At 44.3% G+C, this 104,390-nt stretch overlaps 2 protein-coding genes across 2 annotated transcripts; both read left to right on the top strand.

Moving 5' to 3' along the window:
- The first annotated feature begins 19,064 nt into the window (after nt 1-19,064).
- CCDC174 (coiled-coil domain containing 174) lies at nt 19,065-35,495 on the top strand. The gene is made up of 11 exons (XM_059663683.1): nt 19,065-19,185; nt 21,662-21,766; nt 22,709-22,809; nt 23,846-23,904; nt 25,935-26,112; nt 29,040-29,135; nt 30,905-31,047; nt 31,494-31,588; nt 32,132-32,264; nt 33,926-34,078; nt 34,924-35,495. The coding sequence occupies exons 1-11, from the start codon at nt 19,144-19,146 to the stop codon at nt 35,208-35,210; spliced, it is 1,392 nt and encodes a 463-aa protein (XP_059519666.1). The 5' UTR covers nt 19,065-19,143; the 3' UTR covers nt 35,211-35,495.
- Nucleotides 35,496-35,638: 143 nt separating this feature from the next.
- Nucleotides 35,639-98,273, top strand: C14H3orf20 (chromosome 14 C3orf20 homolog). Its single transcript, XM_059663682.1, has 18 exons — nt 35,639-35,773; nt 37,635-37,727; nt 44,377-44,433; nt 44,686-45,355; nt 46,132-46,269; nt 48,949-49,068; nt 55,912-56,044; nt 57,238-57,498; nt 61,917-62,069; nt 62,852-62,972; nt 69,307-69,438; nt 76,137-76,260; nt 77,617-77,866; nt 80,846-81,149; nt 83,154-83,261; nt 83,955-84,100; nt 95,820-95,957; nt 96,532-98,273. The coding sequence occupies exons 4-18, from the start codon at nt 44,896-44,898 to the stop codon at nt 96,611-96,613; spliced, it is 2,670 nt and encodes an 889-aa protein (XP_059519665.1). The 5' UTR covers nt 35,639-35,773; nt 37,635-37,727; nt 44,377-44,433; nt 44,686-44,895; the 3' UTR covers nt 96,614-98,273.
- Nucleotides 98,274-104,390: the final 6,117 nt, after the last annotated feature.

The raw sequence follows: 104,390 nt of genomic DNA, 5'->3' as shown, positions 1-104,390 counted from the left end.
GAGGCGAGAGGCCTCCCAGCTCCAGTGATCAGCGGAGTCGAGGTGGTCCCGCGATCAGCGGACCGGAGAGGCGTCCCAGCCCCGTGATCAGCAGAGCCGAGAGGCCTCCCGGCCCGCAATCAGCAGAGTCGGAGACCCCGCGATCAGCGGAGCCGAGAGGCCTCCAGGCCCCGCGATCAGCGGAGGCGAGAGTCGGCCCAGCCCCGCGATCAGCAGAGCCTAGAGGCCTCCCAGCCCCGGTTATCATCCGAGCCGAGAAGCGTCCTGGCCCCGCGATCAGCGGAGCCGGAGGCCCCGTGATCAGTGGATCCGAGAGGCCTCCCAGCCCAGGTGATCAGCGGAGTCCAGAGGCCTCCCGGCCCCGGTGATCAGTGGATCCGAGAGGCCTCCGGCCCGGTGATCAGTGGAGTCGAGAGGCCTCCCAGCCCCGGTGATCAGCGGAGTCCAGAGGCCTCCCGGCCCCGGTGATCAGTGGATCCGAGAGGCCTCCGGCCCGGTGATCAGCGGAGTCGAGAGGCCTCCCAGCCCCGGTGATCAGCGGAGTCCAGAGGCCTCCCAGCCCTGGTGATCAGTGGATCCGAGAGGCCTCCCGGCCCGGTGATCAGCCGAGAGGCCTCCTGGCCCGCTCCCGGCCCCGTGATCAGCAGAGTCGAGAGGCCTCCAGGCCCGGGATCAGCGGAGGCGAGAGGCCTCCCAGCCCGTGATCAGCGGGAGCTGAGAGGCCTCAGGAACCTGGGATCAGCGGAGCTGAGAGGCCTCCCAGCCAGGTTATCAGCAGCCGAGAGGAGAGGCCTCCAGGCCCCAGTTATCAGTGGAGCCGAGAGGCCTACAGGCAATGGTTATCAGCAGCCGAGAGGCCTCCCGGCCAGGGATCAGGGGAGCCGAGAGGCGTCCTGGCCCTGGGATCAGCGGAGCAGCGAGGCCTCCCAGCACCGGGATCAGTGTGACAGGGTGCGGAGCCCCAACCCCCCTGATGGGCCCTGCTCTGTGCATGACAGGAGTGGCGCTGCAACCTCCCTATGGACCCTGCCTTGAGTGTGACAGGGGGCGGTGCCCCAACCCCCCAATCGGCCCTATCCTGAGCATGACTGAGGGTGGCATCGCAACCTCCCAATCCGCCCTGCTCTGTGCATGACAGGGGGCGGCGCCCCAACTCCCCAATCGGCCCTGCTCTGAGCCCGACCAGGGGTTACACCTAGGATTAGGCCTGCCCTCTGCCACCCAGGAGCAGGCCTAAGCCAGCAGGTCCTTATCTCCTGATGGGTCCCAGACTGTGAGAGGGCACAGGCCAGGCTGAGGGACCTCCTCTCCCAACCCCGAGTGCACAAATTTTTGTGCACCGGGCCTCTAGTCATTACATAAAAGGGTACGGTCTTTTTTTTTTTTTTTTTTAGTTTTATTCATTTCAAACGGCCGGATCCGGCCCGCAGGCCGTAGTTTGCCCACGGCTGTCCTAGACGCATGAATAAACACTTATTGTCAAATGCTACTGTTGTATGCACAAAGTCCGTATTGTTTGTTATGCAGCAGTATGGTTTTACTGGGTAGCTGATATAGGGTGGAGAGCTGCTTGGGAGGCAGAGCCAGCAGAATGTGCTGGTAGTTTGCATTGCAAATGAGAGTGAGGGTGAGGGTGAGGGTGAGGGAGGAGTCAAGGAGAATGCCCAGGTTTCTGGGCGGATGGTGTGCCCTAAATCAGGATGAGGAAGAGGGACTGGGAGGCTAGCAAGGGAACAGGATAAGATACAATGTCCCATTTTATTTGCTCTGAATCACAAAGGAGTCAGGAGGGCTATTGGAGAAGACAGGGACCTGGCGACAGTGATGAAGGGCATGCCCAAATGCCTTTCCTGCCATAGGGATTTCCCAGAGGTTGAACTTAAATGCTTTTTTTTTTTTTGTCCATTCTGTTCCCAGAAAGAAACAGACCGTTTCCCCCTTTCCAGTTGCTAGGACACTAATCTGCTTGAGAAAGGCATAGGAACATCTGGTTGGCGGAACAGTGCTTCTGGGAATTTCCTTTGTATCTGTGATTCCAATTGCTCCTCCTGGTTCTCCAACAAGGAAGGGGCCATTCCCATGGGCCACATGGGCAACAGTGAGGAGAGCAGACAATGGGGGAAGGGCATCCTCAGCACTGACTAGATGCCAGGACTGGGCCAGACACTTCCAGTTGTATGGGTGTCATTGTTTACCCCAGAGGGGCCAACGCTCAGAGAGAAAAGGAACCACGTTAGCTTTATCCTGCTTTATCTTTCTTTCAAAGACGTATTAGTTTTGTGTGTTATTATGTGTCTCCCTCACTAGCACATAAGCTCCCTGAGGCTGCTGATCTTTTGCTTGCTCACTCCTGTATCCCTGGTGCATCGACAAGTGTCTGACATGTAGCGATAGCAGTACCTGCCATCTGAGCAGTGTTTAACAGCTGTGGAGCACTTTTGTGAGTTTTTTTAGGTGTATGAATTCTTTTAGATTTTGAAATGACCCCAGACGTGGGTATGCCTTTTGTCCCCAGTAATAGGCGAGGAAGCTGAGACACAAAGAGGTGAAATAGTTTGCCCAAGGAAGCAGGAGAACTTGGAATCCCAGGCGGTCTAGCCCCAGAACTTGTGCTCAGAGAGGTGAGATGATTTGTTGAATAAACCAGTGACCTTGTCCCAGGTCACACAGGGACACGGGGATCAGCAGGACACTCCAGGGATGTTCCGTTCCCCTCCCTTGCACACACATGGCAGCAGGCTTCAGCCACGACCTTCACAGGTGTGAGCTTCCAGCATGGCGGGCTCTGCTCAGAACCACCTAAGTGCAAGGTCACAGGCTTCCCTCTAAGCCACCAGCATCTTGCCAGGCTCCAGGCACCTTCACCACCTCAGATGGAGTGGGCAAGTGCATGTAGGGTGCGCCGAGAGATGCCTCGGGGCACGGATGGTGACCTTCCAGCTACTCTCGTGAGCAACGGTCCTCACTGGGTGCTCATCAGGACAGCCAGACCCTCTCAACCCTGGGCCCTTGTCTGGACCCCACTGACCTCATCCCTCATCATTGCCTCTTCCTCAATCCAGAAAACCCTTTCTTCTCTGAGGCCCACGTCACCTGGCTCTTATCTGTTTTTCCCAGATCTATTGATTAGAACATGAACCTGTGCTCTGACTCAGGGTTTTACTTTTTGAAATGCAAAAGGCCAGACTCAGGAAAATCAAAATGGCATTTGAAACTTATCAAATTTGGCCTTGGAATTCAAAACTTCTGGCATTTGAAATTCAAAACTCTTAACTTTTCAAGCTAAAAAGTCTTAGCTTTTGAAATTCTTGGTGTTTGAAAAAAAAAAAGTGTAGGCTTTTAAAACTCAAAACTCTGTGTGTGTGTGTGTGTGTGTGTGTGTGTGTGTGTGTGTGTGTTTACCTCTATGGGGTGAAACATCAGTAAATATTTGTGGATGAAGGGCTAACAAAATCCTTTCTCCTTCTCTTAAGAACAAATTAAACCTTGGCTTAACTTACTGTCTCTGTCAATCCTAGAAACCAGATAAAGGTGGAATGTCATTGTGTTGCCAGGCAACATTACTTGCGTTAAAAATGAGTCTTGATTGGTGAATTGATCTAGACTGGAAGACCCATGAATTAATTTTAAATGCCTTTTGGGAACACCACACTGTTGAGCTTTCCTCTGTGCAAAGACTTGTGACTGGGCGTGTCCCTTGTGGGCACCCTGGAAGCTTTGCATATGGAGCTGTTGTTACAGACGCATTGGCTCCTAAGGCATGAGTCTTTGAGGCCCATACTTGCCCAGTGAGTACTTCATCTCCTGGACCTAAGCTGTCACCTGGGCTCAAACATGTGTAGCTCCTGGGCTGCTGTGGGAACTCCTAGATGTGGGAAAGGCCTGGGGCTACCCTCTGGCAGGCTGTTTCTTGGACTGTGTCCTGAGTGACAACTGTGTCCTATGGCCAGGTGTGAATTTCATTTTCTAGTTGAACCCCTGGTGGCCTTCCCCCATTAGCCCACATCTCTATTCCAATTACAGCTAGGAAAGCACTTGGAATATAAAACTTAGTTTGATGCAACATCTAAAAGGAGGGGAAGGCAGTGTTCACTGCATGCCCAGGACTTCCACATACCATCTTATAACATTCTCCATTTTATAGATGAGGAGACTGAGGCTCCCAGAGGCAAAGAGACTTGCTGAAGGTCACACAGAAAGAACTGATGTCTGGGAGATATCAAGCACTGGCAAGAACTGGTTCAACTACTAGTTCTGTTGGGTATGAGCTGGCAGACTTTGTGGGCTACTCTGAACCGCAGTTTCTTCCTTGAATAAATGAGCGTAATTACCATACATGGAGGCTGTGAGGCTTGAGATAGTCCACTTTCAGATGTCAGGTGCTACAATGCAGCAGAATTCAAAATCTCCTTCTCTCCACCCTGTCTGCTGCCAACCTAGCCCAGAGATTGTACCACCTGACAACAGTTTCTAGTTGGACACAGATATTCCCAGTTCTGCAGAGCTGCATTTCTGTCATTCCCAGGATGCAGCTAGGAAAGAGGTTCTGGCTATGTCAATAGCCAAATCTGATTCAAAATTGGGAGCTTGATTGCCAGCATTCCAGAATCACCTCTGGCAAATGTGAATAAATACAGCTGTTGTTAAAGCAGTTGGAATGAGTCCATTCATTCAATAAATATTTGATGAACACCTAATATGCATGGGGCATTATGAATACCATTATCTGCGAGTGCACATAATCCTTGCCCTTAGCATTTCAATGAAGTTGGGGAGACAGGCATTAACAAAGATACTATTAAAATTAATATATAGTTTTAAATTTTTTATTTTTTAATCTTCACTGAGACCATGCTTACAGAGGGGATAGGGGAGAGAGAGAGAGAGAGATATCATTGTGAGAGAGAAACATCAATTAGTTGCCTTCCATAGGTGTTCTGACCGGGAGACTAAACCCAGGTATGTGCACTGACCAGGAATTGAACCCATAACTTTTCAGGACAATGCTCAACCAACTGAGCCAGTCTGGCTGGGTGAAATTAACAGGTAGTTTTTAAAACCAGCAAATGTTACAAAGGCAGATTGCAGGGTGCTATGAAAAGTTGTAACAGATGGTCTGTTGTAAACTGCCCTTGTTATTGCCCACTTAGCCTCATGCCCTCATTTTCACATTTCTCTTTTGGGGACCCACTTTTGCCTTCCACCAGTCCATGTGATTCAGGTGGGGATGAGTTTAGGGCAGGCACATGATTCTGGCCAATCAGAGCATTCCACTCCTTGACACTTCAATGATTGGTCAAAGACATAAACATGACTTAAAGTAAGTCTGGCCAATGAGATTCAACTCTGGGACTTTTAGAGGGATAGTTGGGAAAAGAAAGTTCTTTTTCTGTTGGATTTTCTAAATTAGAGGGACAAAAATTGGGATCTACCATGGAGGCTCCCGGAAGAGCCTACTCAGCCTAAAGTCCCCAACAGGAACGCTGAGAAATTTGTCACAGGCAGCTTCCTGATAATGTCATTTGAGACCCTAGATCCAGTGATGTCTGATGCCATTTCACCCTGGACTTTTCTGTTCTCTGAACCAAGAGTCACCCTTTTTTGGCTATGTCAGTTTAAGTTTGTTTTTCTACCACTTGCAATTGAGAGCTTTGCCTAATATAGGACTGACAAGTCTTGGAAGGCTTCCCTGAGAAGTGACATTCACACTGAGTGCTGAAGGACAAGTAAGAGTGAACTAGGAGAAGAGGCCAAATCTGAAGTCAGCAGTTTTGAGGCTTGAAAACCTTGAGAATTCAGGAAAGGGGAGGGGCTTTCATCCTGTGTAGGCAGAAAAAGGATTAATGAGGGGAGATCATCATGGGGAAAAAAGGCAAGTCACAAATCACACTGAATGCTTAAATCATTCCTATCTTTCATTTCAATTAACAGAAATCTCTATTTACTTTTGATAAGACCTACATTAGAATGAGCTCCCTTTGCAGACAGAAAGATGCCCTTCCCTGCACTGGCCATTCACAAGAGGGAAAGGCCCAAGCCTGCCTTCCAAAACACCTCTGCTTCTGGCTTTGAGACAGAAGTTTTTCATTCTTTTTCTAAAGGGAAGAGGAAATAAAACAAAAAGTGATGCCTGGATGGTGTGGCTCAGTGGTTCATCATTGACCCAGGAACCAAAAGGTCATGGATTAGATTCCTGGTCAGGGCCCATACTGGGACTGCAGGCTCAATTCACAGTAGGGGATGTGCAGGAGGCAGCCAATCAATGATTCTCTTTCATCATTGATGTTCTTACCTCTCTCTCCCTCTTCCATTCTCTCTGAAGTCAATAAAAATATCAATAAAATATATTTTAAAAAAACAAAAAGTAATAACAGACCGAAAATGGGGCCCATTTATAATGTGAGTAACCATTTCTTAATTTACTGAATTTATAATATTGTGTAGTTTTGTGTTTCAGACTTTCTTAAATTTTAAGTGTTTTTTTCCCAATTATGAAAGTAATATAACCACATTTTGGGATATGCAGAAAACAAAAAGATAACTCTTTCCAACTCCCTCATTTCAACCCAACCAAAGTTAGTTTTTTGTGTTTTATTTGACTAGTTCAATGCAGTGCACAGCCCAGTGCTTTTAAAACTTGATGTGCCTAAGGATCACCTGGGAATTTGTTAAAATGCAGATTCTGAGCTAGTAGGTCTGGGGTGGGGTCTGGGATTCTGCATTTCTGATAAGTTCTTGGATGATGCTAGTGCTGTTTCAGACCATGCACTGAATCGTGCAAGCTGAGGTCAACTCTATGCTGTGTGACCTTAGGCAACCCAGTCAGCATGTTTACCCTAGTTCATGAGTCCTGGTTCTCAGGGGTCTCCTATTGACCCCCAGATAGGATTAAAGGGACAGGCAGTAGGAGGTGTCCAAAGCATCAATGTCTAAGCACTGCTTTCAGTGGTTCTCAACCTGTGGGTTGCGACCCCTTTGGGGGTCGAATGACCCTTTCACAGGGGTCGCCTAAGACCATCCTGCATATCAGATATTTACATTACGATTCATAACAGTAGCAACATTACAGTTATGAAGTAGCAATGAAAATAATTTTATAGTTGGGTCACAACATGAGGAACTGTATTTAAAGGGCCAGAAGGTTGAGAACCACTGGCTTATATGCTGCTGCTGCTGCTGCTGATGATGATGATGATTACTACTGCCAGGTGATTAGCTTACTCAGGTACCTCAGATCTCAGCTTTGACTCAGGTTCACTGGTGTGTTTCCAGCTGAAATCTTAGCATATTTGCTTGGGAGGGGTCATTTCTACAAGAGATATTCATTAAGTCTCCTCAGCTTTAGTGAGGCTTGATCCACCTTCCCTTCTGCTTACCACACTCAGGCAGCTGGCCTTCCACAGCACAAAAGCCTTGTAACCTGGCATTCAACTGTCCATGATCCGGCCCCTCCTAAGATCCCTGCCTCATTTTCTTATGTCCCATACTCCAGGCATGCATGACTCCCAAGTCTCACCTCTATGCCTGTGCCATGTTACTTCCTCTGCCTCAAATGCCCTTCCCTGCCTTGATCATTGAAGAACAAATGTCTCTCCATCCCTCAAAACTGAGATAAGAGCTCCACTTCTTCAGAAGTCTTGTAGACCTTTCTGGAATGGCTGACCTCTTTCCCCGTGCCTCCTTTGTAATTTGTACAGGCCTTGCATAGGCATGACTCTTGGTAGTAGATGGCTTAGGAAACAAGAGGGAGGAGGACTCACTGGTTTATATAATGGAAAAGTCCCAATGGTAGAGCTGGCTTTGGACACAGCGAGACAAAGGGTTAAAAAACTGTGCCACTGCAACTCTGTTTCTAGCTGTTGATTGGCTCTGCTTTCCTTTGTGTGGGCTTCTCTCTTGGGCAGCTACCAGAGACCCTGGAAGTTCCACACTTTACCCTTCTACCTTTAAGTTCAGCCAAAGTAATCACTTTCTCAGTAGCTCTGTGAAAGTCCCAGAATTGAGCCTCATTGGTCTGGCTTGGGTCACATGCTGATCCTTGAACCAATCACTGTGGCCAGAGGGTCAGCAGCTCTGACTGGCCCAGCCTAAGTCACATGACCACCTCTGGAGCCAGAGGAACTAGAGTGGGGAAGGGCAGCTTCTGGAAGGAGTTTAGGGTCCTGGAACCCCAGGCTACATGAGAGCCAGGCAATGAAAACCCGGAAGTGCCTACCACAGATGTCTCTTGAAGCACTTTTCAAACTGTATTATTATTTGCTTTTATGACACTCATCCAGCTAGGAGGGAATGAGGGTCCTTCTAATTTATAGTTCCAGAACATCATTCCAGCCCAAGAGAAGAGGAGTGTAATAAATAGCCCTTAAATTGTACTTTTTAGGCATTTCCTTGCTATGTGACCTACATAGCAGGTAAATCACAACAGAGTCTGACAAAGGTTTTTGTGACATTTATATTAAGGTAATGCTTCCTGACACTTTTAAAATCACAAATCAAGTTTCTGCTGAGTGTCTGTGTGCACAGAGGGCGAGTCCATGTGTCTCTCATGGATCCCTCACAAGCTGGGGAAGGGGGGCTCCTTCCTCGATGGGTGAGAGAACTAAATGAAGCCCAGACACCTTAAGAAGCTTATTTGAGGAAACACAGCTGGCCCGTCAGTGACATTGCTGAGCGTTAATCCCAGGCAGGCTGCCTTCCTAAGGCTTTCTGATGGTTTGCTGATGGTGTTCTCGATTCAGGAAGACAGAGAGGGAAGGATTTTGGAATCACCTCTAGGGCTCTTTAAAATTATTCCTCTGCCTTAGTTCTGGGCTCCTCAGAGGCAGGCTCCCAGACGAGGATTCAAGTGGGTGCATTTTACATGGGAGGGGATCCTGGGTGTCCGCTGAGAGAGGGCCCACGTGAGACAGAGAAGGAAGGCAGCCAGTGAAGAGAGCTTTGGACAGACACGGCTGTGGGCAACTGGAGCGGAATGCTGTGGAGGCTGCTGTGGGTCAGGGAGGAATGTAGCTCAGAGCTGACCTACCTGAAAGGGGAAGGAGCTGGCACGTTTGTATCCCAACTCCTTCCAGTCATTGGTTGTGGCTGCTCCCAGGGAGCGGTAATTTGCCAGCACATTCAGCAGCTAGGAAAAGGCCTCAGGCACTGGCACCGCCAGATGGACAGGGGTGTGGGCAGAAGCAGGCCAGAGGCCTCACACAGGGGCTGCCAGAGGCTGCGGTGACCCTTGTCCTCCCAAGCTGGGCACCACTCTTTATAGAAAAACAGGCCAAAGTATTTGAAATTGGGGCCAGCCCAGACCGTTAATGGTGGCGCATGCCAGGTGCCTCATCCTCGGAACCTGAGGCGGCCAGAGGCGGATGTGGCCCGCTGGGCCCGTGTTTGCCTGGATTTCCTTCTACTTTTCTTTCCCGTCACTCTTCAGCTGTTTCCATGAATATTTACAAATGTCACACAAAGATGCTCATGAAGAATATACTGGGGATTGGAAGTGCAGAGACTGGGGTTTGGTAAACAACGCAGCTTAGTTATTTTTCACTCCTTCTAAGAAAATTATGATAAGAGATTTCAGATATACAAAGTGGAGGGGAAAAATAACATAGTGAACATCCATGAACCCATCCCCAAGCTGAAGCAGCCGACCATTTCCAGCTGATCCATCTTTTCAGGAGGCACATCCCTTTAGGGAGTGTGAGAGGTGGAGGCAGCGCCGGAGCCTCCGGGCTCCACTTGCCCCTTCATAGCTGTGCCTTGAGCCTCAGTTTCCTTATCCGTGAAATGGGGGATGATGCTAGCACCTACTTTTTACAGTTGGCACCACCAGTGAAAAGAGAACTTCTGTTTCCCAATAACTCCAGCTCAGGTCCCAGGCTTGCCTCTCACTGGACCAACGTGGGTCATGTGCCCATCCTTAAACCAATGACTGTGGCAATGGCAATGGAATTTGCTGATTGGCTAGGCCTGGGTCACATCTCCATCCTTAGAACTAGATGTGGGGTCAGCTCCTCCTTAACCGTGTAGTCTGAGAGTGAAGGAGTAGTGGCTCCCCACAATAAGCTGGGGTGCTATCACCAGAAGGGAGAATGGACACAGGATAGATAGAAGCCTCATGTGTCCACTAGACCAGCGGTCACCAACCTTTCGGACCTCATGGACCACCAGTGGCCTGCGGACCACTGGTTGGCGACCGCTGCACTAGACGCCTTGACTCCAGCAAGACACCCACTGTCTCATGTATGACAATGTGATAGATCAATGCCTGGGAATGTGCCTCAGGTGAGGATAGTGAGATTGAAGAACTAGCCCCCTTAGGGTCCAGGGGAAGAATAAACAAAAGCCTTCGTAAGACTCACTTTGGCTTGGTGTCCAAAATTGAATGTGAGAAGTAAACAACCTGCATTGGTTCGTTTATGCAAAGAGAAACCCAATTCCTTTAGGATAAAGTACTTCTCACACCAATGAGTCGCCCCAAAACTTATAAGAGTTGGGGCTTGATTTGGTTTTCCTGTTTTCTCTAAATTACCAGGAAGACATTTCCCCCTCTTAAGTGGCAGGAAGCAGCATTCCATCTGAAAAAATCATCCTCATCAGGCTGCCCTTCCCCAGTGGCAGTCGGCTGACTCACTCACTCGGCTGCGTGAGGCTCAGCCACTCGGTTCCGGCGGGGGGCTGCGTGTGCATGAGTGTGCGTGCACACCCACAAATCACCCAAGCACACACAACTCCAAAACACAACCTTACTTATTTTCAATGCCAGCTGCATAAATGCACCGTGCCTGAGGGGGCATGCCCCCCCACACCTGGGGCTGCCCACAGAAGCCATTCTGCTAAGGCTTGTTGATTCTTAGACAATCGGGTCTGAATATCATGCTGACATTTATAGCATAGCGTGTCCTCCGCACTCCTTGCCCACGCTGAGCCATGCACCTGCAGGAGGTGGCACAGCATCAGTGCAGCAGAAGTTGTGTGCCCTGGCAATGTTTAAATAAGGACTCTATCAAAGACACGTGTTACCTAAATAGGGGATCTGAGGGAGGAAGAGGGGGAGGAGCAGGAGGGAGAAAGGGCTCTGGCTTCCCCAAGCCTATCTCTGGGTGACCTGCATGGGGAGCCTGATAAATCCCAGTTCAAAGGCTGTCCTAAATGTATTTTTTTTAGGCTTAAAAAGATGTTAGATTTTATTATATAGAATAAATACCGAGTTTGCCTGATAATAACTAAAAACAGAACAATGCATGGGCTGTGGAGTCAGGAAAACCTGGTTTTGAGTCCCAATTTTGCCATATAACTAGCTGGGTAACCTTGGGCCAGCTGCTTAGCTTCTCTGAGCTTCCCCTCCTGTAAAATGGGCATCTTAAGTTATCTATTTTCCATTAGAGTTGTGATCAGGGCAAGTTAGGTTAGTGATTCATCTGCCAGAAGCATTATTGGATATTATTTCCTTTATCTGAGCTTTTCAATCAAAGGCGGCATATCAGAATAACTTTGTCCTGATAATGGAGATATTACAAACCTTTTCCAGTTGCCTTCGACCTCAGCTTCCTGCCCCCAACTCTAGCCTTCCCACCCCTCCCAGAGGCTGGGTCCACAGATGTCTCCCTTGCAGATTCAGCCCCTTCCCAGCTCCCAGGTATCTCTGGACTTGAGGGGAACGTGTGTTGTTACATAGTAATGTTCTGGTTGCAAGGGACAGAAAACAGGAACTTACTGGTTTGTGTAATTCGATAGTTTAGGGGTAAATCTGACTTCCAGAGTGATTAGACACCGGGGCTCAAACAGGCCACCTGTACCTGACTTTTCCTGTCTTTCTTCCCGGCTTTCTCCAAGTTGGCTCCATTCTCAGATAGACTTTCCCTCATGAGGGAGCTGGGGTCATGGCCAGTTGAGAAAAGGTTAGTCTCTGCCCTGACATCCTAAGCAAAATCTTACTCTGACTGGGCAGGCACCCTCAGCATTAGATCCTCCTCCCACCACTTCATGATTCCCTGCTCTCACACCACATCGCCATTACCTTTTCACAGCAATGATCATGGTTTGCGATGAGGCAATGTGCTGGTTACCTGGGGTGGGGTGTGTGTATCTGTCTGTCTTGCCCCTGGCATGTGAGGACATGAGGACAAGCACCATGTCCATCTTGTTTATTTCTGTATCTCAAGTACAATAGCTGGCACACGTGCAAGAGTCAAATATAAATGTGTAAAATGAATGATGGGTGGAAATAACTGAATTTTTGCAGTTGGACACCCCCGGATTGAATTCCAGTACCACCACCAATTGTGAGTCACCTTCACTCTCCAAGCCTCCATCTCCTCATCTGTGAAATGGACATGAGTCTTTCTGTGAGCTGCTATGAGGATGAAATAGGATAGTCCATGCAGAATGCCTGGCATGACTCTGAGTGAAGAACAGGCACTTATAAGGTATGCTGACTATCTAATGTATGAACAAAAGCATGAAGACAGTAGATTCCCTGTGAGCTGTCATTTTGAGGGTGAACTCTTGAGGAGGAAGGTGGAGTTGGGGTGCCAGGGGAGGGCTCCTTGGAATGGAAAGATGGAGGTGTACTTGTGAACAGAGCCTGTTTATCCAGGCAGCTTCTGCTTCCCCCTCTCTTTATTCTGCCCCACTCCTTTATGCCTATGGCCCCAGCTCCCTCATGACAAAGTCAAGGTCCTCAGGTGGACGTCCAACCTCCCTGCAGCCTGCCTCTCCCTTAAAGGACCCAGGAGGGATGCAGACATTCTTATGGTCCCTCTTGTGGGATTTACAGCCCCTGCCAGGCGAGTGCCTCCCTGCTTTGTCTCTATCTGTGTCCATCTAGAGGAAATGAAAGTGGGCATCAGGGCATTTGTAATAAATAGCTCATGTCCCCGGCCCTGGGACCCATGAGTGTCTGCAAAAGGGAATGTGACTCAGGGGCCTCTTTCTTTTAAGTACAGTCTCATATCAGACTTGCAGTCACAGAGGACCTTAGATTGTTTCCATCTCTGGATGTGTGAATGATGAGGGTCGGCAGGCAGGATGCAGAGAAAGCGTCTAACTAGAGGAGAGACGGGTGCAGGAGCACCATCTCCTAGGAGAGGCAGGAGTGTGAGGTTGGGAGTGCCCCCACAGCCTCAGGGGGCGAGCCACCCAATCTCCCTGAGCCTCAGTTTTCTCATCTGTCACATGGAGATAGGAGTCCCTGCCAGGTTGTATTTCACAAAGTACCACATGCGGGCGCGCACGTACAGTGCGATTGAAACTTCGTGGCCCATGCACAGATGTCGGTATTTTGTGGAAGAGCCACACTCAAGGGGCCAAAGAGCCGCATATGGCTCGCGAGCCGCAGTTTGCCGACCACTGAGCTAAAATACATAAAGCATCACTTGAGAGTGGGTTGACCCAGGTCACTTGCTCCAAAAGCAGGTATTCAAGACAAATCCTTTTCAAGACAGGCACTGGGGCCTCTTCTGGGTTGAAACATGTTCCTCTATGTCAGTGGTTCTCAACCTTCTGGCCCTTTAAATACAGTTCCTCATGTTGTGACCCAACCATAAAATTATTTTGTTGCTGCCGTACCGGTTTGGCTCAGTGGATAGAGCGTCGGCCTGGGGACTCAAGGGTCCCAGGTTTGATTCCGGTCAAGGGCATGTACCCTGGTTGCGGGCACATCCCCGGTAGGAGATGTGCAGGAGGCAGCTGATCGATGTTTCTCTCTCATCGATGTTTCTAACTCTCTGTCTCTCTCCCTTCCTCTCTGTAAAAAATCAATAAAATATATTTAAAAAAATTATTTTGTTGCTACTTCATAACTGTAATGTTGCTACTGTTATGAATCGTAATGTAAATATCTGATATGCAGGATGGTCTTAGGCGACCCCTGTGAAAGGGTCATTCGACCTCCAAAGGGGTCGCGACCCACAGGTTGAGAACCACTGCTCTATGTTGTCAACCCCAGCATCTCAAAATATGACCTTATTTGGAAATAAGGTCCTTACAGATATAACTAGTTATATGAAGTCACGCTGGAGAAGGGTGGGTCCCTAATTCAATATGACCTATGTCCTTGTAAAAAGATGGCCATATGGCCAAAACCGGTTTGGCTCAGTGGATAGAGCGTCAGCCTGCGGACTGAGGGGTCCCGGGTTCGATTCCGGTCAAGGGCATGTACCTGGGTTGCAGGCACATCCCCAGTAGGAGATGTGCAGGAGGCAGCTGATCGATGTTTCTCTCTCATCGATGTTTCTAACTCTTTTTCTCTCTCCTTTCCTCTCTGTAAAAAATCAATAAAATATATTAAAAAAAAAAAAGATGGCCATATGAAGACAGAGATGGAGGGAGAACATCAAGTGAAGACAATGATTGGCATGACATCAGGGGTTGCCGGCAAACCACCAGAAGCTAAGCAGAAGCAAGGGGGGTTCCCTATAAACTGCAAGGGAGCATGGCCCTGCTGACACCTTCATCTGGGCCTTCGAGCCTCTAGAACAGCGAGACAATCAATTGCTGTTGTTTTAAGCTACCCAGTTTGGCCCTAGGAAACTAACAAGGGGCCAAAAGAAGGGATCAGGGGCCAAGGGGCAATGCCTTTGGCTTTTCCAGCCTCTGTTGTTTCTTGCTTTCCCCCAGGGTGTGGCCTTCAAGACTCTGAAGCATATCCCCACCTTGTTCTCTGTGCCCCATCCTTGGAGCCTCTCACTGGGCTTCCGGCGTCCTCTGCCTCCTCCCAGCTGTCTCTGAATATGCAGTGGGGGCTGGGGTGGGTTTCAACATGGGAAAGCATCTTTTCCTGATTTTAGTAAGCCACTGGATTAAGGTTGGGGGCAGCACTGGGGACCCAGTGGCTGGCAGTTTTCTGGAGGCTGCAGAATTCTTAGCACTTCTTGTGTGCAACTTCTTGTGGCCTCAAGCACCAATTTCCCAGGCTGCAGGAAGAGCCCCACTCACCATGCTGTTACTCCAAGTTGACAAGCTCAGGGCAAATACGCTCCAGGCCACCAGATGATCATTGTCCAGTCCCAGCCTGCACCATCGGGGCACTGGCATTTACTGTCGATTTCTTCTGCCTACAATGACCAGTTGACGGGTCCCTCCTGCATAAATATTCTGGAGCCAGCTCCTATAAAAACTTGCCCCTTCGCCAATAGAGTTGAATGGATGAATGAATAAGTGAATGAATGCAAAGCTAATATAGTCTCAGGTCTACCAAGGAAGGACAGTGCGAGGTGCTGAAGGTCGGCTACCTGGGTTCAAGTCCGGGGACTAAGACTAGCTGTGTGACCTTGGACAAGTTACTTAACTTTGCTGTGTCCCAGTTTCCTCATCTACAGAACAAGGATAATAATAGCACTTGCTCCTGAAGTTGCTGTGGGGATTCAATAAGATAATGCCAATAACAGATTTGTGTGCCTGATGCTGATAAAGGTTAGCCTCTTTGTCATCCAGGGCAAGAATCTCGGTATCTTTATGCCTCATCCTGTGCCTGTGCTTGGAACCTCTTTTCCTTACTTAGGTCCAACCTAATCTTTTTTCACACATTGAACACAGCTAATTCATCCACTGCTGAGTAATTTATTATCAGAAGCAGTATGCTGGAGACGGAACAAAGGCTGAGAAGCTGTGGGCTAGATGCATAGGGGAGAGAAATATTTTTATTTCAAGGAAACAGGGTATGTAGAAAAATCACTCGTGTGCCAAAAAAGGGCCTGGACTAAATTAAACCTTTTGACTTTAATCGCCGATTAAAGCATCACAATAGCAGCACAGGCTATAGCCTGTAATCATGTTGCTATGAACTTTCATGTTGGAACATGACTGCAGGGCCCCCTTTAAAAATCAGAGCCTGGCTTGGTGGCTAGTCTCACAGGGAAATAATTGCCGTGTGTTTCTGAAGGTCTCCTCTCTCCCCTCCCCCGCTTTATTTAAAGCATCTAGGAGATCAGACAATTAAAACCCAATAAGAGATGAGAAGGGCCGAAACCGGTTTGGCTGGGTGGATAGAGCGTCGGCCTGTGGACTGAAAGGTCCCAGGTTGGATTCCGGTCAAGGGCATGTACTTGGGTTGCGGGCACATCCCCAGTGGGAGGTGTGCAGGAGGCAGCTGATCGATGTTTCTAACTCTCTTTCTCCCTTCCTCTCTGTAAAAAAAAAAAAAAAAAAAGAGATGAGAAGGAAGAAGATAATGGATCTCCCACTGGTTCCACCACCTTGGGACCCAGCAGGGAAGGGGACAAACTGGAGCTGAAAATCCTGCAAAATATTCAGCATCATTCCACGGACCGTCATCGAGTGCACGCCTCCGGCTGCGAGAAAACTGGAGCTGAGCAAAGCTTCTGTATCCCACACGTGATGCCCGCACAGCACTTTTCAGCTTGAAAGTCATTTCCGGACTCTGTCTCTCAAACATCCTGTGTGCCCAACTGGGTACGAGAACCAGGCTCGGCGGGTGACAGGATGTTCTCAAGGTAACTCGAGGGACACAGCTGGACTGGTCCCGATCTCCTCGGAGGGAGTCCTGTGCTTTTTCACCAGGCTCGTCTATCCCTGCCTTCCTCTTTCCTCCAGAACTGACCCGGTCTGTGCACGAGACACCGGCCTAGACCTGGTTTAGAAGATGACGCCCTAGGAAGACGGTGTGGCCTCGGAAAGAACGTAAGGACTCAATGTCTGTACTCGGCAGAGGAAGGCAATCCCAGATAGACCGGATGTTTGGAGAGCGTCGGCGGAGGAGGAGAACTTGAGGGAACGGGATGGGTGAGAAACCGTTGGTGTGCCGGGAGGGCATGCTGGTCAGCCCAAGGTTAAGCCTTCCATGCTTCTCCAGACCTGTGTGCCTTCGAGGGCTGGGGAGAGTAAAGGAGACTCACGGGCTTTTTCTTAGTAATTCCAATGGCTCGGAAGGTAATTAAAATCAGTTGGATGCCACTCTGGTGTGAACTTCTGGTCCGGGTGATGGTACGAACCTGGCTAACGAACATGCAGATGACAACATGGACACTGACAGGCATTATACAGAGAAAACGAAACTCTGAGGTCTCTGGGATGTCCACAAGCAGCTGAAATTACTTTCTGTCTAGCTTCCCAAGATCAAAACCCTCTGGCCTCAGTGCCAACAGCCTTGCTATGCGAGGAAACCAAAGTTCATGATTTCCCACCTGTTTACAGCCCTTCCTTCTCCCCACTTCCCTTTCTTTTGTGAAAATCCTCTTCTAGCCTTTTTTTAGATGGACTCGGCTACATTGGTTCTTCTCTTTACAAGTGAGTAGGGTGCAAGCAATTAACTCAATGTCCGAGTTATTCTCTGGCTCCAGGCTCCTCCACTTGCAAGCGGGCCAATGCCCCTTGGCACGTCAATGAACCTTTTGGCCTCATTTTCCTAGTCTGTAAAATGCAGATAATAGCTCCCACCTCTGGGGCTGTTATGCCCAGATTTCAAGATCCCCCACAGAACCACCAGGGAGCGCCGAGTCCGATGCAAAAGCATAGAGTCTTTTATTCAAGCTAGCTTGGTCCCTCTGCCTCCATTACTGGATGTAAGAGAGCCCGGAGTCCCAAGAGAACAAAGAATTTATAGGGCTTGGGGTGGGGGGTGGGGGCACACTCTGACCACTGATTTGGCCGATTCCGGTTGGTTGAGTGAGGGCAGGGGGCGGGGGGGCTAGTGACGAAAGGGCAGGGTGTAGCTAGGGTCTGGTTACACAAAGACAGGGGGGTGTTCAGCATACTCTTGGCCTTGGGCTAGTTTCCCCCGCTTTCCCATTGGCCGAGATAAGGGCAGGCTGAGTAACTGATACATTCTGCGGCTTTCTCTTGGAAGAGGAGTTAGGGACACAGCTATCAGTCCCGTTCTGTCCTTTCAGGGCCACTTCGATGATTGAACAAGACAGTCCGTGTTACACACGTTACACGCTCCTGCCATGACCATGTGTATCAGTTTCCTGTTGCTGCTGGAACACGCTACCACAGCTTAGTGGTTTCAAACACCGCAGATCTATTCCTTGTCTTTTCCTTCTTTTTCTTTTCTGAGTTCTGGAGGTGAGAAGTCTGAAACGAGCCTTTCGGGGCTGACGTGTAGTTGTCAGCCGTGCTGCCTCCCTCCTGGGGCGTCCAGAGGAGGATTGATTTGGTGTTTTCCCGCCTCTGGAGGCTGCCTGTGCTTCCTCCTCCTCCAGAGCCGCCCTGGAGCATCTCCTGTCGTCTCATTGATGCTGACCCGCTGCCTCCTCTTACCAGGACCCTTGTCACTACGCTGGGCCCCCCCAGCTGATCTCCCCAGCGCAGGATCTCCCATCGAATCACAGCTGTGCATTCCCTTTGCCACATAAGGTAACAGCCACACATTCTAGGGACTCGAAGATGGACATCTTTGGAGGGGGGAGGGGTCATTAGTCTATCACAGTTATTAATATTTTTATCGAGTAGCTCATTTAATCCTCATGAAACCCCATGAAGTCAATATGGTTTCATCCTCACGTGGGGACTGAGGCACAGAGAAGTTAAGTAACTTTCCTAAGGTCACACAGCCTGTAGTGTACGGGGTGAAGGAGCGTTTCCAACGAGGAAGTTGGTCTTATAAGCTGAAATATGTGAAGTGGCACAAAGTCAGCATTATATCGATGCTACTATTGTTGTTATTTCTACTAAAATTAACATCATAATCCCCATATCGTATGACTCTTGTGAGAATGAAATCAACGTGCGGAAATTACCAGACAGTGCCTGGCATACAGCAGGCCCTCCAATGGTATTTGGATCTTTCCAGTCTTTATTCGCCTTTCTTTTCGCCAGGAAAACGTTCCAGTTCGTTTCTCCCTCCTCAAAACAGCGCCTTCGCAGCCCCTATATGACCCACTCAAGATGGCGCCGCTCGCGCCTACGTCACGAGACCTTCTCAACATGGCGCCGAGCGAGGCCCGCCGCCTGCCGCACTCAAGATGGCCTCCGCAGTCAGCTTCCACCGGCGACCCGACCTTCTCAGCATGGTGACCGACGCGCTTGCGTCACATCACGACCGTCCTAATTTGGCGCCAGCGTCGTAAACTTAGTGTCGTAAACTGAGCGTCGCTATAATGACAGACACTTCCGGTCGCGCCGGGGGCGGGCCTAGAAGCCTGCGGGGACGGGGGAAGGATTGGGTTTGGGTCGGGACGCTCTGGCTCCACCATGGACCGAAGGAAAAAGCCTTTGGAAGTCACGGCCTCCTCGGTGAGTGCGGGTATAGCTGATGCTACGGGCTCCGAGTTCTTCCTGCCCCCAAGCATCTTGTTGGCCTGGTTTGTTTCTTAACTCGGGGACCCAGACCCCGCCGCCCCTCAAACAGGAACCGGACTTGGCTTTTCTCAGACGGGAAACCGGATCAACTTTCTTACCTACAGGAGCCCGAGTTTGGCTGCCCCGGTCGGATATGCCCTGGGACCGGACGCACCTGACGTGGTGTCTTTCCGTCAGGCATCTCCTGCTTCCCACTGAGACATCCGGTCCGGTCCGGTCCGGGCCTCCTTGCCAGCCCGTCTCCCTGCGGGTCGCGGAGGACCCGGGCCTGTGCCTGCTGAGCATGCGCATCCCCCTTCCTGGTTCTCCCACCCGGAGACCAGGGAGGTCTCCCCAACAGCAGTGTGACCTTTTCACTGACCAGGAACTAAGTCGTTGTTAATGCAGATGCCTGGGTGCTGTCAGGTCTCGCAGCGTGGAAGAGGCTGGTTTTTGTTTGTTTAAGGTATATTTTTTATTGATTTTAGAGAGGGAGGGAGAGAGAGAAAGAGAAAGAAACAGAAACATCGAGAGAGAGAGAGAGAAACAGAAACATCGAGAGAGAGAGAGAGAGAGAGAAACAGAGAAACATAATGATGAGAGAGAGTAATTGATCGGCTGCCTCCTACATACAACACACTGGGGATCGAGTCTGCAACCCAGGCATGTGCCCTGACCGGGAATCGAACCGGGACCTCCTGGTTCATAGGTCCAAGCCACGTTGTTTGTTTGTTTGTTTTGTTTTTTAAGCTAGCTACTTCTAGGAAGAAAACCTGTTCTGTGTACTTATTTTAGTGCCAGCACTTTAATGCACGGTCGCATTGACTTCTTACAAAGCAGGTGCTGGTAAGATCCCCACTTTATACATGAGGCAGTAGGAAGATGCAGTGCATTCCCAGCGTATATACAGAATTCTTGGTGATAGAGCTGGCTCACTCAGTTTGGTTGCCTTTTTCATTATATCAGAACACATTGCCTAACCTTTGACTTAATCTTGAATTTACTGCAGAGTTACTAGGATGTAAGGGAAGTATAAGGAAAAATCTACATGTCCCAATATTTGAACCCCATTTCCTCATCTCACACTGAAAATTGGTGTTATTATGTTTGAGGATTAAGAATATATATATATATATATATATATATATATATATATATATATATATATATTTATATTAAAGTTAATCCTATCCTAACAGCTTAAAATTAGCAATGATAATAGGAATGCCAGCTGGGAATTGACAATTTTCTGAGTAGATTCCTTTTAAAATTCTAAAGTTGTAGAATAGGAAAATGTGTGGCTAGGTAATTGATGTGGTTAAGAGCTTAGAAGAAAAGGTGAAAGGCTTTTAATTTTATTAAATTCAGAATATTAGGTCCTGGGAAGAACTGCCCTTTGCATTATTCCTGCTAAGGCTACTTTTAAATTGATTTCTTCCATTTGGACTTAATCATTTTGATTTCCCTTAAAATTCAGTCCATGATGCTGGACTTTATACGTTGATTTACAAACGCCCATGTATATAAGCAACTGTACCAGATCCGTAAAAAAGAAGCTGCCGTTATATCCCTTTGTGCAGAGTAGACAGTGGTGACTGATACAGCGGAGGGCTAGACCTGGGTATTCACTCAGTTGTGCTGTGTCCTTTGCCCTGGCCTTCCCTGCTCTTGAACCCTGTGATTGAGTTGAACTTAGAGTTTCTGGAAGATACTAAAACAGACTTGGAAGCATTCTTACCATTCGCTCATTCCACTTTATATTTGGCTGTTGAAATCTGCCTATCTTTTAAAGTTCAGCTCCAGGCTGCTTCTGATCACTCTGGACAGAAGGAAATGCTCCCTTACCTGAACTTTTATGCTACTTTCTACCACTCTTAGAGCATTAATTACTTCTTACTGGTATTACAGGTTTCCTTTCTTATTAGATCGTAGGCTTCATATGAGGCCGGAGTATGTCTAATTCATGTTTGTATCCCACTCTTCAGTGTGTAGTGCCAGGCACATACTGGGGACTCAGCTGCTAAACAAAGAAATTTCCCTATAGAAATAATAGATTGTTGTGATGATTACATGATATTATATCATATATAAAAGCAAAGTGCAGTGCCAATCAGAAAGGTGTTTAATGTTAGCTGAATTTTACTCTGAAAGATGCCGACTTTATCTATTTTGATTTATCAGTCTCCCTTTGCCCAGAAAAAAGCCTTTGACTGTTGAAAGTTAGAGTAAAAGTACATTTCCAACAGAGCTAGGATGAAATATGGCTTAGTTTTATCTTGTATTGAATTCTACATGTAAACTTGTAATTTTTATCCATTTTTGTCCATTTATAGGAACTTGGAATCTTGCTTTGAGAATTATAATAACTTAGAAATCCAGTCAGTCATAGAATTAAATAAGTGTTTTTGTTTGTTTATTGGTTTTATTTTAGTTGGTAGACCTTAAGGCCGAACTCTTTCGAAAACAAGAAGAATTCAAACAAGAAAAACTTCTAAAAGATTCTGGAGTTTTGGGAAAACCAAAAACAACTAATAAGGTAAAAATAAAATCTAATTGTCTCCACTGATCTGAAATAATGCCAGGAGAGAGGTTTGTTTTGTTTTGTTTTGTTTTTTTGTTTTTGTTTTTTAAGTGTTTGTGGTGTCTGCTACATATAAATATTAAGGAAAAATTCCTGTCTTGTATTTGAACATCTGCATGAGATGTCTTAAATATTAAAATAGAAATTAGTAAGGTTATTTAAAAGCACCTTTAAAAAATACATATATATTTTATTTATTTTAGAGAGGAATGGAGAGGGAGAGAGAGGTAGAAGCATCAATGATGAGAGAGAAATTGATCGGCTGCCTCCTGCACACCCCCTATTGGGGATCGAGCCCGCAACCTGGGCATGTGTCCTTGACTGGAATCAAACCCGGGACCCTGCAGTTCGCAGGCCGACGCTCTATCCACTGAGCCAAACCAGCTAGGGGAAAGCACCTTTTAATGTCCTGATTCTTTAGAACTTGTGTGAGAGAAGTACATGCTCTTAATTAGTGGTTTGTTTCTTGTGGAAGATTATCTAGTTACGTATGTGTTATAAATCCAGACAGACAAACAGATAATATAGAAACATAGCAAAAAATATCAGGGTCTTTAAGAGTTGTTTTCCAATTTTATAGGTAATGGTATATGTTATTTGTATTACTAATTATTTGTAATATATACATTTTCATTATAGTCTTGAGTCATTCAGGAGATAAAAGATAAAGAAGTAACCCTATGCAGTGTATAAAGAAACTTTTTATATAATTCAGGGCTTTTCTTTTTAACTCCAGCTTTGCCATGTACACTCTTCGCAGGACATAAGTTGGCTGTCGGGAGATCTAGTTATCTCCATTGATTCGTAAGATCTGATGGTTTCTGTTTTTTTTCTGATGTACAAGTAGAGATGTTTGCATCATTTGGTGGTTCTGTTTTGTTTTCCTAAATTCTCCAGAAACCAAGTATCTGGAACAAACAGAATGCAGGAGTTTCAAATCGCGCTGAGAAGGATGCGGAGCAGAAGATTGAGGAACAGAAGACTTTAGACAAAGCAAGGTAAAGGTGAACTCTGGTCAGTGAAGTTATCACTGAAGCTGCCCAAGCAAAGACATGAAAATTCAACTTTTATTATTTTTTCATTTATAATTTAAATTTTTATAATCCTTCTAGCCAAATACTCTGTAACTATAAAATAGACTCTAAAAATAATGTGATTTGCAGGTGTATTTACAATCTTAGAAGAAGGTAAGACATAGCCTCAGTTTAAAAGATGAAACAGAGTTCCACTTTGAGCCTCTTTTAGGCACTAAGATCATCAAGTGTTTAAGAAGTACATGGGAGTGTGGTTCTGGGCTAGGGGCATATGATGTTAGCATTTAGAAACAAATTTTTCCCCCAATTTTTTTAGTCCTCACCCTAAGATATTTTTTTTATTGCTTTTCAGAGAGAGTAGGAGGGAGGGAGGCAGAGAGGGAGGGACATCGATGTGGGAGAAACACATGGATTAGTTGCCTCCTGCACATGCCCTGACTGTGGGCAGGGAGCGAAACTGCAACGAGGTATGTGCCCTCGACCGGGAATCAAACCCGAGACCCTTTGGTCCTAGGGTCCATCCTAGTGGCTCTAACCACTGAGATGCACCAGCCAGGGCTCCCCCAACTTTTTAATATGAAAAACGTTAAATCAACAGAATAATTGAAAGAAGAGTACAAAGAACATTGTAATACTCTTCACCTAAGTTAACAAATAAACATCTTTTTACATTCTCTTTCTCATGTGTGTATAGAGAAACTTTGTAAAGCATTGTACTTTACATATTTCGACATATATCTTCTAACAAGGACATTCTTCTATATAACCACACTGATAAAATAGTATTAAATATTATCTATTAACTAGAGGCCCGGTACACGAAATTCGTGCACAGGTAGGGTCCCTACGCCTGACCAGCAATCAGGGCTGATCAGGGCCTTCTGGCTGCCAGTCAGGTCCTTCCTTCCCCGGCTGCCAGCAGTGAAGCCGAGAGTGGAGCAGTCTTTTCAGGGACAGCATTTAATAAGACATTTCTAATACTTGTTCTGTTTTCTCCAAGGGAGAAACTGGAAGAAAAAGCTAAATTATATGAAAAAATGACCAAAGGAGACTTTATAGGTAAAAAATTATTTATACTTCTTTATTTTCTATAATTCATACATCCCTATGGTATTTTATTATTTCTTAATAACTAAGAATAAGGAGAAATTTTAAAAAATCAAACTGCTTATTTTCTGTGCCAGAGATAAGAAAATCAGCAATAATTTTCCAATTGCCTAGTGGGTGCAGGGCATGTATTGGGTGCTTTGAAGGAACAAGCAGGTACAACATAAGCCAGGTCCTCTGCCCTAAAGAGGGGGGAGGGTCTCATCAGTAGAGGGAAACGGTACAGAACAAAGCAAAGTTAGGAAACAAGGTCTAAATAGGCCACAATTATGAACAATTACAGCTGTGTAAAGAACAGGAATTATGGTTATGTGAAGGTGCTAGGGTTGTTTGCTATTGCTCTATTTTTCTCTTATTTTTTATTTTTTGTGTGATGTGCTTACGAGTGCTTTTTAAATGATAATGATAAAAAGATATAATCACTTTCCTCATACCCCCCAGAGAAAGAAAACCCAAGCTACAGCTAGACAACAGTAGAAGAGTGTTAGCAAAGCAGTTTACAAAGGAGGCATATGTGGAAGTGTTTAGGGAGAAGGCAGGCTCTAATAGGGCTTTTAAAGGCTTTGGATAACTGGAGAAAGGGATTCTGCAGAAGGGAGGGTGGCGAGAGCAGATCAGCAGAGGGAGGAGAGGGCTGGAGTTGGCAGGCAGCCTGGTGTGGCTGGGCCTGAGGGGCTAGGAGAGGGAGCAGCGGGGCAGCAGGAGAGCGGTGGCTGGACCCCAGTCACGGGCTGCTCACCCAGCCGAGCTCCCTCTTCTCAGACAGCAGGCCATGATCCCTGCCTGGCAGGGAATCAGCATGGGGAGATCGGAAACGCCAAAGCTAGGGGCCATGAAGAGAGGCTTTGCCTTCTTGAAGCAGCAGCAGCAGGTTGGCCATTCACCAGGTGGCCTCAATATTATGAGTCTTGTAACTCAGCCCTGAGAAAGTACATCTCTTTTCCATTTGAGGCATTTGTGTCCTTTAAAAAAATTTTATTGTCTTTATTAAGAAAAAGTTCAGGTCTTTTCTCTTTTGATTCAAACTTTACTTGGATTGTTAATATGGGATTCAGGTCCAAAGGAGTATGCTTATAGGGATTTGGTTCTGTCCAAACCGCAGGCCCACCTTCTGATAGGCATATTGGGCTTACATATTTGGGCAAATTATGTTTTGAAGCTTCAGTTATTCTTCACTGTCCAGGGTATAATACTGGTACCTGGTTATAAGGAACCTAATATCTGTTCCATCTCAGACAAGAAGACTCAAAACTCAAGTGACTGTACCTGAAATCCCACACAGGGAAACTTCACGTCAACATTATCTGTGAATACATCAGGCATTCTGGGTTAAATTAAGTCGTGGATTGCTATTTAACTTTTCATTGTATGTTTTAGCTCAAGTAGATCATAAGTCCTGAGGAAGATAGCATCTCACACATTTCTGTATGTCCTGTAGATCCTGGCAACATGTCTTGTCTGAAAGTGCTGTTCATTGGATTGAAAAAAATTCAGATTATTTTTTTTTCAACCTATGTCATGACCCTTAAAACACTTACCATACCATAACAGTATAATTAGGATTAAGTGATACAGCTCACCTGATTAGAGAGGTCTATTGTTTTGGTCTGACAACATGAGAAATGCACTCCTTCTGTAGCATGTAATTGGCTGTATGAGTCTCTTGAAATCAAATGGTTTTGTTATCTTAAAATGACATTCTGAGACAGTATTGCTTACTCAGTGTATTGACAAAGCAGCAGAAACTTCAGGCTTTTTAAAGACTTTGCAAGCTGTATGTTCCCAATGGCCTATTAATAACTTTCCTGGCAGGTCCTGAGGTGGCTTTGTCTCTGTAAGTGTTCCCGGGGGTGGGGTTATCAACTAGTGAATCTTCAGGGACGTGAAGCCACCCATCAATGACTGTGACTGCTTCATATCAATTCCATGTGTGGTTTTCTTCTTTGATGTCAAGAATCTGATAATTGATTTTTATGTTCTAGATGAAGAAGTGGAGGATATGTACCTTGTGGATTTCACGCAGAAGATGATAGACAAGCACAAAGAAATGGAGTCATTTGGTGCCAACAGAGATTCTAGAAAGGCAGGAGAAAGAGACGAGGATGAAGAAAATCTTTCTGAAACAGATACACCTCCTCCCCAGGACCCCAGTGAAGAATGGTTGGTGATAGTATGTGATTTGGTCATATTAACATTGTCAGGCTTGTGTTTGCTTTTTAAGAGTGATTTCATTTGTTGTTAACAAAACATTTCTCTTTATCCTTCTTTAGTTTTTTTTTTTCTTTTGAGACTCCACTTTAAGTAAGATTGGATTTACAGATGTAGAAGCAGTAGCTCCAATGAAGAAATAATGACAAATAAAGACTGAGCTCTTGCTATGTGCCAGGTGCAGGAGGCATTGATGTAAAAGCGTTGCTTAGTCAGCAGCATGTCCCTTTGCTACCCATGTCCTTCCTCAGACTTCAGGGGGAGTCATTGGTCCAGGCAGTGGTGATCTCTGCTTCTAGTAAGCCTTACTCTGGCTGTGTCATTTTCTGGCAATTTAATAAAGGCTTTGTGGAGTTGGACCTGGACAGCACTAGCTCTACCTTGCCAGGGCAGTGGGACCTTGATTAAGTTCCTCACCAACCTGAGGCTCACTTTCCTTACCTCTTAAGCACTGATGTCAATGCCTACTTCCCCTGATTGTTTGCCTTAAACTTCCTTCACGAAGTAAGAGTATTTTAGAATACCCAAGAAACTACTGTCTGTGGAGTATAAGCAGACATTTGTAAATCTTTATTACTGAAATTATTCTGAATTTTATCTGTATGTAGGTGAATAATGGGGAAACCAATCTAGTTGTTTCCTTACAAAGAGACCAATGTGTCAATAAGAGTCCAGAATGCAGATTCCATTCTGATGATATTCTCTACTTAAAATGCTGTTTAGAAACTTGTTTATAAGTGCTTAAAACCATGTAGAGATGCACTGACCCTATGAAAATGCCCTGGTACTCTGCCTGCCCACCCTCATGCCTGTGCAGAGCTCACCTGTCTTCTCTTCAAGACTCAAATATTTCCTCATCATGGGGTCTTTGTCAGGAACTGCTTAGGATTGTGTGCAGCATTTGGTGGCTTGTCAGCTTTGGGACCAGTGGACAGGGGTCATTTATGAGTTGAAGAGAGCAGTCCCTGTTGACCACAAAGACTGCACCTCTTCATACTAGGTAGGGTGTCCACATCGGTCCAGATAAAGCATGTGTTGGGATAGAGCAGGTGTCTTCTTACCCACCTTCTAAAAACTTATATTTGGGGAGGTTATCAGGCTGCATGCTTGCTGTAAGCAACCAACAGAGAAGCACATGCAATGCAGTCTCTTCTATCAGTGCTGCTTCATTCTTAGTGATTCTTCCCTTGCACTCTGGCAGCACTTAAATATTTCCTGCTCCTTTGGGTCTTACATTTTCTTTATTATTGACACATAACTGGCCTCATTAACAGAAAAATAATTGAGGCAAACTTTGGTACTTTCAGCATCCTGCCTGCTGCTGTTAGTGAAGCACTTCATGGGCATGTGCTTTAGCTTCCCCAGCGCTCTCTGAGGATGACATGACGTCTCGTGTTACTCTGGTACCTCCAGTAATTGTTTCCCCGAGAGCTTGCTCAGTGTCTGATTACATAGAGCAGTTGCTGACTATTGCTTTGCCACTTCTATTTTGATGGGATCTGCATGTTTCTGAGGCCTTCTCCAGAAACAGAATAGCCGATGATTGCTTTTCATAGTCGAAATCCCATCTCCTTTGAAAGGTTTAGTGCCTTTTTCTTTTCCTTATTAATGCCTGTAAGATTATAGCAATTTGTCAGTGATTGGAAGAGTTTGAAGGGCAGTTGAAGGTGTCACTGCCACCATATGGAAAAGGAAGACACTGCAAGCAGTTCTGACACTTTGTTTTTAAATTAGGCTCTAAAATTGTAACTGCTTATAAAATCCTTTCAGTAGTTAAATTCCAGGTGTTGGAAAATGTTCCTGCAAAAATAGTGTAAATAATTACTTAGACCATCTGGCTAGATGGTTTTCTCCCTCCATTCATTTTTTTAAAAAGGAAAAGAAGAAAAAAAAGAAACTGCTTTTAGCAGTTGGAGGTTTTATTTCTTGTGCTAATCAGCTTTAGGACTGTAGCAATGGATCCCAAACATTCAGATTTTAAGTCGTGGACTGACAGTTGGAATCGCATGTGTGAAAAGAAAGAAATTGCTTACAAAAGCCAGGTCACATACATGGGAATCTGACATTGAGTTGGTCCACCAGCAGTACTGGCCCCTTCCTGTGTTTTTGCCCCCTACTGAAGTCTATGGGAAATTCCCTGCCCATAATTAAAAAAATAAAATCTGTTGCATCATAATGCAAATGAAATCTTTTCCATGAAAATCTGTCCATATTACCTGTTGTGAAAAGTCTAAGTGTTTCATTTGCCTTGCTCTCTGCCTGACTTCTCTAACTACTATCTAGTTTGGACAAGATTAGGGAAGAGGAACAAGCGATAAAAGATAACAGACTGGCCTACCGATGACGTGATTTTTGGTACAGAGAGTGTGTTGCTTGGCTTCCTCCTAATTAAAAAGAGTTCCAAAATACTGTAACTTATATTAAGAAATAAATTTCTAATTCATTGAGAAGAATCATACTAATTAGAAGAAAAAAAGGAAAAAGTAAAGTGTCAGATTTGGGAAGACTGAGGAAATTAAATTAGAGTCTGGTTTAAAGGAAAGTTACTATGATGCTGATAAACTCTTTGGAATTTCCTAAAGTAAGTTCTGAGATGTGGCAGCAAGGATCTGTATGGGTATTTCTCTTTGAAATCAGAGTCATACATGATCAATCATTTTCTGCGTTTTCTAAAACATTTAATAAAGGGCACAATGTGTTTATTGTGTGTCAACTTTTAACTTTAAAAAGCATGTTCTTATCATTGATAGTCGTCTCTCAGGTTGGGGGGTTTTCTTGGTTGTGAGCCCTACGTTAATTTTTGACTGTGTACCAACTTCCTAACTTAGGGAACTATATGTCCTGTACAAAGCCTTCACATCTTTTCACTTTTATTTCAGGGTGGACTATGTGGATTCCTTAGGGCGATCGCGGCGCTGCATGAAAAAGGATTTGCCACATCTGTTGGAGATGGATAAAAATCTTCAGGGGAAGCTGTAAGTGTGTTATATGCAAAATTTTGCCCAGGTCTGAAATACAGACATAGGGCTAGTTTAGTGGGCAAGGCTGTCTTTAGTCAATTATCTTTAGAGCCCCAGTAAGGAGATCTTTTTTTAATGTATAAGAATATTTGCCAAAGCACTTATTCATGGTTAGTGTACACATACACACATAATCCACACTCAGGGAACAGCCTGAATGGATGATCCATATCATGTAGCTACTAAAAGGGATGAGTTAGAGCTATATCTGTTTACAAGCATACTTCAGAGCTATTGTGGGTTTAGTTCCACACCACCACAATAAAGTGAGTATCGCAATAAAGCAAGTCACACGAAGTTTTTGGTTTCCCATTGCATATCAAAGTTATGTTTATGATATACTAAAGTCTAGTAAGTACTCAATAACATTATGTCTAAAAAAAAATCAGTGTATGGAGATCAAATGTACTCAGAAGAAAGAAACTATGTACTGGTATATGCAACTTTGTCATGAAGTTAATGGCAACCACACACAAAACCCCCAAAACTGAGACACATAGCTTTAAAAAAGAGGAAAAGGAAGAAAGAAGTATGGAAAGTAACACCAATAGACTTGTTTGGTGCTTGGTTGCCACAAACCTTGAATCTGTAAAAAACATAATATCTGCAAGTGCAATAAAGCAGAACACAATAAAGTGAAGTATGCCTGTACTTGGAATGCTGTCTAATTACAGAGTAACAGATATAGAATAAGCTAAACCAAATCAACCAACAAAGCTTTGTGGAGAAAGGTGTTTAAGATACACACTTGGTTATTTCACAGCAAGTGGGGGTCAAGGAGGCAGTTAGCTTATTAACTTTTTCTTTTTTTATTTAATCCTCACCGCAAAATATATATTTTTTCCCATTCATTTTATTTTTATTTTTTTTTAGAGAGACTAGAGGTGAAGGAGGAAATGGGGGGCGGGGAAGAAACATTGATGTGAAAGAGACACATTGATTGGTTGCCTCCCACACACACCCCCCAACTGGGACTGGGGATGGAGCCTGCAACTGAGGTATGCGCCCTTGACTGGCATCCGAACCTGTGACCTGAACGCATGACCCTTTTGTCTGCGGGCCGATGCTCTAACCATTGAGCAACCAGCCAGGGTATTTACTTTTTCTTTATACATCTTTGGATTTTAAAGTAGGGCCTTATAGCTAGATTTTCTTTTTCTGTGAGGCCTAAGACACCTAAGAGATAACTTGCTAAAACATCCTAGGGAATAAAATTCCTCTTACTAAGAGCAGCTTTTATGTGCAAAGTGTTGGGAGAAGGTCCACCTTGTCCAAGTCCTCCAGGTTCAGGTGGGCCTGGGCTTGGCACAAAGGAGGAAGGGCAGAATCCCTAAGCCATCTCACAGAACACGAGGCACAGGCCAGGCCACAGGGTGAAGGCGTTTCCTCCTCCCTGCACAGAAGACCATCCAGAAGAGGCCTGCACGTCCTCTTCCCTGTCTGGGCAGCCTCCCTCTACTCAGCCCAGAACCAGGGTGGGAAGGAAAGTGGTTTGTCTTGAGTGCAGGCAACATTCCATTATGCTAATGCAACAAATCTGCTTGATTTTTAAAAGGTGAAAACATTTTCTCCTATTTCCCAATTATCTGGTGGGTCAGAAACCTCTGTAAGGAACTGTCTTTTATCAGTTAGAGGTACTGATTCATGATTCAATTTAATGAACAGAAGCATTGCTATCTCACAGCTCTTATCTGAAGATAGTTTTTGCTCTTTTCTCCTACTAGTTTTGTTAGTCCTGCTAATGAAAAAACCTTACTATCTGAAGACATGAGAAAAGAACTTCAGCGCCAGCAATGGGAGGAAGAAGAGCGGGAGGCCCTGAAAAGGCCAATGGGACCCATACATTATGAAGACATTCGTGAAAATGGTATAATCATCTTGCAGCTTTTAAATCATGCTTTTATCTTGAACTAATGACAAGCATAAAGGGAAGTATTCATTCATAAAGCAGCAGTTCCTATGTAGAAATAAAAGATTCTGCTTTGGAAATTGAAGCTATCCCCATTGTTTACTTCATAGCCTAAAAAATACTCATACTGGAAATATCTTAACAGAAGGTCTATTAATCCAAGGGTTTGTTCCCCAAGAGAAGTGGAGCCAGTCAATGACTGAAAATTAATGAATTTTTGTTATGTTTATCACTTGGCAAACAGGATGAAAACTATTTCTAACTTGCTTTTTGGTTTATCTGCTTTTTCTCTTTAAAAACTTGTGCCAAACATCACTATATTTCTTCTTGCCGAATTTCTTGTAGGATATAATTTACTGATCAGGGAAATCTCTAATCTCCCATGTAATTTTGACTTATTTCAGAGGCCCGGCAACTTGGTGTTGGATATTTTGCCTTTGCCCGAGATAAAGAGTTAAGAAACAAGCAAATGAAAACGTTAGAGATGCTGCGTGAACAGGTACAAATTAAATTCAGAGTTGATGTAAAGAAAGATTTGAGCAGTTGGTTTCTTGTTGGACCATACTGCAAAAAAAATCTAGTAAATTAATTAGGGATTTAAATTGATATTCAGAATACAATTATAGGTTTCATAGCTGTAATTGCCATATTATTTTGGTGTTTCAAGGTTTAAGATTATGGCTGCCCAGAAGTAACTCATGTAATTTTAAATTTGATTTTTAATATATATTTGGAGTGGTCTAGGTAAGAAAATAGAAAGTTGCTTGAAGGATTAAGGAGTAGAACAGAATTGGTTGGTTTTCTTGAATGTTAAACCTTTCAGAATGCTCTGTGAATGCTTTCTAAACTTCAAAAAACATCTGAGGCCTTGTGTAAGAGAATACGAGTCTTCATTTTGGTGATCTCAAGGATAGCTTCTTAGAGGTGGCATGAAAATCAATTAGTCTATTTTTAGAATAAAATTATTTCATTGTTCTTTAAAAAGAAGTATTATGAATTTGGCTTAAAACAAATAATTTTATAATTTTCTGTTCTCTTCAAGACAACAGACCAGAGAACAAAACGAGAAAACATAAAAGAAAAGCGAAAGGCTATGTTAGAAGCAAGACTTGCCAAACTTCGACAAAAAAAGATGAAAATATCAAAAGATGATGGAGCAGAGGAAGAAAGTAAAGGTATGTCATGGCTCATGTTAATAAACTTCAGAAGGAAAAATTCTAGTTCCATTGATGTCTCAGTAATACGGCTGAGAAATTAGCCATTAAGAAAGCACCTCTAAGGTACTGACAGGGGCAGTTTTTATAACCAGTGTGATGCGAATGACACCCTAGGGAATAGCTTAGGTTATAGATAAGGAAATGAACAGTAAATTGAGTCACTTCATAGAATAGAACAGTTTCGTAAATCACATTTAGTTTAGTTGTGTACATGTTTTAAACCTAATTTGTTTTGCTGTGGCTACAGTTTTTGTTGATTATATATTAACTTATTTTAAAGGAGAAATACATCACGAAGTCAGAATTAAATAATTTACAAATATGACTATGGTCAGCTTACGAAAGGACTGTTAAGACACTTGGAAACACTGTTAAATAATGTGTTCAAACTAGTTCATTCTATGAGTTATGTTGGTCTGGGCCAAATTGTCACGACAAAGAGACCCCCACATAGACTGCCTCAAACTAGAGGGAAATCTGCTTCTCCCTTTTAACATTTCAGAGGTGGTGGGTGTCCAGGTAGGTAGTGTATCTGCCTCAGATGGCCATCCAGTCTTCAGATTCCAGTTCTGTCATTTCCTAGGTTGCTCTAACCTGGACAGTTGAAGCTTGCTCCCCAGCACCTGACCATGATTCAGCCTTGGGGAAGGAGGAAAAAGGGAAGGGAATGAGCTTCCCTGTGGGGAATGTGAGCCAGAAGTCATGCAGAGCCTATGTCTTTACATCCCAATGGCCAGAACACAGGGAGGCCAGTAGCCACAAGGCGGGGAGGCTGGGGAATCAGCCTCTCTGGCAAGGTGCCTTGGATCCAGCTGAAACGGGGCGTTCTGGTCCCAAAAGGAAGGAGAGTATGGGTGCTAGAGGCATATGGAAGCCTCCAGCCCTCACAGGAGCTTGTGCTAAGCCATGGGCTGTTTTCTAATTCTGAACAGAAATTCAGTTTTTGAGTAGTTGTTGTTTTTTAATTCAATTTGGTTTTGAAAGAAACCCGAAACATTTATTAATTGGAAAATCATCCATTTAGTTTCATATAACTGTTGTCTCCCTGTAACATGTTAAGCTCTTTATGTTGTTTATTTTTGCTCTACTCCTAAATATCTGTCGTTTCCACAAGTTGTGAAATGTCACCACAGTGTTTTAAAAAATCCATTTTCATTTAAAATATGGCCAGAATTGAGTAGTCTACAGCCTGTCACCAGGCTCCAGCTCTTCATCACCCCAAGCCCCCTTGCTTTGTTTGAGATTTACTTTAGTTGAGTAACAGGGATTTCTGGTCTTTTGCTTGTTGGTCTGGGGATATAGATACTTTGAAATCCATCCAGCTTGGGTTTAAGTCCTGACTCTTGTCACTTTTGACCTGTGCAGTATTTCTGAGCTTAATTTTTCTCATCTACAAAATGGGGATAAAATGGGAATACCAATATTGGCTTTATTAGGGTTGTTACAGAATTAAATGAACTATTATATACAAAGTACTTAGCCCACTGCCTGGGACATGGTAGGTGCTTAGTAATTACTGGTTATTACTTCTACTTCCAGGATTAGTATATTCTATTTTTTAAAAATTAAGTAGCTTTAAGCTTTATTATAATGAAGTCTTATTCCCTTGCAAAAAATAGATGGAAATGTTATTGGGCCTTTGCCACCAGAACCAGAGGCCATGCCAACTCCGCCTATTGCTGCCCAGCGTAGCAAAGTAGAAGTCATCGTTCAGGAGAGGAAGGATACCAGGCCCGGAGTGCCACACGTCCGGGAGTGGGACAGAGGAAAAGGTAAGAGGGGCGGAGGGGAGGTAGGGGTTGCTCCAAGGTGTAAGAACCTCTCTAGGAATGGGCCCTGCACAGGAAATTTTTCTGGTTCTCCTGATCCAAATGTGATTCTGATGAGTCTTAGTGGTCCTTTGAGTCTTAAAGAATTCTTGAGGTCCTTGAATTTTTTCCTTCTTGATACCCAGGCAGAGCTGTTTATAAACAGAAGCACTAGAAAGGGTGATTATAAAAGACCAGGATTTATAAGGCATCATGTCGAAGGATGAGGGTTTTGTGTTTTTGAAGTGCTTGGGAGAAGTTTTCTGAAATTCATGCTGCCTCATTGCAGCTCTGGAATGTCATTTCTTAGGAACTGCTTTCAAAATTTATGAAGGTTTGATATTTTAATGTATTGTGTTTTTAGCACATTTCAGTTGGAAATAGAGATGAAAGACCAACTTAGATTTGGACAGGTTACTTCTTGTCTAAAGCTCAGAGGACAACACTGTTTGTTATGAAGTACCTGCAACATAATGTCAAGCAAATGATTGAGTGTTTAATTTTTCTGTATTTCTCTCTTAAATTTAATGTTAGTGCCTTTTTGGCAGTGTTTCCAGAGCCTGCAGACTTCTCCACACAGCCTTTCTTGAACCTTTGGCCTTCAGGAAATAGTCACTCCCTTAGCTTGGATCCTTATACTTCAGTAGGCATTGCATGTGCCTCATACTACCTTTTTGTATTGCTATCCTTGCTTTCCAGAGAATTTGAGGAGACTTTTAAGGAATACATATAATAATTGAAAAGTAATGACAATAAATTCATCTCATTTCATAATCAGTTCTAATACAGTTCTTTCTTATTTTTACTAGAATTTTCCTTTGGGTACTGGTCGAAGAGGCAGTCAGATCTCCGGGCTGAAAGAGATCCTGAGTTTGCCCCACCGTCGGATTACTTTGTGGGTCAAAAGAGAACTGGTTCTTTCAGTAGCCAGACATGGAGCAGACCTGCACCTGCACAGAGTGATGCTGGCCAAAGCCATGACCCCAGCTGTTCACATACGTCACCCACTCCTGCTCCCAGCAGCCCACCACAAGCCCCCACGGTCACTTTTGAAACTCTGGATGATATGATATCATATTATAAACAAGTGACATGAACATAAAAAGCATTCTGACTTGGGTCCATGCTGTTGGTGGTATCTTTTCCTCCCAGAGCAGAGAAAATGACTTGATTTTAGGGACCAAAATATAACTTTATTTTCCTGCCCTTTCCCTAGAAGATAGAGGTTGGATTTGTCAGCAAGGAAGAAGGTGAATGGTACCTTGGGAAATCTGTGGCCACGTGGCCATTCATTTCTTTCTAATTTGTATGGCGAGATATTCATGTGGCTTTAAGTGTAAGCTGTGATGGAATAGAAATATTCTTTAATATTTGACATCAAGGAGTTTGTAATCCTGTCTTTCATACCTGCTCCCGTGACTTAACTCAGATTTAAGGGCTCCATTCCTTCTGCAAATGTTAGCATGTAGATGTCTTTTTTCCATGGATTCAGCTTCCAGATCAGTTGATGGAGCATCTATCAGGAGGAACTATCACCTGTCAAAGAGTGGCACATGAGGAGTGGGCGACGAAGTGATCTAGTTTCCAAGAGGACATCTCAGTATCATCTTTTCAGCAGCAGACAGGCCCACAAGGCTCCTACAGCCACCTCCCAAGGCAGTGAGTCCTGTAAGAATGTGCTACTACAGGTCCCCCAAGCACCCACAGGAGCCCATCCTCCTCTGGGCTCTGTGGTGCACATGTTTTCTGTTCCCACAGCACAGTGGTGTTGACATAAGTGCCCTTGTTCTCATTACAGATTGCAAATTGGAGTGTAAAGAGGGTCAGTGACTTGTACAGGGTCATATGGCATCTAAATGGCAGATCTAGGACTTGAACACAGTTTAGGCTCAGGTTTGCTGCAGACTCATGCTTTCTCCAATGCCTTCTATTCTCAGTCTTGTTGCTCCAATATCAAGCAATGTTAGACAAAATTCCCAAATTCCTGAGAACATCTAGGGCCCATATTGGACAAAGTTGCAGACCTATTAATGGTCATTCTGTCAGCCTAATCAGGGAAATACCTCTTATCAAATATTAGAGGCCTGGTGCACGAAATTCATGCCCTGGGGAGGGGGGTTTCCCTCAGCCTGGCCTGCGCCCTCTTGCAGTCTGGGACCCCCTCAGGGAATGTCCACCTGCTGGCTTAGGCCCGATCCCCCCGGGGTTCAGGCCTAAGCCAGCAGTCAGACATCTCTCTCGCAGTCCAGGACCCCTGGTGGTCAGTGTGCATCATAGCGACCAGTTATTCTGGTCATTCCACCTTAAGAGTCCCTTAGGCTTTTATTATATAGATACATTAAAACCAACTAACCTAGCTGCCTTTTTTATAGAAATTGGACAAACCAATCCTAAAATTTATATGGAATTGCAAGGAACCCAGGCTATCCAAAACAATCTTGAAAAAGAACAAAATTGGAGGATTCACACTTTCTAATTTTAAGACTTGCTACAAAGCTACAGAAATCAAAACAATGTGGTACTGACATAAGGATAAACACATAGATTAATGGGATAGAATTGAGAGTTCAGAAATAAATCCATATACTTACGGTCAACTGATTTTTGACACTGGTGCCAAAACTATCTAATGGGAAAAGAATAGCTTTTTCAACAGGATTCTGGGGCAACTGACTACCCACATGCAAAATAATGAATTTTGATCCATATCTCATGCCATATAAACAAGACCAACTCAAAGTGGATCAAAGACCTAAATGTGAGAGCTGAAACTACAGAACCACTGGAACAGCTTATAGAACAAAAGAAGAGACAAAAAGAAAAACTGGAATATTTTTTTAAAAGAATTATTAGCTCTCCTAGACTCATAAGAAAAACAAAAAAGGGAGGAAGGAAAACAGATATGAGAAAGAATTTATATAAAGTAGAGCAGAAAGACTCAAGGCAAATTGTGGAGAAGGGATGGGAAGGCTAGTTAGGCAGCAATAAGCCCAAGAGTATGGGTGCCAGTAGTCATGGAAGAGGCCACCAAGTAACCTTTTTTTTTAACTTTTATTGATTTTAGAGAGGGAGAGAGAGAAACATCAGTGATGAGAGAATCATGGAGCAGCTGCCTCCTGCAGGCCCCACCCTGGGGATTGAGCCCACATCCCAGGCATGTGCCCTGACCAGTAATTGAACCGTGACCTCTTGGTTCATAGGTCGACACTCAACCACTGAGTCATGCTGGCCGGGCTCAAAAAAACCTTTTGTTTCTCAGAGCACCTTGGGTGGACATAGCAAAGCAGTCCGTGTACTGGCTCATAATCACTGTCAACTAATAACAGATTTTCTCTAGGATTTCAAAAACTTTTAACCTATTTTCAATGCCTTTTTTAAAAAAATTCTTTCCCCATTACCATTTATCCCCTCTATGCCCTCTTTAACAGCAGATCATTTAGTGTTTTATGAACCCAGCTGTTACATTGTCTTCCATTGCAGACCCAGAGTTCTTCAAGTGTTAACATAATTTGTTTTACAGTTTCTCATGGGCCTGTTTTATATGAGTGCATCCAGCAGATGGCATTAGAATTCTTAGACTTCAGATCCACTGTTTGCCCAGTAGAAATACCATGTAAGTCTTCTATGTCATTTCCAACTTTCTAGGAACCACATTAAAAAAGTGAAATTAATATTGTTATATACTTTTATTTCAGCATTTAATCAATGTACACAAATATTAATGAGATATTCTACATTTCTTTTCATACCAAGCGTTCAGAATCCACTGTATATCTACTTGTAAAAATTTTCATCAGAAATACTTGACCTATATTTAGATTTCATAAAATATACCACTGAAAGGGTAGATTCACATACCCTAAATTGTCCCAAACATGCTTAACCATGTTTAAAGTTTTACAATAACAGTCAAGTGTGAAGTTTTAAATTTACTAAAGTGAAAATTTAGTTTCTTACTCATTCTAACCCTGTGGTCGGCAAACTGCGGCTCACAAGCCACATGCGGCTCTTTGGCCCCTTGAGTGTGGCTCTTCCACAAAATACCGACTTCTGGGCATGGGCCACGAAGTTTCAATCGCACTGTACGTGTGCGCCTGCATGTGATATTTCGTGGAAGAGCCACACTCAAGGGGCCAAAGAGCCGCATGTGGCTTGTGAGCCGCATTTTGCCGACCACTGTAATCTAACCACATTTCAGGTGCTCAAAAAGACATGTGGTATAGTGCTACTATACTGCACAGCATAACTGAATGATCTATGTTGGTTTTTTTTACATGCTCTAGAGTCTGACTACACATGATCCTCCCATTAGTAACTAAAGGATTGACAAATAATTTCATCCAGATGTACATGAAGCATTTAATATATTTTTTATGGCTGTGTTTATCTTGGGAGTAAGTAGTGGTAAAATCTCTTCTCAGAAAACGACCACACCTTGTTTGTGTCTTTGTAGAGCTAAGTAAAATGTTTTAGATCAGAAAGTGCTTTGAATTATTTGTTTTCATTTTAATCTTTCCTTCAGGCCTTTGTGTGTTTTGATATAGTTCATTTGAATTGGCTAAATAAATCATTTTGTTTGCTTGCAAAATTCCCAAAGGAGAAACTTTAAATCCATATACATGAGATTCCTGCTATGTGTAGCCATACATTTGCCCAAACCTTGTGTATAATTTATTTCTTAAAGCCATAGTGCAGCACATGGGGTGGTTTTAAGCTAACCTTGTGACATGCATATGAGGCAATAGAAGTTAGAATTTGGAACAGGGTAAGTACTGGTTTTTGCAGTTAATACAACATAGAGTAGCCACTCCATATATGTTTAGTGTTGCTGTTTTTCAGTCAGTAAATTGAACTAAGTTAGTTATACATCAAGCAGTTCCTATAAAAACAAACAAAAACTTAATGGCTAAGGTAAGGGATGATCATTGAAAAGAATTTATTGACCTGCTGAAAACTGTGAGCAAAAATGAAACAACTCTGGCCTTCCCACCTACCCTCGCCAGCTGTCTTGGTGAGGCATTTTGTCAGTATACGTGTGTACATTTAGCTTAATGTTTGATGTATGTGTGTGAGGAGTAGGGCGGGGGTTGGGGAAGGGAGAGAATGATGTGATTGGTGTAGATCTAGAAAAACTGAAAAATCAAAGTAATCAAATGAAGTAAGGTGTTTTTTAGTGAAAATCTGTCACCCAGGTCTGGTGTTGATCTTTTGTTTCTGTATTTCTTAATCAGTCGTGGACTACATTTATATATTCACTAGAGGCCCGGAAAACGAATTTGTGCATGGGTGGGTCCCTTGGGGTGGCCTACAGAGATCAGGCCCCAGCTCATACCCCCAGCCTTGCAGCCCCGCAGCCCTGCCTGGCACCCCGCCTGGGCCTGGCACTGGCACCAGCCCCTCACCTGCTCCACCATCTCACCTGTACGGTGATCAGTCGGGGCTGGGCCCCCTGCCTGGCTCCCTCAGCACCTGGGAGCCAGGCCACCGCTGGTTACTGTCTGCAGGGCGATTGGCAGGGCGATGGGGCCCCGTTCGCACCCGCCTTAGCCTGTCACCGCCCGCTCACCTGCTCCACCATTCTGCCACAGTCCCGCTCTCACTGGGGGTGGCAGTGTCTCCACTGCCACCTTTAATACGTGGCTTCATAGTAACCTTGTGGCTTGAAATGGCTGCTGGAGCTACAGTCATCCATTCCAGAAGAATGAGAATAGCAATAGGTAAAGAAAACACAAAAATCTGTACATGAATGTTCATAGAAGCACTAATCATAGTAGCTAAAAAGTGGAAACCAAAATATCCATCAAATAATGCTAGATGAACAGATTGTGGTTTAACCATGTAATTGGATATTATTCTACTAAAAATGAAGTACTGATACCTACTATAACATAAACCTCAAAAACATGCTAAGTGAAAGAAGCCAGTCACAGAAGGCCACTTATTATATGATTTCATCTATATGAAATGTCCAGAACAGGCAATTCTATAGAAACAGAAACTAGATTAGTGGTTGCCTGGGGATAAGGGGAATAGAGAGTAACTGATAATGGGTTTCTTTATGGGGTGATGAAAATGTTCTAAAATTAGGTAGCGGTGTTGGTTGCACAACTTTGAATATACTAAAAACCATTGTATACTTTTAAAAGACTGAATTGTATGTTATGTGAATTATATCACAATAAAGCTATTGTAAAAATTAGCTTTTATCTGTAAGACATATCTTCAAAATTAACTTCAAAGGAAAGGAACTGGAAGGGGGTAGGGAAAAGTTCCTCAAACTATTTAACATTTCAAGGATTTTATTTGTCTTCATCTGAGTCCTGGTTTTAAAGAGAGAAAAAAAAAAAGTCAGCTCTGCATGGTCAGGGTCAGATCCTCTGGCTGGCTGCCCTAATGACAGAGATTCTGAGTGGTTTCTTTGTTCTGTAGACTTATCATTTTAAAAAAAAGAACCTATTTTTCCAAGTCTTCAGAGCTGAGGAATAGATGCCAGGGGGTCAGCAAATAGACATAGGAAGCCACTTTATCTGCAAGTCAGCCAGATGTCAGAAGGGTTTGCTGTATGGGATTCTTGTTCTTTGGAGACTTGTTGCTGATAGATGGGTAGAGGCAATTCAAAGGGTGTGAGGAAGTAGTATTGCATGTAGAACCTATGTCCATAAGCAACTCCTAAGAGCTCTGATTCTTCATCAGTAAAACCAGAGAGATAATAACCTTCTCACCCCAGGGTGGTTGCACCAGATTATGGTGTGAACCTGCTCTATAAACGCTGATGGTGTGAACCTGCTCTATTAACCCTGATGGTATGCACCAGGGGTGTGGTCCTGGAATGGTGAACTTAGGGTGGTTCGAGAGGACATGGTTTGAAAAGCGAAAGATTGAAGATGGGTGGGAGAAGACGGCCATGGACATGGTTGGGGGTAATTGTCAGGCTGGGGTGGTAGAACTGATGGTTGGAGGGCTGTAGTAGTAAGAATTGTCCGAAGGCAACAGCCAGAGACCCTTCTGCTCTAAGGCCACCATTACTAGCAAGTATGCTCATGGGTCATTTAAGTCAGACAAGAGAGGTGACTACTGACATTGTATGGAAATACTGGCAAAGGTGATAAGAAGGCGGGGGGCGTGGGGGGGGGGAGTGGGCTTCTGCTCTCAGCTTCCCTTTGACCAACCTTTTTTGTGTGTTCTGATTTTTTTTAATTTATTTTTTTAAAATCTTTATTGTTGAAAGTGTTACATATACCCTCTTTTTCCCCCATTGGCCCCCTCCAGCTGATTCTTTTTTTAATTTATTTTTATTGTTGAGAGTATTGTGTTCTGATTCTTGAGCATCTTTTATAGAACATTTTCACAAAGCCCCTCAGAAATTAAATCATTTTTGTGTGATGTAAAATCAAGGAGTGACTTTATATTTTTATTAATGTATTTTAGATTGACATATGGACAATGGTATGTCCTTATGGTATTTATTTTGATCAGATGAATGAAACTTTCAGATCTGATTACAAAACCCTAGAGGTTTATTTGTAGATTTTTTTCCTAGCCATTTTGTGTTCATCAAATTGTTCTTCAAACTCCTTTTCTCCAACCAATGGTCTATTTTTGATATAAAGTAAAACAATAAAAATAAAACACAATTTAGAAGAATGAAAAACACCTAGTAGCATCTAATGATGTTCACCTGACCCAGATGTGCGTATGCTTGTCTGCTATCCTCACAGCCACATATGTCCATTTGATGAGCACTAGGTGCCCTCAAGAAGTTTTTTTTTTAAATTAAATCTTTATTGTTCAGATTATTACATTTGTTCCTCTTTTTTCCCCCCCATAACTCCCCTCCTCCCAGTTCCCGCCCCACCCTGCGCCCTCACTCCCCACCCACTGTCCTCATCCATAGGTGCACGATTTTTGTCCAGTCTCTTCCCGAATCTCTCACACCCCTTTCCCCCCCAAGAATAGTCAGTCCATTCCCTTTCTATGTCCCTGATTCTATTATAATCACCAGTTCATTCTGTTCATCAGATTATTTATTCACTTGATTCTTAGATTCACTTGTTGATAGATGCATATTTGTTGTTCATAATTTGTATCTTTACCTTTTTCTTCCTCTTCTTAAAGGATACCTTTCAGCATTTCATATAATCCTGGTTTGGTGGTGATGAACTCCTTTAGCTTTTCCTTATCTGTGAAGCTCTTTATCTGACCTTCAATTCTGAATGATAGCTTTGCTGGATAAAGTAATCTTGGTTGTAGGTTCTTGGTATTCATCACTTTGAATATTTCTTGCCATTCCCTTCTGGCCTGCAAAGTTTCTGTTGAGAAATCAGCTGACAGTCGTATGGGTATTCCCTTGTAGGTAACTGGGTTTCTTTCTCTTGCTGCTTTTAAGATTCTCTCTTTGTCTTTTGCTCTTGGCATTTTAATTATGATGTGTCTTGGTGTGGTCCTCTTTGGATTCCTTTTGTTTGGGGTTCTCCACGTTTCTTGGACCTCTAAGTCCATTTCTTTCACCAGGTGGGGGAAGTTTTCTGTCATTATTTCTACAAATAGGTTTTCAATATCTTGGTCTCTCTCATCTTCTGGCACCCCTATAATTCTGATGTTGGTACGCTTGAAGCTGTCCCAGAGGTTCCTTACACTATCCTCGCATTTTTGGATTCTTTTTTCATTTTGCTTTTCCGGTTGGGTGTTTTTTGCTTCCTCGCATTTCAAATCATTGACTTGATTCTTGCGCTCCTCTGGTCTGCTGTCGGGAGTCTGTATAATATTCGTTATTTCAGTCCGTGTATGCTTAATTTCTAGTTGGTTCCCCAATATAACATCGAGGGTCTCATTAGTTTTCTTGTAGATGTCATAAAATTTATCGGCGGCTTCTAAACAGTTCTTGAGAGACCTTAAAAGTGTGGTTCTGGCCGGAACCGGTTTGGCTCAGTGGATAGAGCGTCGGCCTGCGGACTGGAGGGTCCCGGGTTCGGTTCCGGTCAAGGGCGTGTGCCAGGGTTGCGGGCACATCCCCAGTGAGAGATGCGCAGGAGGCAGCTGATTGGTGTTTCTCTCTCATCGATGTTTCTAACTCTCTATCTCTCTCTCCCTTCCTCTCTGTAAAAAATCAATAAAAATATATTTAAAAAAAAAAAAAAAGTGTGGTTCTGAACTCTATATCTTCCATTGACAATTTTGTCCTGTTTCTTTGTCTCCGCATTTTGTTATGCTTCCTTGGTGCACCCCCTAGTGGTCTTTGTTCGCAGTCTTATAGTTAAACCTTGATTGTTGTAGCTAATCCCAGGGAGGGTTTGACCTCCAGGCCAAGTGGCTATGAGAATCAGCTGTGTCAGCAGTGAGAGAACTTCTGTCCTCTAGGGAGGTGCTAATCTAGCCTTTGCCTGAGGCTATCCGGCAAATGTCTCTGTGCGGGGCTTGGGCGGGGAGGGTCGCACAGGATCAATAGGGTGGGCCGGAGAGAGCAGTTATGGCGGCTCTCAGTCCTGTCCCCAGGGGCTCTGCCTCTCTGAGTCCCAGCACCCGCTGCAAAGCTCGGAGAGAAAGCTGCACTCGCTCTGACCGAAGCCAGACAGTCCCGCTTCTCCCGTTTGAGTCTGGGTCCCTAAAGACTCGCCTGGATCTGGAGCTCAGAGTCTGCGACTCCCTCCCGATTGAAAACGCCAACCGCGCCCTCCGCCGCCAGCCCGCTCTGTGCACTCCGCACCTCAGAATTTGACTTCAGCACTGCGCCTCCTCTGAGTGTCCGTATGCGTTTCTCTTTCCTCCTAGTTGTAGGACTTCCACTCAGCCAGCGTTCCTGTGGTTCTGGGTGATGTCCCTTCCGTCTTTTAGTTTTACTTTTGAGGTAGTTGTTCAAAGCAGCAAACTCTGGCGTTAACCTATGCCGCCATCTTGGTTCTCAAGAAGTTTTATTAAAGTGGGAAAATGCTTATTATAGTTTGCTGATTTTAAGGTACACATTTTCTCCTTTTTACATCTGTGGAATTGTGATAAGTCTTACAGTCAATGGTATCTTGCATTGATATTTTTCTTATAAGATGGTGCATTAGTTACATCAAATCTCAGGTTTTATGAAATGTGGCAAATAATATTAGTATTGAATTAAGAAAACTCATTCTCCTCATTCTTTCCTGTCTGCCTTTGGATGTACATGTTGAATAATTTTATACCCATCCTTTCATTGCAACCAGGAGCTTACCCAACCAGGAAGCTTATCCCTTTCATCCAGAGAAAGCCGATGAAATATCTTCTTGTTTTTGCAGGTTTTTATTGATAGACCACGAGCAGATCTTCCAGCCTCAGATCTATAATTACAAAAGGTATGATGGAACCTTTCTCTCGTCCCCATCCTTTCCATTCCTCCAGTCCTGGGGGCTCCTCCATAGGAACTTAGTTTGTGTGACTGTCCCTGCAACTATTTCTAGAACCTACTCATCCCCAGGCCCTCCCTCTCCAGAGTGACTCACTAATGTGGGTCTATCTGAGGTTTCTCTGGGAAGAAAAGGGAGGAGGAGCATCCCCTTGCCCTACTGCGGAAGAGGGTGTGACCAATTATTTTCCTTCCTCCATAGGACCCAGGTTCAATGACCTGTAAAGGCCATTTCAGCACCCCCATTCTGTCTGTCTCCAAGCCTTCACCTTAGGTAAGAACTTTGGCTTTCCAAAAAAAAAAAGAACTTTCGCTTTCATTCACCTCTCAGGGTGCTCTGACTCTTTACAGCTGAAGGCCCCTCTTGTCTGAGATAGACAGTATTACTTAGCAGTATGCGTGCTCTAACAACATGAGTGACATCAAGAGTAACCGAGAACTGTACCTGCAGTACAAATCCAAGGCCCCTAAGCTGCTGGCCAACATTTCCAAATTACTCCTCATGTGCCGGAACACAGGCATTGCTATACCTAAGGGCATCAGAAACATCTTTGAGTTCACTTGGGAGGAGCTCATCACTGACCCTATGGTGCCTACCCCGTCTGACATCCGGGGCCTGGAGATCAGCTTTGGGACTCCACCCGTGGTGCCTATGGAATCAACCACTGTGCAGATCCACATCCAGAAGAAGCCGCCATCACCACCAGTACCACCACCACTGATGTTACCCACTGGGTCAGGCAAGTTCACCACCCGTGGTCATTGGGTGCACACCAGCCAGGAGACCCTGTACAAGTTCCAGCGGCGGTCCATCCACTTGCTGACTGAGCTGCTCACCCTGAAGATGAAGGCCATGCTGGAGTCTGTTTCTGGTAAGCCTGGCTTGTCAGATTCTTCTCCATTTTTTCTGGGCCTGGAATGGTCTGTCTGGACCGATGTGTCTACTGCACCTACCCCAAACAGGTATATGAGGATGAACTGGGAACAGGTGGCTGCCATGGATCTGCTGTAGGAATTGAACTCCTACCATGGCTACCCACAAGACTCATCCTCTCACCTCTCTCTGTTCTCTTTTCCTTCCATTCCATCAATTTTGCAGAGCCAAGACTAAAAAAGGTTGGCCGTGGAGAATTGTGCGAGGTCAGAGGTACTGATGGGTGGAGTTTTTGGAAATGACACAGAGGTGGAGAGAGAAGGCACCCAGGAGGAAGGGGCTTGTGGAGTTGCCAGTCAAGAGGGACAATTGGTGGGTAGCAGGACAGAGCCCAGTAGAGCCAGAATCAGGGAGAGTTATGAGAACTGGGATCCATCTATTCTGAGGGTGTCATCTCTAGATTAAGGCCAGGACCTAGAGCCACATCAGTAATTAAAACTTCTAAGTACTGCATTATTTTAAATACCAACAGCATTGATACCCAGGCCTATGAGTATGGAAGAGAGAAGGACAAGGCGGGGCAGAGAGTAACATGCCATTTGAGAGGTTTTGAGAGCTAGAGACCCTTCCATTAGGAGCCCCCTCACACTTTCTTATCCTAGATATGGATCTACACTCTACCCTGATTTCCCTGGCCATTTATGGAGGCCCTTTTCTGGAAACATTAGCCCATGCTGAGAGGAAAATGAGTTGCTTTGTTGATTCCTTTATTAGGTGCCAACCCCTTGGACATCACAAGGCGCTTTGTGGAGGCCAGCCAGCTCCTCCACCTCAATGCCAAAGAGATGGCTTTTGACTCCCTGGTTGGCACATTCGGGAGAAGTTGCTTTGGTGCTGGACTGATGGGGAAAGGTGGGTACCCGAGCTTCAGCCCTTAGGTGAGAATTCAAACAGTACCAACCAGAGTGCAATGGAAAGGTCAAGTCCCGTTTAAATGTTTGACATCCAAGCGTGGAGGTGGATGTGGAGCAATGGAGATTCGCAGATGCTGCAGGTAAGTGTATAAATTTGTGCCATTCCTGTGGAGAGCAGTTTGGTGGTATCTGTGAGGTAGGAGATGCAAAAAACAAACATGAAGGGACTCATTTTATTGTTAACATACAACCATTCAGGAAAAAAGTCAACACAGTCTTTATTTCTTATAACAATTAGCATGTGCTCCAATATCAATTAATTTTTGTTAAATACAAGGTAAAAGAAGGTGTTTTGGTGTTTTTTTTAAAAATAAATTTTGTTTTCCTTTTCTAAGATTAAAATCCCAAACATTTCCTCCCACACTGTTTACCATGCAGTGGATGTATCTTATGCCGGTTCTGTTCAGGATCAGCTGTGCCCTGGTAGCACAGGTCCTCTACATTGTTCTGTAACTATTTTTGCAGATAGTTACCAGCACATATGGAGCTCTGCACCTTGTGTTCCCTATAGGGCTTAGAGATCAATCTCCTTTGGGGTGGACAGCTACCTGTTGGTCTGTTTGTGAGTAGGGAGAGTCCCACGGGGGTGTCATGATAGCTCTGGCCCAAGCACCCATTCTCAGACCTGCCCATGGTGCTCTCCCACCTGAATATTCTGTTCCCTCACCTTGAAAAGGAAACGGTTGTTAGCAATCGCACTCTACCTCATAAAGTAGTCAAGCATTCCTCCAGAGTCACAGGCTTTTACCTGTGCTGCAGTAACATCTGGTGTCCCCTTAGGCTGTGGCTAATCTAGTGGAGGAGAACTTGCAGAAAGCTGAACCTTGGAGAGAGATCCTTTTGGTGATGTCTGTGCCCTGCTGCATTAGCAGAGCACTGGGAAAATCTCCCCATCACACTCCCCAGGAATTCTCTCTCACTTGTTGCCACATTGGTTCCAGACACACCTTTCTTTAAACCAGCCTAGAGTTTGGGGAAAATAATCAAAATGACAAAATATGTATGAAGAAGCTATCCATTTCTTTTAGGAAGGCATTAAGGTGGAAATCAATTTATTTTGCATGAATAAGATGGTTTTCTAGACCAAAGCTTTAACTGAGTCTAAGAGTAGTATTGTTCCCTTAAAGCTGTTGCCAGATAGTAGTAAGACTAGTTCTAGCCTTTTCTCCTGCCCTTAATACCTGCTAGTCCTGGCTTGTCATGAAAGAAAACTAGACTACTCCTTGATTTTTGGTTGATGGCAATATCATTTTATAAAACATACCAAAAAAGAAAGCAAGTAATCTTGCCATCTTTGCATATGTAGCTATTTTTCTTTCATTTATTCAATTTTCTCCCTCACTCCTTTCTTTCCCCTCTCCCTCCCTCTCTCCCTCTCTTTCTCCCCTATGTGTATATACTTTTAAAAGAATACTGCAATGTTCTATTTCTCAGTATCCTTGACTTAACAGACAAATGTTTTCCAACATGGCTCTATGCTTTTAATAATTGTTATTTTGAGTTGGTGTAGATTTCTTCTAATATGTATGTTTCATAATTAACCAAATGCTTAGGTTTCCAGGTTTTTTGTTATTAGTATTTTATGCATTGTAATATGGAACTTTATATATGTCACTTATTTCTGTTGTATTGGTGATTAAGATTGATTACCCAGGAGAGGGCTTATTGGGGCAGAGGGTCTCAATATGTGTTTAGCTCTTGCTAAATATTGCTTTCTTGATGCGTTTTCTCTACACCAGCAGGGTTGATTAGTTTTATTCCATCTTTACCAGCATTGGCTATTGTTAGTTCTTTTCTTTTTTGCTAAGTTAAAAGGTGCTGAAGGTTGTTCTGATTTCAATTTTTGGTGCTCTATTGTACACTAGTGATTTTTGGATCACTAGTGATGGTGAGTGATTGTGCGTTGCATCATCCCGTTTGCAATCTCTGGTTATTATCTCTGTCTACTTGTCAAGTCAGGTTTGCCATTTTCTTTATGGATTTGTATATACCATGCCAATAAATGAAATGCTTACCATTTCCTAACAACCAGTGAAATGGCCATATTTGGGGGGAGAATAAGGAAAGGATTTGATGAGATTTATGTAAGAATGATTAAGATTTTCCAGAGTGATGGGGCTGCTAAATTCTAATTCTTAAATGTTCAGATAATCAAATTATTCTACAGAAGACAGCATGATTCTGCAAGAGACTGATCTGATTGTTGAAGAAGCATCTGATTTCTATGTCTTGGATAAGAGGAAATAGGTGACTTTCCTTCTAGTCAGCTCATTGCTTATTTTCTCTACTTAATGCAGCAGTTATATCTGCATTTGCCCTTTAGTAACATCATGTTACCTTTTGTGTTTGATTGCTGCTCCCTGCACTAGTCATTTCACTCTTGAGAGATATTGGAAGGGGGGTACTCTGGAAAGGAACCTTCATTTCCCTTAATCACTCAGAGCCTGCTTGTTTATCAGAAAGCCTTTTTATTCCAAGAGGTGGCTGTTTTGTACAATTGAGCACCAGCATATCTGGCCTATCATACTGCTAGAACAAAAAATCCATATTATATTTTTTGTTAAGAAAAAATAGAGTTAAAAAATTAAAAGAAGGATCCCTCTCTCTTCCACTCCAGAACCCTTCCTGAGCACCTCAATAATGGGAGTGAACTCGCCTTATCAGCTTATCTATGAAGCCTCTACTGGCTGTCTGAGCTTTTCCCTCTCAACTGGAAAGGAAGGCAAGAAGAAAACAGGTAACAGTGATTCCAAGCAAGACCTCTTAGCCCATCTGTGGAGTAGGGAGGAGGGTAGGGGGAGGTGGATGTAAGATTCCCTGTTTAGGTTAATAGCATAGTTTGATTTGGTTTTTTGATAGGAAGAATATACAGTTTCCCTGGCTGTTGATAGAAGCTTTTGAAACAGAATATTTCCAATATAGATGACACATCTCAACCCAGTTACTCCAAAGTAGAGTCTTATCATTTGAATGTTTACATGCTCTCCATTCCCGGTGATGTGGTTCTCTTCACCTGGGACAACACTTTTTCCAAACCCACATTTTCTATTCCCTCAGTAGCCCAACCTGAACCCCTTTGATCAGAGAGATCTGTGTTGCTCCTACTCACAAAGCAAGTGGGGGAACCAATATCTGAAGAGAGATATTTGTATATAAAATCTAACAGTTTGTCTTAAGCTGGGCCTGTTCGTGTGGGCAGAAAACACAAAGAGCACTCCTATTCTATTAAGGAAGACATACAACAGAAGGAAAGGCTTAAGGGAAAGAATGGGTGTCAGATGAGGCCAAACAGTATAGCAATGACTGTGAAGACAGAAGCTTAGAAGAGATATGAATTGGATAAGGCAGGTTAAGGCCTCAAGGAACTTCCAGGCCTCCCCTCACCTCCCCAGGGTTTGGTTACAGAGTGGTGGAATGGGGAAGGAAGGGGAGGACTACATTCAAAAGAGGTGGTGGTAGGATCGATATAAGGTAGGAATGCTCAAAGACTGTCCAATTGATTCCCACAGACACTGGAGGTAAGGCTGGAAGTTGAGAAGTTTGGATTTTATTCCTGCCCCTGCCCCTGGCTGGCTGTGTGATTTGCCTTCCTCCAGGCCTCACCGTATCAAGCTGATCCTATATCCTTTCAGTTAGTGAACAAATGTTTATTAAACAATTGTTAGTTTTCAGTCACTGTTCTAAATGCCAAGGGTACACATGTGGACTCCAAAACAAAGACTGACTTCCTAATGGAGCTGACAACCTCAGCTTCCCTGCACAGAGTAGACTCAGCTGTCCCCTCTCATTTCCCTGTTGATGCATCTTCTCTCACTGTGATTCAATAGCCCACATCACTTCTGGAATCCCACTTTATGTACTCGGTTTTATCATATCCCCTCCTGGCCCTAAATTGATACAATTACTTTAAGGCAAAACAAAGTACCCTCAAGACACACAATGATTTCATGATTTTTCTTTCTAGTGACCTCAAGTGTAATGCCTTGAGTAAGGTTGTTCCTAAGTAAAAATTAATTACGTTGGTTGGTCTCTTTGTCTCCCTCTGGTTGTTTTCCTCTGATATCCCATCAATATGCAATTTGTCTTACTCTTTCATCATTCTCACTAGGATATATGTTCAGTGATGCTGCATTTCTTATTGATTATGGAATTATTCTCATACATACATGCTAGAATGGAACCTTCCTTAATAGTTTTTTAATTTAATTTTGCTTTATTTTATTGTTGACAGTATTACGATGCCCCCCTATTTCCCCTCTCCTCCCCTCCTCTCCTTCTATCTATTCCATGCTCATGTGCTATTACACCTCACCAGCTGACCTCATTTGGAGTTGTAGGGCCAGGAAGACTTGGAGCAGATAGGTTCCAGGAGTTGGACTTACTCCCAGAGGACAATAGTTCTTTCTGGAAAGTAACCCAACTATACAAGGAGAGAACTGAGATAAGTCTGTCAACAATGTTCCTTATAGAGGCAAGAGACTGCCACCCCTGAGGACCCAAGGCAACCAGGTATAGGCCAGACATGGATGCTCAGGCCAGCAGATGTTCCAGGAGTCAACCAGCTGGTAATTGGTCCTCAGAGTCAAGTCTTTGGTCTCTGGTGGTAGGAAGAGTTGGGGAAGGGACCAGGAATCACATAGGGTGTCAGAAAGGAGAGATGGTACTCAGTACTGGCCAGAAACCCCAAGACTTGGCTAACAGCGAGGAAAAATCCTTCTGCGGTCCTCAGAGCTGACTTGGAGCCTGAGAAATGCCGACATGAAGCCAGGTTTTATTTTTTAGATCAAGGTGAAGTTGAGCCTGCACATATCCAGGGAAAGCATGTGGCTCCAGCTGGGTGGGCAGTAGAAACTCAGAAGCAGGCAGGACCTGAATAGATGCCTTTGGAACTTTAGTCATGGAGGATTATCTCCAAAATTTCACATAATCATATCCTCAGATCACCTAACACTTGTCACACACAGAAAATAACTGTTAAAAAATGTAAAACAAACATAAAACATTATAATTCACAGATTTGAACAGGCAGAAGAAAGAAGCAGCAAAATTGAAGATAGGGCAATGCAAATTATTGAATCTGAAAAACAAAGATTGAAAAGAAATGAACAGAGCCTAAGGAACCAATGGGATACCATCAAGTAGCACAACATACATAATGCAGGAGTCCCAGAAGGAGGAGGAGGAGGAGGAGGGGAGAGAGAGAGAGAGAGAGAGAGAGAGAGAGAGAGAGAGAGAGGGGAAGAGAGGGGAACTGAAAATATTTGAAGAAGAAATTGCTGAAAAATACCAAATTTGATGAAAGTCTTGAATATAAACACCAAAGATTCCATCTAAGAGGAACTTAGACCCAGATCAAGACACATTATAATCAAACTTTCAAAAGACAGAATCTTAAAAGCAGTAACAGAAAAGCAAATCATTGCATACAAGTAATCCTCAATAAGATTATTAACAGATTTCTCATCAGAAATTTTGGAAACCACAGGAACTAGCACTAAAAGAAAAAACAGTCAATCAAGAATTTTATATCCAGGTACATCTACACAATGGAATACTATGCTGCGGTAAAAAAGAAGGAGTTCTTACCATTTGCAACAGCATGGATGGAACTGGAGAGCATTATGCTAAGTGAAATAAGCCAGTCAGAGAAAGATAAATATCACATGATCTCACTCATTTGTGGAATATAATGAACAACATAAACTGATGAGCAAAAACAGATCCAGAGACAGAGAAGCATCGATCAGACCGTCAAACCTCATAGGGAAGGTAGGGGAAGGGTGGGGGTAAGGGGGAGAGATCAACCAAAGGACTTATATGCAAAGATATAGGCCTAACCCAGTGGTCAGCAAACTGTGGCTCAGCAAACTGCAGCTCGCGAGCCACATGTGGCTCTTTGGCCCCTTGAGTGTGGCTCTTCCACAAAATACCGACTTCTGCGCATGGGCCACGAAGTTTCTATCGCACTGTACGTGTGTGCCCGCACGTGGTATTTTGTGGAAGAGATACACTCAAGGGGCCAAAGAGTCGCATGTGGCTCGTGAGCCGCAGTTTGCTGACCACGGGCCTAACCAATGGACACAGACAACAGGGGCATGAGGGCATGAGTGAGGGGGATAGGGTGTAACATGGGGATAAGGACACATATGTAATAACTTAATAAAAAAATTAAACAAAAAAAGAATTTTATATCCATAGAAGAAGATAAAAACAAGTGGAAGAATATACCATGTTCATGGATTGATAGAATTAACATCATTAAAATGGCCATACTACCTAAAGCAATGTATGGGTTCAATGCAATCCCTATTAAAATACCAATGGCATACTTTAAAAATCTAGAACAAACATTCCAAAAACTTATATAGAACCAAAAAAGATTCTAAATAAACAGCAATCTTGAGAAAGAAGAACAAAGTTGAAGGGATCACAATACTGAATATAAAGTTATAATACAAAGCCACTGTAATCAAAACAGCCTGGTAGTGACACAAGAACAGGCACATAGATCAATGGAACAGAACAGAAAACCCAGAAATTGACCCAAGCCATTATGTTTAATTAATGTTTGACAATGGAGGAAAAAGCAAACAAAGGAGTATACAGTCACTTCAATAAATGGTATTGGGAAAATTGGACAAGTACATGCAAAAATATGAAACTATACCACCAACTTCTACCATACATAAGGATAAACTAACAGTGGATAAAAGACTTAAAATGTAAGTCATGAAACCATAAAAATCCCAGAAGAAAATGTAGGCTGCAAAGTATCTGACATCTCATGTAGCAGAATTTTTACAGATATGTTGCCTAGAGCAAGAGAAACAAAAGGAAAAACTAAACAAACGGCACTACATCAAACTGAAAAGCTTCTTCACAGCAAAGGCAACCAGCATCAAAATGAAAAGGGAACTCACTGTATGGGAGAATATATTTGACAATGATACTTTTGGTAAATGATTAATTTACAAAATATATAATTACTCATATAACTCTACAAAAGGAAGACAAACAATCCATTTAAAAAATGGGCAGAAGACCTGAATAGACACTTCTCCAAAGAGTACATACAAATGGCCAAGAAACATATGAAAAAATGCTCAGAGTCACTAATCATCAGAGAGATGCAAATTAAAACAATAATGAGGTACCACCTCATACCTGCCAGAATGGCTACCATCATAAATTGTTGCTGGAAGAAATGAAAAGAGACATAAGTAAATGGAAACATGTTCTACATTCATGGATTGGAAGACTTCATATTGTTAAAATGTCAGTACCATCTAGAGTGGTCTACAGTTTTATTGCAATTGCTATTCAAACCCCAATTATGGTTTTTTTTTTCAGAAATAGAAAAACTCATCCTAAAATTCACATGGAATCTCAAGGGACCTCTGAGTAGCCAAAGCAGTCTTGAAAAAAGAATAAAACTGGAGGACTCACAGTTTCTGATTTTAAAACTAACAACAAAGCTACAGTGTGGTATTGGTATAGAGACCGATATATAAACCAAAGGAATAGAATAGAGAGCTCAGAAGTAAACTCTTGCATATATGATCAAATGATTTTACAAGGGTGCCCAGACCATTCAATAGGGAAATACAGTCTTTTCAATAAGTAGTGCTGGAAAACTGGACAACCACCTGCAAAGGAATGAAGTTGGACTCTTACTTAACACCATATACAAAAATTAACTTTAAATAGATCAAGGACCTAAATGTAAGAACCAAAACAATATAACTCTTAGAAGAAAACATTGGAGAAAAGCTTTATGACATTGGATTTGACAATGATTTCTTGGATATGACACTACAGAATAGGCAATACAAGAAAAAATAGACCAATTGGACTTCATGAAAATTTTTAAACTTTGTGCATCAAAAGACACTATCCACAGAGTAAAAAGGCAGTCCATAGATTGGAGAAAATATTTTTAAATTATATATCATAAGGATTAATATCCAGAATATATAGAGAACATATAATATTCAACAAAAAAAGCAAGCTGAATTAAAATGGGCAAAGCACTTGAAAATATATTTCTCCAAAGAACATATAAAATAGCCAATCAGCACATGAAAGATGTTTAATATCACTAATCATTAGGGAAATACAAATCAAAACTATAATAAGATGCTACCTCATCCTACCCAAGTAGGATATCTACCATCACAAAAACAAAAAAACCAAGAGTGGAAGAGGATGGTTATACTCTTGTGCACTGCTGATGGGAATATAAAATGGTACAGCCACTGTAGAACACTGTGTGGCAATTCCTCAAAAAACAAAAAATGGAATTACCAGAAGATCCAGCAATTCCACATCTGGGTATAGATCAAGAGAATTAAAAACAGGGTCTCTGAGTGATATTTGTACACCCATGTTCATAGCAGCAGCATTCACTATAGCTAAAATGTGGAAGCAACCCGTGTGTCCATCAGTGGATGAATGGATAAAGAAAATGCAATCTACAGTAACAATGAAATGTTATTCAACCTTTAAAAGGAAGGAAATTCTGACACATGCTATAACATGGATGAACCTTGAGGACTTTGTGCTACCTGAAATAAAGCAGTCACACAAAGACAAATACTGTATGAATCTACTTATATGAGGTATAAGTAATTTTTTTTTTACTTATACCTCATATATAAGTAAAACAGGCTGCCCTTGGGGAAGCATAGCTTGATTCATCACTGTCAAAACCATAGAGACAGAAAGTGGGATGGTATTTTTCAGGATCTAGGAGAGGGGGAATAGAAGTTATTGCCTAATGCATGGTTCTCGACCTTGGCTGCACATTAGAATCACCTGGGAATCTTTTTAAAATCCTGATTTCTGGGCCTCATCCTTTGGAAATTCTGTTTCTTTGTTATGGGGTGAGGCCACAACATTAGTAACAAAGAAACAGAATTTCTGGAGGATGAGGCCCAGAAATCAGGATTTTAAAAAGATTCCCAGGTGATTCTAATGTGCAGCCAAGGTTGAGAACCACTGGTCTAATGGGTACAAAGTTTTAATTTTACAAGGTGAAAAGAGTTATAGAGATGGATAGTGGTGGTAGTTGTGCAACAGTGTGAATGAATTTAATACCACTGAACTGTACACTTAAAAATGTTTGAGATAGTAGTTACGTGAATTTTATCACAATATTAAAAAAAAAAATTACAGTCCAGTTCTCAATGGGGCCCCAATACCCTCTGCAGAAGGCTTGAGATTAGCCAACATCAGAGAAGTGTTCAAGCCAATTGAGATGGAATTGCAACTTTTTTGTTTAATCAGAAACATCCATGGCAGGCACATCTATGTCCCCCCCCCCCCCCCCACCTACAACCAGGCTGCCCTTGGGGAAGCATAGCTGGATTCATCACTCTGTACAAGTATGCTCCACACACATTCTTGGTTGACTTGCAGAGTGACATCTGTTTTATCAGTGACCTGTGCCCAGGAAGCATAAATGATTCTCTTGATTATTTTGACTCTCAGGAGATGTGGTTCTCCTCCTCCCCACCCCACCACTCTTCCCCAGGAGAAACCATTTTCTAAAACTCTGTCCCTAACCTTTTTACAACTATAGGCAAAATGAAAAATTTTGAAGAGATAACTTCATCACCCTCTCAACGAGAAACAGGAACTGCCTCTGACAACGTGGAGATCAGTGACCCCTGTCCTGAGGCCCGGGAGAAGCTGCAAGAGATGTGTCGTCATATGTGAGCATTTTAGACGTTGGGGGTAGATCGGAGAGGAGGGCAGAGCTAGTAATCATCTGTGCATAAAGGGAAAATCACAAAAGTGGCTGAGTACCAGGAAGTGTCAGCTACCCAGTACCCCTAATAATAGTGACAGGGTGATGACTTGTTCCCAGTCCTTCCTCACAATCCTTTTCAGTCCTTGTATGGCCTTATGAGGAAGATGGGATTGATGCCCATTTTGTGGGTGGGGAAACTGAGGCATTGCTTGAAGTCCCTCAGCTTGGTGGGCCTGACCCCAAGGCATTGATCTTTGCCTTTTCACCAGTGATACCATATCCTTTACGGAACTTCTTAGCGTATACAACCTTTGTGCCCTGAATGTTTTTTTCTTACCATAATTTGTCAGAGTTCTGCAAAAAAAAAAAAAAGGAAGTATCTCTCAAAACAAAAAACAAAAATTGACATGGATGATTAATGATATTTTTGGTATTACTAGAGGCCCAATGCATGAAATTCATGCAAGAGTAGGCCTTCCTTCCCCCGACTGCCGGCACCAGCTTCCCTCTGGCCCCCGGGACCTGGGCTTCCCTCCAGCCGCCAGCAGGCACCCAGGACCCGAGCTTCCCTCACAGCCCTGGCTTCCCTCACAGAACGTCCTCTGGTCTAATTAGCATATTATGCTTTTATTATTATAGATGGATCCAACAAGTCCTAGCAAGTTGAGTCTACATTTCTCTGAAGCCCAAACTATGGGCTATAAAGGACTTGAAACTTAGTCACCTCTAAGCCATATATGTCTTGGGCTCCTTGGGCCATTGAATATTACTACAGCTACAGAACATGGATAAAAGGAAGCGGCTCAGTTTTACTCCTTATTATTACATTCAGGAAGGAAGCTCTCTTTCCCTGTAACCTCAGCACTAGAGGGTGAGCAAAGCCTCCGGCTCCCCCGGGTTCCCCTTCAGCACACAGTTCTACTCCTTGGTCCTTACCTAGCGCTAAAGATGGAAAGGACTGTTCTCAGAGCTGCACCAGTCTCTTCCCAGTTCTTCCTAAAAATACTAACTTTAAGGATGAGGGTAAGAGGTGGGGACAGGTACTTTTGGGACAGGGAATGAGATGGGAGTTCTAGGAGCTGGGGAGGGGCTGTAGAGAACTTCACTGGTGAGTGAGAGCCAAGTGGCTAGAAGATATGCTGGTTTTCCCTGCAGAGAAGCCGAAAGGGCCTCGTGGAAAGGGAAGAATGTCTTCTGCCCCATGATGTTACGCAACTACGGGGCAAAGATGCCCATTCCTTCGGGGTCAACCGTGAGCTCCTATCACCCTCACCTTCAGGGTACTCAGACTCCCACTCCCACTCCTCACCAGTCTTCCGTCTCCCATGCTCACTTCATTCGGCAGTCTCAGGAGTGGAAAGGCAAGAAGAACATCAAGTTGCATTACACCTTCTGTGATGGGTCTTCCTTCGTTTAGTATCCTTTTATTTGGGGCTGCCCCTTGTCCCCAGCAACTTAGCCCTAGAGAACTTCTGGGCCTGAGTATTTACTTTGGTTTTTTCAGTTAATCCAAGAAACCTGGTGACAGGTCCTCCAGGATCGTAAGAGTAATTTCTAGGTCAGAGAGGACTCCCTTTGGAGAACATCTGGGTGGGAAGTCACCTTGGACCCCTACGTTTCTTGTAGAGATCCTATTACCCACTCCCCAACATGTTCTAGAGCCTGACCAGACCACAGATGCCCAACCCATTTGTCAGTAAGGCCAGACTCAGGGCGAAACACTTATTCCAGGTTTTGCAGTCTGAGTTGGACAAGGTGTCAAAGAGGGGAGACACTAAGCCATTATTCAGTCTTGTCCCTTCATTTTAGGAATGGGTAGTCTGAGTCATTCGATGTCACAAAAGGAATTTGGTGGCAGAGCCAGGCCTGGATTCAGGGCTGCCTCACCTCTATTTAGGGCCCTCTCTCTGGCACTGTTTTTATGCCTTTTAGGATTGTTTCCTCCAACAGAGAGCAAAATAGAGAATATGGAAGGGGATAGATAAAACCACTGGGTATTGTGTCCTCTACCTTTGGAGAATAGGGCAGCTCTCTGAGCTGTCAAACAAGCTGTCCAGACAGGCCTGCTTGGCAACACCCCCCTCAATTCATTGGGCCTCCTCTCCGCTGAACTGGGAATTCAGAATTTAAGTGCCCTGTCAAAGGAATCGTATTGTTTCTATGACTGTAAATGAGTCCATTCATCATACTCTGCTCAGCCCTGCTTCTAATGTGCCCTGTAATATTGAACACAGCAAACTCCTTCCAGGGTAGCTGCTGCTCCCTATCGGTCATGGGGCTTCCCTCTCCCCCCTTTTCTAAGTTTACACTGCATTGGATAGGATCATCCCCCTGAGCTCCTCATGAAGGTTATTAGGTTATTGGTGGGACCAGAGAGGGTGGACTAGTTTCAATCAGGGCCCGACACTAGCCTGCTGGACTCCATGTTTTCTCACCTGTCCCAGATTCCCAAGCCCAACCTGGGTGGGACCACCCAAAACCTGCAGGCCATTGCTACTAGCATGCTTGACTCATACCCCAACAATGAACACATCCTGGCAATTAATGTGTTTCCTATTTGGGAGTCCCAGGAGGTCTGGGTTTGGGGCTTAGTTCTTCTTGGTGACTGTGCACAAGTCACTTTATCTCTCTGGGCCTCACTTCCCTCCATTATAAGATGAGGAAGTTAGACCCAGTGATCTTGAAGGAGAAATTCTGTTATTGTGTTCAAATGGTTAAAACACACGATGCAGCTGTTGGATCCCTCTTGAGTAAAGAAAATGTTTGGAAAACACTTCTCTCTCCTCATGGCTTCACAGAACAGTAGGTTCAGCAATTGATTCTATTTTCACAGAGATACTGGGAAAAGCTCTCAGGTAGAAATAATATTTCTGCCCTTGAAATGCCAAAAGCTCCTGATGGGCAGACCCCAGAACCATCCCAATATGCATTTCATTTGGGTTGTCAGCATTTCCCTGAATCTCTTCCCTTAGTCCAGTGGTTCTCAACCTTCTGGCCCTTTAAATACAGTTCCTCATGTTGTGACCCAACCATAAAATTATTTTCATTGCTACTTCATAACTGTAATATTGCTACTGTTATGAATCGTAATGTAAATATCTGATATGCAGGATAGTCTTAGGCGACCCCTGTGAAAGGGTCGTTCGACCGCCAAAGGGGTCGTGACCCACAGGTTGAGAACCGCTGCCTTAGTCGTTGATTTCCCTCCAAACTTCCCTCAAAGTCCTTTTTCATATGAAGATATAAACTCATCACATTGATATCTATATAATAAAGGCCTAAGTGACAGTTACAGCAGAACGACTGGTCGCTATGATGCGCACTGACCACCAAGGGCAGATGCTCAACACAGGAGCTGCTCCCTGGTGGTCAGTGCACTCCCGCCGGGGGAACACCACTCAGCCAGAAGCCCAGCTCACGGCACAAGGGTGGTGGTAGAGCCTCTCCTGCCTCCGCAGCAGCACTAAGGAGCAGCGAGCCAAGTGGTAAAGAGCAAGTAGGAAGGCGGTAAGGAGCAAGGGATCCTGGATTGTGAGAGGGATGTCTGCCTGCCGGCTTAGGCCCGATCCCTAGGATTGGGCCTAAGCCGGCAGGCAGACATCCCTCAAGGGGTCCTGGGCTGTGAGAGGGTGCAGGCCCGGCTGAGGGTTCCCCCTCCCTTGTGCACGAGTTTTGTGCAATGGGCCTCTAGTAAAGATATAAACCTTGGTCACTCTGTGTTCAGTACTGTGCCCAGCACTATTCCTTTAGAGATGTGTTGATCACTCAGAACCATAGTGTGAGGTAAGCATTATTTAATATGATAAACTGCTCATAACATAAAATGTACCATTTTAACCAAAGGTATCAAGTGCATTCACAATATTATACAACCATTACCACTATTTATTTCCAGACTTTCATCACCCCAAAAGGAAGCCCCATACCTTTTAAATAGTCACTCCCATTTTCCTTCCTCTACCCTTCCTGATCACTGCTAATTTGCTTTTCACTTTTATGTATTTGCCTACTCCAAATATTTCTTATAAGTAAAATCATGCAACATGTGCCCTTTTATATCTGGCTGCTTTCACTTAGCATAATGTTTTTGACGTTCTTCCACATTATACAGTTGACCCTTGAGCATGGCAGGTTTTAACTGTGCTGGTCCAATGATAGGTGGATTTTTTTTCTCAATTGACTCATTCAGTTCAATTGGCCCTGCTCAGTTTAAATGCCCGAAGTTTATTTGATGTGCGAAGTTCAGTTGAAGTATGCCATTAACATAGATTTACAATTATTTTATGCATTTGCTTTTTCAAATCACATAGGAAAGAAAGGAATTATAAACAAAAAAATACTATAATACTGGCTTTTATATTTACTTATAGAGTTACTTTACTGATGTCCTCTTTTTCTTTGCATGTCTTTGAGTTACTGCCAAGTGTACTTTCATCTCAGCCTGAAGGACTCCATTTAACATTTTTTGTAGTGGTGAATTTCCTCACCCTTTGTTTATTTGGAAAGTCTTAATTTCTCCTTCATTTTTTTGAAGGATAGTTTTGCCTAATACAGAATTCTTGGTTGACAGATTTTTTTTGCCTTTCAACTCTATAAATATTCCATTCTATTGCCTTTTGGCCTCCAAGGGTTCTAATGATAAATTGGCCATTAATCTTATCGAAGATCCCTTGTACATGACAAGTATCTTTTCTCTTGCTGCTTTCAGGATTCTCTCTGTCTATGTCTATTGGCAGTTTGATACTAATGTGTCTCAGTGTGGCTCTTTTTAAATTTATCCTACTTGGAATTTGTTGAGTCTCTTTATTGTGTAGATTGGTGTCTTTCATAAAATTTGGAGAGTTTTTATTCATTATTTATTCAAATATTCTTTCTGCCCCCTTCTCTCTCTCCTCTACTGGGGCTCGTGTTATGTATGTGTTGCTCAATTTGATAGTCTCCCACAGGTCTCCCGATTTCTGTTAATTTTTCTTCATTCTTTTTTTATTTTCCCATGTCTCAGGCTGGATAATTTCAATTTATCTCTCTTCAAGTTCACTGATTTTTTTTCCTCTACTGTGGCAATCTACTGAGAAACCCATCCAGTGAATTTTTTCATTTTATTTATTATACTATTCAGCCTCAAAATTTCTATTTGTTTACTTTTAGAATTTCTGTTGATTATTTATGAGTTTGTGTAAAAGGATTAAGAGGGTGGATCCTAGTACCAACTACTGAAATTTTTCCATATGGGGTACTTCTGAAATCCCTGCAAATAGGATAGTAGCTGCCCTCACTATACCCCTCTTATTTGGGACCAATGTTTCTGGGGGCCTCTTGGTAGGAAATGAGCAGCTAGACGTTGGCTGCTCTCCTGGATTGGTCAGAAGGGGAGGCAGCCTGACAGATTAGAGATATTACTGGCCTCAGTATACTGGCTCTGCCACTTCCTTGTGGTGTGATGCAAGGCAGACCTTTTCTTTGCACCTTGAATTTCTCATCTGTATGGTAATCAACTCATCCTGGTTTGCCAAGGACTTCCCTGATATTAGCAGTGAAAGTCCCACATCCCATGGACCCCCTCAAATGCAGGGAAACCCTATTCATCTGTGAGATGGAGATGATAATATTTACCACAGGGTGGTTGTGTGGACTATAAAGAAGATACAGGAAAGCACCAGAGGCATGGTCAGGTCCACAGTCAATGAGTTGTTATGCAAAGTTCAGGGAGGGTCTTTAAAAACTAGGAATGATGTACCATTTAGACAACAGATTTGTAGACTTGCTTTCCATGGGGCATCTGAGAATAGAACCTGGAGAGTTTTTTGTTAGTTCTACTTAACCATTTCTGCCAGCTATCCCTCCGGAAACATTGCCATGTGTCAGATCCCCACGTGCTGCGGAGGGAGAACCATCACCTTACTCTTTAATGACACACCCAGCTTCTCCTTCCTGGCCCTGTTCAATGCTGAAGGCCAGGGCTGCGTTCACTACAACCTAAAGTCCTGGTGAGTGGGTTGAAGGAATTATGGCCCCATGGAAGTATCTCTGAGGGTGACAAAGGGGGCCGCGGGACAGAGGGGGCAAGTAAGAGTCCTTGGGGAAAAGAGAGGTCAGGCAGTGTTCAGAAGTTAAGGCCACAAGGAAATGCCTATAGAAACATAGGTACTTTGAGGCCCTCACTTGCTACATCAGTATTATCATAGCTGATGAGAATGGCAGCTCTCCAAGACCTACTTCACTTGTATCCCCACAGCATTAAGATCTTGATTTTTGCCTAGATTAATGGAACAATTCTTCAGTGGAGAGAAGTGTTTAAACCAAGAGAGAGTGAAGTAGAAGCCACAGGCACCACTTCTGTGGGGTGTTTTAAAAGAAGCACATATTTTTGCTAGCCAATAGTTGTGTTTTGCTTGGCCTTTCATAAGGAACAGTTCTTGAAAAAAATGACTTACTTTCATGTTATAGATGTTCCCATTTTGATAACTAAGATCTCGTATACTCAGGATCCTAGGCCACAGGGTACACATTCCATTTCTGTCCCTCTGGGTTTGGCCTGGAGCCTCCATCATCTCTCTCAGACCTGCCCTTCCCAACAATTCTCCCAGTAGGAGCAACAGGACTGAAGGGACCTCACACCATATTAGGCAAGAGAAGTGAGGCTGCTGCAGGAAACCATGCTTTCTCCAGCTGGGGCAGAATCTCAGAACCTTGCCTGCCTATTGCCAGTAGTAATGAGGGCTTCCTTCAGGGGCCTGGTGGCAGCTCCTCACTTATGTGTCTCTCCTAGCTGCCCATATGTCTTGGTCTTGGATGAGGAAGGCGGGACCACCAACGACTACAACGGCTATGCAGTCCACAAGTGGAGCTGGGCTTCTAAGACAGAGACTTTGCTCTCCTTGGAATATAAGGTAGGGGTTCGCAGCACAGGTAGGGCAGCCTTGGCAGCCTTCCCTGGGCTGCTCAGCATCAAGTGTTAGAGGACTACCTGTAAGACAAGAGCCCTGCTCTCCAGAAGCGTGTAGTCTCATTCTGAGGTTCCCAAGTTGGTGAGCACCAGTGGTCTAGGGCTGGCTAAAGTGAACTTTTCACTAGCATACAGCAACTGTTTGCTGCCGTACTGACCTTTCTTGGTAATATCTTCCTGTGTTATTTTTATTATTAATATTACATTTTGATAGTTTAAATGTCCTTTATTTTAGGAAGTAATCCTTATAGTAGTTGGTAGTTTTATTTTTATGCTTATACATGGCAATAAGAAAAGTTAGCAATTATATGTTGATCTCTCCAGTTTTTTGTTTTTATAACTTTACTACCTATGAAATTTAAAAATCTGGGAGTCAAAGGTGGCTGACAGATCCAAATCCTTTTTTCCTTCACTGGATTAATCAGATTTATTAATTTATTATTCAATGTTGAATTACTCATATTAAATAGTAACTTAAGTTTAAGTGTTAGTAAAGCAATTATCTAAGCCTGCGTTTTTCATCCTTAGCACACTGACATTTGGGCAGGGATAATTATTTGTTACAATGTTCCTTGAATTATAACTGTAGGATATTTAGCATGATGCCAGTAATATACCCTCCTCTAATTGTAACAACCAAAATATATCACCAGACATTGCTAATTGTCCCCTGGGGGACAAAATTTCCCCTGGGTGAGAGTGACCAATCTAGGGGATGTAAAGATCAGCAGCTTCCACTGAGGAAGGCAAAGCTCTGGATGGGGGTTAATAAGAACACAGGGTAGTGATGAATAAGGGCTGTGAGAGAGGGACAAGCTCATAGGGTTGGGAGTCAGAGAAAGATCACAGAACATAGAATCCACTCAAAGTGGCCTGAGAGTAAGAGCCCTAAGGTAAGGATTATGGACAGAAACACTCTTGGAGTGCATGGTAGGGTTCAGGCATCCTATCCCTAATCTCCTGTCTCCTGCCCTTCCTATTTATCCTCTACATTGGCCATTGCATTCTCATCCTTATATCCTGATTCCTTTAGATCAGTGAACCTCTGCTCAGAAACAGTCCATCTCCTGAACACATATCAATCTTCCGACCCCCCTTCCCAACACCAGCCCGAAATGCACCCCCCCCTTTTCTCTACCAACCCAAAATGTTCCTCCTTCATCCCTCTACTCAGACTTACCCTTCTTTGTGGCATCCCACCCCACACCCATTTCTCCTCACATTGCCCCGCCGTTTGGATTAGTCATTTGATGTTTACCATGAGTGAAGAGGTTCTCAGCTCTGGTTGCGTATCAGAATCACCTATGGAACTTTAAAAAATGCATATTTCCAGAGAGATTCTGATTCAGTTCGTTTGTTATAAGTTCTGGAATTTGAAGTTTTCATGAATATTTCTGATATTTGGCCAGGTTCAAGATTTTCAATCTAGGGGTGTATTGAGCTGGTGTCTTAAAATTTAACTTTTTGTAGCTGTATGATAAGTTTATAATGCAAGATGATTATAAATTGGTTACCGGCAGACACTATATGAGGTATATCAGTGTGGCCAAGTGGACAGAGAACTGGGATGAGAGTCTGAGAGCCAAATACTAGTGCCAGTTTTTCTAAGCTCTGGCTGTACAGCTGTGTGAAAACCACTTAGTTTCTCTGAGCTTGGTTGTCTCACCTATACAAGGTGGGTCATCAGACCTGCTCTCCTGCCTCAAACTGCTTTTGTAAGAACTGAATGAAAGAATGGAAGGGAAGGTGCTTTGACATCACCAAAATGTTTTAGCAATGTATTTCAGTTTATTGTTCTGTTCCTTGGGACTGCATACAGAAATACACAAGGCCTGGAGCAGTCAGGAGCAGCCTGGAAGACAAAGTGTTCCTTGAGTTGTAACATGAGTGTGTATGCATATGATTTACATAGATAGAAGAAGGAAGGGAGAGGATTTGGGGTAGAGGGAGTAGCATTTGTAAAGGTCAAAGTTGGGACTCAGTGTGGTATTGTTAAAAGTTCACAAGTGTCTCTTGTGAAAGAAATGGGGCTAAGAGGTGTGTTTGTTGAGGTGTGAAGGAGAGGTATTGGATGTCAGGCTGAAGAGCATGCATGCTTTCTTGAAGGCTGCAGTGGCCATTTGTTTTTACCCAGTATAGCATTTCCAGTGTTCCTCATTCCTCCTTGAAAAATCCAAGTTTCTTTCTGGTATCATTTCTTTCCAACCCAAAGAGCTTCCTTTAGCATTTCTTGAAGTATAGATCTGCAAGCAGCACATTCTGTTTTCTTTCATCCTATATAATAATAGCCCAGTGACCAAATGGCAGAACAACCAGAACGACTGGTCGGCCAGTCACTATGTTGCGCACTGACCACCAGGGGGCAGACGCTCAACGCAGGAGCTGCCCCTTGATGGTCAGTGCGCTCCCACAGTGGGAGTGCCACTTGGCTGACGGGGATGAGCTGCCCAGGATGAGTGGCGCTCCCACAGCGGGCCAATCCCTGCAGGCCGGCACGACTCCCATGCACCGGGCCTGGGAAAATAATGTCTTTATTAAAGGGTATTTTTGCCAGATTTAGGATTCTGGGTTGACATTTTGTTTTGTTTTGTTTTAGCATTTAAATATGTTGTTCTACTGTGTCTGATCTCCATATTTTACGATCAGAAGCCTGTAATTATTCAAATCATTGTTCATTTTCTCTAGTTTCTTTCAAGATTTCACCTTTTCTTTGTTTCTAAGTTTGGATATGTTGTCTTAATATTTCTAGGTGTTGTTGTCTTAATATTTATTCTGTTTGGGATTTACTGAGCTTCTTGAGTCTGTAAATTAATGTCTTTCATCATATTCAGGAAATCTTATTGCATTAGAAAAAAATTATACTCCAGTCTCTCCTTTTCTATCTCTAAATTCACTAACTTTATCCTGTCATCTCTGTTCTGCTATTCTGCTAACCCTATTACTATTCTTTTTTAGAGAGGGAAGAAAGGAGAGAGAAGAAACATCAATGTGAGAGAGAATCTTCAATCGGTTGTCTCCCATTCATGCCCCAACCAGGGACTGAACCTGCAATCTAGGTATGTGCCCTGACTGAGAATTAAACTTGCGACTTTCCAGTGCATGGAACAGTGTTCCAACCAACTGAGCCATAATGGCAGGACCAATGAAATTTAAAATTTCAGTGTTTTCACTGCTAGAATTTCCATATAGTTCTTTTCTGTATATTCTATTTCTGATGTTTTTCATTCATTATAAGTATATTTTCCTTTATCTCATCAACTATAGTTAAATTGGCCGCTTTAAAGTCTTTGTCTGATAACTCAACATCTTGGTCATATCAGATAGGGTTGGCCTCCATTGATTATCTTTTTCCTTGAGAATGGCTCACACTTCACTGGTTCTTCACATGCTGAGTAATTTTAGATTGTTGACATTATGAATGTTAAGTTGTGGAGTCTCTGGATTCTGATGTATTTCTCTGAAGAGTGTTGATGTTTTTGTTTTAACAGTCAAGGAATTTGGTTAGACTCATACCACAAACTGTCTCACCTACAGTGGGCAGCAGCTCAAATCTCAGTTCAGTTTTTTTGTTTCCCTAGCTATAAATTATCTTGAGTCTGCCTTGCTCATGCGTAGTTCAGGGGTCACCCAGAGATGTGGACAATTTATGTATAGAATTCAGGGCTCTATTTCTCTCCCCCTGTCCCTTTTGGAAATCTTTCCTTACAGTAGTTGCCCCAGGTTCTGTTCTTTGATTCTTTGAACCAGAAAAATGGTGGAGTTTGGGCCATGACTGTAGCCTGTCTTTAGGCTAAAGCTGTAAAACAGAAAATCATCCCATGCTGGTCCTTTCCTTTAAATTTTGACTCTTCAAAGTCTCCCTGTTCTTTTTCTTTGTATTTTATGTTTAAAATATATATTTTATTGATTTCAGAGAGGAAGGGAGAAAGAGAGAGAGAAATATCAATGATGAGAGAGAATCATTAATTGGCTGCCTCCTGCATGCCCCCTACTGGGGATGGAGCCTGCAACCTGGGCATGTGCCCTTGACCGGAATTGAACCTGGGACCCTTCAGTTCGCAGGCTGACGCTCTATCCACTGAGACAAACTAGCTAGGGCCCTGCTATTTTATTATTATTATTATTTTTATTTATTCATTTATTGGCCCTGCTCTTTTTAAACTCTTCATAGCTTTGGGTGGTTTTATAACTTGTAGTAGTTTTCTTGGTGTTTTTTTTGTATGTTTGTTTTGTTTTGTTTTGTTTTCCAAGCCTCTTAGGAGCTGACTCAGCTATACTGGAAATAGAACCAACTAGCTGATTTTTAAGTTGAAGGCTAGTATGTTCAGTCTAGCATTTGTATGGAAGGTCAGCTGGAGAGAGAAAGATCAATGGATAGGCTGATAGAAAGACCTGGCATGACTAAGGGTAGTCCCAATATTTTTTTTAAAAGAGCTAGTTCAATAAAAAAGAATTCAGTATTCAGGCATGGGCTATAAAGGATAAATGAGAGAAAAAGGGAATTATAGATGTTTCCATAGTGGAGCATGTATCTTCTGGGTGGATATAGAGAAGTTTCTGAGAGGGTCAAAGATCAATACGTTCTAAGATATTTTGATTGCATTCAACAGTCATCTATCCTAGGGTGAGAGACTGGGGATGATGGAGATTTTATACATATAATTGGGCTGGCTCATGAACTCCTGAGCAGCTGAGCAATAACTGAGTTTATATTGGTGGCATTTGGGGAGAGGAAGAGAAACCATCCAGGGAGCAGGGGTAATAAAAACAGCTAAGCCTTTGCATGTTTTATCTCATGAAATCTGCTCAGTGCTATAGGATGCAGATTCTATTATTGTCCCCCGGCTCAGAGAAGGGAAGTAACTTGCCTAAAATTGCCCAACTTGTAAGTAACAATACTAGGATTTGAACCTTAACCAACTGCAGTGCTTGAGCTCTTACCCACAGCTCTATTCTACATCTCTCTAGAAGGAGAATTGGAGAGGATAGATTTTTTTCTTAAGTGTGAGTGTGATCAACAAGCTTGATGATATCAAAAGACTTGATAAGAAGACAGCCATGGATCAAATGTTCTCAGGTTGCTGGAGGGGATTAGTATCCAGACTTCAGAGTGAGGAAGGGAATCATTGGTGAAGAAGTTAAATGTGGGCCTTTGAGCTAACAAGTGAAATAATAGAAGGAAATGGAAGGAGTGAAATGGAGAGTGTTTTCTTAGTTCAGAGGAGTCCTGAGGGCGAGGGGGAGCGGTAATAGGTCAGGGACGTTGAACATTGAAGGGAGAATCATCATGCAGCTGCCTAAGGCTTTAGACTCCTAGGCCTTTGGTAGGAACACTGTGCATAAATGACTGCATACATGAACCATCCAGGGGCCTTACATGTGAGTTGCTCTGCCAATCCTGACTATGCCTGCTCATGTTCAGTATGGGCCTTTGTGGCTCATGAAACCACTTCCAAAATCTTTATCTCATTTGAATCTAATACTAGGGTTTCAACTATTTCATATTGAAGATTTGCACTTCAGAGAGGCTCAATGGCTTGCTAACAGGAGGAAAAACTGAAACTTATCCCTAACTCACAGAGTTCTTAGTATGGAGTGTGTTGCTATAAGGGCAGCTCACCTTCCCTGAAACTGCTACATAGGAAATCCCACCCTTTTGCAAGTGGTGAAAAGGAGTAGTTCCTTTGGCTTTTTTTTCAGGGGAAGAGTGGTGACATATTTGGTGACTGTGGAGGAGGGGGACTGAGCATGTCTGGCTCAGCCCCTGCTGGGTTCCCTTTTGCTGTCTGCCCACCCAGCTGCGGAGGGGTATGTTCTGATGCTCCCTGCCATATAGTCAACTTCCCAAGGCAGCTCTGTGCTGTAGAGCAAGACTCATCATTAGACCTGGTGCCTGAGTGGACACAGCATCTGATTCAGGGATAGTGTTGGCTCATGACCCAAGCTGTATCCCCACATAGCTCTACCAGAACCATAGCTGACTTGCCTGCTGATGCCTGTGTCTCTCTCACAGTTGGTTCCAAGCTTAGGTTGAAAAGGGAAGGGACAGGGGTAAGAAGGCATCATTATTTTTTTTTTGCCAGTACCCCAAAGAGAGACTGGAATTCTCTCTTTTCCATGAAAGCTATATTCCAACATAAGAACCAGAAAGATTTTACAGTTCCCTCAGTACCAAGCTAAGAGAGGTTTTGTGCTTTGTGGTGGATCAGGGTGGGTGAACAATAGAAGCACAGGTCCGCTGAATACTGTTTTTTGTGTGGGTTTTTTTTCATCTACAGATGAATGAGCAAATGAAGCTGACGGTGCTGGGGCAGGACTCCATTCTAGTTACCTTTACCTCCATGAATGAGACAGTAACACTTACTATATCGGCCAATAACTGTACTCACGGGGTAGGGCACGATAAAAAGGTAAGGCGAAGCAGACCAGACACCCAGGTTTGACCCCAGGGCATCTCAGCATGTCTTGCCACTCTACATCTCAATGTCATTGTGCCTCCTTCCTGCCTAATGGATTCCTACTCGTCACACACACCTGTATCCCATGCAAGGCCCTCCCTCTTTCTCTGCCTAATGGATTCCTACTCATCATTCACTGACTGTCTTTAATACCTTGTCTGTGAAACTTGGGTCAGTTAGGAGTCTTTTAGTGTGACAGAATGCAATGCAGACTGGCTTAAGCATGAAAAGAGACTATATTCGCTCAGTAAACTGAAGTCTGTCAATAGGCAGCTTCAGGCATGGCTGGATCCTGGCCCTCAACTGATTCCATCAGATCTTCCCACCTCTTGGCTCTGTTTTTTTAGGGAGTTTCTCTCCTTATGGTGACAAGATAGTCATGAGCATCTCTGTGTTCATAATTCTGTCAGCTTTAGTCTCCCCAGGAGAACAGGGACTTGTATTTCTCAAGTGCTCCAGTAGAAGTGCCAATACCAACATCATTGGCTCTGCTGGATGCCCACGCCTGAAATGTTCCCTGTGGCCAAGAGTGTATGCTGCTCTCACTGACCAGACTCAAGTGTCGTGTCCATCCTGGGAGCCATAGGGTGCAATCAGCCCCAGGTAACACCTGGACAAAGGATGATGCAGGAGTGTTTTCCTAAAGGAAAATCATGGTGCTGTTATCAGAAGAGGAAGAGATCATGCTGGACAGAATAACTGCCAACTCTGTCACCCCCTTATTCATCTCAGGTAGAGTCCACTTCTCCTCGGCCCTCCCAGACATGACTCACCTCCATTCTAGTACTCCTTCTTGGAAGGCAGCTATGCTCACCACTATACCACCAACGCAACCTTAGTACTCCTTCTTATACAAGCCAATCTTCTCTATCAAATTGGGAATTCCTTGTGATTTTTACTGATGCCTATTGCTTCATGGCCCAGCACAAGGACTGCTTCAAATTAAGCACGTACGAAATATTTGTTGGATGGGTGAGAAAACAGTGTAGACTCGAAGCCCAATTCTCCCATTCACTGGGTATATATGTATATATATATTACTGTTACTACTGTGTGCCTGGTCATGAGTCAACATTGTGGAGAAAGATGAAAGGGACGAAGGGGACACATCCCTGATTCCTGAGGAATTTATAAGCTAGAAGAGAGCAGTTGACATACACCATGAGACTGGGGTGACCCAGGCTCATCAGTGGAGCAGGCCACTGGCACTACACACAGGGCAATTTGCTGGGATTAGATCACTCAGGAAGGCCCATGAAGTAGGAGCAGGAGGACCACACCTCCCAGTTTGCCCAGTCCCTGTTTACATCTGTCATACTCTTTCACTCTCAGAAGTATCCTAGTTTGGATGATCAATTATATGGTCACACTGAGCAAGGCTCTTGCTCAGTGGGGGCACTTGCTGCCATATGCCATAGGCTCGTAGACTCTCAGAGCTGATGGAGCCCATAAGGAGCAGCCAGCCCACCATCCTCATTTTACATGGAAACACAGGAGACAGGCATGTGGTAGGGACCCATGTTATGTGTACAGAGAACACCCGTGTTTCTCCTGGAGGAAAGTGTTGCACCTGTTATTTTCCATGCATTTTTATTTCCGCAGCATTTCATCTTCATTAATTTATTAACTAATTCAATAAACATTTATTAGTAGCTGCAGTGTGCCAAGTTGGCTGCTGGGGATGTAGAAATGAAAGAAGTCTCACTCCCTCTAGTCTCTGAAATACTTTCAGTCTAATGGAAGGACAAAATCATAGCACCAATCGTATTCCAGCTTGATGGGTGCAGGGCATCAGAGAGGGGCTCTGCGGGAGCTGTCAGGGTTCATTAAAGGGGTCTCATAGGAGCACTCAGGAAACTCAGTTACTTCAAAGAGCAAAATTGATTTTGAGTTCATCTGGGCAGAGATGAACAATCATGCTTATTGATGAGTTGATCCTATTAATTTGGTTCCATGCTAGTATGATAGCACTCTAAAAGTCATTGTTGTTGTACTTAACAGAACTAGAAAAAATATTTCAAAAATTTATATGAAATCACAAAAGACCCCGAATAGCAACAGCAATCTTGAAAAAGAAGAACAAAGTTTGAGGAATCAATCACCTTAGCTGATATCAATCTATACTACAAGGCCATAGTAATCAAAGCAACATGGTACTGGCATAAAGACAGACATATAGATCAATGGAACAGAATAGAGAGCCCAGAAATAAACCCACACTTGATGGTCAATTAATATATGACAAAAGAGGCAAGAGCATACAACAGGGTAAGGATAGTCTATTCAATAAATGATGTTGGGAAAATTGAACAGGTACATGCAAAAAAAAAAAAAAAAGAAAAGAAAGAAACTAGATCAACTTATGCCATGCACAAGAATAAACTCAAAATCGACTAAAGACTTAAATGTAAGACTTGAAACCATAAAAATCCTAGAAGAAAACATAAGCAGTAAAATCTCAAACATTTCTCGTAGCAATATTTTTTTTTGATCTATCTCCTCAAGCAAGGGAAACAAAATAAAAATAAATATGTGGGACTCCATCAAACTAAAAAGTTTTTGCACAGCAAAAGAAACCACCAACAAAATAAGAAAACAACCCACTGAATCGGAGAACATATTCTCTCCAGTGATACATCTGATAAGGGGTTAATATCCAAAATTTATAAAGAACTTAAACAATTCAACAACAAAAAATCCAACTAAAGAATGGACAAAGAATCTGAATAGACACTTCTCCAAAGAGGATATACAGATGGTCAATAGACATATGTAAAGATGCTCAACATCATTAATCATCAGAGAAATGCAAATTAAAACCACCTCATACCTATCAGAATGACTATCAATACATCAACAAACAACAAGTGTTGGTGAGGATGTGGAGAAAAGGGAACCCTTGTGCACTGTTGGTGAGAATGCAGATTGGTGCAGCCACTGTGGAAAACAGTATGGAGTCTCCTGAAAAAATTAAAAATGGAACTGCCTTATGACCCAGTGATTCCACTTCTGGGAATATATCTGAAGAAACCAGAAACACTAATTTGAAAGAATATCACTCCTATGTTCATTGCAGCATTATTTATAATAGCCAAGATCTGGAAGCAGCCCAAGTACCCATCAGTAGATGAATGGGTAAAAGAGCTGTGGTACATTTATACAATGGAATACTACTCAACCTGTAAAAAGAAGGAAATCTTACCTTTTGCGATAGCATGGATGGACTTGGAGAATATTATACTAAGTGAAATAAGCCAGTCAGAAAAAGACAAATACCATATGATTTCACTTACATGTGGAATCTAATGAACAAAATAAACAACATAGAAACAGACTCATAGACAGAAAACATACAGTTATCAGAGGGGAAGGGGTTGGGGGCTGGGTGAAAGAGGTGAAGGGATTAAGCAAAAAAAAAGAACAATTCAACTCATAGACATATACAACAATGTGGTGATTACCAGAGGGAAAGGGGGTTGCGAGGAGGTAGATGAGAATAAAGGGAGGATAAATGGTGACAAATAGAGACTTGACTTTGGATGGTGAACACACAATACAGATGATGTATTATAGGATTGTACACTTGAAACCTACATAATTTTATTAACCAATGTCACCCCAATAAATTCAATAAAAATGTAAAAATAAATAAAAATCATTGTTAAGTGACTATGTATGAAGTAACATATCTGTGTTTCATGATAACCTTTTTAGACTGTGTAAAAAATGTGAGTTTATCAAAGGCAATAGATATCAGAAAATTATTCTTTCCCATAAAATTGCAGTAATGCTTTATTTGCCTGGCAACCTCTTGTCTGACAATCTCTGAAGTTTGGAACACAGCTGAGAACCAGTACATAAGGAGCTAAAGACCCCCATGAACAGCCAAGAGAAATCACCCTAAGTCCATGAGCTAAACATGCCCACCAATCAGGCCTACAAAAGACCCTTAGTAATTCAACACTGATTTTTTATTTATTTTTATTTTTTTTATCTAAATGCAACCTTAGCATGCTAGAACTAGAAATCCAAAGCTGTGATATCCAGTATGGTAACCACAAGTTGCAAATGGCTATTGAGCACTTGCAATGTGACAAGTCCTAATGGAGAGAGACCATAAGTGAAAATACATGCTGCATTACCAAGACAGTGTGAAAAGACAATGTAAAATTTTTATTAATTATTTATTTTGGTTCCATAAATAATCATAATTTTTATATAGTGGGTAGTGGGGTAGATAAATGTTACTAAAATTAATTCTACCTTTTAAGAATGTTTTTCTTTTAATCCTCACCTGAGGATATTTTTCCCATTGATTTTTTTTTTTTTTTTTTTTTTTTAGAGAGAGTGGAAAGGAGGGAGAGAGGGGAAAGAGAGAGAAACATCGATGTTAGAGAGACACATCACTTGGTTGTCTCCTGCACAAACCCTGACTGTGACCAGGAATAGGACCTGTATCTCAGGTACCTGCCCTTGACTGGGAATTGAACCCAAGACCTTCAGTGCACGGGCCGATGCTCTAACCACTTGGAAACACCAGCCAGGGCTTAAGAAAGTTTTTAATGTGGCTACAGGATATTTCAAACTGCTCGTGTAGCTTGCATTATATTTCTACTGGGCTGTGTGGGGTCTGGGAGGTGGAGTGTTTTTAAAGGAAGCTCCCAGAGGCGTTGACAGTGCAGTAGAGACTGGAGAGTTATTGAAAAGGCATCTAACCATCTTGGGGACATTTAGCATAGAGAGAAACAGACATTAAAGCAGCTTGTGAAAACAGTACTGCATTCTAGACAGCAGTCATTGGTGTCAACCAAGAAGATTGACTTGCCAAAAAGCATCCACGTCATAATCCCTTCTGAGAGCACAGGGAGGTGCAGTATATATTACAACTCCCTAAGCAGACAATAGCAAATGAAGAAAGATCAGATTTATTGTAGGTAACAGGATTTACAAACATTACCTCAACTACCAGGATTAATCATCTCAAAATATTTTACATGAAATCCTTGAGACTCAGAGAATTGCCTCCTTTTGGATTATTAGACCATGAGAGCTGCAAGAAGCCCTTGAGAAAATTTACTGAGTGTGGGGGCCGGCAAAGAGCCTCAGCTGGGAAGAAGTCATATGGCCTTGGGAATGCAAGGCCTCAGTTTCCCCATCTGTATCATGATGTGTAAGGGTCCACCCAGCTTTCACACACTCACTGCCATCCTGGAACCTTTATAACCCACTCAACTCCAGTGTGTGTGTGTGTGTGTGTGTGTGTGTGTGTGTGTGTGTGTGTGTGTGTGTGTGTGTTTGGGACTAGTTATCACTCATCAACAAAATCTGTGGCAGTCTAGGAAAGCTGAGGCTGGGGGGTAGGGTGGCAGCCTCCTTCCAAGTCCCTGTCACTGGGAAGCTTGTCAGATGGCTTCCCCAGGCACCCATCTCCCTGGAAGAGCGTGACGGTTTCCTCTTTTACGGCCCTGTGCTTGGCTCCTCACTAAATATTTCTATCCAGGCAGCACTTTGGAAGCGAGGCAATGCTTCAATTTAAATGCTTTATTAGCCCAGAGTGCCACCTCAAATCCTTTTTGGAAGCAAGCTGGGTATAAATTACAAATAAATAAATAAAATTAGCCCAGAAGCAGCAGCTGGAGCCAGCCGTTGGAAGGATGGTTGAGGTTTTGCCATTAATTGGGGCATCCTTTACAGAAGTCCTGCCTGCAGGGGAAAGGAGGACATGTGGGCTGACTTCATTGTTCTTCAGAAAATCTGCCCTGTGCCCACCCTACTCTCCCCACCTGAGGCTTCAATTCCACAGAAGGAAATCGCTTTCACACCTCCTCTGTGTTAAGTGAGAGATGTAGAAAGCATGGTTCCTGCCTTTAAGGGGCTGACCGAGTTAAGGATAAAGAAGGTAAAAAATGACGGGGACCCCCAGCAGAAAATGAACTGAAACCTGAGCCTCGTTCTGCAGTACCATTTTGATGGTCTGGCAGAGGGAGTGGCTGAACTGCAGGGCCACCCCAGCAACTACCTTGCCACCTCACAGGGGCCCAGAGCCAGATGGCCCTTCAGGGTAACCTAGAATTGGGGCAGGAGGCCTGGCCTGTGTGCTCATAGGTACCAGTCAATCTATGTAACCCTGGCTAAGGGCAGTTTTTCCTCTGAGATGCTCTGGCAGCTGGAGGGAGGAAGAGATTCTAGGGGGTGCATACAGAGGAGGACTGGCTCCAGAGAGGCCTTTATCCATCATTTTTCACCATGCAAGTATTAACTGGACACCTGTGGCATGCTGGGCCTCTGACACAAAGGAGACCAAGACTCAGTCCCTGTCCTCTAGGAACTTACAGTTCAGCAAGGGAGACAGGTTCAGATGCATTCACTTCAGAAAGGGCTAACCTCTGTCTTCAGGCTGCTGCTAATAGAGGTCCAAGGCAAGGAACAGTTCTGCCCAGTAGAATCAGGGAAAATGTTCCAGGAGGGGACCTTCAAGTCAGGTTGGGTTGGTATGCAGGAATTCACTGGGCTGAGGGGCAGAGAGTTGTGTCTTGGGCAGAGGGGACAGAACATCCTTGAAGTCAGAGCAAGGCCTGGTTGTCACTGGTCTGGGCAGATAACCCCTGGCAGGACAGGTAACAATGCCCTCATCTTGGCCTCTTCCCCAGATGACCCACAAGATCATCAGCATGGACGACAAGTTGTCTAAGATGAGCCGAGCCCTGGCAGCGATCAAGAGGCGGTTTCAGAAGACAGTGTCTCAGTTCATGAATTCTGTCTTACTGGCAGCAGGTAAGGGGGCAGAAAGGTAGGTGACAGCCTATCCGATGGCTTTTCAAATCCTGAGTTACCTGCAGATTGTCTCCAAGGATAGCTCTTTACCACCCCAGGGAGGTGGGCATGACAGGGAGATTTCCCCATTGGTAGATGGAATTACTGGACTCAGAACGCCGAAGGGACTTGCTCAACGCCACACAGCTACTAATGGTGACCTTGGCCACCCTCCATTTTTGAGCGCTTTCCTACGTGTCTTTAATGTCTCCATATGATTATCTTATTTTCCTGGGTCTCACCATCTTTCTGTATGTGTCTCTGTCCCCACTCCCACACCTGGTTCACCTTTTAGCTCCATCTTCTATCTATCCGTTTGCAGCCCCATTCCTCTCTCCTTGTTGTAGATCTCAGCAGAGGAGAAAAAGCAGCTACCTCACCAGGCTGAACTGTTAGGCCCACAGAGCTCCCCATGCTGGCCCTTAGGAATCCCTTCCACATCTGGACTCTTTGCCCTGCTGATGAGCCTGGGGACAAAAGGACATTGACCCCCCCCCCACCCCCCACAGCACTCCAAGCCACCCCCAGGCTGAGCATGGAGGGGCTGTGCTCTCCCCATGACCTCTCTGGGGTATTTCTCCTCACCCCTGAAGACTCAGTTCAACTGTGCCTCTTCTCTGGAAAGCCCTGACTCCCCCAGTAGAAGGGGACACACACTCCTCTGGGCTCGACAGTACTTTATGTGTGCTCTAGTAAATCTTACAACCTAGCATTGTGAATATTTCTGTTTGCCCATCCCTCCTATACTGCCACTGGGAGTATCCAGAGGCAGGGAAGCAGTTGTGGGTGATCTCTCTATGCCCAGCACCCAGCACTCAGTAAATGGTAAGTGAATGAGAGATCCCTGGCCTCAAAAGTTTTCCAGTCTAGTGGGGAAAGTACAATAAGAATACCGGTAAATGCAATGTAACAAAAAAAGTAGATGGAAATGACTTAAACCTGGAGACACAAGGAATAGCATCCTCAGGGAAGGGAACAACATGGATGCATTTATACCCAGTCTCTACATTGAGTGCTGTCTGGGTCACAAAGCTGATAAAACACAGGGTCAATTCAGAGAAGAGGGATCTAAGCTGGGTATGGATGAATGAATGGGAATGGGATTGATTCGTTCTTACATTCAGCCAGCATTTACTGATGCGCTAACGGTGCTGGGCTTGGAGTGCTGTGCCAGACAATAGAGGGCAGGCAGCCCAGCAGAAGAATCTACAGAGTGAAGGAGTGGAGAGGGAGATGAGCTGAAGGGTGCCCACATGCAGAGCCCTACAGCAGGGAGGTAAGGCCACTGAGAGTAACAACAGTGTTTTCTGTAAACAGGACTGCTCATCATAGAATATCCATCAAGGGTCATGGGAGAACTAAGTCGAACCAAAATGAGATCCTGGGCCTTTTCCGAGCGGGGCGCCAAGCTAAATCTATATTCAGAAGGCCCTGCAACACGTTATCAGTCAGCCCCACCTGAATCCTCGGCTGTACAGTCTCCGAAGGAAGAGCCTAGGTCTGCTCCGATAAGCCCCGCTCCGAAGAAGATCATCCAAATCCACGCCAAAGCCCTGGCTACACTCAGGTGGGCTTGAGCCTTCATTTCCTCTAGTTTCTGTGTGCCAGATGCTCTCATGCGTAGTGGACACACACTGGTGAAGAAAATAGATGAGGCCCCTCCCTCTCGGAGCTGGAATCCTCAGGGTGGGCAAAAATAGAAGGCACACACATGAATCACTGAAGTCATTTCGATGGTGAGAAGGCTAGAAAGAAAAGAATTCATGGAAAGCAGAGGTTGGCAATTTAGGGTCATGTGTAAATCTGGCCCTGCTGCTAGCCTTTTTAATGGGTGAGCTTAGAATGTTTTTTTTTATGTATTTAAATGCTGGGGGAGAAATCAAAAGAAGAATTTCTTATGACATGTGCAATGATATGAAATTTGAATATCAGATCAATAAGTAAGGTTTTCTTGGAACACAGCCACACCCTCTCATATACTTAGTATTATCTATGGCTGCTTACCCTGCTAGGACAGACGTCTTGAGTCTTTGTGACATAGTCCATCTGGCCTGCAAAGATTAGGACATTTGCACTGTGGTCCTTTATAGAAAATGTTGACTAGCCCCAGGGATAGAAAGTGACTAAGAAATGGGGTGGGATGTGCTACATTAGGAAGACAGGTCAGGAAAGGCATTCCGGAGGAAATGATATTTAACTGGAGACCTGAAGGATAAGAAATAGGCAGCCCCAAAAAGGGATGGGGAAGGAACCTCAGGCAAAGGGTAGAGCAAGTATGAAAGCTCTGAGACAAGAATAAGTTTGGTATATGTGAGTGAAAGTAAAAAGACCAGTGTGGAGCCTCATGGGGAAGACTTAAGAGTTATATAAATTGAGGACACAGAGAGAGAGGCAGGAGCCAGATAAGTACACTTGTTACTGTTATAGGAAGTCATTCCATTACTTTTAAGGTAAGATCATCTGACTTATGGATTTAAAAAAAGAACATTTTAAAGCCCAGCCAGTGTTGCTCAGTGGTAAGCATCAACCCAAGAAGCAAGAGATCACAGTTTGATTCCTGGTCAGGGCCCATGCCCAGATTGTGGGTTCAATCCCCAGAGGAGGGCATGCAGGAGGTAGCCAATCGATGATGTTTCTCTCATAGATGTTTCTATCTCTCTATTCCTCACCCTTCCTCTCTGAAACCAATAAAAATATAAATTGTAAAAAAGAAGGTGACATTTTCATAAAGAGGTAAAGAAGGTGAGAAAGTGAGTTGTGTGCCTATCTGGGGGAAGAGCCAAGCAGGCAGAAGGCACAGCAAGAGCAAAGACCTTGAGGTTGGAGGATAAGCACAGGCCAAAGAGGCCAGAACTCAATAAGCAAAGGTGGACCTATTGGAGAAGAAGAAGAGAGGTAAAGAGGATAAGGCAGGGGGACAGATCATGTACAGCCTGGAAGGACATTGCAGGGACTTTGGCTTTTATTCTAGGAAAGGTGGAAAGCCACTGGAGAGTTTCAAAGAGAGTAGTGACATGATGTGACTCAGATTTTTTTTTTTTTACTTGCAATTGTATTACTTTATTTCATTTTTTAAATTTATACATTCATTGGTTGATTCTTTTTTTTTCTTTATTGATTAAGGTATTACATATGTGTCCTTATCTCCCCATTTCCCCCTGCCCTCCCACTCATGCCCTCACCCCCCCTGGTGTCTGTGTCCTTTGGTTAGGTTTATATGCATGCATACAAGTCCTTTGGTTGATCTCTTCCCCTTACCTTCCCTCTGAGGTTTGACGGTTTGATTGATGCTTTTCTGTCTTTGGATCTGTTTTTGTTCATCTCTTTATGTTGTTCATTATATTCCACAAATGAGTGAGATCATGTAATATTAATCTTTCTCTGATTGGCTTATTTCGCTTCACATAATGCTCTCCAGGTCCATCCATGCTGTTGCAAATGGTAAGAATGCCTTCTTTTTTACCACAGCATAGTATTCCATTGTATAGATGTACCTATCACAGTTTTTTAATCCACTCATCTGCTGATGGGCACTTAGGCTGCTTCCAAATCTTAGCTGTGGTGAATTGTGCTGCTATGAACATAGGGGTGCATATATCCTTTCTGATTGGTGTTTCTAATTTCTTGGGATATATTCCTAGAAGTGGGATTGCTGGGTCAAATGGGAATTCCATTTTAGTTTTTTGAGAAAACTCCATACTGTTCTCCACAGTGGCTGCACCAGTCTGCATTTTTCTCCACATCCTCGCCAGCACTTGTTGTTTGTTGATTTGTTGATGATAGCCATTCTGACAGGTGTGAGATGGTACCGGATTGTTGTTCTGATATTATCACAGATAAGGGTTTAATCTCCAAGATTTACAGGGAACTCATACAACTTAACAAAAGGAAGATAACTTAATCAAAAAATGGGCAACGGACCTAAATAGATACTTTTTGAAAGAGAACATAAGGAAGACCAAAGAGACATATGAAAACATGCTCAAAGTCACTAATCATCTGAGAGATGCAAATTAGATTTAAAATTTTTTTATTTATTTCAGAAAGGGAGAGAGAGGGCGAGAGAGACAGAAATATCAATGATGAGAGAGAATCATTGATTGGCTGCCTCGTGCACACCCCCGACTGGGGATCTAACCCGCAACCCGGGCATGAAACCTTGACCAAAATCAAACCCGCTTCAGTCCGCAGGCCAATGCTCCATCCACTGAGCCAAACTGGCCAGGGCTGCATTTTTCTTGAGGAGAGCAGACAGGCTTGCTGATAGGTTGGGTAGGACATGAGGTTTAAGAGAAAGAAAGGAGTTCAGGATGACTACAAAGCTTGTGTTGGATGGATGAACAATTGAGTTGCTTGTTACTTGAGGATACAGAGGCCCAGAAAGATTAGGGGACCCATTCAAGGCGGTGCTGCAAGGAGATAGGGGGCATGCTGATGGCGGAGGCCAGGGTTGAACTGCCCGCGGCCTAGACTCCACAGCAGTGGGGCCTTTGTCCATGTGGAGTCAGGGCCCACTGAGCGCCAGTCCACTCACTCCTTCTTGCAGGGGGAGGGCCGCAGAGATGCGCAGCCACACCAGGAGGGCTGCCTCACCCTCTGACTGCCCACTGGTGCTGCGGAAGCTCATTTGTAAGGAAGACATCCGCGCTGGCTGCAAGTGCATAGTGAAGCCACCCCTGGTATCTGATGTGGAGCTGGAACGTTTCCTGTCGGTGCCCCGTGACCCCAGCCAGGTGCTGGTGTTCGGAATTGTGTCAAGCCACATTCCTACCAGCTCAGGACAGCTCCAGTGGCTGCTCAACACACTCTACTGTCACCGGCAGCAGGGCCGTGGCTCACCCTGCATCCAGGTGGGTCCTGGGCCCAGCAGAGGAGCCCCCAGTGCCTGGGGGTGGGGAGGTGGTGGGGGAGGGCTAGGGCTGGCTGAGCACCTGGCTGAGAGATTGCCTCTCCACTTCAGCACAGGGTCCTCTTTCACTTCCTTTGCTCCTTGGGGCCTTTGCACACACTCTTCCTACTGTTTGCTGTGGTTCTCTCCCATTCATCCCCCTGTCCCAGGATGAATGTCACCGCATCAAGTGGTTGTCCTTTCTGACCTTGAGACAAAGTCAGGCCCCTGTTGTTTTCTTCCAAAGCACACACCACAGTTTTTGGTTCTGTGCTGGTGTATTTAAAGCAGAACCACACTCACCTCTAAATGCTCAGGGCTAAGGAATGTTGGTAGATAGTGGCCAAGTACCTACTGTGCGCTGGTGCTGTGCAGGTCTCTGCTCCATGTTGACTTTGACATAGCCCTGGAGGGGCTCCCACATGGTGGGGGTGTAACTACAGCAAGCCCCAATGAGGACCATGAAAGGACAGCTCTAGGCAGGTAGGAACTGGGGAGCAAGAGAACCCCTCTCAAAGGTCTGGGAGAGCCCCCCAGGATGAAAGGGTTTGGGCAGGTGGGTGAGTGTTTCTGGCAGAGGCAGTGTCCTGTGCCAAGGTGAACAGGGGAAAGACCGCTCGAGGTCCCAGTTCATCGTGGGTGAGTCAGTCAGGGGCACATGGAACTACCCCGCCTCCTTGCCGCAGAGTCATTTCTAAATCTCATCATCATCCTGAGTCATTAGCCATTCCAACAGTGTTAGCACAGTTCAAGGGGTGGCCCTGTCCCCAGACCAACTGGAGCAGAGGATGCCACATGAGCACAGAGCTGTGTGTCCACTTGATACCTTCCTTCAAACCCTCTTTGTCTTGGTGCCCTCTCAAGTCTATTGTCTTCACCCATCTTCCTCTGGCTGCAGCCCTTAATTCTGATTTTTGTGTATACCCTGGGGACATCCTCTTAAGCCCTTGTCCCAGGAGTGCCACCTTCCTGACCCTGACATACCCACCCTTGTACCTGCACTACAGCCAGTGCCAGGAGCTTGGCATTGGAACCCTTCAGATCAGACTCCAGAAGGCTTTTTTCTAGTCTCATATATCAAAGACACATATGTTTTAAACTCAGAGTTGACTTCAGTTTATTTCAGGGCCATTCATTGTTCACTAATAATTATCCATAAGCACAGGAATGCATGGTGGTGCTGCCCAGCCATGAGCAGCACAAACGGAGTCAGGGCCTGGCCTGAGCTGGTTGAAGGCCATGGCAGCAGGATGGAGGAGTACAAAGAGCAGGCTTAGAGGGTGTTTTCAGATTGCACTGCCTCTGGCCCCACCACTCAGGGTCTTAAGACAGAAACCTTTCCTGATGTTCTCTTGCTCTAATAGCTGGAACACCAGGTGTGGGTCCAGGTTTCACATTTTAAACTGAAAGGTCAGGCAGGACAATTTTGGTGGCACCTGGAATAAAAGCAGATAAAACCAGAAAATGTCACATTAGCTTTATTAACAACAGCATCCAGAAAGAAGGAGGAGAAAGAGACCAGTTTTACTCCGGATTGACCAAGCCATACCTCAAGATTTGGGTTCAATTCAGTGGGTTTAATAACCAGGAGGTGTCCAGTAGGGCATCCAGCAGGGAGATAGGGGGCAAAAGAATCCTGGAAATGGGTATGCCCAGGAATACCATTCCCATCTTCCAATCTCCACATGGTCTCTCTCAGGCAGAGGAGACAGGAACATCCCACAGACCCCAGAGGGCCAGGCTAGTGGATGTCACATGGCGGGGGTGATCATCTCTGCGACAGCTTTCACCAATAGAGGGCCCTAAGTGGATCTGGGGACATTCTCTGGGATGCCATGAGTAGGGGTTGAGAAGGGGGTATTGTATGGGGCTCCAGAACTCAGTGGTAACCCAACCTGGCTGAGAACGCAGGAATCTGAGTGCATCCTCTTGGCATGGAGGTGATGGGCATTCATTCTCTTGGCAGTGCCAGCATGACCCCTACCGCCTACTGCGATATGATCTCAACAGCCCACTGCAGAAGGACCCACCCCTGCTGGTGAAGAAGTATGCTGTGATGCAGGGGATGGTTCTGGTGAGCCGGAGCGCAGCAGGGGACTCACCACCAACTACTAGCTGCCCCGGTCTCTATAGCCCCTACCCTTGTGGAGTCACAGATGTGGGAGGGGGTTTTCTCCCAGCCTGGCCTCCTGTCTCCACATTGACCCCATGTCCCCAATCCCAGGAGACTTGAGCACTTAACTGGAAAGTCAAATTCTCTTTATCTGTTTGTAGATTTTAAATAACATAAAAAGGCTATTTCCTTTTGTTTGTTTTTTGTCCATGACAAATAACAAATGAATATCCATACTAATGACTATCCTTGCACAGAAATCAGAGAGTGGGAGCATGGAGGGCTATAGAGCAAGATCCTTGCCCTCAAGGGGCTCCTATCCCATGGGACAAGCTGATCAGTCTATCAGAGTGGGTTTGAGGCCAGCTGCCTGGGAGCAGGAAGACACCCTCTGGCCTCAGAGTTCTGGGAGGTCTTGTATATGAAGTGACATTTGAGCTGGTCCATCTGGCAGAGGGGAGAGGCTGGGATGATGGGCGTCTGACCTGGGGGACCTAGACAGAGGACAGGCTTAGCCACACCTCAGTGGGTGACTTGGGAAGGTTAACACCTCTTCCCGGGCACCAAAGAGAGGCCTGGATTCTGGCACCGGCTCTGAGAGTTTCAGTGCTGATGTGCTGAGGGCCTCTCCTTTGTTTCCTTCCTGTCTGTCAGCAGATGTTCGCTGGGGGGAAGCTCCTGTTTGGGGGCTGTGTTTTGAATGGATACGGCTTCAGCAAGCAGAATCTGCTGAAACAGATCTCCCAGGCTCGGCAGGACTGCAAGATGGGCTACTTCATGCCAGAGAACTACAAGTTTAGGTACAATGGGAAAAGCTCGGACCGAGAAGGATGGCGGCAGGCAAGGGTGGGTCCACAGTAGAAGCTGGCATGGAAGGACTTTGCGGGTGGGCTGGGTGGGAATGTGAGCAGGCTGTGAGGGGGTGTGCCAGGCCGTGCTGTTGGGACACAGGCCTTGGAAAAGGGCCCTCTTGGAGAAAGAGGGACACAGAATCATTTGCCCAGTGCTGGTTTCTGTAGGGAAATCATGGAGACGGGCATTTGGGTAGGGTCCCTAGGGACACCCCGTCTTTTGCCCCATTGCACCCCACTCCATCCTGTGTGTGATCCAAGCCCTGCCTCTACTTTGTTCACTGGCAGGGCCACATGGGCAAGGACCATTCATGGAGTGATCTCAGGTCCTGGTAAAAGGAATTGGGGTGGCCTGGCTTAAGTCTGCCTCTCGGCCTCGGAGCTCTGGCTTTTCAACCAGGTGATGCTCATTACAGAGCTCATTACAGATGCTCATTACTGGGGCCCAGCTTGGGTGAGATGTACAAAGACAGATCTCTGGACTCAGGAAGCATACAGCCCGGTCCATTGCTAAGGCTGTATTAGGCGAAAGGAGCGGATTCTAGAATGCCTGGGCCACGTGGTGCAGCAGACTGACTGGGTCAGGGGTCCTACGATGAGGCTGGAGCCCCTGCTCTGCTCTTCACCATCTGGGTGACTATGGCCTAATCCATTTGCCTTCCTAAGCCTACTTTCCTCCCCTTCAAATAAGGGTGATGATACCCACCTCACCGGGTTGTTGTGGAGATCTTCTGGAAGTATGTTTGCTGGAGTGCTTTATAAACCTGCGTGCAGACATAGGCTTGCCTATGATTGCACCCCCACTGCACTGAGTTGGGCATCCCCCACTCCCACAAGGCCCCTCAGCTTTCTAGGAGTCCTGACTCCAGCCTCTCCCTCATGTGCTGAGTTTGGGGCTTGTCAGAATGTCTGCCGGATCCAAAAGAGGTTTGGGGGAATTTGCTCCAGAGAAACCGTGGAGGTTGCACCATGACCCAACTATCCTGGAATGCTTAGTGGAGGATGCAAAGTCTAGAGGGGGCTATGGATGTTAGGAAGATGCAGAGAGAAAAGCCACTGAGAGCCTCAAGGCTTTGCTAACTCTGTCCTCAGGTACCTCTACAGCTCCTGCAAAAGAGGCATCAAGCCAGGTCCTGGGAAGAGAGTGTGAGTTCCGTGTGTGCACAGGGACAGGGCGTGGCAGAGCTGACCCTCAAACCTCCCTGTCCCAAGCTGCCTCCCCGCCTCCACACCCAGTAGCTGCCCCTACCAGCCATGGCAGTTATCAGCAAGGCTTGGTGCAGCTCCGGGGTTTGGTGGCACTGTGAGAGCCACTCTGTTAGGAGACCCAGAGACATGTGAGGTGTAGGCCAGACATGGTTGGTGAGATAAGACTTGTCAGCTTGTGAAGAGGAGAAAGTAGAAACCTGCCAGAATGAGGCAGTACCAGCTCTTCATGTGTTAGGATGCCACTGTGGACCCATTCATGAGTCCTAGGAAGACCTGTGGGAGTAGGGTCCTCTGCTGAAGGAGAAGCAGGCACTGGATAAGCAGGGGAAGGGCATGTTGTGGGAAGCTTCGGTGACTTGATCATATAGGCAGTGGGGAGCCATTGAAGGTTATTGAGCTAGGGAGAAGCTTGATCAGAATTGGCTCTTATTTATTTTTATTTTTCAGTTTCTTTTTTAAATTTATCTTTATTGTTGAAATTATTACAGTACTTTCCTCCCCTGTACCCCCACTGACACCCTCCATCCTGTTCCTGCACCTCCTCCCCAGGCCTTCATCGCACTATTGTCTGTGTCCGTGGCTTATACATATATGTATATAAGTTTTTTGTGTGTTTTTTTTTTAATTTTTTATTGCTTAAAGTATTACAAAGAGTATTACATATGTCTCCTTTTTTCCCCCCGCCCTTGACAATCCCCTGGCCTCCCCTACCCCCCAGTGTCTTATGTCCATTGGTTATGCTCATGTGCATGCATACAAGTCCTTCGGTTGATCTCTTACCCCCCTCCACCTGCCCCCCAACTCTCCCCAGCCTTCCCGCTGTAGTTTGACAGTCTGTTCGAGGCAGCTCTGCCTCTGTATCTATTTTTGTTCATAAGTTTATAATGGCCTTTATTATCCATAAGTGAGTGAGATCATGTGGTATTTTTCCTTCATTGACTGGCTTATTTCACTTAGCATAATGCTTTCCAGTTCCATCCATGCTGTTGCAAATGGTAAGAGTTCCTTCTTTTTTACAGCAGCATAGTATTCCATCGTGTAGATGTGCCACAGTTTTCTAATCCATTCATCTACTAATGGGCACTTAGGCCGTTTCCAGATCTTAGCTATGGTGAATTGTGCTGCTATGAACATAGGGGTGCATATATCCTTTCTGATTTGTGTTTCTGGTTTCTTGGGATATATTCCTAGAAGTGGGATCACGGGGTCAAATGGGAGTTCCATTTTTTGTTTTTTGAGGAAACTCCATACTGTCTTCCATAGTGTCTGCACCAGTCTGCATTCCCACCAGCAGTGCACGAGTGTTCCTTTTTCTCCACATCCTCTCCAGCACTTGTCGTTTGTTGATTTGTTGATGATAGCCATTCTGACAGGTGTGAGATGGTACCTCATTGTTGTTTTGATTTGCATCTCTTGGATGATTAGTGACTTTGAGCATGTTTTCATATGTCTCTTGGCTTTCTGAATGTCCTCTTTTGAAAGGTGTCTATTTAGGTCCTTTGCCCATTTTTTGATTGGATTGTTTATCTTCCTTTTGTTGAGTTGTATGAGTTCCCTATAAATGTTGGAGATTAAACCCTTATCAGTGATAGCATTGGCAAATATGTTCTCCCATGTAGTGGGCTTTCTTGTTGTTTTGTTGATGGTTTCTTTTGCTGTGCAGAAGCTTTTTATTTTGATGTAGTCCCATTTGTTTATTTTCTCTTTAGTTTCCAATGCCCTAGGATCTATATCGGTGAAGAAATTGCTTCAGCATATGTCTGAGATTTTGTTGCCTTTGGATTCTTCTAGTATTTTTATGGTTTCCCGTCGTATATTTAAGTCCTTAATCCATTTTGAGTTTATTTTTGTGTATGGTGTAAGTTGGTGTTCTAGTTTCATTTTCTTGCATGTATCTGTCCAATTTTCCCAACACCATTTATTGAAGAGACTATCTTGACTCCATTTTATGTTCTTGCCTCCTTTGTCAAATATTAATTGATCATATTGGTTCGGGCCGATTTCTGGGCTCTCTATTCTATTCCATTGATCTATATGTCTGTTCTTGTGCCAGTACCAGGCAGTTTTGAGAACAGTGGCTTTGTAATACAGCTTGATATCTGGTATTGAGATCCCACCTACTTTGTTCTTTCTCAGGATCGCTGCAGCTATTCGGGGTCGTTTTTTATTCCAGGTGAATTTTTGGAGAGTTCGTTCTAGGTCTGTGAAATATGCTGTTGGTATTTTAATGGGAAGTGTGTTGAATTTATAGATTGCTTTGGGTAGTATGGACATTTTAATTATGTTGATTCTACCAATCCAAGAACATGGTATGTTCTTCCATCTGTTTATGTCTTCCTATATCTCTTTTTTCAACGCCCTATAGTTTTCTGAGTAGAGGTCTTTTACCTCTTTAGTTAAGTTTATTCCTAGGTAGCTTAATTTTTTTGGTGCGATGGTAAATGGGATTTTTTTTTAGTCTCTCTTTCTGCAAGTTCACTATTGGTGTATAGAAATGCTATAGATTTCTTGGCGTTAATTTTGTATCCTGCTACATTGCCGAATTCTTTTATTAAGTCTAATAGTTTTTTGATGGAGTCTTTAGGGTTTTTTATGTATAATATCATGTCATCTGCAAATAAAGACAGTTTTACTTCTTTTCCAATTTGGATGCCTTGTATTTCTTCTTCTTGTCTTATTGCAATGGCTAATACTTCCAGTACTATGTTGAACAGGAGTGGTGAGAGTGGGCATCCCTGTCTTGTTCCTGTTCTTAAGGGAAATGGTGTTAGTTTTTGTCCACTGAGTATGATGTTGGCTGTGGGTTTGTCATATATGGCTTTTATTATGTTGAGGTATGATCCTTCTATTCCCACCTTGCTGAGAGTTTTTTATCAAAAATGGGTGTTGGATTTTGTCAAATGCTTTTTCTGCATCAATTGATATGACTATGTGGTTTTTTTCTTTCATTTTGTTTATGTGATGTATCACGTTTATTGGTTTTCAGATACTGTACCATCCTTGCATCCCTGGGATAAAACCTACTTGGTCATGGTGTATGATCTTTCTGATGTACTGCTGGATCTGATTTGCTAAGATTTTGTTGAGGATTTTGGCATCTATGTTCATGAGGGATATTGGCCTGTAATTCTCTTTCATTGTGTTGTCTTTACCTGGTTTTGGTATTAGGGTGATGCTGGCTTCATAGAAAGAGCTTGGAAGTGTTCCTTCCTCTTGAATTTTTTGTAGTAGTCTGAGGAGGAGAGGTTTTAGTTCTTCCTTGAATGTTTGGTAAAACTCCCCTGTGAAGCAGTCTGGTCCTGGGCTTTTGTTTGCTGGAAGCTTTTTGATGACTGCTTCAATTTCTTCCGTAGTTATTGGCCTGTTGAGATTTTTAGATTCTTCCTGATTAAGTTTTGGAATGTTGTATTTTTCTAGGAATATGTCCATTTCCTCCAGGTTGTCTAGTTTGTTGGAGTAGAGTTGTCCATAGTATTTTTTAACAATCATTTGTATTTCTGTGGGGTCTGTTGTTATTTCACCTCTATCATTTCTGATTTTGTTTATTTGGGTCCTCTCTATTTGCTTCTTGGTGAGCCTGGCTAGAGGTTCGTCAATCTTGTTTATCCTTTCAAAGAACCAGCTCTTGGTTTCATTGATTTTCTGTATTGTTTTTTTGGTCTCTCTGTCATTTATTTCTGCTCTAATCTTTATTATCGCCTTCCTTCTGCTCACTCTGGGCTTTTCTTGTTGCTCTCTTTCTAATTCTTTGAGATGTAGATTTAGATGATTTACTACCATTTTTTCTTCTTTGTTGAGATAGGCCTGTAGAGCTATAAACTTCCCTCTCCAGACTGCTTTCATTGTGTCCTAAAGGTTTTGGATTGTTGTGTTTTCATTGTCATTAGTTTCCAGGATGTTTTTAATTTCTTCTTTGATCTCATTGGTAGCCCAATCAATATTTAATAACATGCTATTCAGCTTCCAAGTGTTTGAGTATTTTGAGTTGTTTTGATTGTAGTTTATTTCTAATATTATGGCCTTGTGGTCTGAGAAGATGCTTGGTATGATTTCAATCTTGTTGAATTTGGGGAGACTTTGTTTGTGACCCAATATGTGGTCTATTTTTGAAGATGTCCCATGAGCACTTGAGAAGAACGTATATTTTGTGGCTTTGAGGTGAAGTGTTTTGAAGATGTCAATTAAGTCCATCTGATCTAGTGAGCCATTTAGGATTGCTGTTTCTTTGCCGATTTTTTGTCTAGAGGATTTATCCCATGATGTCAGTGGTGTATTAAAGTCCCCTACTATGATTGTGTTGTTGTCGGTCTCTCCCTTGATATCTTCCAGGAATTTTCTTATGTATTTGGGTGCTTCTGCATTGGGTGCATATATGTTTATCAGGGTTATATCCTCTTGTTGTATTAATCCCTTTAATATTATGAAGTGGCCTCCCTTATCTCTTGTTATGGCCTTCACTTTGAGGTCTATTTTGTCCGATATAAGTATTGCTACCCCAGCTTTTTCTTCATTTCCATTTGCCTGAAAGATATTTTCCCATCCATTCACTTTCAGTCTCTGTGAGTCCCTTTTTCTGAGGTGGATCTCTTGTAGACAGCAAATATATGGGTCATGTTTTTTTATCCATTCAGCCACTCAATGTCTTTTGATTGGACCATTTAGTCCATTTATGTTTAAAGTTATTATTGAAAGGTACTTGTTTGTAGCCATTTCTATTTTTTGTTGCGGTTTTCTTTCTGAGCTTTTTCTTTTTTCTTTTTACACCAGTCCCTTTAGCATTTCTTGCATTGCTGGCTTGGTGGTGATAAACTCCCTTAGCCTTTTTTTGTCTGTGAAGCTTCTTATTTCCCCTTCAATTTTGAATGATAGCCTTGCTGGATAGAGTATTATTGGATTCAGTCCTTTGCTTTGCATCACTTTGTAAATTTCCGTCCAGTCTTTTCTGGCCTGATGCGTTTCTGTTGAGAAATTATTTGATAATCTAATGGGAGATCCCTTGTATGTAACTTTCCATCTCTGTCTTGCAGCCTTTAAGATTCTCTCTTTGTCCTGAACATTTGCCATGGTAATTAGGATGTGTCTTGGTGTAGGTCTTTTCGGGTTCACCTTGTTTGGGACTCTCTGTGCTTCTGTGACTTTTTTCTTCCCCACCTCAGGGAAGTTTTCTGATATTATTTCTTCAAATAGGTTTTCTAAGTCTTGTTCCTCTTTCTATTGTTCTGGCACCCCTATTATTCATATGTTGTTTGGTTTCATGTTGTCCCATAGCTCCCTTAGGCTCTCCTCCTGTCTTTTAATTTTTTTCGCCAATTGCTGTTCAGTTTGGGTGTGTTTTGTTTCCCTGTCTTCTAATTCGCTCATTCGCTCCTCCACTTCTCCTAGTCTACTGTTGAAACTTTCAATGGTGTTTTTGTTTTTTGTTTTTTTTTAAATTTATTTATTTATTTATTTTGTGGGGTTTTTTTTAAATTAAATCTTTATTGTTCAGATTATTACATTGGTTCCTCTTTTTTCCCACCATAACTCCCCGCCACCTAGTTCCCACCCCACCCTCCGCCCTCACTCCCCACCCACTGTCCTCATCCATAGGTGCACGATTATTGTCCAATCTCTTCCCGCACCCCCCACACCCCTTTCCCCCCCAAGAATAGTCAGTCCATTCCCTTTCTATGTCCCTGATTCTATTATAATCACCAGTTCATACTGTTCATCAGATTATTTATTCACTTGATTTTTAGATTCACTTGTTGATAGATGTGTATTTGTTGTTCATAATTTGTATCTTTACCTTTTTCTTCTTCCTCCTCTTCTTAAAGGATACCTTTCAGCATTTCATATAATACTGGTTTGGTGGTGATGAACTCCTTTAGCTTTTTCTTATCTGTGAAGCTCTTTATCTGACCTTCACTTCTGAATGATAGCTTTGCTGGATAAAGTAATCTTGGTTGTAGGTTCTTGCTATTCATCACTTTGAATATTTCTTGCCACTCCCTTCTGGCCTGCAAAGTTTCTGTTGAGAAATCAGCTGACAGTCGTATGGGTACTCCCTTGTAGGTAACTGACTGTTTTTCTCTTGCTGCTTTTAGGATACTCTCTTTGTCTTTTGCTCTTGGCATTTTAATTATGATGTGTCTTGGTGTGGTCCTCTTTGGATTCCTTTTGTTTGGGGTTCTATGTGCTTCCTGGACTTGGAAGTCTATATTTCTTTCCCCAGGTAGGGGAAGTTTTCTGTCATTATTTCTTCAAATAGGTTTTCAATATCTTGCTCTCTCTCTTCTTCAGGCACCCCTGTAATTCGGATGTTGGTACACTTGAAGTTGTCCCAGAGGCTCATTACACTATCTTCGTATTTTTGGATTCTTTTTTCATTTTGCTTTTCCGGTTGGGTGTTTTTTGCTTCTTCATATTTCAAATCTTTGACTTGATTCTTGCGATCCTCTGGTCTGCTATTGGGAGTCTGTATAATATTCTTTATTTCAGTCAGTGTATCCTTAAATTTCTAGTTGGTCCTTTATCACAACATCAAGGGTCTCACTAGATTTCTTGAGGATCTCACTACATTTATCGGCGGTTTCTAGAAAATTCTTGAAAAACCTAAAAAGTGTGGTTTTGAACTCTATATCCAGTAGTTTGCTTTCCTCCAATTCTGTCATTTGTGTCCTGTTTCTTTGTCTCGGCATTTTTTATGCTTCGCTGTGTCGATAGAGTGGCTTTCTGTGCTAAGTGTCCCAATTACCTGAGGTAGACACTCTTGGTGCACCCCCTTGTGGACTTTATGCACAGTCTTGTTGTAGTTAAGCCTTGATTGTTGTAGGTAACACTGGGAGGATTTGACCTCCAGGCCATTGGCTGTGAGAATCAGCTGTTTCTACGGTGGGAGAACTTCTGTGCTGAAGACACCCTTATGGGGCAAGACTTGCTTCAGTGGGGCTTTGGTGCTCACTGAGTCTGCCCTCTAAGTGTGTCCCTTATAGATCTGAGGAGTTGTAATTGGATGGTCCCACTCTGACCACTGGGTACACTGGCTCTTGGATCTAAGGAGGTGCTAATCTAGCCTTTGCCTGAGGCTACCCAGCAGAAGCCAGCTGTAAAGCAATGCAAGTTGCCCTGGGGCCTTGGGGCAGCTGCAGTTTGTTAAGTTATTTTCAGGTTACAAAGGGCCGGGCCTTTCATATGCAAAAGCCTCCGTTCATGGCTTGGGCGGGGCAGGGTGCCATGGGATCAATAGGGCGGGCCAAGTGAGCCAGCAGTATGGCTGCTCTCAGTCCTGCCTTCAGAGGTCCTGGCAATCGCCAAGAGTGCCTCCGAGAGAAAGCTGCCCTTGAGTTCCGACAGATGCCAGACAGTCCCATTTCTCCCGTATGAGTCTGGGTTCCCAGAGACTCACCCAGAACTGGAGCTCAGAGCCTGAGACTCCCTTCTGATTGAAAAAGACAATTGTGTCCTCAGCCACCAGCTCTCTCCGCATGCACCTCTGCACCTTTGTATTTACTTCAGCACCGCACCTCCTCTGAGTCTTGGTATGCTTTTCTCTTTCCTTCTAGTTGTAGAAATTCCACTCAGCCAGCCTTCCTGTGGTTCTGGATGATGTCCGTTATGTCTTTTAGTTGTATTTTTGAAGTGGTTGTGTGAGGCAGCAATCTCCAGTGTTTACCTATGCTGCCATCTTGGTTTCTCCTCAATGGTGTTTTTTATTGCAGCTATATCACTCTTCATTTCTTCTTGGTTCTTACATAACTTACTGATTTTGTCATCTGTTTCTTCTTGCTTCTTGCATAAATTGTTGTTTTTATCCTCCATCCGGTTTATGCATTCTAGAACCCTTAATCTAAATTCTTTTTCTGTCATGCTGCATGCCTCAGTTTCACTTAGCTGCTTTTCGGGCGAGTCCTCCTTTTCTTTCCTTTGGGGGTTTCTTTGTCTACCCATGTTTGATCTCACCGACATATCTAGATGTTGAGTTGTTCAGTGGCTGCTCCCTGGGTGGCAGTGGCTCCTGGGGCTGCGGTTGCTCCTCGGGCAGTTGTGGTAGCAGCTGCTCCTCAGTTGGGAGCAGCTCCAGTGGTGGGTGCTGTTCACTGCTGTGGTGGCTCCTCTGGCTGGTGTTGGGAGGCTTCACACACATCTGCTGTTCCTCAGACAGAGGGTGTGGCGAACAGGAGGCTGCTGTTCCTTGGATGGGGGTGGGGTACACAAACAGCTGTTACTCCTTCAAATTGTTACTTTTAATCTCTTAAGCGGCCTCAGGGCAAGGTGTTTTCCAATAGGGTGTGTCAACTGTCTTCCCCCCAGGGAAGGCAGATGTCTATATGGCTGTGTGAGGGAATGACTGAGCTGAGGAAACTTGGGGTGTCTGCCTTCTGAGCTCTATCCCCCGAGTCCGCAGTGCTTGCCTTTGTTCTCACAGCTCCAGTCCTCTTCGCCCTCCCTCTACCAGAGCACAAGGTGGGTGGTTCCACAGGGAATGTTTGTGCCTTGGCCCTTTAAGAGGGTGCCTGAACTCCCAGCTGCCACTCCCTGGCCGACAGCACCCCACTGCTTTCCACAGCTTGATGCTATGTGAATACCTTCCTCAACTTTGGTGCTCTCTGCTGGGGAGCCCAGCTCTGGTATTAGATCCCAGAATTCTCAGTGTCACCTCCCACCCCTCCAGCACCAGCTGAGATAACTCTCTGGGACTTCAGTTCCCCTCTGTTGGTCATGTCTCTGCTTCTCCTACCAGTCTCTATGCCGGCTCCAACTTCAGTCTTGGATATCAGGGTTCTCTCCTGTGAGTTTTCCGTTGATTATTCAGGAAGCCTTCTCGTATTTCAGTTGTAATTCCAGCTTGTTCCTGGGAGCATGGCCATGCAGCATCCTCCTACTCTGCCACCATTTTTAATCTCGTGTATATAAATTTTTTTGGTTAATCTCTTCTTGCGCCCCATTGCAGTGTTGTGAAGTCACTTGGACTTTGTGTGTGTGCTCCCCATTGGGCAGGGCGGCAGGGTGAGCTGTGAAGGGAGACGTTAGTTTACTAAATGCTAACATTGTGAATATACCCAGATTCTGTGACCCCGTTTTGGTAGCATTCCATTTTTTATTTTTGGGGGGCCCTTGCAATGATAGAGGAGACCCCCCTCTCTCTTCTCCCTTTGTCTCTTATCTCTGAACTGCTTTTCCCTTAATCTAGTCGCATAGCGAGGGCTCAAAAAATATGAAGAAACAATTAATGAAAGGGCTGGTCCTGCCTCTGCCATGAACCTACTATGTGCCCTCCAGCTCCCCTCTCTGCTCTTGTTGATAAAATGGGCACCCTGCACTTCCTGTCCCCGAGGGTGCCACCCTGCACTTCTTGTCCCCTAGGGCCACTTCGATGCTCAAAACCATCTTGTAACCCGAACAGTGTTTGCATACAGTGAATGGCTGGAAAGCCTTGAGCTGTGGTGCAAAGGTGAGGAGTGACCACACACATTCATTAGTTTCCTAGAGCAGTGTGACACTTCCACAAACTGAAATGTATTGACTTGCGGTTCAGGAGGCCAGAAGTCTGAGATGCAGGTATGGGCAGGGCAGGCTCCCTCTGAGGGTGCTAGGAAGGATCTAGTTCAGCCCTCCAAGCGCTGGGCATTCCTAGGCTGTGGCTGCACCACTCATCTTTTATTTATTTATTTTTTTAATCCTCATGCAAAGATATTTTTTTCATTGATCCTTAGAGAGTGGAAGGGAGGAAGGAGGGAGGAATGAAAGAGGGAGGGAAGGTGGGAAGGAAGGAGGGAAACATGAATGTGAGAAAGAGACATCAACTGATTGCCTCCCCCATGTGCCCCAACTGGGGTTGGAGATCAAACCTGAAACTGAAGTACGTGCCCTTGACCAGGAATTGAACCCATGACCCCTTAGTCTACAGGCAAACATTCCAACCACTGAGCCAAACCAGCCAGGACAGCACCACTCATCTTCACATGGTGTTCCCCTATGTGCATGTCCCTTTTTTATAAAGACACCAGGTATATTAGATTGAGCCCCACCCTACTCTAGTATGACTTATAGCTCACTACATCCGCAGTGACCCTATTTCCTACATCTTGGGGTACTAGGGGTTAGGACTCCTGTATATGAATTTTGGAGGATACAATCCATAACATTGTACATGATGACTTACTTTCTTGGCTTCCTGTTCTCTCCTTTGCTCGTTTGATGGTCAGGCTGTGTGTACAGGTATCTTGGGCATGGAGTTAGGGCAATTCCAATCCGAAAAAGAAGCCAGGGAAGCCAACCCCAGTGAACCTCTGGGTCCCCAGGGGTCAGGTCTCCCTTCACCCTTCCTCTGGAGAAGCACCTGCGCCCTTCTCTCTCTAGGAACTGGAACATTGGGGCGCAGCTCTGAGTGAGGGCTGCTTGCCCAGACACCCCCAGCTCTGGGCCCCCTCTGACTGGGCCTCCACTGAGCACTGCCCTCCCCTTCCTGCCTCCCCAGCAGCGTTTTACCCTCCTTCCTGAGCCTGGATGACACTGACTCAGACAAGAGAACAATTTTGGAAGACTTCCAAGGAAGCATCTCCTCGTTGACCGTAGGGGACAAGATGGAGGACTATTTCCCTGAACATGAGAAGAAGTAGGTGGTTTCCCAGCCCGGGGGCTGAGGGGCCCTCTTGTGGTTGGCAGAATAGGCATAACTCCCAGAGGCCACAGGGGGCTAAATGACCTTGGGGAGTCACATCTCCAACAATCTCTGACCTCTGACCTCTTTTATCAACATACTGCCCAGTTGCTCTCCCTGATCTGGTTGGCGGAGATTGAAGCCTTTAAGCTTGTGGTGAAACCCCACACCCCAGACCCATCTGTCTGTCTGAGAAGGGTGGAGACCGCAGGCTGTCTTCCTGCATAAACTTCCTAGACTTGTCAAGTCCACTGACTTGGCCGTATTCACTGTGAAGCGAATCATGTGTCCTGCAAGAGCGTGAAAAATCGCACACTTCTCATGAAAATAGAAAAGCATAACCGTGAGCACCTAGAAAAGTCACAGGTGCACTGGAATCCCAGGTTGGAGCGATGCCAAGAGGACCTCAGCTGTGCAAGGTGGAGGCCATGCTCACCTTGGCCCAGGCCAGCACAGGGATCAAGTGCTGTCCAGACCAGCCCTCTCCACCCATTTCCCAGCATTTGCTTCTCTCTATTTTGATTTTTAGGATGAATCTGCATCCTCTCATCCAAGGCAGGAGGGACAGTAAGAAGATGAACTCTTGGAAGAAACCGGCCTCCAAGAAGTGATGCAGGCCCCTTGACCGCCAGAGTGCCAGGCCTGGAGGAGGCTCCTCCCTTGCCCACCTGCTCTGCCTCCCCCACCCCCACCCCCACCCCCTTTCTCTGAGCCTCTATGTAATAAACAAGCATGCCTCCAGCATCTGGATGAGGCCATGGGCTAGGCTGGCTCTACAAGGCCAGAGGCCCCCAGCAGCTCAGTTCTAGGTCCAGTCCTTGGAAACGAGGGTGCTCTGACCAAGAGCTGCTTCTGTGACCAGTGAAGCAGCCTGGATTCTCCCGCTCCCAAGGAAACAAACCTGACCGGGGGGCCAAGCCAAATGAGACGTTACCATGGGAGGTCTGGGATGGGACTAAACTGTGCCCTCCTCCCCTTCACTGGTTGGGAATGGCTCAGGTTCTGGCCCAAGTGGAAAACAGGGTTGTGAGAGAAGAGGGAGAGGGAAGACAGGAAGAAAAATGCAGAACAGAGGGAGACCAAACTAAGGGAGAGACAGGAGAGAGATGATAAGAAGGGAGAGCCCAGGAGGGAGTGTTGCGGGAGAGGGAGCTGAAGGGGAGGTGGGAGGGAAGAGGAAATGAGGGAGGAAGGAGAATAAAAGGCAGGAGGAAAAAGAGGGAGAGGGCCCTGGAGTAGGACAGAAGAGGCAGTGACAGGCCACATCCAGGAACCCTTTGGTGGCACCTGGAAAGCCAGAGCCCCTGTGGCCCATTTAGCCCACCCTCATGACCCAAGCTAACAGGCCTGAAGAAGACTTACCAGCATCAATGTCCCAGAGATGGCAGCCCATGGGTGTGCTGATGCCTCCCTGGTGGCACCTGAGAGGCACAGACAGCACACCTGCTCTGGCCCCCTGCTTGTCTGTGGCTCTTCCCAGGAGCAGGGTGAGGACCCCGGAGGGTCTGCCTTCGTCTCCAGGCCTGGAAGAGAGACTTCAGGCCCTGAGCTGTGGGTGGTGTTCAGTGACATGCTCTATACTTGATTACTTGTGCTCCCTTTGTAATAGATGCTTTTTAAATCTGAATTTTTAATTGTTTAAAATTTATCTTTATCGTTGAAAGTGTTATAGATGTCCCCCCCCCCCATTAACCCTCTCCGCTCCACACCTGCCCCCATCATTTGTATCATTGAAAGGCTTTTTTTTTTTTTTTTGATTATACATTTGTCCCCTGGTAATGGATTTGAAATGACGTACTATGTTCTTAAGCCTGATATTTAGGGGTCCTGGGCGTCTTACCACTCTCCCGTCCTCCCCTTCTGAGCACAAGGACACATAGAATTAGAAGGAAGGGGAAGCAAGGTCCACCTCTGTCTAGTCAGCCTGTGCATACTGGATTTGCATGTATATGCTGCCTCCGAGGTCTGGGAAACCCAGGGAGAGACCTGACAGAAGCAGACACAAATCTTCTCTGAAGATGTTTACTCTCAACCCAGACCTCATAGGATTCCCACAGAGAGAACCCAGTTGAATATTAGCTCACAATCCAGAATTTAAAAAGGCACATCAAAGTGAATGAAAACAGATATCAAATATTAAATTAGACATGCAAGACTTTGGATATTGGAATTGTCAGGCACAATGTAAAGTGAATGTTTTCAGTGTTTAAATAAACAGAAGGATCTGAAAACATAAGCAAGGAACAAGATGTTATCAAGCAAGAAAGATATGGACTGGGAGAACCAAGATGGCGGCATAGGTTAACGCCGGAGTTTGCTGCTTTGAACAACTACTTCAAAAGTGAAACCAAAAAACGGAAGGGACATCACCCAGAACCACAGGAACGCTGGCTGAGTGGAAGTCCTACAACTAGGAGGAAAGAGAAACGCATACGGACACTCAGAGGAGGCGCAGTGCTGAAGTCAAATTCTGAGGTGCGGAGTGCGCGGAGCGGGCTGGCGGCGGGCGCGGTTGTTGTTTTCAATCGGGAGGGAGTCGCAGACTCTGAGCACCAGATCCAGGCGAGTCTTTAGGGACCCAGACTCAAACGGCAGAAGCGGGTCTGTCTGGCTTCGGTCAGAGCGAGTGCAGCTTTCTCTCCGAGCTTTGCAGCGGGTGCTGGGACTCAGAGAGGCAGACCCCCTGGGGACAGGACTGAGAGCCGCCATAACTGCTCTCTCCGGCCCACCCTGTTGATCCTGTTCGACCCGCCCCGCCCAAGCCCTGCACAGAGGCATTTGCCGGATAGCCTCAGGCAAAGGCTAGATTAGCACCTCCCTAGAGGACAGAAGCTCTCTCACTACTGACACAGCTGATTCTCATAGCCACTTGGCCTGGAGGTCAAACCCTCCCTGGAATTAGCTACAACAATCAAGATTTAACTATAAGACTGCGAACAAAGACCACTAGGGGGTGCACCAAGGAAGCATAACAAAATGCGGAGACAAAGAAACAGGACAAAATTGTCAATGGAAGAAATAGAGTTCAGAACCACACTTTTAAGGTCTCTCAAGAACTGTTTAGAAGCTGCCGATAAACTTAATGAGCTCTACACAAAAACTAATAAGACCCTCGATCTTATATTGGGGAACCAACGAGAAATTAAGCATACACGGACTGAAATAACGAACATTATACAGACGCCCGACAGCAGACCAGAGGAGCGCAAGAATCAAGTCAATGATTTGAAATGCGAGGAAGCAAAAAACATCCAACCGGAAAAGCAAAATGAAAAAAGAATCCAAAAATGCGAGGACAGTGTAAGGAGCCTCTGGGACAGCTTCAAGCGTACCAACATCAGAATTATAGGGGTGCCAGAAGATGAGAGAGAGCAAGATATTGAAAACCTATTTGAAGAAATAATGACAGAAAACTTCCCCCACCTGGTGAAAGAAATGGACTTACAGGTCCAAGAAGCGCGAAGAACCCCAAACAAAAGGAATCCAAAGAGGACCACACCAAGACACATCATCATTAAAATGCCAAGAGCAAAAGATAAAGAGAGAATCTTAAAAACAGCAAGAGAAAGAAACTCAGTTACCTACAAGGGAATACCCATACGACTGTCAGCTGATTTCTCAACAGAAACTTTGCAGGCCAGAAGGGAGTGGCAAGAAATATTCAAAGTGATGAATACCAAGAACCTACAACCAAGATTACTTTATCCAGCAAAGCTATCATTCAGAATTGAAGGTCAGATAAAGAGCTTCACAGATAAGGAAAAGCTAAAGGAGTTCATCACCACCAAACCAGGATTATATGAAATGCTGAAAGGTATCCTTTAAGAAGAGGAAGAGGAAGAAAAAGGTAAAGATACAAATTATGAACAACAAATATGCATCTATCAACAAGTGAATCTAAGAATCAAGTGAATAAATAATCTGATGAACAGAATGAACTGTTGATTATAATAGAATCAGGGACATAGAAAGGGAATGGACTGACTATTCTTGGGGGGGAAAGGGGTGTGGGAGATGTGGGAAGAGACTGGACAAAAATCGTGCACCTATGGATGAGGACAGTGGGTGGGGAGTGAGGGCGGAGGGTGGGGCGGGAACTGGGAGGAGGGGAGTTATGGGGGGGGAAAAAAAGGAACAAATGTAATAATCTGAACAATAAAGATTTAATTAAAAAAAAAAAAAAAGAAAGATATGGACTGAATTTTGCTTCCAGCCACATCGGGGTAACTGAGACTGGAGTGTCCTCCTGACACAAACACCAGGAAAGAGAAACAGAGTGTGTTCTATAATCCCTCCAGCTTTCTGCCAGACATGCTTTCTGGATCATGATATGGAGAAGGAGAGTTCAAGCACAGTATGGAGTATTGCTGAGCTGGGAGACAGATTGGAGTTTGGAGAGACAGCGGTGAATAGAATTTGTGACGCAGAGCATCAGAGAAGAGGGAGCTATGCAGAGAGAACTCGAAATTTGCATAGGGATCTCCTTGAGTCTTCGGCTGCATGCTAAACTGCACATGTTTAGGGTGTGGCTTCGTGAGGTCTGGTAAAGTACTAGATTTCCACAGGTAAAAGAATGATCCCACGTACAAAACACCACATACGAAAATTAACTTCAAATGCATCAAGAACCAAATGTAAGACCTAAAACAATGAAACTCTTTGAAGAAAACAGGACAAAAGCATTGTGACATTGGATTTGGCAGTGATTTAATGGATATGACACAAAGGCACAGGCTACAAAAGAAAAAATAGACAAATTGGATTTCATGAAAATTTTAGAAATGTGTGCATCAGAAGACACTCTCCAAGGAATAAAAAGGTAGCCCACAGAACGGGCAAACATATTTGAAAATCATATGCTGATAAGGGATTAATAGCCAGAATATATAGAGAACTTCTAAAATAGCTTAATGCAAAACTGGGCAAAGGATTTGAATAGTCATTTTTCCAAAGAAGATATACAAATGGCCAATAAACACATGAAAAAAGGCTCAATGTCAGTAGTCAGTAGAGAAATGTAAATCAAAATTATAATGAGTTACCATCTCACACCCATTAGGATAGCTACTATCAAACAGAAAACAGCAAGTGTTGGTGAGGATGTGGAGACAATGGAATCCTTGTGCACTATTGCTGGGAATAGTAAGCTGCTGTGGAAACCAGTATGGGGGTTCTTCAAATAATTAAAAATAAAATTACTATATGAGCTAGCAATCTTACTTCTGGGCATCCAAAAGAATTGAAGGCAGGTTCTCGAAGAGATATTTGTACACCCATGTTCATAGCAGCATTACTCACAACTAGAGGCCCAATGCACAAAATTCATGCAAAGGCCTTGGCCCTGCTCCTGCCCGCCACCATGGCCAGGGGCCTCAGCCCCCACCCACTGAGGCTTTGTCTGGAAGGAAGGATGTCTGGAAGGATGTCTGGTCTAATTAGCATATTATACTTTTATTATTATAGACTAGAGGCCTGGTGCACGAATTTGTGCATGAGTGGGGTCCCTCGGCCTGGCCTGTGGGATCAGGCTGAAACCGGCTCTCTGACATCCCCCGAGGGGTCCCGGATTGCAAGAGGGCACAGGCCAGGCCAAGGGACCCCACCGGTGCACAATCGGGGCCGAGGAGTGACACCGGAGGTTGGCCAGGCGGGGAGAGACCACGGGAGGGCTCCAGGAGGTGTCCGGCCCATCCTACTCAGTCCCAATCTGCTAGACCCCAGCAGCAAGCTAACCTACCAGTTGACTATCTGCCCCCTGGTGGTCAGTGCATGTCATAGCAAGCAGTTGAACAGCCTTAGCATATCATTAGCATATTACACTTTGATTGGTTGAACAGCCAACCAGTTGACCAGACACTTAGCATATTTGGCTTTTATTATATAGGAGGATAGCTAAAACATGGCAGCAACCTGTGTCCATTGGCAGAGGAATAGATAAGCAAAATATGGTCTATACATTCAATGGAATATATTCAGCCTTAAAAAGTAATAAAATTCTGCAATGTACTATAACATGGATTAACCTTGAGGACATTAAGCTGAGTAAAATGAGCCACTGACAAAAAGATAAATACTGTATGATTCCATTCATAAGAGGTTCCCTAGGGAAATCAAAATCAGAGACAGAAAGTAGAATGGTAGTTGCCAGGGACTGGTGGGAAGAGAGAAATTGTTTAATGGGTATAGAGTTTTAATTTTACAAAATTAAAATATTTATGTGGATAGATGTTTGTAGTGGTTGCAGAACAATGTGAATGTATTTAATACCAGTTAACTGTACTTAAAATCCTTAAGATGGCATCCTTATGTTCATTTATATTTTACCAAAAAAAAAAACACACACAAAAAAACCCTTGCCTTGGTCCATTTTGCTAAGTGGTTAGAGTGTTGGCCCATGTACTGAGGGGTCAGGGGTTCAAGTCCAGTCAAGGGTACCTACCTGGGTTACAGGTTCCATCCACGGCCCTGGTCAAGTATGTGCAAAAGGCAACCAATCCATGTGTCTTTCTCACATCGATGTTTCTTTCTCCCTCCCCCTCCCCCTCTCCCTCCCTCTCCCCCTCCCCCTCCCCCTCTCCCTTTTCCTCTCTCTTTCTCCCTTCTTTCCTTCCACTCTCTCTAAAAATCAATGGAAAAATATCTTTGGGTGAGGATTAACAACAGCAGCCAAAATACTCTGAAGCAAACATTTTTCTTAATGGAAACACTTTAAATGCATTCCCCTAAAGTTAGGAACAAGACAAAGGTACTATTGTCAACACCACTATCCAAAATATATTGGAAATCCTGCACACTATATGGAAAGAAAAAGAAATAAGAGCATTTTGGTGAATTCAGTCTGCTATACCAAACTACCATAGACTGGGTAGTTAAGCAACAGAAACTTACTTCTCGCTGCCGGGAGCCTGGGAGATTAAGGTCAGAGCGCCAGCATGGTTGGGCTTTGGTAAGGACCCTCTTCCTGGGCGTGGGCTTCCTCCTGATACAGCTTTCCTTGGTGTATGCTCACAGAGCTCTGTCTCTTCTTCCTCTTAGAAGGGTACCAATCTCATCATGAGGGCTCCACCCTTGTGACAGCATCTAAACCTGATCACCCCCCAAAGACTTCACCTCCAAATGCCATCACAAGGGGCAGGAGGGGGGCGGGGGCAGGGTTAGGGCTTCAGCCAAGGAACCTGGGGATGGGAACACACACAAATGTTCAGTCCGCAGCAGAGAGATAAAAGGATGTGGAAGAAAGTGATAAAATTTCCATCTAGAAAAATCAACCAAGAATCCATAGACACACTATTGGAACTATACGGACTTAAAGAGAGAAGAACAGTGAGAAGCAGTGGGCCAAGCTGCACGCACACAGTACACAGGTCCTAAACACACAGCACAAGTGGATGAGAAGCAGGAGGTCCATAACACAGCCAGTTATTCAGTGATAGGAGCGAACTGAGGCAGAAGACAGCAGAGTACTTTCCCAAGAGAGGATGGGGCCTCACTGCTGAGAGCCCAGGGGGGCTCAGGAAAATGCGAAATACTAGTAAATCCGAGGCCCCAGTTACTGAGGCCACTTCCAGCCCTCACCCGGAACTGGCAAGTAAATCTCCCTTCAAAAACTGAAACCTGCTTCTCCCTGCGTTCCTCCTCCCTCCAAGCCTTGAGACTGTGGGCAAGTGACTTTGGTCTCTGGGCCTCCACGTTCTCATCTGTAAATTGGGGATGATGACAGTCACAACTTCCCAGGGATAGGGGTGGATTGAATAAGGTACTGCAGAGGAAGGACTAAGCTCATGCTCAGTAATCATGGATGAAAAGAAGTATTTATCAATAAAGCGACTAACGAGCCCCTCACCCAACACCAGCCTCACCCAGCAAGGCCCACCTGCTGGCTGCCTCCCAGTCTCCAGCTCCATCAAGGGTTAAGGAGCTTGGCTGCCTGCCTAGGAGCAGGAATGAGGTAGCAGCCCTGGCAGCAGTTGGTATCTCCCTATCTGAGCAATCTCCTCCGCCCCCAGCTCAGGCCTTGGGAAATGAAAGCCCCCTCCTAGGCTGAAGCTGCACTGCTGGCTGCATCATAATGATTCTCCTGGACAAAGAGAGAAGGATGGGCCCTCCTCTAAGGCTGCTGGCTCTCACTTCCCCAGGTCTCTGGGATCCAGGGGCCCCTCACCTTGCATGGGGGTGTGGGGGGTGGGGGGCGGAGACTGGGTCTTTCCATCTCCTGGCCCTGAGGGGCTGGAGAAATGGGAAATGGGTACGGTGGGGGAAGAGCTGGGAGGGGACCTGGAGTGGGGGGGAATGCTAACAGGTTGGGGTGCCCCAGTCACTCTAGTGAGGTGGGAGCCATAGAAGGTATGGAGCAGAGGAGGGACAGGACCTGACTTAGTTTTAACTAAG

This window comes from Myotis daubentonii, chromosome 14 (genome assembly GCF_963259705.1).
Source record: "Myotis daubentonii chromosome 14, mMyoDau2.1, whole genome shotgun sequence".
NCBI classification, from domain to species: Eukaryota; Metazoa; Chordata; class Mammalia; order Chiroptera; family Vespertilionidae; genus Myotis; species Myotis daubentonii.
The sequence above is the reverse complement of the archived record's forward strand: the minus strand, read 5'-3'. Positions and strand labels throughout refer to the sequence as shown.

What these genes read in the sequence shown, in the direction of transcription:
- CCDC174 (XM_059663683.1), top strand. Translation starts at nt 19,144, where the DNA reads ATGGACCGAAGGAAAAAGCCTTTGGAAGTCACGGCCTCCTCG. An exon ending in AAGACTTTAGACAAAGCAAG is followed by an intron (nt 22,810 to 23,845) that starts GTAAAGGTGAAC and finishes GTTTTCTCCAAG; the next exon opens with GGAGAAACTGGAAGAAAAAG. An exon ending in GGAGTGGGACAGAGGAAAAG is followed by an intron (nt 34,079 to 34,923) that starts GTAAGAGGGGCG and finishes TATTTTTACTAG; the next exon opens with AATTTTCCTTTGGGTACTGG.
- C14H3orf20 (XM_059663682.1), top strand. Translation starts at nt 44,896, where the DNA reads ATGAGTGACATCAAGAGTAACCGAGAACTGTACCTGCAGTACAAATCC. An exon ending in CATGCTGGAGTCTGTTTCTG is followed by an intron (nt 45,356 to 46,131) that starts GTAAGCCTGGCT and finishes TTCCTTTATTAG; the next exon opens with GTGCCAACCCCTTGGACATC. An exon ending in CCAGAGAACTACAAGTTTAG is followed by an intron (nt 84,101 to 95,819) that starts GTACAATGGGAA and finishes CTGCCTCCCCAG; the next exon opens with CAGCGTTTTACCCTCCTTCC.